Here is a 122639-nt window from a genome sequence, read left to right on the forward strand (position 1 = left end):
CGTTGGCGAAAACGCAAAATTCTGCAGCGGCAAATCAAGAATAAAGATAATCTTGTATGTATCGATATAAGCGCTATTGAAGCGTGTTATTTACGTTTTCATCTATTCCGTACTTGTATATTAGTAACGAATATTATAAGTACGATCATTTCTGTATTCGTTGTTATTGTTCCTCGGTTACGCGGAGACGATCAAGAGTGATCAATTTGTACAATCATTGACTCATTAAAATATGATTATCCAAATGATTATATCACTTGTTTTCATTTATTCACATCACATTTATGTCCTTTTCGATGTATTATACAATTTCTTTTATAATTCTTCACTAGCGAGAAACTGAAATGTTTTCTCAAAATTCAGGTTTTATCGTATACTCCTAATCAAATGCTACTCGTACAATCATTGCTTTGGAGTTTTCTTCGAGTTAGACCGCGATAAGTCCCAGGTGTGCACAGTTTGACTAATCCACGGAAGTAATACCATGATAATTATCAGACCAGTGACTATTGACTGAGCGCAAGTTTCTTTTTTCTATACTTTCCTTATTGTTTCATCAGGATACTTGCTCGTTCGATCTATCGATTAATCGTTCTTTCCTACTCTTTTATCTAACGATAATTTTTTGTCATTCAACGTCAAAGAAAATGGATCACAAGCTTCATTTTTAATCATTTCGAGTCAACTCCTTCCTTTGACAACAATTATCAATGAAGCAAAGTGCAAAATAGTGCGATTACAAAGTAATAGCGTGACGGTGGTTAGACTAGTATCCAGTAAGCTAGTAAGCAGCTTATTAATAATCGGATTAATATCATTTTATTTCGCACATTGATAGAAGCGAGAAGAGAACGATTGCGTTGTGTGACTTGTTACTAGTGAAATTAAACAATGAATTAATTTTCCACCCATAAAGGGAAGATGAAAGGAGAGGGTAAGTAACAAGTAGACACCTACATACTCGTCCTTTAAAGAAAATAAACTATATCTTTTTCTCTCTTTTTAAGCTACGTTTTTCTAAACATCGTAAAAGAGATACGATTCTAGTTAAGCGTATTAGAGAACACCAAAAATCGGGAACAACACCTTCTCGTTCAAATTTCTGCGTCAAATTCCTGTAGACATGGGAGGCATAAATGTAATGCTTCACATTTTCCCAATATTATTCAGCTTATTAACATTAACTCATGGTGCCGATAATGATCAGTATCATTGCGTTATGTATGGAGATTGCGGTGTAACAGAGAAAGGGCTAAACCGAACATGCGTAAATAACACTTTTGCTCAACTAGTCAACAATACAGACGCTGAGAAACATCTTCGCGAAAAATGTCCGAAATACTTTCAAGACAACGGTACGTTCCTTTACATCAAGAAAATTCCTATGCACAAACATTTTCTTCTTATGTATTCATTAAAAGAGCATCACGCTTCTCTCTGCTAGATACACCGAAATTATGTTGTGACGTTGACAACATTAACACTCTTGTTACACAACTGAACATGGCCGAGGGTATCTTTGCCAGATGTCCGACGTGTTTAAAAAATATGTATCACTTACTGTGCGATCTAAGCTGTAGTCCCGAACAGAGTAGATTTATCCGAATCACGAAGCAAGATATGAACGAAGACAATCGAGCGTACGTTACAGAAATGGAGGTACCTATGTATTTTTCACTTTCAAGTAAAGTAAACTGCATGATATAATTAGGTACATTATCATATGTATATGGTACCTATACTACCTACCTATTCATCACTTGACACCAACACGAAAATTTCAATTATTTTTTTTAACATTTGCATTTTTAATCTCTGCGCCCTAGGTTTATGTTGCGCAAGAGTATATGGACAAAACGTATGATTCTTGTAAAAATGTTATCCACCCCGCAAGTGGAAATCTCGGCATGGATTTGGGTTGTGGAGTTCATGGTGCCAGTAGGTGCACAGCAAAATTGTAAGTCTATATCGAACTAATTATTCAAACTAATAGCAAATGTACATACGTACATATATGTATACATACATAAAACAGTTCCGAGCTTAATTTTGATATTACAGATGGTACGAGTATCAAGGTGATCCAACCGCGAATCCTTTTGTACCTTTCCGAATGATATTTATGCCTGATAAACCTTATTGGAACCACTCAGTAAAGCCATGCGAGAAAAACTACGACGTAAGTTTGAATTTCAAGTTTGCTTACATGATATGGATATCACCACAGCACAGGTGATTCGGCGATTTAAAAATTAGAAAAACATTGTTCGAGAGAAGAACACCAATCGATTGTAATTTCTCAAAGGGCTTTCAAGCGTGTAGCTGCGTCGATTGCCCAGTAGCATGTCCTTTTACAAAACTAGAAGTAGGCGATACTGACTTTCTTATTCTGGGACTCGATGGCTACGGTATTATAGCAGGAATTCTAATTGCTTTCGTCATTCTGGTCATAGCTTTCTGCGGATGCTTCATCTGTCGAAGAAAATCACATTCAGGTATTACAGTAAATTCTATTTTTATGTAAAATATACAAGCACTCCACAACAAAATTACAGTATTGCTTCATTCAAAGTGCAACAACTCGGCGAAAAAACATCACAGACAACTCGCCATAGTCTCATTAGACAGGGGAGGGTTCTAGCTTAAACATTCCATCAAAAAAGATCGCGGAAAAAATTCATGGAGTGCCTGGTAGTCGTCCGAAGTTAGGAAACATTCGCGAAAAAACAAGCCTCCATTTCTCGGCTTGTCATGGACTGGGGAATTTCTTTCGACCAAGATCAACTCAGGGATGTTAAAGTAGAGGCTTTACCCTTTACAATGAGACCAGGCTCACTTCCCTGCGATTTTTTGTGACGGAGATACAGCAGTTCAAATATTGACTATTTTTTCGGTGTCTGGCCCAGTAGATGATTCTGAGGTCCGCGGCTCAGTTTTCATTCAGACTAGGATAGCTCAGCAAAAAAAAATCGCAGAGCACTCCCTAAGGTCTCATTCGACAGGGGAGGGTTCAAGCTTTAATTCTCTCTCAAAAAAGTTCCCAAAAAAGTTCCCAAAAAAGTTCATCGAGTTCCTGAGAGTTGTTGAAAGTCGAAAAATAATCAGGGAAAAGCCACCCTCCTTTTCTCGGCAGATCGAGGATTGGATAATTTTTTTCGGTCAAATTCAATTCAGATGTGTTAAAATAGAGGCTTTACCCTTTACAATGAGACCAGGCTCACTTCCCTGCGATTTTTTTTGACGGAGCTATAGCAGCCCAAAGTTAGGCTACTTTTTCGGTTTCTGGATCACGACGTGATTTTGGGGCTGGAAGCTCACTTCTCATTCAGACACCGATAACTCAGCGAAAAAAAATCATAGAGCACTCACCGTGGTCTCATTCAACAGAGGGGGATTCCTACTTTACTGTTCCATCAAAAATGGTCTCGAAAAAAATTCATTGAGTGCCTGGCAGTCGTCTAAAGTTGGAAAACATTGACAGAGAAACAGTCCTCTCTTTCTTGGCGGGTCGTGGAGTGGAGAATTTTTTTCGACCAAGTTCAACTCAGGAGTGTCAAAGTAGAGACTTTACCCTTTCGAATGAGACAAGGCTGACCTCGCTGCTATTTTTTTTGACGGAGATACAGCAACTCAAAGATTGACTACTTTTTGGGGGTTTGGATCACTGCATGATTCAGCGGCTCAAGGCTCACTTTTCATTCAGACCTCGATATCTCTGCGAAAAAAAATCGCAGAGCACTCGCCGTGGTCTCATTCGACAGGGGAGGGTTCTATCTTGAATATCCTACCAAGAGAGATCGCGGAAAAAATTCATCGAGTGCCTGATAGTGGGCTAAAGTGGGAAAACATTCGAGGAAAAACCACTCCCTCTTTTTCGGCAAGTCGTGGAGTGAACAATTTTTTTTGGCCAAGTTCAACTCAGGGATGTCAAAGTAGAGGCTCTACCCTTAAAAATGAGATCAGGCTCACTTCGCTGCGATGTTTTGGGACGGTGATACTGCAGTTCAAACATGCAGAGTTTTTGCTCCTACAATTATTTATCCTTTAATTTTGCTGCGAAGTGTGTATGCACATATATCTACATATAAAGATACATTCAACCGTTTTGTTGGTCTTATCGGTACAGAGACATTTGAAGACGAAGATGACGAGGAATTGGAGGAACAAAGTGATAAATCGAACGGAATTTGTCGGAGAGGTGTTCACACAATGTTTCAAACATTTTTCGCTGTTTGGGGCAAAGGTGCAGTATCAGAAAATCGCGAAATATTCTTTGTACGATACACATTAATGCCACTGTGATCGCGTTTACAGCATTTGCAAAACGTCCAACTATAGTGCTATTTACTTTATCATATGTAATACTGGGTCTGAGCTACGGAGTCACACAGCTCTCTATAATCAGTGATCCTATTGAAATTTGGGCAGCGCCAACTAGTAGAGCTCGAATCGAAAAAAATTATTTTGATTCTCGTTTTGGACCGTTTTACAGGAGCGAGCAAGTATATATCAAATCTATAGGTCTTGATAAGGTAAGATTCTACATGAGTAGATATAAAGTTCTTGGTAATGCCTGTGAAACTTGTATTATGTATATCGCGTTTATTGTATTGTACAGGTGCTACATCCTACAGAGAACGGTACTATCGAATTTGGCCCTGTTTTTAACAAAACATTTTTGCTTGCTGTGTACGAACTTCAGAACGAAATATTGCAAGTAAGCCTCGTTTCTTTGTCCAATCCCTATCACTTTGCTACAAAATACTATTGTTAGTACCGTGTTATAACGACTGTGTGGTACCTCTTTTTCAAATACAATCTTCAACGGGAATCGAAACGTTTTAGCTTGGTCAAGATGACGGGGAAGGATTAGAGCGAATATGCTATGCTCCGATTCGAAATGACTTCACTGGACCAACTACCTTGGATCTGTGTACTGTACAGAGCCTGTGGGGATATTTTCAAAACGATCTGAATAAGTTTCATAAAACGGATGTATCCGGACCGTACGAAATTAATTATTTGGATCATTTGTATAAATGTGCCCAGTAAGTAATCTTATATGTAGGTATGTGGGTATAAAGGTGTCTATGTAGGTACCAATTTTCGATGAAATTTTCGATAAAAACATTTACATCTATTCATATTGAAAATACTATATTTAGTTTGATGTTTTCCCTGCAGAAATCCATTTAATCCTGACTGCATGGCGCCGTACAAGGGACCTATTTTGCCTGCCATGGTGTATGGAGGATTCCTTCGAGAAAACGAATTCAATTACGATTCGAAAGATTATATCAAGGCGAACGGAGTGGTTTTATCGTTCCTCGTAAAAAACTCTCTCAACGAATCTGTACTTGAGTCAGCACGGAAATGGGAACAACGGTAAAATTTCTTGGAAAATCAAAATCAGATAGAAGAAAGGAGAGGAGATGAGATGAGAGAAGCACGATTAATATTACTATTTAACTAACTATTAAATATTCTAGGCTTATTGATTTTATGAAGGAATGGGTCGCCAATAGATGTCCAGAATTTATGGATGTCGCTTATACTACTGAGAGATCAATTCAAGATGAATTGGAACGATCGTCAAGATCAGAGGTGACAACAGTGGTTATCAGCTATCTTGTAATGTTCCTTTACGTTACCTTTGCCCTAGGCAAAATGAAATGTTCCGTTACAGGATGTTTTGTAAGCTTTCTTCTCTTCATCTTTTTTACCATAACATATTATACCTACATGTTTACTTCTCTGACACGATAACGAGAATGTTATTTGTTACATTATTTCAGGCGAATAGTAAAATAATACTGAGTGTTGGTGGGATTATCATAGTCATGGCGTCGGTGGCTTGTTCCCTTGGTGTGTTTGGTTACGTTGGAGTACCAACGACGCTGCTTACGATCGAGGTAAACGAACCAGCCCAATTGGAAATTATGAAAAACCTGTACATACACCCAGAGAAAATGATTTCCATTCTTATGTAATAGGTAATTCCATTTTTGGTATTAGCCATTGGTGTGGATAACATCTTTATACTTGTACAAATGCATGAGAGACATCCGAAACGTGCCGAAGAATCGATACCTGATCATATTGGAAGAATCATGGCCGATGTCGGCCCATCGATGTTGCTAACTAGCGCATCCGAATGTCTCTGCTTTTCAATCGGTTAGTGTACTTGATGAGTAGAGTGTAGGTACATCAATGCATGAATCAATCGATCGAAAAACATAGTTTCCATTTTATTCTAAGTACTTAAACATTATTTCACAATACATTTCTCTGGATTCCTAGGAACGCTGTCCACGATGCCGGCTGTAAATACTTTTGCACTTTACGCGTCCCTCTCTATTCTAATAAATTTTCTCTTACAAATCACGGCCTTTGTTAGTCTGCTATCATTGGATGCTCAGAGATCCAAGGTGAGGAATAACTTCTACTTGTACCTGTAGGTAGCAGGAAACTACACAATTTTCTAACGATATGCTTAATATTGCAGAACAATTTACTAGATGTATTTTGCTGTGTACATACCAAGAAAGACAATTTTGAGATAGATAAAAAATCTGGCTTGGTACAAACAGTCTTTCAACGCTTTTACACGCCATATATTATGAAAACACCGATCAGAATAGCAGTATTAATTCTATTCTCCGTTCTGTTGATTCTACATGTTATAGTGTTGCCGAATATTGGTATCGGCTTGGATCAGAAACTCTCGATGCCTGTTGATTCTTATGTTTTGAAATATTTCGAAGTAACGTATTATCAATATATATCATATTTCATGTTAAATATCAAAATCTAAAAGACGTGACAATGCCAACGACGATGAACAAATCGACAACAACTAATTATACTTATAATGATTTTCAGTTTATGGAAGATCTTTTGTCAATGGGTCCACCCGTTTATTTTGTGCTAACCTCAGGCCTCAATTACAGCCACACAATAGTTCAAAATATGATTTGTGGTGGCCAAGGCTGTAACACAGATTCTCTTTACACGCAAATCTACTCAGCTTCGAAACAACCCTCCGTGTTCGTACATCTTTCTTATCCCTATTCTTTCCGCGATGCAATGTTTTATATTCTTTACCGAATCAATTTCCGTTTAGATCCTATTTATCGAAGGCAGCTTCTTCTTGGATAGACGATTACATGGACTGGTCGACTATACCTAATTGTTGCAAATATTTTCCAAACAACCAATCTTTTTGTCCACATACCGAAGGTAAACGACCTCAATGACGACAACGTCCTATGTACTTGTCTACTAAATACAAGTACATATGTACGGAAACTTCTATTTCTATATAAAATTCTTATGCATTATGTTTGCATAACATTATACTTTTCATAACAGTTGGTATCTGCAATTCTTGTAACATTTCTAAGAAGAACTCCCGACCTAGTGCAAGCAGTTTCCGAACATACATACCGTATTTTCTCCAAGACATTCCAGATCAAGATTGCGCAAAATCTGGACGAAGTTCGTATCTTGATGTACGTATACAGATTTTTATTTAAATGACATTATCGAATCTTTTAACAACGAGTAAATAGGTACTTAGAGGGGGTGAGAAACTGACGGGATTTTGTAGGGAATGGATTACTACGTCGATAAATATGGCCTGGTTGATGTTGGTGATAGTTATTTTATGGGCTATCACACTCCCTTGAAGAAACCATCGGATTGGTACAAGTCACTGAAATCTGCTAGACGAATAGCGAGTAATATTACAACGATGATAAATAACAACTATTTCACTGATCACGAAATTACCGTATTTCCTTACAGGTTCGTCGAATACCACAGACTATGCGTTTCGCTTTCATCGCGTACTTTTTCTTCACATATCTCTATGAACATTCGTTACTCACTTACAGCTCTATACCACACACAGAACTACAACTATTTTTTATCCAAGAAAAACAAAAATTAACATTTTTTCAGCATATTCTATGTGTTTTACGAACAATATCTTACAATCTGGAAAGAAGCTATATCATCGTTGGGTTTGTCTCTCTCCGTTATTTTCATTGTAACTCTCTTCTTAACGGGATTGTCAATATTTTCGGCAGTAACAATACTACTGACCGTTCTCATGATAACTATTAATATGGGAGGTCTCATGTATTGGTGGCATATCGAGTTGAACGCGGTTTCCTTAGTTAATTTAGTAATGGTACGTCAACACAATTGCATTGTACAATTCTGCAGCTATTTCTGTATTCAGATTGTGCAAACAAACAATAATAAAGTATATGTCACTTCCGTTACAGGCAGTAGGTATTGCCGTAGAATTTTGTAGCCACATTGTACATTCGTATTTAAATTCTACGGCAATTACAAGGATCGAGCGAGCCTCGGAGACCCTCAACGAAATGGGAAGTTCCGTAAGTATATACTGTTATGTAACGAGAATATACTGTTATCTAACGAGATCTAGACAGTTCCCCAAGTGTAATGCTCACTTTTAACGAGTAACTTCAAAAATATACGAAAAATTAGACATTCAAATTACGCGGTACATCTCAAATTCAAACATCTGTTTAAATATTAAACAATTTACACTTAGAAATTTTCAAATTTCCAAAATTACACATTTGGACGTTCAAAGTAAACGCCACATATGGCGAGTTCTCCTCATAAGTAGCTACTAGATATTCAAAATTCGTTATAATATACGTATAATATGTGCTGATGGTCGCGTCAACAAATTTTCTTTTTCAATTCAGGTTTTCTCTGGAATTACATTAACGAAAATTATAGGAATCGCGGTCCTGGCATTTTCCAAAACTCAAATTTTCCAAGTATTTTACTTTAGAATGTATTTAGGAATTGTGCTCTTTGGCGCTGCACATGGTCTAATATTTTTGCCTGTATTATTGAGTCTTATAGGTAAGAAAATCACAAATCTTTCGTAGTAACTCCAGTTTGAAAATGTACCAAATGCAATTTAATTACAGGTCCTCGAGGACGTGCGCATAATCAACCAAAAATCTGATCAATCAATCAAATTTCACCGACGACTATACAGCAGTGCACTGCATTTAAAAATCTCTTAATACCTACTTAAACAAACTATTAGATCCAGCGTTATTCAGATGCAATGTTACATATGTGAATAACACTTATCATTAGCCCTTGCTTTACGTAAACAGTTATTTAACCAGACATTTCGTGTACCCACATTGTTGTGAAACATACTTGCAGAACGATTCACTTTCAATCGTTATGCAAATATGTAGCGACAACAGCTTTTTTCTTAAAAATATCTACGAGGAAAAGCTAAAAATTGGTAGCCATGCCTTATAGTCGGTAACACTAATTCAATCCATAAATATACAATAATAAAATACAACCAGTCAGCCATGCCGCTTCGGACCTTCGTGTCCTCCGATATGGCTGAGCGACTGGAGGAACTCTAAACAAGCACTGACCTTAACACCCACGGAATGAAGACAGCTCGACGAATTATCCAGGGGGTGCATGCTGGATCTGAAACGAAACAAATATGAAATATTATAGAATTATTCTTCAAACATTGCAATCTCAAATTCTGAACATCGAATACAATAAAATAATATTTACATTATTCTTCACGTTCCGGTACCCAAACTCGCGAACACAGGAACTCTTCACTGACTCTAATTACCGATATGTCGAGATTCCCTTCCAACAAAAAAAAAGGGAGAGAGAAATAAACAAACTATCAACGCGCCCGATAGTAAGAACTGGCGAACAACACTGACTCTATTCGCGCATCAGAGCCTCGCGGTGCTCTGGAAATCATTCATAATATGTATGTACGTGCAAAACACTGACTCTAATATCGCATCTATCTAAAATCTAAAGTAAAAAAGAGAACGAACCCTGCACCCCACGAGCAACTGTACTCTGTAAACTTAAAACAAACACAAACTTTCCCTGCAACGCTATAAATACAGTCTCTACGACTGCATTGCACGCAGTCACACATAATAGTGGAACAATGAAGAAAGTGGTTTAGTGGGGGAAGAATAAACATCACGTGTTCGCGACGCGTGTTCGTTGTTTACTGAAACCTGTAACAGAAAAGAATGACAAATTACAAATAAATATATTTTGATAAATGTAAATATATTATAGGAAATTATACTTTAATCTGATGAAATCTATAAATATATCAGTTAACGCTAAGCGAAGATCAGAAATACAGTCACGAAAAGAGGTTAAATTCTTTCAAAGTACCAGGTGAACTTTTTATAGACAAATCTTTTAGTGTTAGAGAAAAATCGTAATGAAGAATAAAGTAGAAAACCAAAACGCGAAGACTAGAGATCGATAGGCACTTGTTAGAATGTGCTTACCCCCAAATATTCGCGAAGCTGTCACGACGTCTTATTTCTCCGATATCCAAACACTGACTGAATGACATTATGACATGACCCTTCGTTCGGATTCAGGTAGTTGGCAAAGTAGTCACTGGGTGGGGAGACGCCATTCATCGCTGTATTTATTGCTTTGAAAATCTCAAAGGTCACTGACTGCTGTATAATTGATTATTTACAACACGCGAATTTCCAATGAAATCAGGTAAAAATTCAAACAATAATAATAAATATCAGGTAGAAATGAGCCAGCAGTTCATTGTAACTTTGTTTTCTAACTAATTTTTAACATTATACATTTCTAAACCTCTACGTCTACACGATACCAAAGTTAAACTTCAATGTTTCACTCATTTTGAAGATATATTAAAAGATAAACATAATTATACTACATAACAACACGAAATTATCTTAACTGCTTTGAAAACACGCAAAATCGAATTAAACTCTGCAATAATATTGAAGAAAACAGTAAAAAACTTATCTTTATGGCGAGCTCTACACGCTGCTGGCGTCATTTCATTCGAACTGGACTGCGCGCGCAACTCCGTGAATTCAAAGAATATTAAAGATGGCTGATCCTCAGATGAAACTACGGTCACCCATTATGCGCAACAGCCGCATGCGCAATAACAATATCGAGCAGGATGCGCATGAGAAATTCTCAAAGTGAGAAAACTACGGTCATTACTAAAGCCGGGTGTATAAAGTAAAATGTAAATACTTATTGAATTTATATTTTGACGCGTTACTGCATGTGAAGTCATACGTTGATTAACATGTATTCCAGTATCAGTAATAAAAATTACGGACATTAACGAATATTTGTACAATTCAAGGACAAGAAGTACAAATTTTTCAAACAATTATTAATCGTTAAGATCATTAAAATTTTGATAAATTTTCCATTAAATGCCGAATAGTATCTTCAAATTAAGAATATATACCTTTGTTAATGATCAAGACCCGCTAGAGACAGGATAAGACACGTTTAATTAACACGAGGGGAGAAGTACGCGTCTAACTCCTAGAGCGTTCAGCAACAGAATGATCAGCGCGCGCAGTTCGAACAAATATGGCTGCCGAAATGGCGGTAAAATCAGATACAAATTAATATGTAAACTTGATACGTCTTGTATTTAGCACTTGAATTGTTCAAATATATTCAACTGTATAATTAATTTCATATCGTTGTCTTTAAAAATATTAGTTAATCACTTAATTCATATATACAATATGCAATGTATGTAACTGCTGGAAAACTTCGTTTCACGAAACATGCGACATGTGCTTGTATACCTATATTGAAAATGCAAACGGAAAGATGCACCTTGATTCTTTTACATTGCTTCACACGAATAGAGTTAATAATGCGTGTCGATAAATGTAATCGACAACTAAATAACAATTAACAGTTTTTATAGAGATTTTCAATATGTATGTGTAATATGAGATGCATAAGTTGTGTTCATGTTATGTGTACGTAAGTAGTATGTGGATACATGCATCCAACCAGCTGTTTCTGTTGTATTTCTCCAATTTATTGATCTCTCCAAACACAATTGATTTTCTTTTCAACTATGAATGGAAATTGTTGTACAGTTGTGTTATGGTGATAACAGATCAAGATTCCATAAAAATTTGTCGGTAAAAGAATGCGTTATACGACAATGATCTCGGCAAAAGCACAGCTATGATCGACACCTAACCTCGGTTTTTCGATTACCTCGAATAATCATGTAAGCTATTAAAGGCATTCAAATGTGCTATTTAAATAGAATATATCACGTGAAAGGTATATTCATGTCCCGCATTGGTTATTGCTGGATGTCAGATCATTCTACGACTTCTTTCGATGGAAGATTAATCTTTTCGATCAAGTTTCTTACAAAAATGAGTACGTGCAACATTCACTCGTAGTGTCGGTGACTGGAATAGAATTTTCTAAACACGAATTTACCAACACGATGACTGAGAAATCCAGAAAGATAGTAACAAGATTTCATCCCACTCACGGGGAGAATATCGTTCTTCGCGAAGATAGTACGGTAGCCTATCGCACTGCAAGCTTCGCGAATTCTTTGGCTTTTAGTGAGAAGCCATTGCAACCAGGTGAAATTTTTCTAGTAGAAATTGAGAAAACAGAAAGAGGATGGAGTGGTCACATGCGATTAGGGCTTACCCTCATCGATCCAGCATCTGTGAATAATAGTTTACCACAATATGCGATGCCTAATTTGGTCAAGAGAGGCCGTACATGGATATTTGCTATTACTAAAAGTCCTACTATATGGGATAGCTTGGAAGTTGTTGCAGGCACTGGCTACGGTAAGAACCTATGTACTTAAATTGTCTGCATCTAGAGTTATAAGATTAATGAACATGTTAATATATGTTATAAGGCGAAGGAATACCATCCAGGGAGAAGAAACTGATAACAGATGGAGTTAATGTACAAACGTCTCGAGGAGTTATTCCATTCAATGCTCTTAAACCAAACACAATAGATTCTTCTCAAAATATTCTACCTACAGATGCTGGTAGTCGTATTGGTATAATGTATGTGCCACAGGCTGGCTCTGACAAGGCAGAAATGCATTTTATAATAAATGGTGAAGACCAAGGTGTATGTGGAAAGGATATACCTTACAAGGCAGGACCTTTACGTGCTGTAGTAGATGTGTATGGTACTACCAAACAAGTCAGGATAGTTCAGTTGTATGGCGGTATGTTTCTCTCCATTTTTTATTTTTCTATACATTTCATCAAATTTCCTTTTTTTTTGTAATGTTTATGTGTTTTAGCAGTACCTACCCTACAAAGCGCATGCCGTGACGCTATATTACAATATACCAAGAGAAACAACGTGCATTCGCTTCCCCTTCCACGGGCTTTGAAAAACTATCTACTATATCGATCACAATGAAAGTTACATCGTTGCGCACTGTATCTCTTTACTACATCTTTCATTTTCGTTGAATAGCAATTTCCATACATTTCATTCTACTGAATTCTACTGAATTTATTATCGAAATTCTGCTTTTCTTTACTGTTAATTACTATGTACAGAAGAATTATTTCTAGGACGAAATTTGTTTTATGTGTACAACTTGCTATTTTTTTCTTTATGTAATTTCTTGTAAAGATATATTTCGTTTAGCTAACTTTAAGTTGTCGTTTATCGTTCACAAGAAAATACATACTCCATTACATGACATGTACATAATGTAAGAAATTAGATTAACCATATGTTCGAACGAGTGGAAGAATCTTCATTATAGTAACCTTTACTCTTACTATACTTTTACAATTACAAATCATTCAACTCGGTTTTTTGTATAAAATCTTATTGTACATTTAGAACGCATAATAAGCATTTCGCATTTCTTCTTGTATTGAAAATCCAGTTTATTTAACGGAAACATCGTAAAGTTAAATCGGATAAACTATTAATGAATACAGAAATGAAATTTCTTTTCTAAAATAAACGTATTTATTACGAAAAGAAAAAAAAGTGAAACATTGAGTTGATTTTTATTTGGGTAAAGTATTCCACTTTTTATGTGACTATTATGACTATTATATGTGTGATCATCCACTCACTTAATGTGTATCAGCTGTTGAGTACAAGGGAATTCAAACACGTACTTGTTGGAAGTAGTAGAACCAACATTATTATGTAAACGAATAGAATACTCGTAAATGCAAACCATCCGATCAAAATTGAAATATATTTCCAAGTTCCGCTTCTTTCAGTGGAAGTCACGAGAATGGTGTTGTCGTCTGCATATAGTTCCATTCTAGCTGATATATGTGGATCCAAGATATTCATTAACAATACTTGGCCTATTCTACTGTTGAAGATTGAAATCGAGGCCGACGATATCCATACAGGTGCTTGAACTTTTAATTGCTGTATGCAGCGCAGAATATTGGTTAACATAAGCGAGAATGTAGCCAAGATAAAGGAATTCTCATAGAAAATAACTAAAAGAAAAGAAATACAACAATGAAATTTACATTCCCGAACTGCATTCCTAAATTCTTATACATACGTATGTAGCTTTTTTTCAAGATTTCGAAAGAAACATTTCGGGGAATAGAATAAAACATACGCAATTTTGGAAGAGCAGTTCCATTAGAGGGAATCTTCCATTGTAAATCTTGCAGTGAAAATAGATGAAGAATTAAATTCAAATTAGCGATTATCATACGTTCGATAGAGCGTGGATCGAGCCAAAGTACCATTAACGTCATTGCCATTAGCACTGTGCAGAAAGAAATACAATAATCTCTATGGTTTAATATTTCAAATTTTAAACAAGTATTCCTACATATAAGGTAACCGATAAATCTACCTATATATCTTGATTGTTACAAACCTATGGCCAGTGTTAGGTAAATTTGACTATACATGGAAGAATGTCTCTTCAAAAAAATGTGGAAGGATAATAATTTACTAGCGAAACCCAAACCGAATTTGGAGTTTATTGTGTGTTCGCTTTGGTGAATCTCTACGATATCCCATTGCAAATTATTTTCGTACACTTTCTCCGTTAGCTAGGGATTCAACATAAATTCAAATGTTTAAATGAATTTCATCAAGTAAATAATTAAGTAAATAGCTTAAAGTAAGCAAGTAGGTACGCACTTGACTTTCCCTTTGTACATGCATGAAACGCACATCAATTTCGTCATTTGAATAAGACCAAGAGGCAATATGTATGGAACAATTCATTAGATCGTAAGGCCACCAAGTGTGATCCGATTCGCAATGTGTCGTGTATACCGTCATTGGTACACAATACAAAGTTCCTTGATGGTACAAATAGCATCGTACCGTTGGCATGTTGATATCAACGTATTGATTTGTTCTGAATGTATTTCAAATTATTACGTTACAAAATGATAATCGAAATTTCATCTTCAAACTTACGCGCTGTGCAATGTGACATCCGGTACCCAAATTTCGTAACTCATTACACGAATTGCATCGATGCTATCAAATAGCGATGGTTCCCATGTGAGATGAGGATCTGTCCACATCTATTGCTCGTTAAAACGAAAGGTTTTCATAAGAAAATTTTGACTTTTTCATTAATTTGTCATTGCTTCCTAGGATCAAAATCGAAACTACATTTCGCAGGAAAATATAATTTTTTTCACGACGTTACAACAGTAGCTCACAGATTAACAGTTCTTTTACCAAAAGGTAATGAACCTTTAATTTTGCTGCGAAGTGTATGTTTATTTATCGTTACTATTTGTCACTCACCATTTTCGTCCAAACGTGCAAGTCAATCATCTTTGCGACTTCATCCTAATAAATAGAAAATCGGTAACGAGCTATCTAATAATAAAACAAATTCGTTTAATAAGAATTACGGAATGTCTGAATACCTGAATACTTACGTCCTACATAATACGTAGACGTAAAAATTTGTCAGAATTATGACTCGAAAGAGATGGAACGGTTTCGAGATAACTATATGTATGTGTATAGATAAGTACTTACAACTTCAAAATGTTGTACCTCTAGTTGAATGCTAACAACAGTGGTGTTTCTGTGATCCTTAGTTGGCCTGACATCTTGATCATAATTACAAAACAGGTATTGTTTAAGATCCAACAGAGGAGTATTGTTCGTGATTTCTTTGCAATGAAACGTCCTGCTCGCTCGTATCTCTTGGCACGAGATGCCGAAGAATACGAATGAAAGCGACAGAAACTGTTTCATCTTTGATCCCAAGCAAGCACAAGTCGATTCGGGAAACAGGCAACGACTGCACTTTCAAGCATCTAGCAAAAAAGAATAGCCGTACGCCCAGTGAAACACTAAACCGTGGACGTTCTCTGAGAGCCGCCCCCTTTCGAACATGCATCCTTTTATCAGGTTTGGAATTGTCGATGACACAGCTGGGATAACAATTTTTCTCATATTCGATAAAACTATGTACCTGTTATGTAATATCTACTTAATTGTTTCATTCTAATTTTTTAGATTACTTCTGCATGTCCCTACATGTATGTATACACAGCGGTGTTTCGAAAACTCTAATCGTAAGAAATATCGTATATACGACAAAATACTTTTTCACAATCTTTCATTCGATAGATTAAATCGAATTATCGATGCCTATGGCCTATACTTTTGCCGTACGTATACGTACAAGGTACAGTATCGATCTTATCGCGATTTCGATTATTATCCAAGACTATTCTGTAAGGATTAAGAAGAACCGGCGGATACGTGTGTAACAGGTCAGATCGACAAATCAGTTCAGTAAATTGTATAGATGGTTCTTTATTGAAAATGAAAATCTATTATACAATGAATTTCTGATCCAATTTACGAGAAAAAACAATATATTTCATCGAATGTTTCGTTTATGTAAAATGAACGACAGTAGAAAGAATGCCGATGTAGATAAGAAATACAACGAAAAAGGATAACCATTCGATGATAGCTGCAAAATGTCTCCAGGATGATTCTTTCGACCTAGCTGAAGCCTTCGGAAGATCAGAATTGTCCTCCCCTTCACCGGCAAGTATTCTATCTGTATCTTCGTCGGTAAGAATAAGAAATCGTCCGGCTCTATTACTGAGAACAAACGCCGTAGTCGAAGATATCCAATAAGGTACTTGGACGTTCATCTCTTGCATTCTACGCAGCACGGCAGTCAGAATTAACACGAATACTGCCAAAGCCAACGAATCTCGATAATAGAGTACTAAAAGATGAATAATTTAAGAATAGGTTGGTAAAGCTATTGATATCAATCGGTTTCGAACGATACGTGGATTCACATTCTATAATTTGGTTCCAAGTACTTACATATTCTAGGCGTATTTGTACCGTTGTGCGGTAATTGCCAATGTAAATCGAATATGCAAAGCATATGGCAAATTAAATTGATGCTGGCCATTGCAAGCCGTTCCGTTGATCTCGAATCCAACCACAATACCGTCAACGTAAGCAACATAACAGCTAAAAGTAAAAAAATCAGAGGAGAAAAGGGAAAGAAACAGAAGAATGGTAGAGGGTAGAGACAGATGGTAGTGAAATGAATTTCTACGCCTAATCTTCTAAATCCATCTAAGTAGAAGAATACGCGATTGATAAGAGGATTAAAAAATCTTCGTACCGACAGCAGGTGTAATGTACGTAGTATGCATTATCCCGTAATGTCGAGTTATTGAAAATTCATAAACAATCATCGGGTAGGTATCGTTCGGGCAGCATTTGTACTTCTTCAAGACTTTGTACGCATTTATCACTTTGAAATCCCAAGCAGTATTATTCGTGTATCCTGCCATTTGGAACTGGACCACCGTACAATTCATTATCATTAGCGTTGGTCGTCGACGAAGAAACAATATGATCGATTAAAATTACCCCTTTTTGGTCGAGATGAAAATCCACTTCTTCCCCCGCATGAGACCAAGAGCCGAAATTGATTCGACACTGATGAGCGTCATAAGGCCATGCGGAGTAGTCTGTAGCGCATTTAGCGACATGTTTCAACGAAGGTACACAACTGACCGATCCTGAGCTGAAAACTAGGCAGGTCGTCGAAGGTATACCGTTTTGGTCAACGGTCATGTCACCCCTATTTCAAAAAATCTCACAAGTAATAATAGCTACCTCTCTAATAGTGAACATTTCGCCGAGATAAACCGAATCTACTGTTACGTTCATATAAGTAAGTATGTATATGTATACATTCTATCAAGCAACATGAAACGATGATACCCTAGAAGATTCTGTGATTCCTTACGAATTGTAAACCGAAAGATCTGGCAGCCATATGTCATCGCTCTTTATGTGAATATAATTAATCCCATCGAAATCACTGGGGCTCCAAGTGAGATGCGCATCGGTCCAAATCTGTGGGAAAAACGTACGATGTTTTCAACGAACGGTGAACGCTGCACGATATACACACTAAAAATATCACACTTACAAGCGTCATCCAACTGTGCAAAATCATTTTGCTGTTCCATTCGTCCTATAGAACAATACCAGGCAATGATGATAGAAAAAGAAGAAATGGAGCAACCAAGTTTTACTTGTCAGCTGATAAGTACGTAAATGTTCGAATGGACGCTTACGAATTCTAATATTTTTGGTATTAGTTTGATGGTTACGTTGTTCACGTCCTTATGAGAAGAAACTGGTCGAACTGTGCGATCGTATTCGCAGAAAAGGTGCCTCTTGAGTGACAGCATCGGCGATGGATTGTTGTAATTTTTACACCCGAGTTCATCGAACTCCAGAGAAGCGTCCGCTACGAAAATTTCAGTTTATCGTATCAACAAAATTAGGTAACGAACAGGTGGGAAAGGAGAAAAGGGGGAAAGGGAAAAGAGAAAAGGGAAAAGGGAAAAGGGAAAGGGGAAAGGGGAAAGGGGAAAGGGGAAAAGGGAAAAGAAGAAAACAGGAAGACAGAGAAAAGAGGGAAACGTGTGGCTAAGGCTAATCGCGAGAAAAGAGTGATGCGGTATCATCGAAACGAAATCACATGAAGGACACTTTACGACACGTTACCGGTACGATCCTGTCGGAGGAGGACGAAGAAACCGAGCACCATCAGCATTTTCATTTTGGTCGAAATTAACTAACAGCCACCAGTCGACTGAATCTTTCTTCGTTCGCGATCCGACGATTATCGGACGCCCCATGAAATTTGAAGCCACAGATACGCGAGACGCCCCCAACTATGGTACAATATTTTCCAAATAATTTTAAACAGATAATAGATGAATAACCGATCATTACTCAATTTAAGAGAGATCAGTTAATGTTGAAGGTTAATAATCCATCTTTCCCTTATCTATGTAGGTGAAATATTTATATCTACATAGGTGAAAGGTAATAACAACAAAGACGGCATGGCAGTTGATGACAACTGTATCAAAACTCGAGTAAGTCGAGTTCTCTTTATACTCTCGCCATAAGCTAGCTGATTTGTATGTAAGTGTATGTATACATATGTATGTATGTGATAATACGTGCATGTAATCCCGATAAACCGGCATAGCACGGCGTGCGGCGCGACGCAGTCGGATGGCAGGAGCATGCGTACTTACTATACATATACATACGTATGTAGATACACACATACACACAGTATGCTTCAGCTCTGAGGAAACATCGTACGATAAGCGACCGTGGTAGTCTGCCGCTTGCGTATTTTGTGTGACACGTCGACTTTCATCGTCGATTCATTCGACGACCTTATGGTATTCGGATTTATGGTGTCGAACCAGTTTGAACGATTCACGCAGATTGTTCAGACGAGTAGAAGAGTCTCGTTGTTGCAGGACAACAACGATGACGTACATCGGAGCACTTGATGTTGGGACCACCACTGTACGCTTTTATATTCTCGACGAAAAAGCGGTCACTGTCGCCTCCACCGTTGAAAAGGTCTTCAGTTTGTATAATCAGTTTCAATAGCGTAACACGACCCATGCATTACAAATTAGGTACCTATTACTGCTCCAAATCTTCATTATCATAAAAAACCGTTTACCTGATCGTATCGTAAAAAACTTTGTTATACATAGACGAACAGATGCCTTTTCAATTTTTTTCATTTCAAAGAGTAGAGAGGAAAGGGAGGGGAGACGACATGAAGAAGAGGGAGAGAGAAGTTCAAGGTATTTATACTATACATTGTACAACGCATTGTATAACGTACAACTCCATGTACGTATGTATGTATGTACATATATGTATAGTACAAACAAAAAGCCAAAGTAATCGAAATCTAGGACTCTATAGGATAAAGTTTTCTCATTGTTAGTCAAAATAAATACAATCCTATCATATTCCATTTCTCTCAATATTTTCTCAGCTTTTCATTCAAATACCATGCAATAATACACCTATACATATGTAGAGGAAAAATCATTGTTTGAATCAAGTGAAATATAATATCTACTACATCATGAATTTGAATGTCTTTCTGAAATATCAGGTTCAACTATTGTATCCTAGACCGGGCGACGTTGAAATAGATCCCGATGAATTATGGAGGACTGTAATAAAAGTAATCAAAGACACCTTAAACGGTAAATTATAGCGACTATTTAGCAAAATAAAAAATCGCCAATTCGAAATTTTATCTACTATATATTTACATAAATAATATCTTATTTGCAGACAGCAGAGTGAAACCGGATTCAGTTGTTTGTCTCGGAATATCTACGCAACGAGGCAGCTTTACGACATGGAACATAAATGACGGGAAACACTATCACAAGTCGGTAGAATGCATTCTATTCGAAAAAAATATTTTTCGAATACAAATTTCAACATATTCTAGTTTCTTCCATTTTTATTTCAGTTTCATAACATGGAAAGACTTACGCGCCGATACCATGGTAAAAGAGTGGAATTCGTCTATAACGATGAAAGGATTACGATTGGGATCACAAATTTTATATGCTCTCTCTAGAAGCAAGCGCTTCTTGGCCGCTAGCGTTTTTAAATTTATGAACACACAGGTTTATATCCTTCTCTTACTTTACAAAAACTCTTTTACGTTCTACGAAACATGTAAATGCGTATACTATATACAGTACATAAACAAAAAATGTAGCCTTTTTGCCACACTTGGCGTGCCGCGCCGCGCCGCGCCGCGCCGCGCCGCAGCACGCGTTGCGGCGCGGCGGTTCATTTTTCATTTTTTTCGTTTCATTCATAAGGTATATTTCATTTCCCTGAATTTTCGACATTTGCATCGACGAACTCTATTTTCTCCATTGTTTATTTTTTATCATTTATTTTACACTGAACTATAGATGACATTGAGATTATTATGGGCCTTGCAACACGTACCAGGTTTGCAGGAGGCAGCCAATAATGGAACTGCAGTTTTTGGGGGTATTGATTCCTGGCTTTTGTACAAACTCACTGGTACGATCACTACCTAACAAGAACTATCTACCTACGTACATGCTATACATTTCATATCCTTTGCTTCATAATTCACTACTTAATTCGGTTTTCTATATAAACGATCTTAGAAGCAACGAAAAAACTACAATAAATTAATCACATTGTAAGCATCGATGCTTCAAACAAAATCGAATGAAGAGAAAATTATTGAATTCAATTAATATACTTATTACGTATAAGTATAGTATACTATAGGTTTGTGTTTTGTATACGCGTTTTGTGACGTACATCTCATTTATAGGAAGACACATAATGGATGTTTCAAGCGCATCAGCGACCGGCCTTTTCGATCCATTCACAATGAATTGGTCTGATATCATGATAAATATGTTGAAACTTCCGCATAGCATTTTTCCACGAGTGGTAGACACAGCTGGAGATTTTGGTACAACTCCAAAAGAGATATTTGGCGTTGAAATACCAATACTTTGCTCGGTAAGATCATTTCTCAAAAGTATATTCAGAAATGATTGAATTTTAATCAATTCGGAGACTATTATCGATAATGCATTTTATAAGATAGATGGCAGATCAGTCAGCCTCGCTATTTGGTTTAGGATGCACTCAACCAGGAGATTTAAAAATCACAATGGGGACAGGGACCTTTCTAAATGTTAACACAGGAACAAAAGCACATGCTTCTATTACAGGTACATATGTATATCCAACCACATTTAATTATACCTATCTATTATCTATTTATTACATGCATGTACCCATCTATTCATACGTTTTCTTACGATATCCTTTTTTTACCCAATATTGTCGATTCTCTAACAGGTCTATATCCTTTAGTCGGTTGGCGTATTCAGAACGAACTAATATATCTGGTAGAAGGCGCGTCGAATGATACTGGAGTTCTTGTGGAATGGGTTAAAAAAATTGGTAACTGACTGTTGGCACTGATTCAGTTTGATACATGAAATCGAAGGTACAATTATTGAAAATACAAAATTTGTTTCAGGTATAATCGAGAACGCTGCTGAAACAGCAAGCATTGCAAACGCTGTAAGTGATTCGGATGGGGTGTATTTTGTTCCTGCATTTAGTGGACTACAAGTAGGTAATCTCTGAGAAGTAAAAAAAGAAGAAAGACAAGATGAGGGATGAGAATAGATAACTGAATCGATATTATTCATTTACGAAAATAGCGTCAATTCTTTTTACAGGCTCCTATAAACGATTATTCTGCAGCCACTGGCTTCATAGGGATAAAACCTACTACTGAGAAGAATCATATTGTTCGCTCGTTGTTAGAAAGCATCGTATACAGGATGCTACTTCTTTACGAGGCCCTTTGCGCAGAAACTAGTTTCACGTACCATAGGATACGGTTCGAATAATTCAATTGCTAAAAACTCTGAAAAGCTTACTCATTATACGACTATACGTATCTAACTACTCTTCCTCTCTTCATTTCATTCTTTTTGTTTCTTTTCTAGAGTGGACGGTGGCGTATCTACAAACAATTTTGTACTACAGCTACTGGCTGATTTGACTGGCCTTGAAGTGGAACGAGCAACAAGCACGGAAATGTCTCTTTTAGGCGTAGCTTTTATCGCGGGATTACAGTACGGTAGAAAAACCAAATTTACTCATTTTTTCTTACTTATTCGATAGTACACTTATTCGGATAACATTATATTGTTCGCGATTTAATTTTCAGGTATTTGGAAGAATAGGGAAGACGTTCTGAAACTTCGAAAAACGGAAAAAATATTTCGACCAAACGAAGAGAACAGATCGCGATATCAACGAACCATCACCGAATGGAGACGAGCAGTCAAACGACTTGGTCAGTGGTACTGAAATCTATTTGAAAACTACCTCAAATAAAAGGATACCTACAAAGCAATTCAAAAATTGACAATTTCTCACTTCGCACAGTAAAACAAGTAGAATATCTTTGATATCTTTTATATTGTACCTTTCCTTTAATCACTGAAAATATACATGATTTGTTTTTAAAAAGATAATTCAAAGTGTTTACTTCGCATAGGTACGTAAGTAGATAGCTACTGGAATTAGGTATAAATAATCTCCGTAGAAGATATTCAATTGAATTTCAATTTTTAAATAATACTTTCTGCCATTGCTATTCATGAAGGTGAAATACAGTAGTAAGTAGGTAAACTCAAAAGTTAATGACTCATGTTTGCTACTTAAACATCGATTAGTGTAATGCATACTTGATCACCTTCAGAAAGTCAAAGCAAAGGTTAAGAAATTCGAACATTCAGCTTCGGCTATTCTAGTTTGAAACCTTCTTTTAACGATATTAATTTATCGATACTCAACCAACCAACCAACACCTTAGGCCGAGGACTGCACATAGGCTAAATTAGATGTTCTACTTCTGTGCAATAGACACTTTGCTCGCACGTTTGCAATTTTCATCAAGATCCTGATAAAACCTGACCATATGTTCTATTGATTTCCATCATAATATAATGTTTCCAACCCACAATCAAAACTTGCAATCCTTCGAAGAGACGCGACGCGACGAAACGTGGTCAATTTGTAGGTACCTACCTAGAAAATGTTACATTTGACATGAAATAATACGTTAAAGTGACCAATTGCCTTGCATTGCAAGGAAAGAACAGCGAACACACTGAACAGACGATGGAGTTGATGCGAACTTCGATTATGGACTACATTGGAAAAGACTAATGCCTACGCGGAGCGCGCAGCACAGACAATTGAATATTCATTCTTACTATGTAAATAAATGCGGCCTCGACTCCTCTGACACACTGTCAGAAGTTAAGTTGCAATGAACTTGCTTCCTTCTCCCGCCAGTTACTTCCGTTCAAGTTGCTTCTAAAATAGATGCGACATAACGATCGTCCGACTCAAGTTGGAGCATCAGACTTCTTTGACTTTCACGTTACAAGTTGTGTTGCATTTACGGCTTCTCATTCGAAAATCTATTACTTTTTCGGAAGACTGGTCTCTTACAAATTCGCCAATCCTCGTGCGTCATCTCTAACTATTCAAATCAAAATGGTAAGTCTGAACTGAATGTCTTCGAACGGAAAAAAATAAATCGTGATCGAATGAGATCAAGTCAGTTGACCGTTGAAATCTCCAAATAAGTCCGTGTCTTTCGAGTAAATATACCTACCCTTTCGCTGTGTCTGTTCAAATGTGAAAGTTTTCTCCATACTTCCGTTTACGTTACTCTCTTGCAATTCACAAATACGTATTGATTTAGATATAGTAACCTGGCACGTCTAGTTTTGCTCATTCCTATCCGTAAAGAGAAAGGCGAATCTTAAAGAAACTTGACGAATATCGTACTTGAAAAAATTTTAAACATGCTTGTCGATTCAAGTTTTGGAATAAATTTCATCAACACAATTTACGAAGGATAGTAGGTGATAGATTTCTTATGCACCAGTCCCGAAGTCTCACGAAGAAACACGATTCGATCCTGTAGACTTTCGATGGTTATCACAAGCAGTGTCACCAAAATAATCAAGTAGAAAAGGATACTATTCAGTCTTAGTGGTTTCGTTCAGTCGTGATGCAGCCGCGTGAAAGGCAGCATCCGTTTTCCATTTCGCATTTCGCATTTCGCATTTTGCGTTTCGCGTTTCGTTACGATATTGAACAATAGTAAATATTAAAAAGATATCGCAGTGTAAAACAGTGAAACGTCGTTTCACAACATTTTATTACGTTACCTACTGCTATAGTTCGTACAAATAGGGACACAGCTATTTATTATACATATCGTATTCCATCCCCTGTGGTCTACAGCATCTCACTAACAATAAAAAACAATTGCTTAATTGTTTCGCTTACTACAATCGATAATCTACTTTCGTCGATGTACGTAAAACAATGTTTCGGTGTTATGCATGTTAGGTATGCAGATAATAAAATAGATCAGAAAGATCAAGACATCAGAAAAATTACTCAAACTGTCCAATCATCATTTTTTATCGTAATGACAAACTTGATTGCGAACAAGACGGATAATAAAAACTGGTAGTTGAAACATCTAATCCTGTTCACCTTGTCTCGTTTGCATCACTTTCTGCTATACGTACGCAAGCTAATCTGTCGCAGGTAGACGCAATAGTCGACATGTCGAGAATTATGCAGAAATCGCCGCCACAAACGGAAGAGAAGAGTACGGATACGGAAGAGTGCCGGATCGACATACAACCAGAACTATCGAATCACGCTGAATCAAGTGAGTGAATTATTATGATGCAAGTCCATAGCCAAATATGTACTTGAGAACACAGACGAGACTAAATTTTTCCATTGTTGCACATGTATCTACGAAATTAGGTACATGTGTATCTATATGCATCTTTTTAAAAGAAATATATTATCATCATTTTTAATAACATCTAAAACAACAGCAACGTCCTACAATTTCAACTTTTCACACAACCGATGGTATTATGCAAGTTTTATGCCGGTCTTATATCAAACTTTCTTCGCAGGCGCAAACTATGTATGTTCTATAGTTATAACAAATAGATGAGTGGTTATAAAAAGGAACCGAACGCTCATTCAAACAGCTTTTTTTATACAAGCAATCAGAAGTGATTCTCACACAATCAGAGATTTCGTTATTGGTCGAAGCTATTACTTGTTATTACTCGAAAGATAGAAAGAATCATTTTTGCTGCATCTCTCAGGACGGTAATAACAGTATTATCTACACGATGACAAATTCGGTGGGTCATGTCAAAATTAACGTCGAACCATCATTGAAACATTACGACAACATCACTGGTACGAATTAAGCAATTTTTTATGCACTCCTTTCTTTTCTATTAACTTGAGTATGCTTTTCGTAGAAAGTAGAGTAACAGTGAGTCCACCACGAAACAAAGATCGTTTTTCATCTAAATTCTAAATTGTACTTCTTCTTACTTTTTTTACTGGCTTAATTTCGAATTATAGAAAGCATCGCTTATTTAGTGTAGAACACGAATTTCAATGCACAAGATAATATAGAATAATGGAAACGTAATATGGAAATTGTGTTTCAAAATACAGGATGTTCGACAACAAGTGTCAGAAATTTTAGCTAGTGATTCTATTGGTCGAAATAAGAAGAAAATCAAGAACGTCGAAATTATATTCAGGGCTTCGCTATTAGTTGATCAGAAAATGCCTAAAATACACGTCGAGTGTGTCTGACCTGAGAAGCCATTCCACTGATATTGCTGTGTCTCACGCGACAGTAGAATAAGTCTCAAGTTAGACATAATTCTTAAAGCATTTTACGTTTATTTTTCCATAATTAGTAACTTAGAACGAATTCGTAAACACAATTTCGTCATTCTTCATCTTTGTCTTATTTTAACATGTAGAATCACTTATTACCGAACAACTTGCATGGATCTTCGTGCATTCAACTTGCCAGTTCAGCTCGAGTCGATTTGATTCGAGACACAATTGCTTCCAACGAGTAGCGAGTAGCACGTAACCTGAGAACAGCAGCTTCCAGCAGCTTCCAGCAGCTTCATCGTGAACAGATTTTTCAGCACTCCCAGTGCTGACATCTGTGCGGAGACATTTGAGCACTATCCCCTTTATCGATTGAGCTGCACTCTAAGTAAATCGAGATTATAAACGCTTTATGACAAGTCTGCCTTTTCAGTCTTTTTCTGTAGTTCTCTGGAGTACGAACAGCATGTATGTACGCATACTTTGTCGACTCAATTCAATCGTGTTGCTAACCGTAGCGAATTTTTCATATTTTTTTACGATCATTTGCTTATTTTATTCATTAATATTCTTTTGATGTATCACATTACATTCCATGTATCATATTTGTATCTACTCAGTTATTAAAAACACCATTTTTTCTGATAACCATCTTTCTATGCAATAGCAAATAATTATTTAATATAACCATAAGTTTAATATCTGCTTAACGTCTCATCCAAAGTATGTACCTTTTCAATTTCTTTACGTACACATACATACTTTTCTCTGTTCTCGTTTCTCCTTTCTCCTTTCTCTTTTCTAGTCTACCTAATTGAAGAGGATATTTTTCAAGTCATGCAATCTTTCAACGTAAAATTATCTCAGAAAATAATTTATAGACTTAAATACTATCTAGTTTAACGCAGAGTGCATCATATCGCAAGTATTCTACTTTATCATGTTTCGAACTTTCACATACGCTAATATTATATAAAACTTAATATCAGTGTTAAATCTTGGAAAAATATTTATCACCTTCAAATATAAACTGTTTAACAAATCTTAACGAACAAAAAAAAAACCAAAAAAATGTTCCACGATACGATAAAATTCAATCATTAACACTTTTCTACTTTACGCAATTATTAAGTACCATAATTTATAAAATGTGATATATGTATGTGTGTATGTATGTATGTAAATACAATGTACGTATAGATTTTCGACCGTTGATCTCTGGATCTATGTATATACACAAATTGAAAGTTGGCAACAGTAATCAGTCGTGTGTTTTTGCTATGTACATATATGCACAATACATACATATGTATACACACACAACTACATATATTCGATTGTAGCTTTAAACATTGGTGTCCAAATGCACGTACATACATACATGCAAACCGTTAACCGATCTTATCGATCTCATATCTATTTTATAAGATATTCAAAAGTGTTTTGTTATGCAATGTTCAAATCTTTTTTTTTTACAATTTCTTTGCACATTGCTTTATGCGTAGCTTGTATTCATGATATTATTTTTTTCAATATTTCCTCAGTGTCTCGGTCCATACACTTCCGACATGATGCGTTTCTATGAAAAATCCGTCAAAGTGAAATTCATCACTCAGGCATATTTTAATACCCCACATATGGAACAATATGTACATATGTATATTTTTTAATTCATTTACTTTCACATATATACGTCTATAATACTAATGTAATAACTAATAATTATTAACATTAATAAATTTAATTAACAAGCAGTAAGGATACGTATACGTATGTACATCCTGTTTCAATGAATAATACAAATATTGTTTTGTTTTCATATCATATCAGTTTCTGCTACATGTACACACATGCATATGTACATCGTGTAGTGCAAATAAATATCTGTCGATATTTCTGTTTACTCATTTTTCGGTTGATCGGTGGTTTACAAAATACTTTTTTACGAGTTACATTTATCTGAATACATTAAGAACAATGATGAAAAATGTATTGTATATTACAATTTTATCACTTTGTCCTCAATGATAATTATTTGTTTATATACTGTTTATATACATACAATGTACGTAGCTGTTTAACGCTTATAGAAGTATATGATTATTCTAAATTGTTTCATAAATATATCGATAGGTCTGTCCTACGAATTTATGGTTTCCATAATAAAATAAATTAATATAAATTATAATCTGCCTTTTAATTTCGAATAAATAACTGGGTTGAACGTAATAGAAAGGGTAATGTCAGTAGTAATGGTTCGATGACGGAGTTACAATTTGTATAAAATATTTGCTTTACATTGCAAATGTAAAAATTCGATATCTACTTGGCGTGTTTTGAAATTACTACTTCATATTTATTATGCTTTTCCCCATTAAATCTATGCAGTTATACGTTTCTACTTCAATACATTTTATTTAAAACAACTAGGTATTTATCTTTGAAAAGGTATGGCTATTATATTATGTTTTTGTAATCAGCATTTGTGTTATTATCATACGCATTAATAATCTGACCTTTTTTTATTGATCAGTCATTCAATAAAATTACGAATTCAGGAAGTAAAGGAAAAATACAGTAATCACTCTATTACAACCTAAACTAGAAGTCTTTGTATACAGAATTAATTTTGCTCTCTAGATTCTCTAATAATTTCTATGCTTCTCCATTCCAGTACATTTTAATGGAAAAATGGTGACCAATTATGCAAATGTAAGTAACCTACCGCTACATGCTATTATATGTGAATGAATAAAATTAGTTAAAAAAATTAAGTACCTGATGTATTATGATTTTAAAATTACTTTTTGTAGCTTGTTGAAAGAACACGGAGTTCTTTCTACAATGGTAAAACAAGATCATTAGAATGGAGGATAAAACAATTGAAACAACTACTTCTCATGGTGGAAGAATGCAAAGCGGAACTTATTTCTGCCCTGGCTACTGATCTACGCAGGGTTTGCTAATTTGCTTTCTTTCTTTCTTTTACATTTGTTTCTATTTTATTTATTTGATGAAAAGACATTTCCTTTCCTTGTCTTCTACACTTATAGAACATAGTATTATTTTTTTGTGTCTAGAGTAAATATGAGTCTATTGCTTTGGAATTGCTAATTGTACAAGGAGAAATTAAACATATGCTTATGAATATTAAAGAATGGTCAGCTGATGAAAAGGTACATTGCATATTCTTTCCTCGTTTTATCATCTATTAATATATATCTATATATATACTATATGTATATAATGCACATACATGTATATAATGCACATACATGTACATATATAGGATATATATGTGTGGTATTTCAAATATATGCGTGCTTTGTTTCAGCCTCCAAAGGCAGTCATCAATTTGTTTGATAAGATTGTAATTCGAAAAGATCCATATGGCGTAGTTCTTATTATAGGACCGTGGAATTACCCTGTCCAATTATGTTTAGTTCCTATGATAGGTGCAATAGCTGCTGGAAATTGTGTTATTGTTAAACCGTCAGAAATATCTTCTGCTTCGTCAGAACTTTTATCAAAAATTATTCCAAAATACTTAGACACTGTATGTATTGCAAACATTTTTTATCATTCACGTACTTAGAAACAACTAGGGGAGAATCTCTTAATAAGATTTTGCACATATTGTTTCGTTTTGTTTCGTTTCTGTAGGAGTGTATCCATGTAGTGCTGGGAGGCATTGATGATACAACCGAATTACTCAAACAAAGATTCGATTATATATTTTATACAGGTTCTACTGCAGTCGGAAAAATTATTCGCGATGCAGCAAATAAGTTCTTAACTCCTGTTACATTAGAACTTGGCGGTAAAAGGTACAAAATTGCATCTTTTTGAGTTAGTCAAACATGAACGTTAAAATAATGCAACGTAAATGAAATGTAATAATTTATAGTCCGGTGTATATAGACAACACAGCAGATATGAGTATAGCTGTGAAAAGAATACTTTGGGGCAAATGCATTAATGCAGGTCAAACTTGTATTGCTCCTGATTACGTTCTCTGTACTCCTGAAGTGCAAACTAAATTTCTACAAGAAGCAGAAAAGGTTTTAAAGGAATGGTATGGTGATAATCCTAAAGAAAGCTCTGATTTAACACGTATAATTAGCGATAATCATTATCAGTAAGTATAGATGTAAAATACTTTTTATTTATTTATTTATTACTTGTTTATTCTCTTTTAATACTTTTCCTGGCTTACGTTATGGACAGACGACTGGTGAAATATTTGAACGGAAACGGTAAAGTAGCAATTGGTGGAAACTGTGATCCTATTGAAAGATACATTTCTCCAACTATACTTATTGATGTCAAACCCACGGATCCTATCATGCAAAATGAAATATTCGGACCTATATTACCTTTTGTAAACGTGAATAATGCTTATGAAGCAATTAATTTTATAAATAGCCGGTAAGTTTCTATTTCAAATTTTTATATATATAGCCATCACAGCATAGACATGTGTGTATGCTCAATATAGCTGGCTTTTATGGCAATACACAGTACTCTTGAAAATTTGTATTTAGCCTTACAGTGTTATTAAAAAATCCATAAAACTTGGTTCTTACAGTAAAATAAGAAATAATATCGATATAAGTATGTTTGTTAATCCTTCTTTTTTTCTTTAGAAAGTGAGCATTTCTAAATTCTTGTATAAACAAGTAACAATTTAGTTAATTTTTTCATTATATGAACTATTAGTGATACAGTTTTTGTAAATGCATCCATAAAAGTAACGCATAGTGATTAATTTTTTATATTTAGCGAAAATCCACTCGTATTGTATATATTTACCAAGGACAAGAGAGTACAAGAATTAGTAATAGGTCAGACTCATAGCGGAAGCGTAGCAGTAAATGAAACGATAATGCAATTCTCTGGTGAGTTGAGTTATTACGGGACGGTGCTAATATACAAAAAAGGAGTGGTAGATACATACGTCCTTTGCATTTTTTTCAGTAACTAATTTCGTTCTTTAAAATATATTCAATTAAGTATAAACTGTATAAAGAAGTCCTTTCAACTCTGCAAAAGTAATTTCTTTCCTACTATAACATTTCAGTGAAAACGTATACAAATGTAGTTTCTTAAACAATTTAAATTTTATTACTTTTTTTGTCGGCTAATTTTCTTTACTATGGTATGCACGGTTTTATCCTGCATGATAAACAGAGGTGCTGGTTTTTTATTGCATTATCGCATTACGTTGGTGCGCACGGTTTTCTTATTAATGAAGCATAATAATGATTACAAAATGGTATAGTGGTGATGGGTAATGAAAACGGTGAAAATGGTGAAAATAATGAAATTATGACTAGAGAGTTATACTATTTCTATGATAAATAACAACGTAAACAATTATAATAAGCATTGAAAAACGTGAAAATACCAATTTTTTCACTATCTACATTGTTTTTTTCAGTTTATCAAAATCAAATATATTACTACTAATAATTACAAAATTCATTTTTCTGCTCTTGATTTTATAAGTATGTATAAAAAGAGAAATTGTTTCTATTGCTCGTATATTTATTTTCAATTTAGGTCTCTGACATTGGAATTATTTCTTAAGTATTCTTCTATTCAATGATATAAATAATTTGGATATTATTTACATATTTCACACAGGGAGAAGCCATTATCATTGTACATATTTAGCGACGATGACAGAAGTATTTCGTTAATTCTTGAGAACACTAGCAGTGGTAATAGTTGCGTTAATGATACAATAATGCACGCAGCAGGTATTTGCTTTACCAATAAACATTTTTTCAAATTTTACATGTTTATGTCATACACAATTGATTTTTTCAACAATTATACATTGTTCTTTGTATATATTTTGCATGTATTGCATGTTTCTTACACTATTTTCAGAATTTTTGTTTATTTAATTCGCTCCCTTGTGTAGAACATATCCCATATATGTATGCATTGGATCGAGCAAATAGTTCATCTGATTAAAATCTTGTGTAGTCAATATTTTGTGCATTAAACAATTATGTAAGAAACATTCGTTGCTTTCAGTTGATACTTTACCATTTGGTGGAGTTGGACATTCTGGCATGGGTTCTTATCATGGAAAATATACGTACGATACGTTTGTACACAAAAAGGGCTGTCTTATTAAAAATTACAATAAATTGGCCGAATCATTAGCATCGTAAGTAAACTTTTTTGAATTGATGTCACACATTGTTCAATATACTGTTATATATACTGTTATATACACTGTTATATACACTGTTATAAGCATTGTTTAGTAAATATTTTGTAATGATGTAATCAAATGTTACAGATGTCGTTATCCACCGTATTCCGATAAAAAATTATCGTTCTTAGAAATTTTGATGGCAAAACGACCTGACATACCCGGAATGAAATATCTTCCGTATCTGTTAACATTTGGTTTGGGTATTCTCGTCACTATCGGCGTTACTACCGCTTTCAAGGTATATAAACCGAGGCGTATTTAATGCACCCTTTTCATTCTTATTCGAAATATTTAAAATGCTACAATAAGGATTAATTTCAATGGTACGAAATTATCGTTGTCATTGTGCCGCACAATATGTACGTTTGCGTCATAGTTAAAGATAGCGACTAGACACAGCTCAATAAAAGCAATAATATTTGCATTGAAAATCACAGTTATATCAATTTTCCTTAACCAGTTGTATCTGAATCAGTGATAGTATTTTTAGCCCCCTTCCGACATATGCATATATGATTTCTTTTTTTCTTTGACCTAACACAGTACCAGAAACGTATATACTCAATGAAACATTAAACCTATTTATGTATATGCATCATTAGGTTACGTGTATACACTTAAATATGTACTCAACATAACAATATACGTATTATTTGTGTATTATAAGTGTGAAGTTGAAGAAATTTTATAACACGAGAATAACTCTTTCAGGCTCAAGAGGAACATTTGTGATCAAATACTTTCAATATCATTACAAGTATGCAGTTTTGAATGCTTTCAGTTACAGATATTTAGATGTAATAATTATTGGACCAATGTAAAATTGTAAATTTTCTATGGGATGTAAAAGCAATTTTTATGTATTGTTTATAGTGATAATAAAACACTGTGAATACATTGTGCACAAATTACTTTGTTCTTGATGAAAAGTAACGATTAATAATAAAAATGATTAAACATAACGATTGAAACAAAGATTAAAACAACATAGACAGATTAAGTAGAAAAAGTTTATGAAAATGTATCTTTAAAAGATTACTAAGGAATTTATTCATGTTAAAGATACTAACGTACATGACACATTATTAAAGATTTATTTCTATGCATAACTATCATAATTTTGAAAATATTAACTATTTTGCTTGTAGTATATTGTAATATATACATTTTATGAAGTAACCGTTAAAAATCGACTTTAGCATTAATGTGTTGAATCGATATATAATGCGTAGAAAATGTTAGTGTTCGGTTACTTTTTCATACTATACTAAAACCGCAGCAGTTCATCTGCATAAAGATTTGCATTTGCGCTTATTGATAAACAAATTTTAGTATAAACCACAATTCAACTCTTACCACTGAACGATTATTTCCAAGTGACCGACAACTCTCCTGCTTGAGTACTATCACGTTGAGGGCTCTAGAAAAAATATTGAAAAAGAATCGATAAAACGTATATTTATCCGCAAACTAAAACCATACGTATCTCTATTTTAATTTAGGAATATCGAGTAACTTTTTTAAGTCACTAAGATTAAATATGAAAAAAGGTAAAAACATGAGCATACCTTAACATGTATTTGTTGCTTCAACATAGCAGCTCTCAAGATTAGCATACGAGTACGTCTTTGATATTCTTTGCCAACACTCATAGATTTTTCAAAAGTTGTACTGCGTTGATCAACATCCTTTGCATACAGAATCTACAAGTACATCATACAGTACATGTAAACTTGAATTCATTACCGAGACTTTGATATTAAAAGTAGTTAAAAATTAGTGAATTCTAATGATAAACAGAAATAAATACCTTATTGTGAGAATCTATACGAGCTTGTATTTGCCCATCAAGAATTAATTGCATGAGTTCATCTTCTAACTCCGACACTGTTCTATTGAAAGCAGTTGCCATACGCCTCATATCTGCGCTCAGGTATGGACTGAAGTATTGTATTAATGCTCTATTACGAATTTGTGTATACAACACACTAACATGTGGTGCTATGTACATGTCCAGTAATATATTATCTTTTATTTCGTCCAATAACTTTAAACACGATGCGTATTTGGATTCGTAAAATTTAAAAATGATATCCCTTAATTGTGGTTCCAATTCGAGAAATAATTTGAAAGAACTACTAAAAATGACTTGCTTTTGTAATTCGTGTCTATCGAACGTAGCTAAAGCGCAAAGCCCTCCGTACAGAGCAACATTTCCAGGTGATAATAATTCAGGACAATCGCAATGATCTAACGATGCTTGCAGAAAATGTCTTGCAGCCATTTTGTATTTTCTTGTTGCTAACTCTGCTAAACCAGCTGCAATTTTTAATTTTGTAACAATAGACTGATTATTATCTTTTCCATGTACATCAGAAAAATCTGGTTTACTTTCTGCTTTTGTTACATAGCTTAGTACATGAGACCAATTTTGCAAATAAATAGAAACTTTGATGACATTTAGACACATATTAACAACATGCTTGCCACTGGTGCAGTAATCTCGTGCTCTTGAATAACATTTCAAGGCATGAACAAGATCACCACAATCAAGATAATGGTCACCTAAATCATCATGGCCTCTTCGAATACTTTCCTTAATTGAATTACTCCTATAGTTTTTAAGATCTGTATCAAATTTTTCTAGTTTTAAAGCAGCTTTTTTAGATCGTGATTCAACCCATGCTTGATCTAAAGTTAACATATCTTGAGATGTTGACTGTGCAGCTACATCTGGTAATCCTGGAGTGCCTACAGCTTGTACTAGTTTTTTATGTAAAATTATATAAAGGGAAACATTATATGTTGTCATTACATAAGATATAGCCATCTTTAATGCTTCTATCCTCAACATTGGACAATGGTCAGCTATGTATATGAGTCTATAGAGTTTGGCAAGACCTGTATAGCTATTAGCATAAACTTCCAAGTCCTGTAAAATGGACAATATTATAGAATATTTAAAGTAAGATTAATAATAATCTAACATGATAAATGTGTTCGAAATAAAGTTGCAACTGCAGGAAATATACAAACCAGAGTTGGGTTTTCGACAATATATGGTTCTTCTTCTGCATTGTCATTATCTTCCGTAGGTGCATCAACCTGCATAGGTTCTACTACGTTCAGCTAAATCCATCAGACATAGTTAAATACATTTTAGAAAAGAATTAAATAGTTTTTAACGTTAAAGATATAAGCAATGCTATATTTTCAGTAGTCTTTCAGTATTCTCAAAGTAGAACCAGCAAATGATAAAATTAACCAAACACAACGTTCAACGAAATGTAACAAATGCAATTTCGACAACAAGCTACTGAAAAGTAAACTTTTTATATCAACCTATGTACGTTATTTGAAAAAAATTACCTGAACGTCGTGAATTTGCAACGGCATGTCAATGCTCTGTTGTACATACAGAGATGCGAGCGAATACCAACCAATATGAGCGGTTGCGGGTGGTTACAATACGACTGATGCGAGTAAACGTAAACGTTTAGTTTAGAAAAAAAAAACGAAAATTTATGAATACGTGACTATGAGACAGAAAGGCGTAAATATACATATATGAGATGCTGTATAGATGCATCTATGTGTGCATGTATGTACATACATGAACATGCATAGAAATGATCAGCAAAAAAATGATTACATTAAATATATTACATGAATGTACAGACTTTCTCTATTTATTTATCTGTTTAACGTTTCCCTTTAATTTTAATAATCTTTCATACGAAATTTTTGTAATTTGAACGAATAAATTCCAATTTGCCGATACGAAATTCGTACAGTATAAAATACAGTACAGATGCCTACACGGCCTACACACAATACTTTCACAATGGCGGAAACTCTATGCTACACTCGATAAATGTTCAACTTTATACGATGTGAGTGATGTGATAGCGCAATTTTACGAAACTTTAAGCAACTTGCCGTTATATTAAAATTGACAAAAATAGATTGGTAGAAAAATATTTGTGATTTGAAAAGTCTAAAAGAGTTAAAAACGTATTACGACAGAGTATGTTTGTTAATTTTAATGTTAACTTTGTGCTTCATTACTTATAATTCATTTTATTCTACACGCCTTAAACACATCTTATACGAATGCTTTCATTCCAGTCCAGTGATTGTATATGCCACTAAGTAAAAAAACATACATAAACAACATAATAATCTAACCTTTGAGATCTATAATGCTTACAGATCCTCAAATGTGTAACTTTTATTAATTAAATGTCACATACCTATTTATTTTCCATTCATTTCTAATTTCTCATTATTGTAAAATGTATCATTTCACAGTAACAAACATCTGCTTCTCAGATTTGATCAATTATTGATTGTTTTGTGGGTTATAATTTGCAACAAAATTCTTCTACTTTAATTCATGCTATTCATTTTTTAGGTCAGATAATAAATGGAAAATGCCTCAGATAGCAAAACATCGAAAAGTCAAAAGGGCTACGGTCCTCATAAAAAAGACACAATGCTTAAAAAACTATTTTAGGAAGAAATCTTATAAGCCACGTAAGTTTGAAATAGCATATATTCTTGTAAGATAACAATATATTAAAAGAATATTTCACATCTTGCAGTGTGTGAAAAGTTAAAAAGTAATAATAACTCATTGGCTAAAGCATTATCTAAAGAGAAACAAGAGAGCCAATTATTATTTTCTCAAAATGTTGCTTTAATCGCAGAAGTACAAGATTTAGGTTTAGCCTGTAGTAAACGTGATGTAAGTAAAATTTCTATAGATATCACAATGACAGCGATAATGATAATGATGTTGATAATACAAGGATTATCTCTGAATACATATAATCTATTATAGGCTGTAATATCAAACATCTTAAAGAATGCTAAGGAAATGCTTAATATGTTAGTGACAATGAGTGGGTATTTAACAAATACTATTTCATCTTGTCAAGAATTTACAGCATCCTCGGTTACAAATTCGCGAAAGTCTTGTAATTCTACAGGAAGTAAGGTTTCTTAAATGCCACCTATTAGCTTATGTTTGTATTTTAGTATCAATATTTAGCAGACAATACATATATGATTTTAGAAAGAGATTCGTACAGAAGATTGTCAACTAAATCTCCAACTAGAGGAGTAGTAAAACCTATGGTGGGCGGCCATACCATTACAAAACCCACTATTAATTTAAGTAGAGTGAATATGCAACATATTAGTAATCCAGGAAACTTAAGTATAATACAAGAAGTTAGAACGCCACCTAGAAATCAAGAATTAAACAATTCAAGATCTCCTGCTGTTGTTCCCATCAGACAGCATAGATGCGTACGTATTTATTGGTTTCATTAAAGAGCTCAACTTTTCACTAGTACATTTGTAGGACCAAACTATATTTGATATTTTATTCGAATAATGTAGGAAAATGGACGCGCATGTAGAATGCCCGAAAGACTGACTGTTGTTTCGCCAAGAAGTAGCGGTATGTCACATTAGTAAACCACACAGTGAGTTGATACGTATATTGAATAGAATCAATGAAAAATTGATCGAATATTTAATGTTGCAGAAGAAAATGAACGAAGGTTAAGTAAGAGAAGTAGCAGACATTCTGGAAGAATATCGGGGAAACATTCGAAATTAAAGTCGGATAGATCGTCTGGAAGTAATAGCTCTAGGCGTAATACCGGAAGTTTCGAACGAATCGGAAGTCCCAGAGTGAAGCTCAACGATGTATCAAAATTATTGCAAAATTCTCAAAGCATTAACATTCGAATGGTTTGTGTATTTGTCACAATTTTCTTTCAGTGTGTAACTTTCATTACAATTTGATAAAATTCATCTTTCTACAGTTAACGGAAGGTCGAAATGAAAAAGGGATGATTGAAAGAATGATTGGTTCAGAAAATAGTAATGATACTAGTCAAGAAAATTCACAGACAAGTATTGCAATACCAGAAACACCACCTTCTGATGGCTCAAACGACTGTCGTGATAATACTGTCGACAATAGTAATGAACGGACTGACGATGAATTGCAGAATACTGACAATGGACAAATAAAGCAAGCTTCTACCGAAATACAAAATCTTACCTCAGATTGGGAGGATCCCCTCGAAGGACCAAGTTGGTTATTCAATGATTCACAATCTGTGCCTTGTTTTACTAGTAATGAGAAGAAGACTGACGATATAAGTTTATTAAACGACAGTAGTATGTGCAAAACTTTAAAGATTTACACGACAGAATTAAGTGATGATGCGTCCGACAGCGAAGAAGGCACGCAAACAATATCACCGGCGTTAAGGAAATGTAGAAACGAAATTTATAATTGCAAGAAAAGTAAAGAACTAAATGGTAGAGAAAAATGCACAGCTAATAAGGGTGGGAATAGAAGTAATGGCTTTCTTTCTAATACACCTAGGTCGATTGTTCTGGTAGATAAAAGCGAATGTAAAACTGAAACACAGTCCATGGTAAATTCGGAAAATTCAGCAAATTTGGCAAATTTTGTGACGCAGAGACGAAGATATTTCAATAACGAGGACGAGGATGAGGATGAAGATGATTTTACTTTGATGTTTATGCGACAACCACGTAATGTGCATTTCGATATAAACGATTTAAAGTTACCCATTCTGGAAGAATCTGCATTAAAGCCTGTAGATCCTGTTGAACCAGAACCGGAAATAACAACTACTCTGCGAAAGATATCTGAAATTTGTCCGGTACCTTCTGTTTCGAATAACAGTATGGATGAATCTGAATTGAATCAATCCACAGTGAAATTACCATTACTTCTAAACATGAACAGTGATTACTACAATAAAGATTTAACACTGTCGCAAGATGGGTCAAAGTCGTCGTTGACTTTAACGAAAAAAAAAAGTGTAAAAAAGGTGACTGTAAGAGCTTCGACAGAATTTGTCGACAGTACTCCAACATTTAACAAACAAATGAATGAAAAAAAGAAGGGTCAAGCTACAAAAAAAGATTTGAGCACTGTTAAGGTGGTACTTCAGAAGTTGGATGAATTTGATGTTAAGCCTAGAACGCCTTCTCCTGAAGAAACTTCTCGCGATTTGAATCAATCTTTGTACGTGCAACAGGCGACTGATATACTGTATATCTTGCTTATAATATATGTCAAAGTATGAAATAATAATTATAATTTGTTATATGCACTTATTTGCAGGAGTCCTATGTTTTTACGCACAGCCAACTCGAGCGATTCAGAAAGCAGTAATACGAGTATAAATAGCGTACATGTTTTAAATCGGCCTAGACGAAAGAGAGCTCCAACTAATATGCAAGAACCGAGTTTGAGAAAGTAAATATATAATCTTCTGAGCCTTTTTCAAACAGTTGTAGCAGTTAAACTACATTATAATTCTTTTCAGGAAACTACGAAGGCCTCAGTAACATATACATACATGTAGATGTACGATATTCGTCGATACTCGAGAAACGATGAATAAAACACAGTACAATGTGTTTTATTTTTTCTAATGCATTTGTGTTTCCATCGAAGCAATGTAAATAAATGCTGATACGTATGACGAATTTATTCAATTGAAGATGCTTTTCAAGGGAATAGATGTGAAACCAATCAGCGTATTATTATTATCATTATTATTATTATTATTATTATTATTATTATTATTACTTGCTAGTAATCATTAATTATTAATTATTACTCGCTAGTAGTAGTTCATTATTACAATTAGCCATTTAGACATTTTCAGCTGTTCTGCTTCCATTGTTACTCACATATTTGTTAAATTGATCACCATTAATTATTCATGGAAAATCAGTATGCCTCGACAATTAGTTGCAGCTCCGATCATTTGGCTTCCTCTCGTAGTATTATTCGTATGTTGTACGTGTTTTGTACCCTTATCTAATGTTACAAGAAATAAATATAAAAGTGAACAAATGTGTTTATTCATTCATAGATATAATATGATAAAGCTACTCGACGATATTACCATTGAAATGGTCGTGTCGAACTAAAACTGAGAGTACTTTAAACGGAATTGGTACACGTATTGTGTACTTATAAAAAAGCTTTCAAACGCAATTGATTATCGTTACAAGTTAGTTACTACTGATTGTGAGATATAAAAGTAACGGAAATTTCAACCTGTAAGCGAAGCGGAGTGTGTGTCGCATATTCAATGGGTGTATTGCTTTTCAAACGGTTCAAATTCTTCCTCCATGAGAAAGAAACACGATAAGTTAGTGCGCATGCTTCAGCCATTTCCTAGTAAAGGCGACAGCGAAACCAATGGCAGTAGTCCGATGACGCCACCGATGGCCAATCAGTTTTCGTCTCGATGACGCTCGAGTTATTTTTAGACGGTATGAGTCACGGGATATAAGCCAGTACGTTTAGTTGGGTGTTCACAAGTTGTCGAGACGTCGGGTTGAACAGTTGAAACAGCGTCCACGTTCAACGTACAATCGCAGCAGATTGTTCTAGAGGTGCACACGCGCAGAAAGATATACTATAAACCACGTTCATTGGACGCACGTCGTGAGTCATTGTTGTGTGTGCTGAAACGACAGTTGATCAGACAGATCGGTTGTGTCGTGTCACCGTAAACCGGTGAAACAGGTACGACCAAGAGATCCGTCGCGAGTCGTGAATCGTGAATTAGTGAAGAAAAGGCGCGCACTGTCGAGCCTCTATATGGCGGCGAAATTGTGTTGCATCGTTTTCTTTACCAGTTGAATACGGAATCATCTCCGGCTTGGCAAAGGAGAAGGCAGGAGTTTGAGTTAGTGAGGGACATAATGCCTCTACATTTTTCAATTCTATCGCGTTTGGTTATGTAACGGTAGCGAAAAAGTATACGCGTGTACTAGTCGTTGGGACAGAAGGAAGGAAGGAAGAAAGAAAGGAGGGATATCGGCGAAGGAGAGCGACTAGCATATAATCGATCGTAGAACGAAAGCGATCACGATAAATTAGCTCACTTTTTTGCGGCTAACAAGAGCTTGTGGCGACGAAATCAGCAGGCTGAGCCAGATCGTCTCGCATTGTCGAGGTACACGAGGGACACCAGATATACGAGAGACGGAAGAGTAGGTGGTGTGTAGTGGCAGCGGTAAGACCGTAGCAGTGAATAGTAGTAAAGTTTTGGAGTCGAGTTGGCACGTAGTCCAGTTCCGGCCGCGGTACATCGATGGTGCGGAGTTCGACGATGGAGCAGACGTTCTATGAGGATACGAGCGTCTACGTCGCCGTAAATCGCGAGAATAACGTTGGTCAATTGAAACGCAATCTGACGTTAGACTTGAATGGATGTCAAAGACAAGGTCCGCAAACGAAGAGACCTCGGCTGGGGCCTTTACCACCAGCGTTAAATAATGTTACACCAATACTAAGCTCACCAGATTTGAACATGTTAAAGTTGGGATCCCCAGAGTTGGAAAAGTTCATAATCGCTCAGCAAGATAGCTTGGTGACCAGTCTACCGACACCTACGCAGATTTTGTTCCCGAAGGCGGTGACCGAAGCGCAAGAATTGTACGCCCGTGGTTTTGTCGACGCTTTAAACGAGCTTCATCACTCTGATAGCTCTCAGGAGCCGGGTAGCATTCATGGGGCGACGTACACGACGCTCGAGCCTCCAAGCAGTGTGCAAAGCACGGAATCGTCTTCGGTGAGCCAGGGTCTGCTTCAAATCAAGGACGAGCCACAAACTGTACCTAGTGTGTCTAGTTCACCACCGATGTCTCCGATCGACATGGAGAACCAGGAGCGAATCAAGCTAGAGAGGAAGAGACAAAGAAATCGCGTGGCTGCATCCAAGTGTCGCAGACGTAAACTGGAACGCATCTCTAGGCTCGAGGACAAGGTTAAGTTGCTCAAAGGGGAGAACAGCGAACTGAGTGCTGTGGTTAACAGGCTGAAGGAGCACGTGTGTCGACTCAAGGAACAGGTCATGGATCACGTGCATTCAGGCTGTCAAATTATGACTGTGCCCGGTCAATTTTGAGCCAACCCTATTCGGATGATCCCTCCGACTATCATAGACTATATGTATGATACGGATTCGTTTGCTTATCCCTTATTATGTTCTTCTTTCGCCTGATGGCTGAATTCGCTATCGCGTGCGTGCTTCTAATTAACGTGCCTGAATAAATAAGGCTCTTCGGCCCTCTGACACCCCCTTTTCTTGCTCGAAGCCAACACTGAAAGCATCAACGCGTAACTTTTTGTGTAGTTGCCTCTTTTCATCGGATTTGGGGAAAAAATCGTGACACATACGATTGTATTAGAATAAGGAGAAAAGTGAAAGTTAGTGCGTGTCAAGACCGACAGAATGTGGATACGTTTATTGAAATATCGTCAGTTGCGGTGCTTATGTGCGTGAAATACAGAACATCGTCGATGAGGAGAAAGAGGAAGAGGAAAAAGAACAAGATCTTCCCCTCGTTTCAAATATCGCGCACTTAACAAACTGGCAAAGTAGTAGGAAAAGTAGAAAAAAAAATGATTACGATGACAATGAGGATGGGGCAAGGCCGTTGCAAATAAGAGAGGGAGTAACGGAATCGAGACGCAGAAGGGGGGGGGGGGGGGGGGGGGGGGGGGGTACAAGCCTGGAGGGAAAGCAACAGAGTGGGTGAAACTTGACGGGAGACAGAGGCCTTGTGACACAAGCGGCCATTTTGGAGAATCGCAAGTACTAGCGGGAGACTTGAATTCCCTGGTATCTACTAGGTAGAAGTCGATCATTTCTAGCATTGTATTTTCCTTTCTCTTCTTCTCTCCCTCTTCCTCTTCCTTTGCCAGAACATGATGCGTCTTTCGATTCTTTACAACCAATTCATCGCAATAACGATCGATCGCGTGATATCTCTAACGAATACACGTTTACTTAGGAGTTAGGATCGAGTCGCACTTAGCGTAGGATTTTACAAATTTATCGAATAGAATAACTTTTGTGGGCGATTCTTACACGATTTCTATAGGTATTTTGACTCTTACTGGCGACTGGCAAATTCGTAAAGCGTTAATGTATGTTTTTCGTTTCTCTCAAATGAACGTGTTACTCGGTCGACATCTTTTCAAGACAGGTCGAATCGTAGAGTAACGATTGATACATTAAGATTTGATTCCGAAAGGACGAGTACATTCATGATATATAGGAACGGTAAAAGGTAAAAGAAACAAAGCGCTTTATATGTACGTATAATTAGAGTTCTTGGTGCGTATCTACGAATCGAAGAATGCTAATCGTTAACAAACGTTAACACGGTGCTGTAAAATTTTCTCAAAATATACGCGGTATCTAGGCGATTGTTCCATTAATTTTACCTTCTCCTTTAAATTCTTCATTAAAACGTAGATAATTTCATGGAATCAGTGGTACAGAAAGGTTTAAAAAAATATTGGAGTCATTAGAAAATGAAAGTTGAAAGAATCATTGTTTAACAAATTAGCCATTGCATACGGTGTGCCTTCCCCACAAAATGATTAACTACATCAATGGCAATTTCTAAGGACTTCTTGTCTGTGCATTTTCCTCCTTTTCATCTCTTTCTCGCTTGCTCTTTTCACAAGGAAAATCTGGGACGTTATTTTAAGCAAACTATTTTTTGTCTACTTATCTTTTTAAGTATAAAAAATAACAAATTCCTAACGATTTAAGCTAATTTTTAATAGAAGAAACGAGCGAGAAAGACTACTAGCACAATGTATATGAAAGTAAAGGAAACCACAATGTGATTTAGTCAATAAGCGAAAACCCCACTAGAATATACACATGTGAGATGTATGTTTTATATATGTATATATATATATATATGATGCATACATATTTATATTACGAGAGCGAGAGCGAGAGCGAGAGCGAGAGCGAGAGCGAGAGAGAGAGAGAGAGAGAGAGAGAGAGAGATATGAAGCCTACACAAAAGTAAATATTGCTATTATACAATGTAAGATTATAAATATTTACGTATATATATTGTCTATCGACGAAAGCGGAAAGAATTTTTTTTACGAATAATTTTATTTTTGAATGAAATATGATAATAAAATTTCACTATATTAAACGTAAAACGATTGTTTTCTTAATCGACCCTTTTATTATTTTAATTATTGAATATTAAAATCAAAATCTATGCAGGAATGTTAACGTACGAAGAAAAAAATAAAATTACAGTTCGAACTGTACTATACCATCACGCGTAGCATTAATTATCGCAATTGATTAATTGGCTCAATTGGAAAAGTTGTTCGTACGAGTTAAGATCGTTGCAACGAAGATCATAAATTTGTACAAGTAATCCAAAGACGATTCGGTCGATCGTTCGAATCAGCTGTTTGTCTTTTTTCTTCTTATCTTTATTTCTTTCTGAAATCAAGATTTCTCCAAACTATCTTGAGTTCTTATTTCGAGTGTTAAAACTATTAGTTTCAATCACCGTTTTACGGTCATTTAGTTAAGGGGCGGACTCCATTATTCGTTAAACACAAGTCGCTGCAAATTCGCATGTGCGTTTTATCACCGTAACGTTTACATTAAATCGTCGAGTTATTTTTAAGCGTCGAGGACGTTGAGCGCACGAAACAAAGTCGTTCAAAACTCTAAGGTTTTGCGAAAAAAACGGGAAAGATACAGTCGAATATATGACAAACGTTGCGTGAATGAGATACTGTTTATCGAGAAACAGGTATATCGTTACAGGTATGTAGTTGTAGGTATAAGGAATATTATAGGTACTTCATGGGCCGTATAATTTTGACAATATATACTGGTGCATCGATTCATAATACCTACAGCCGAAATTTCCTTACTTGATACAACAGACTCTTCTAACATGGATGAAAATGCGAGGCGATTCTAAATTCATGTGTAGTTGCATTGAGATTCTCACAAAGTTCAAACATTTATTAGATGGGTACGTGGGAAGTTGCGATGTTTATATGTCATCTGGATGTTCGTTGCGTTATTTAAACGAGACCAGACGAGACGAGACGAGACGCGACGCGACGCGACGGAACGGGAGATAAGTAGGCCAACCGAGCGATAGTATTTTGCGATGTAGATGACTCGGTAGTGGTTAATGCGAATGTACGCATGGTACGCACGCGGGTGTTCTTCGTTATAGGAACATACCCAAGTTTAAAATTTACAAAACGTTCCACGTGTGCGAGAACGAGTAGACTGATTCATAAAAATCACCTAGGTATCCAACGGAATCTTTTGGACTTATTAATTCATTCTGTTAATCGAAATTACTCTAAGCTTTTTTTTTTAATTAATACGACATTAATACGTGTAGAGTTTCAAGAGAAACATTTAAATGCAAATACGTGCAGCTCGTCCGCTCATATTTTGGTCGCTATTTAGTGTACCCGAAATATTGTATGTATGCAAAAGGAAAGTGGGCTTCCAATTTTCTTATGCTAATTTAGACGGCCTTCGTTCAGACGCATTCCTTTCAAACAGCGTCTTCGCGTAAATGGGAGGTGGTTAATTCGTTTCACGTTAGTACATTCGCAACGAGAGGAATTGTATTTCCTTCACAAACACCAACTTTAAACGTTCATACTCGGATAATAAATAAACATTTGTCCGGTTTCTTTAAGCTTCTTTTCTCGATATTAATTCACAGACTGATTACACAAATTTTTTCCAATTGCATATTTCGGTGGCAAATCAATAGATTACTTTGATTTATTTTTCCTTTGGTAAAGTAATAGTTTCCGCAACGATTTCCTTGGAAAATAAACTTATTTTCTGGCTACTGAAAGGGAAATCCATTATGTTGTCTTTATTGCTGCACCTTCCATTCTCTTTTACACATTATGTTCTCTTTTCCTGGTCCCAAAGAAAGTTAAAGCTTACGTTAGATAAGGAATCGCGTGTGCGCGTCGAGTAAACAGAGATTTCGTATGTTTCGTTGGTGTCGTTGACAAAGATCCAGATTACACGAAGCTAGCAGTGAACTCGCGATAAGAGAATGGCTCGAAGGCCGTACTTTGATACACCTATTATTTACAGAACAAAGAAACAAGCGAAATGCACGCTTCACTTTTTCAATATCCAAGTTAGATATACCTATTATCCATGATTATGCCGTATATGTATCTATGTATCATAACTACTTGTGTATATACAAGCATATACTGTCTCAACATATACATAGAACAAATGAATGAAAGTAAAACTGTTAATGTATCAAACTGTTTAGTTACTAATTTACCATATAAAGAGCTTGGATGGATTCTTACGCGTATCGAGTTGTGAGAAAATTTCGTTCATGAAACTGCGCAAGGTCGTTCAGCCAGACTCTGTCGCTGAATACAAGATTTTGGGGCTTGTCAGGAATGTAAGATAAAAATGAAAACCAACGAATATCTTTTACGAACCACTTCCTCATTCTAACGGCAGTTGAAAACGCTTTCGATGTTGTTTTCAAATATGGAAACGTAAAAAGAGACAAAGAGATGACAAAGTAACAATTGCAGCTCACTGCAATTTCCTACCGATGCAATCGAGCCTCGTTCTTTGTTCTTATGGTGCATCGCACGAGTCCGTGTGCACACGCACTTGGCTGCATACGTGCACCGATGTGCAAACTGCGCAGCGAGTTAATCTCGGGAAAAGATAAGAGAATCGTGAGAGTGGGGGCAAAGATAGCAGTGGTGTTGGTTACGGTTGAACAGAGGGAGGTATATATATAGTGGCGGGGATAAGATAGTGGAGTAACGGAGGAGAGGAAGGGGGTGAGCGAGAGTGAGCAAAGCACGTGGCGGTGATAGCTGATAGGTCGAATGCAGCGCACAATGCCCGAAATCGAAGCAGCCGCAGGGGGACTGGGTATAGAAAATACACCGGGTAATTCTCAATTGACACGACGTGTGTACACGTGTTTACGTATATACTCTTGCAAGTATATATTATTTCAGTAGTATTTCATAGGTAACGTCTGAGGATAAAGATTGGGCAAGATTGATTGATTAGTACAAACGATGATATTTGAATGCAAATAGTAATTGGCACTCTTATCTTAGTTTGTCGAAGTCAAAGCATTACTTCTGCACCGGATGAGAACGAAGAAAGAGAGATAAAAGACTAGAGAAAAAAGAAAAAGGTGGAAAGGAAATTGAGATTATAAGAAAAAATAAAGGAAGGAGAAGAAGAGAATAAGGAAATATAAAAAGAAAAAGGTCGGTACTAGAATAGAAGGAAAAGAAAAGGTAGAATGACACAAGGTGGTTCTATATGTATACATATGTTCTTCTATCTAAGTAAGTAGCGATGGCAATAAGGTTCTTTCGAGACTTGCAATACCTAACGACTATTTCATTGTAAATATCTAAATTTAAATAGTTGTTGTTACGATGCCCTTATAGCTTACTTGCAATTGGTTACATTAGAGAAATGTGTCGTGGCGTCAATATGAAAAACAATGAGGTGGGAAAAGAGGAAACTTCGAGGGTGGATTTAAGTTCTCCCGTGCGTAAGTACAGCCATCGAGCAGCCTCAATTTTCTCGCAATAAATCCATGAGTTTCGCGAAAGTTGGAATAGGGCCAAGTACCACCGGCTTCACTCTACATTCGCTGGACCAGTTTCTTTATCTGGTCGCACGCTACACTGTGTGTAGATTTCGAAACGACCGGTTCTCTTTCCACGAAGCGATGCTTGTTTTTGGAACGACGAAAATAAAGCGACATCGAAACGGTGGTGATATCCTCATGGAATTTATGATTCTGTAGGTAAAGATTTAGACAATCTTTTCTCGTTACTTATACCGTTATTGACCATCACGATTTCTCACGCAATCGATAGAGATTGGTAATACGTGACCGAGCATACAAAATATAATTAACAAGTAATGAGAGGTTACAGAGGTATTTTAAGATTCTAGACTATTGCATTGCTAAATCAATTAGATGACCATCCGGTTAAAATATGCCTACTTACATATGGAGGTATTTTTCATCATTAAGGGTAAGTGGAAATAAAAGTGTTACTATGCATCTATAATATTCATACTTATCGTTAATCTAAGCACCTATACTTCCATAGAGAGATTAAGAATATTTCATTCTATATGCAATTCTTGGTCATGAATTCAAGGAGAACCCCCACACGGAACCCCTTAAATTTATCGATCTTTCAGGCTCCCCGTTTGTGTCCTAAGGGGAGGATACAAACGGAAATCGAGCTGTGACCCCAGGATTCTGAGAATCCCCCCGTCGTGTCACGGAACTTTGCCCCTTTGTTTCGAAACGGATGTGGATGCTTTTAAGTTGCTCTAGTGAGAATACTTGCGTATCTACCGCAAACTATTGTCTACATATTTTCAGTAATTTTATTGTAAATCTTTCCTATAACACACTACAACTATGGAATAAGTTGCTTTTTTTTTTATATCATTCTTGACGTTAATTGAATTAATCGAATCTACGGACAAGGGAATACTCTGAATCTGCTTCTTGAAAAACTCGAGTTATTTTAGGGGTCGGAAGGAGAAGTGGACAATACAAATATGACGGTTGAAGAAGAGTGATAAAAGAAGAGAGTAGTTGGAGGAAGGTGAGAGGAATGGCAATAATGGCATGGCTTCAATTTCACGGTCAACCTGCGTGCGGCCCCTACGAGTCTGGGCGTCGCGCGTCGGGACGCCCGGCGCCACGTCTACACACCCTGCACGTCTCTGCACCCCACTTTAGCCCTCATAGCCTTGTAAATTCAGCAAGCCTGTACAGTGTACACGACACGACGACATCATACGCACTCTCCTCTTTATTTATCACCTCTTCTCCCCCTTCTTCCTTTAACTCTTTTCGAAAAGGGATTTTTAAACATCTAACGATCAGGTATTCATAGTAGAGTTAAATAGCTGGAACAATAAGCTACACAATAAGAGATTGCGCTTGTAGGATTCGTGGAAGAGCGATATTTTCTAGCACGGTAACCTTAGCTGATCAGTCCTTAAAAGAAATGTGCCAAGGACAACAACGATTCCAAGACGCGAGCGATGCAACGGTCTCTTACACTGTTAGTTTATTGATTTTCCACATGATCAAATCTTTAATTCCTAATTAATTATTATTGTAGACCCATGAAAGCGGGAAGTAAAAGAAAATTGAGATAGAGCAAGAGAGAAAGCAGTACTGCATTTGTACAAGCTGAAACTGAAATTGAAACCAACTGAAGTTGAAATCAATAATACATAGAGTTGTACAAAATTTGCAGAAATTTGTAAAATTTTGATCTATTAATTGGAAAAAAATAAAAAAAAATCCATGAGCAGAAGGGAAGAGAATTGATGATAAAAAAGAGAATCGACTGGTTAGTATACGGTTCATAGTTATTTGCGATTCTTTGGAAGAAAGGCTAACTGAGCGATCGGTAGTACCGATGTCGTTACAAACCTCGCCCAAGATCATGAAAATAGGCATGAAATAATACCGATTAAATCGCGAATGTTCCTCCGAACGTTACCGCGTCGATTGCATCGCGTCGCGTCGTCGCTTCTCTATATTGCACAGATGCATGGCTACATATGTGTATGTATATTATACATATTATATGGACAAAGAGATATGTACGCGTTTGATGAGTCGCGTTGCTCGTGTCGTTGCGCGTCGGTAGCGATGTCTTTTTCTTCTCTTATTGTACAATATTGATTTTTCTTCATTTACCGCATGTATCGTCGAAATATATCATCCTAATTTATATCAATTTTTTTAAATGGAGTACAAATTATTCGATATTACGCAACATCTTGATTGCCTTGAGTAATTGTGTACTGTTAGGCGATCAGTGGAATTCCCTGGCAGTTGTAAGCGAGCGCAATGTTCCATCGATTACATGGACGATGGAGTTGGCCTCGCCTGGCGGATGATCAGAAAGGAAGAAAACGAGAGAGCTTAGTAGAAAGAAAAGATATAGAGGGGAGGAGGATAGACGTTGCGCTGACAGTTGGGGTGGCGATTCTCGATTCAGGCAGCAGCCGATTGGTGATGCTAAAATTGAGCAAACACCGGATTGGCTCTCCTCTCTTCTCGAGCTGTTAGTCATCGTGCCGGATTTGGAAAATTGGCGTGGTGCCGAATTTCCTAAGCCCTGCCGAAGGGTTTCCTTCCGTTTATCCGATCGCCCACTCGTTGCGCTCCCTCACTGCTTTCGCTTCTTCGTTTTTTCCTTCATTTTGCTTCTCTTTTCCTCTTTTCTATACAATTTCTATCGCTTACATTCACTACATATTTATTTTTTTCCTTTTTTTACAACGGTGTATCTAAAATATACCCGCAATGGATAGATAATTATCGCGGATCTCTACTTCGAAAAATGTTATATATCTAGTGAAAGCAAAGAGCAGAAGAAAGCAACGAAGGATCCTACAAGCATTGGTAAACATGTGGCATCATGATTGCAACATCCAAGTATTTGTATGGCAAGATGAGGCAAGAAAAGATGAGAGGAAACGAGACGAAGCGATGCAAAATGAGGCGTGGCTAGGCAAGGTAAGGTAAGGTGAGGTGTGGTGAGGTGTGGTGAGGTGAGTTGAGGTGAAGTGAGGTGAGGTGAAGTGAGGTGAGGTGAGGTGAGGTGAGGTGAGGTGAGGTGAGGTGAGGTGAGGTGAGGTGAGGTGAGGTGAGGTGAGGTGAGGTGAGGTGAGGTGAGGTGTGGTGAGGGGGGGCGAGGTGAGGTGAGGTGAGGTGAGGCGAGGCGTGGCGGGGCGAGGTGTGGTGTGGTGAGGTGAGGTGAGGTGAGGTGAGGTGAGGTGAGGTGAGGTGAGGTGAGGTGAGGTGAGGTGAGGTGAGGTGAGGTGAGGGGGGGTGAGGTGAGGTGAGGTGAGGTGAGGTGAGGTGAGGTGAGGTGAGGTGAGGTGAGGTGGGGTGGGGTGAGGTGAGGTGGGGTGAGGTGGGGTGAGGTGGGGTGAGGTGGGGTGAGGTGGGGTGAGGTGGGGTGAGGTGGGGTGGGGTGAGGCGAGCTGTGGTGTGGTGTGGTGTGGTGTGGTGTGGTATGGTAAGGTGAGGTGAAGTGTGGTGAGTTGAACAACAACGGAGAGTTAAAAAGAGAGGGGAGGGAAGAGGACGGGAGTACAGACAGTGAAGAAGCGAAGGTTCCACGGTTTAAAAGGGTCAGTGAGCCAGGGTCACAGTTTCGAATCTACAGCTCGTGTAAACGTGATTTCTGTTTACCACGGCTATGCATAATCCGAAGGTTAGTTTGCCTTCTTACAGAGAGAATGCGGTATACGTGTTTCTCTAATAAAGGATGAATCTATGAAAACCGTATAGCACCTTGCATCAACGTCAATACGATGTCAATATAAGGATGCTTTGGCTGCGGCAATTCACTATTCATCACTTTCTGACAAATCAGTACATTCTTCGCGAATTAGATTACATGTAATACAGTCACTTCAGTTTCTTCTCACTTAGCGTACAAGCAATAGTTGTTTGCGTTCTCAATTCGTTCATGTTCGTCTGGATATCTAACCCCAGCTCCACACATTCGTTAAGAAATCTTCGTCAATTTATTCGTACGATCATTCATGCGCTTTGTTGTGCGTCTGTTTACCCACTCAAGAGGGAGACTGATTTATGTACTCGATTTTCTCACGACTATATTTGGAATACGCGAAAAGGCACCCAACTGTATGGCGTTTCACCCTTCAAATGTGTTCCTTACGTAATTTGGGCTGACACAGAGGGGAGTACGCTTAAAAATAAACCGGTGAATAAGGCTTGCTACACGGTTACGCTACACGATGTAAACAGACAGTAGGGACCTTCGTTTTACTGCTTGATGAAAATCTATCATTCGAAAGCATTGCATTGCAAGATTATAGAGCTTTAAAATGATTCTGCCTAACCAGTTGATGGGTGCATCTTGTCAAAAGATTTTTTTACTACTACAACTTAGTTACTGAAAAAGTACGTATCAATACGCGCGCGCGCGCGTGTGTGTATTGATTCGACGGTGAACAGGAATTTATGAAAGCTATTATACATATTGTATATAAGAGATGTAGGTATAATAGGTGTTAGATTTTTAATGCGATGTAATGAATAGGTAATAGATATTTGATCGAATTCCTTCTCTCGATATTGTTGAACAACGAGATCAAATAAGCATTCGATTCGGATTTGATTTAACTGTGTGTAGCGAAGAATCGACGCGGTGATATCTACACGTTCGCAGAACTCGTGTTAGGATGGGTCGTCAATCAGCGGTCACTAGCAATAGACACGAATGCGGTGCGTATGAATCGATTTATAGAGTTCGCAGAATACGATCCCTTTGGCAGCTCAACTGACCGTTTTCTCAGAGGCGCTGGCGCTAAATCTCGGCCTATATGAACAACGTGCCAAAGCGTGTCAACTTGGTCTTCTCCAACTTTAGAACGAATGATCGAGAAGATATCGAGATTGTATCGAATAGTTTCGATCAATCTTTTATTTATATGCTCAGAAGAAAACCAAGAGTATCAAGAACCAGCGAGCTCGTTAAAGATCAGCTAGAAAAATTTCAGAGATTTAGAGGCTTCGTATGGGAAACCTTTTTGTATAGAATCTCGAAATGGTAAACTTGCTGGATGAATACCAGTTCGCCCACAGAACGATCAAATCTGCAGTTGGGATACACGCCTGACATGTATCTACATATGTATGTAGATATGTAGATATAGGTAATATACTTTCGTCTGACCAAATTTGCTAGCACGATATCCTTCTTTTGTCCGGTTTCGTAACACGAAAAAAATGCGTATTCGACGTTTCTCCATAGTCGAATTCGCATATCTACCTACTTACATTCATCATTGCATATTCGTCGTAATCGGTGGATATACCCACCTACATGTGTTACATGTGCACGCATATAATCTATGCTCTGTTATGCGTATCAAACCGGTGTGTGACGATGCATGGCATGAGTCAGAACGATGACGTAGTTGTTGATACGTCGCAAGGCACGACGTCGCATGTAAGGCATTTGCACGTATGTAAGTACCTTTCAACCAAAAAAAAAAACAGAGAAGGCAGAAAACACCGAAAGAAAAGGAGCAAAAATTAACACGTGGTGGTGTCAATAGTCATTGCTAGAATGCTTACTATTATGCTAAACATAATAGTAAGCTTAATTGTTAAAATAATCTATTGTGTCAAGATCGCACAATGTCTCCATTTCGTACAATTCAAGCGCGATATTCGAAGGCAGTAATCAGACACCGTTTAAATACCTGCTTTCACACCACGCAAAGTCTCTTCTACAAGATTGTTTATTCAATTGATATATACTCATCAGTCACCTATTTCTACGTGTGCATGTATTAAATACACAAGCATACCTGCAGCTAATAATCATTTGCGACGTTCCTGACTTGAGATGCTAGATTCATTGTGTTGAACTCTCCCGTGACTTTAATCGAAAAGGAAACATTTGGTTGTATTGCTATCTCATGATGGTTGTGACGGCAAAGTTAACTTAATTACGTTTCAAGACGTTTTACTTTCTTCGGGAAAGACCCTAAATCGTAGAAAGTGTTAAGAGAGTGCAAACCCAACACGGTTGGTGAAATAACTACAAAGTAATTAGATACACCTGAATGGGACGCCAACATTTATCTCCGGTTCGAATTTGACTCATGACTCATCATGAGATATCGGATTGTCGGAAGTATATTCACCGAGTCTAAATGAAACTTTTTTGGAATTTGGAAGTTTGAAACACACAACCACAGTTCCATCGCCTGCAATGCTTGCTACAATACGTAACTGAATACATACGTACTAATATACCCGTGCTACAAATCGTTAGGTGCTCGAATAACGTAAAAGCAAGTTGAATCGATCGAAGCAAAATTAAGTAGAAAGTGATCAAAGATTGTGTGTATATAGATAAGAGGTGTAAGAAAGAGACAGTAGAAAACAAAAAGAAGGTAAGTGCAAGAGAAGCGTAAGTTGAATGTCCGTGAATCGAACGTACGGCGGATTAGAAAGTAGAGCGCAACAGGTGGTGGCAGGTAGGTAACGGGGGATGACGACCCGGTGGCACGTCGCGTTACGCCGCGTCGCGCCGATGACTCATAGGGGTGCCCGGGAATGTTCAACGTTCAACGTTCAACGTTCATCTCGATCCCTCTTTCCTTTAATCTTTAACGGGATGACTCACATTTCATTTACACACAACGGTACCTACCCAACGTAAGTCCGTATATACATTTTTTACTACATAAATTACCGAGGAGATAGTACCCCGCGACTAACAAACAAGTCAACTATTGATCAAATGTTTCTTAAACTATACAAGTTTAGTTACTACTTTTCGCTTTTCCTACGATAATTATTTTTCCCTTGTCCCTTCTTTTCTTTTTTCGTTTTTCACAAATCTATAAAAGAGTGCGCTTGATGGGCGGATCGATCACCTTGAATCTCGTTAGAGAAACTATGAGTCACATTGCGGATCTCGTGTTTCTAAGAAAATTCTCCCGTAAGCGCGTCGCGACAATCGATGCGAAGAGCGAATTACTTCCTGCTAGGGAACCACCAACAGTAGGTATGTGAATCTACCTGATTCATCATTACGCACGAGTATCGATGCATATCGTTGGCTCGCCTGCTATCAGACTATTTCCTTGCGAATTTCAAACATAACTAACGAAAGCCAAAAGAAATGAACGCTCAGCTGTAGATAACGTTAAATTTTCGCATTATGTCAGAGTAGAAATGCAAGGATTTGTTTAATATTGTGTTTTTCTGTAGTGTTTTAATCAATGTTGTTTGCGTTTCAGATAACATAGATAGTCTGACAATCCGGGACCAGTTTTAAGCCAGTTTTCCTCTCTCAAGCTTTGTCGTCGACCAGAAGGAATTCCATTGTCAATATGCGAGTTTGTACCTATTTTTTTTTTTTTTTAAATTTGTTGTTGCTACTGTCCAGAACGACGGTACATACATCAAATATATACGAGCGAAATGTAGATATATGTTAGTATTATCACAAACAAAATACCTAAGACTTCTATGTAAACACTTGTACGAGTAGTTATGAACTGTCGTGTCCCAAGTCCCAATTCATGTCTGACTGCCTTACCGATCTACAAATTCGACTGATTTCAGCGACCTCTATTCATCACTGACTATTAGTTTAATCAACTACATGTTCGCTGAAGAGTATACACAAGTCGAATACTTTCCACGGCAAATACATACTATATTATGATCAAATTGGCTTTCAATCTATTCGATATTTCATCTGCCTTCCCTTCCGTTTCAGCAGAAATTCTATTTTACGTGCATCCTGTTGAAACACATTTGCAAAACGATTCACTTCTAATCGCTGTGTAAACATATAACAACAATGGTTTTATCTTAAAATTATCTACGGGGAAAAGCTAAAAATTGGTTGCTATAGCTTATAGTCGATAACGTTAATTCAATCAATAAATATCCAATAATAAAATACAACCAGCCAGCCATGTCGCTTCGAACCTTTGCGTCCTACGACATGGCTAAGTGACTAGAGGAACTCTAAACATGCACTTACCTTAACACCCACGGAATGAAGACAGCTCGACGAATTATCCAGGGGGTGCCTGCTGGATCTGAAACGAAACAAATATAAAATATTACAAAATTATTCCTTAAATATTTCAATTTCAAATTCTGAACCTAAAATCCAACAAGATAATACTTACATTATTCGTCACATTCCGACGCCCGATCTCACGAACACAGGAACTCGTTTTCACTGACTCTAATTACCGATATGTCGAGATCCCCTCCAAAAAAAAAAGAGAGAAATAAAAGACTATCGACGCGCCCGAAAGTAAGAACCGGAGAACAACACTGACTTTACTCGCGGATCAGAGCCTCGCGGTGCTCTGGAAATCATTCTGAATATGTATGTACGTGCAAAACACTGACTCTAATATCGCGTCTATCTAAAATCTAAAGTCTGAAAGAATGAACGAACACTATACCCCACGAGCAACTGTGCTCTGCAAACTCAAAACAAACTTTCCCTGTTACGTTACAAATATAAGTACAAACTCTACGACTGCATTGCACGCAGTCCAAACAAGAATGGAAGAAAGCGCAAATAGTGGGGGAACAGTAAACACCGCGTGTTCGCGCTGTTTACAGAAACCTGTAACAGAACAGAATGACAAATTTCAAATAAAAATATTTCAATAAATGCAAATATATTGTAATAAACTATACTTTAACTCGAAACAAGATATAAATACATCAATTAACGCCAAGTGAAGAACAAAGATACAGTTGTGAAAAGAGGTTAAAGTTTTCCAAAGTACGAAATGAGTTTTCAATAGAAAGATCTATTCACTTTGAACAGAAACCGTAAAACATACGAAATTCGAATCAATTTTACAGTAATATCGGAGAAGAAAGTTACTTCTGCGATGAGTTCTGCACACCGGCGTCATTCCGTTCGAACTGGATCGCGCACGCAGCTTCGAGAATCGAAAGAATATTAAAGATAGCTAATCCCCAAATGAAACTACGGTGTCACTAATTATGCGCGCTTCTCGCATGCGCAGAAGCAGAAAGCGCAGCAGCAAAATGCGCATGAGAAATTCTCAAAGCGAAAAGCTACGGTTATCGTAAAAATGCCGGCTACACAAAACAAAATATGAATAATTATTTAATTTGTGCTTTAACATGTTATTGCATGTAAAATTATACGTTGTTTAAGTTGTATTCTAGCCTGCAAAACTATATTCAACAAACAGAATTACGGACATTGTCGGCTATTTGCGCATACATACGATTCAAAGACAAGAAGTAGAAAGTTTTCAACCGAGCATTAATCGTTCAGATAATCGACAATAGGACACCTTTTCTATAAAATGCCTAATAGTATATTGAAATTAAGAGCATGTACCTTTTTTAATGACCAAAAACCGGTAGGAACAAGATGAAACACGTTTAACACGATGAAGTATATACACGTCTAACTTCGACAGCCGCCATCTGCGGAATGACCAGCGCGCGCAATTTGAACAAATATGGCTGCCACCGACGAAATTATCAGCGCGCGCAATTTGAACAAATATATTTACAGAATTGAACGATATTGATAAAATTCAATTTCAGTTCCTAACATAATGTGGACTACGTTCGCTTTCTAAACTGGATGCTTTATATGTGTATGTATGGGAACGTTAAAGGTGGCAGAAAAATAGTAGCAGGGCTCTAATTTTTTCGAATATTAATATCCTGTGCTATTCTGAACATATTAAATGATACTGTAACTATGTTTATTTCACAATAATGTAACTGTACATACGTATCACATTTAGGCTGGAATCCGAAATCAACTGAAATTGCTAAAATCGTTGAATAGTCTATACAACAAGTAACACGGTGTATGTATACAGCTTCAGCAATATTAGCAGTTTTAGCTAAAGTTTTCAAACGAAATACTTCATCCAAATATGAAACTTTAGCACTGTGGGGGCGCTTTGGCAAGCGTCACTAAGCATATGCGGATGCGGAATGCAAAGATGCGCCTGAGGTAATCATTCTACGCGAAGGGTAAAGATAAACGTTTCTTGGTAAAATGTCGAAAGCAAAAGTATCTGCAGAATGGAGGAAACGTGTAAAGTCCGAATACATGCGTTTACGTCAAATGAAGCGCTACAAACGGGCAGATGAAGTGAAGATAGCTTGGAATCAAAATCGTAAGGTTATGTCTGGTGAGTCGGTCGTTATTCAAAGATAAAACATACTGTTTCTGTATTATATATACGCATCTGCATATACATGTTCATATTCAATTTGCATGATTAGAACTTCTAATAGTTGAACAAAAGCGATGGGCAGATGGAAAGGCAATGTGGCTAGCTATGCAAGACATTCCAGCTCATGTCTCCTGCATGAAAAAGGCAGAGGTTACTAGTTCAGATGGAGATATACAAATGTGTCCTGTCAAAATTATTAATGCAGTTACTCCTATACCCACCATGTATACTTGGGCACCTATACAGCAAAACTTTATGGTTGAAGATGAAACAGTATTACATAATATACCATACATGGGAGATGAAATTTTAGACCAAGATGGTACATTTATTGAAGAACTAATAAAGAATTACGATGGAAAGGTGCGTGGTAGAACACATTTACATAGTTACATTACAGTGCATTAATTTATTAAAAATTATGCTTATATTAAATTATCGTAGGTTCATGGTGACAGAGAATCCGGTTTCATGGATGATTCTATATTTGTGGATCTAGTAAATGCTTTAGTGCAATATGAAAAGGAAGACAAAGAAAGAGAACAAACAAAGAAAACAAAGGAGAAAGAGGACGATAAAGAGAAAAAGGACAATAGTATGAAAGCAGAGATTAAAACTGAAAAGTCACTGGAAGATGTTAAATCGGATGGAAATCCATTTCCTTCCATGCATATATTCAATGCAAGTACAATGGCTAGACGTTTAGTGTGACCTGAACTGGTAGAATTCGTTACTTATGCATAGATTCTTTTTTTAGGCAATATCCAGTATGTTCCCTGACAAAGGAAGACCAGAGGAATTGAAGGAAAAGTACATAGAGCTCACGGAAAGATTAGATCCAAATGTTCTGCCACCAGAGTGTACGCCAAATATTGATGGAGTAAATGCTAAAAGCGTACCTCGAGAGCAAACGATGCATTCCTTTCATACCCTTTTTTGCAGAAGATGTTTCAAATATGATTGTTTTCTTCACCGTAAGTACCACATTAGTTAGATGTGCATCCTTTCGAGTAGAATACGTTTACAAAAACTATACCAAGATACAGCGCTTAATAGCTGTAGACGCTGGATCGTCGTTGTAAACTGAGCATCTGTTAATTGTAATAATTTAAGATACCTGATTTATCGTGGCAGCCAGAGGAATGTCGCCACAAGGTAAAGAACAATGCATACAGTCGCGATCGTACTTTAATGAGTACACATCTTGTTTCTTTTCCTTTTCAAAATCATCCACGACCGTCGTTCATAATTTTCTCTACTATTCCCTTACTTTTACGCTGTATCTCCTATCTTATTGTTAGTATACTTTTTTATTAATAAAACTTATATTCCGGTTTATAGGTCTTCAAGTCTGTCATCCTGGACCAAATTTACAAAAACGAAAAGGACCTGATCTGAAACCGTTTTCCGAACCGTGTGGATCAGAATGTTATATGCATTTGGTAAAAACGAAACCATTTATCGAACAGATCGTGTAGCAAAATGAGCGCGCGTGGTAACGTGCAAATAGTTTTCTTTTACAGGAGGGGATGAAGGAAAAGCTCGCGGCTCAAGCGGCTGATGCGAAAGACGAGGAAAGCGACGAAAAACGCGGAGGCCCTAGAAAAGTACGAAAACAAGCGAGCGTAGATTCCGGGAACGAAGCGAGTAGCGAAGACAGTAACGATAGCAATAAGTATAGCCAAGGGGGTAGTTGTCAAGGTAAACACTATCATCAATCCTCCTATCTTTTCTTTCTCTCTTTCTTTTATTAATAATAGTCGACTTTCACATTAGATTTTAAACAAAATGTGAACAAAGAGGCCAAGTCCGAAGGATCGATGGAAGATCAAGCACAACCAGAGAATCAAGCACCGTTTACCCTTTTGGGTTTAGACAAACGAGTCAAAATAGAGAGCGAACTTTCATGGACTGGCTCGGAGCAAAGTTTATTCCGTGCTCTTCACAAAGCCTTTCCTGGCAATCCATGTGCCCTGGCACAAATCATGTTGACGAAAACTTGTCAACAAGTGTATCAATTTGCACAAAAGGAAGCTTCAGACATTCCTGCGATCGAAAACTTGAAAGATTTTACTCCGCCACGAAAGAAAAAGAAAAAACATCGACTTTGGTCGATGCACTGTAGAAAAATACAATTGAAGAAGGATTCTGGTAATACAACAGCTGTGTAGAAGAAACAATTAACATATTATATTACATTTACTTTACTCAGAGCATACACCCAGTAATTTCTTTCTTTTTCTGTTCTGCAAAGGTGCTAATCATGTTCACAATTTCGCGCCGTGCGATCACCCAGGTCGACAGTGTGATAATTCGTGTCCATGCATACAAGCTCAGAATTTCTGTGAGAAATTTTGTCAATGTAGCAGCGAATGTCAGAATCGATTTCCAGGATGTAGATGCAAAGCACAGTGTAACACGAAGCAATGCCCTTGTTATCTTGCTGTAAGGGAATGCGACCCAGACCTTTGTCAAACTTGTGGTGCAGATCAATTTCATATTACTAAAATATCTTGTAAGAATGTCAGCGTTCAGCGTGGTCTCCGTACGTAATATTTCATATTTATCCAAGAGAAAAGAGAAAAGAAAAAATAATTTAAGTTAACAAAGTTATCGAAATAAGTTAAGTTAAGAAATAAGTAAAAAAGGAAAATCGATTTTCAGACAAACATCTTCTGATGGCACCATCAGATGTAGCTGGATGGGGAATATTCCTTAAGGAATCCGCAGCAAAGAATGAATTTATCTCTGAGTACTGTGGTGAAATTATAAGTCAAGATGAAGCTGATAGAAGAGGCAAAGTATACGATAAATATATGTGCAGTTTTCTTTTCAATCTCAACAATGGTAAGGGAAAGAATAAAATGATGTTGAAACGTTTCACGCATACCAACTTCTACAGTAACATTTAATTTCTTGAAATGCCTAGACTTTGTCGTAGACGCTACACGAAAGGGTAATAAAATAAGATTTGCCAATCACTCGATCAATCCAAATTGTTATGCGAAAGTGATGATGGTAAATGGTGATCACAGGATAGGTATTTTTGCAAAGAGAGCCATTCAACCTGGTGAAGAATTGTTTTTCGATTACAGGTACGATATGAAACGTTGGTTCAATGCGTGTCTTAACATATCTTCTACACGTTAGCGTTGCGAATTTTTTTTTTGCAGATATGGACCAACGGAGCAATTAAAATTTGTCGGAATCGAGCGTGAAATGGAATTTTTATAACGTATGTAAGCGTTAGAATTCTTATATTCATACACAACGTTGTACAAGGAGCATATTCTATCAAGCACTATAGACATTTAAGTGGACATGTATCAAATTTCTTTTAAGATTGTAAAATGAAATATATTTTAAAACAATATTGCATTCGTTTTCTAATTTCTGCTCTTAGCAAACAAATAGGCACCAGAATTAAAAAACAATGTGCGGGAGATGCTATGTTAACGATTCGACATAAATATTTATCTTTTACGTTTACGATAAAAGAAATAGTCGTCGGTTAAAACGTAACGTAGAAAGGTGTAGAGAAATTTGCTAGTAGATCAGTGATATATGCGCGTACACATGCGTATGTAAATGTGCTTTAAGAAGAAAGAGTTTGCGATTTATTCTGAATGGATTTACGAGTTATTCCGAACGGATTATAGAAAAGCTTTGCGTTAAACTTAGCTTATAATTCGGCCACCAGTTGCAATCTTCGTAGTCGTGAAAACGTATCGGTTGTAGAAATGTACTTTTGTTGAGTAACTGTTGCGTCGATTTCTCGTCGTTACAATTGCCATCAAACTTGCACGTGTGTCAGGAAGAAATATTTGAAGCATTTGACACCAAATTAACCGCCGAATTGTATTATAAGTACTGGATAATTAATATACGAAAAAGGATCGATCGAGAAAAGATGATTTGTTCTGTTTACGAACGAATTGTATAATAGTCGATCTCTGGAAATTATATTTATATTCTCTCCTTTTTAACCCGTGAATGTTGAACAAATTTTTCTATCTAAATAAACCGAACGTGAGAGATAGTAGACATTCGACTAATTTTGACATGATGAGTAGCAAGTGACCAGGAATAGCAAAGAAAGATTGAAGAATTCCAGGGAGGAAACGAGATCGAAGATAGAGGAAGAAGAAAACATTCGGTTGGTTGCTGATATGCCGGAAGAAGGTAGAAATCTGAATTGAGGAGTAGTATTTGATATATCATTTCGTGTTAGTAACATGTGCATTAAAATATTTCAATATAAAGATCTCTTCATATCACATTCCAACATTAAATCGACGAGCGTATTATACGTATCATTACAACGTACATACATGTAACACCTATTTTTAAAATAGCACATATAATAACTTCGACCGTACTACACGTGGAGTATATTAGTAAAATTGAAAAGATGAAATGTTCGTTTCATATGTGATTCGGTTAAGTTTCCAGAATCAGTGCTGAGCGATTAAGATAAATAATTGTTGCCAGAATATTTGCAACTCGTGCTATTTCGCGAATGATCTTGAACCGGAATTAAGAATAATTGAGTCGTTCGAATACTACCGCCGCATGCCCGTTCTCTCTTGTTCATTCTCATCTATCTGCATGTATACATACGCATGTATGCATATATACGAACACCTTGTAAACGGGTGCAATAATTTTAAAAAGAGAATTGCGATCATCTGACCAGTCGCGAAATATTTCATATCTGTTTGTATAGATCGGTTGATAGAAATACATTTCGAATAATTCTTGTTGGCCCTTGGCCAACTCTCAGATTTAATAAGTGTACGTATGTACGTGTGCATGTGCGCGTGGTGTGCGACGTACATAAACCTGGAAGAATCACCGGTGCGCTGTTTATCCCTTCTCTTCCGCTTTCCGATAAACACGCTTACGCACATCCGTTTTCGATTTTTCTATGCTTCTGCCCTGTTTTTCCATGTTTCATGTATGTATACCAAAATTAGCATTACCAAATGCAAATAAATATGATTTATACATATACGTATAGCTGATGTGAATAAGTACTTTATCAAGAAGAAAAAGAAAAATCCTCGATAGTAAGAATCTCGATAGTAATTGCTAATGCATATGCACACACATATAGATGATGCATGCACATAATATCAACAATATTTTCATCTTAATTAACATCTTTAAATGTTACATCGCCTTGTAATTCTAACACGGCAGAAGTCAATGTGACTTTGGCACCTGATGTCAATTTAGTGAAATCGGAAGATTATGTCGTCAACGAAACGAGTGTCCAGGAACTGGAACGTCTTCGTGACAGATACGAAGGGAAGTTGACAGCATCTCTCTATACTGGTACTCTGTTCATCGCAGTAATTTCCTCGACTCTCGCTGTAGGAGTTCTCTGTGTTATCAACTATGGGGTAAATTCATTTCATTTTCATGTCCGAACGTGTTCTACGAACAAGACCGTAAAGCGTGACCTATGATCATTTTCGCCGAGTTACTGTATTTGGAATGTAGCGATACCTAAGGCAGACTTTGAATGAAGTCGTGCCCAACGTATACTTTACATGTAAAGTACGATCATTCGACGAAAAAATACCACAGATTTCTAACAAAGATCTCGTTCGAAAGTCTTGTACAATTTCATTCCGAAACGAGTCGCGGAAGAGATTTACTAAGTTCTGAACAGGCGTGTGAACCTGGAAGATGAACCAAGAAAAACTACCCTCTCTGTCTCGGCGGGCCGTGTCATGGAGATTTTTTTCGGACAAATTCAACTCAGGGGTGTTAAAGTAGAGGCTTTACCCTTTAAAATGAGACCAAGCTCATCTACCTGCGATTTTTTTGGACAGAGATATTGCAGCTCAAATATTGAATACTTTTTCGGGCTCCGGATCACTCCGCGATTCAGAGGCTACAGGCTCGCTTTTCATTGAGACTGCGGCAACTTGGTGAGAAAAAATCGTAGATCGCTCGCTAAGGTCTCGTTCGAATGGAAAGAGTTCTAGATTTAATTTTATCCTAAAACGAATCGTGGAAAAAATGTATTATACTCTGTATAGGCGAGTGTATTTGTCTGTAGCAAAAGAAAAGAATGTATGATAGCTTCTATTTGCAGGATTTATACAGGGTAATAGTCCCGACAACGACTTTGACGATAATGATTATTTCCTCGTTGAGCTTGCTGCTTCTGACACAGCTACCATCGACTTTGACATCGGCTAAAGTTAGATTTCTCATAGGCTTTTTTTCGTCCACGATTCTTGGTATTGGAATTTTAATCCTTCAAGATTCGATAGCCCTATTCGTTGCAATTCTTGCTATAGTTGCTGTGCAACCAAGGGACACATATCAGACACCAACAATTCTCGCAGTTATTCTAGCCGTTATCCACTTAGGAGGAAGAGTGGTATCTTTTGATTTCTCAAATTACTATCACATCGCTCAGGTATTCATTTTTTTATTACTTTTTACTTCTTATCATTTTTTTACTATCTTTTTACCCTTACACTATCTAAAAATAGTAAAAGTGGAAAAAACAATTTCTATTCGTTTCAATGACTAACCGATCATTTGACTTATAATTAGGTATGCAGCGAAATCGTCTTTCTACTCGTAGCTATTCTCGCGGGTTCATATTACAGCATTTTGACCGCGAAAGCTCACAGTAGAACTTTTTCTGGGACAAAGACTGTTATCGAATCTAGAATAAAGTTAGAATGCGAGAGGGAACAGCAAGAACAGTTACTGTTGAGCGTTATTCCGGCGTATATAGCTGCAGAGGTAAGTTCGATTTCCTCTACTTCCACTTTGTGCAACAAAGCAGAAAATGCATGGGGTGTAACACGCTGTATTTTCGAGAATAAATATCGCGCTGTATTTATTGCGAAAGGTGAAAAGGAGTATTATGTTGAAAATGGCAGATGCTTGCCAAGAAGCTAGTGAACATCAACAAACTAGATTTCACGAGATGTATGTACAGAGGCATAACAATGTAAGGTAAGCTGAGCAGAAACAAGGATTGGATTTACATCCAATTGTAAACAAATTGCAAAGATTAATAAAGAGTACTAGGTAAGTACGTACATTATGTACATATGTATACCTAACCGAGTCTTTTCCTCTTTACTCGAGTATCCTATATGCGGACATCGTGAATTTTACACCGCTCTCGGAACAGTTGTCAGCTTCGGATTTAGTAAAGACGCTGAACGAACTTTTTGGAAGATTCGACCAAATTGCACAGGTAGGATTATACGCCACATTGTTTCAATTCCTCTTATGTACCGATCTATCGTCAAACGATACACACACGTTGCGTTATTTTTTGAACAAGAGGAAATGAGAAAAACGAAAAGAAAGAAAGCGATTTTATTTGCATTTTCAGGACAATCAATGCATGAGAATTAAGATTTTGGGTGACTGCTACTACTGCGTATCAGGACTGCCGATTTCTCGCCCCAATCATGCGTATAACTGCGTAAATATGGGCTTGCAAATGATAGATGCGATTAGGTAAAAAGAAAAGTGTGTACATATGTATGTATTTATATAGTTGATATCGAAAACAACTGGTTTTTTGCCTCTTTTCGGATCAACGTTACGATTTACGACAATGGCGGTTTAGATTTGTTCGCGAAGCGACAGGATTCAATGTAGACATGAGGATCGGTATACACACCGGAAATGTTCTATGCGGGGTACTCGGTCTACGAAAATGGCAGTTTGATGTGTGGAGCGACGATGTTAGTCTGGCTAATCACATGGAAAGCGGTGGCGTACCAGGGTAATCGATTATACAATAATTAAATGCATCGGCGACGACATCAACACCTACTTAGAACTGTGCAATACTATATCTTCTTTATATCGTCCCTTTTTGTCCGAAGGAGAGTACACGTAACGAAAGCCACCCTACTTCAACTCGGGAACCGTTTCGATGTAGAACCCGGTGACGGAGGATCTCGGGAAAGCTACCTTGCTCAACATGACATCGAAACATTTTTGATAGTGCCGCCGCAGGTGGTTATTTATATATGTTACATTCTTTGCTTCGACCATATCCCTTCCGTTAGCGTACATTTTAATTTCATCGATCGCTTCTATTCAACACGCAATAATTTTTCTTTTCTTCTACCAGAGGAGCAGCCAAGAGAATCACAAGGATACGAACGACAACGGCGAACGCGTACACGGTGGTGCTGTTTCGATACCGTCAAGGTGAACACGACATTATTTCATTTCACTTCATTTTTATTAATTACATACTTTTTCCGTTTTTAAATAGATCGAGGCCAAGTAGCAGAATGACCAAGTACGTTGAATGTTGGGGCGCGGATAAACCATTCGCTAATATAGCTGAAGCCACGCTTGCTAAAAATATTGGCCTGACGGTATGCCGACAAGTGTTTCCTTATTTCTGATCGCTCGCTTTTTCGCATATAATCAGGCATATTCCCAATCTCTTTAATTAGAACGTCCGCTCAAGCATCAAACAAATACAGAATAAAAAAGTATTAACAATGAGTAGATAGACATTAACTTTATTTCTTTTAGAGCATCGCTATGATCGAATCGAATCTTTTAGCAAACAGTAATTCCAACTGTTTCCTTGACGTAAAGTGAGTTGTTCTACGTTTCTTCTACCTTGATCAATATCTGCACTTCTTTCTAATCAATATTACATTTACGTAATAGTCAATGGTGCAATGGTAACGAAGGTATGTCGTCCTTTACCTACCGATTTAACGACCAAGATCATGAACGTCGATTTCACAAAGAATTTGACGAACAGTATCTTTGGTACCCTCTTGCGTCGTGCACAATCTATGCAATGATTTTTTTCGTTCAAATCATTTATTTACCACGGTGAGTACAATAACTGTACTCTTAATTATTAAATAGTAACGATCTACAATTTTGAGCATGCACTTTTAGCAACTTTACGAATCATTCATTTTCTTCTAGAAGCGTTATCGTGTATACATGCTTTGTGGCTGGTCTTTTATCTCTAATCATTTTCATCGCAACAGTTTGGTTTGTCTCTAAGACGAAATCCGATGATAAAATTATTCGGAATGGATTATCTTTGAGTAGAGGCATCAGGATAACAGCATATCTATTTACAGTTCTTCTGACAATTGTCTCGTCGATGCTTAGCTTGATCGAGGTTGATCAGACAAACGAATATGATGTCGTGCCAGTACGTATTCTTTCTATTGATTCTCCTTCAACTAGTATTGAAGAGTATTGAAGAGTATTGAAAGGTAGAGCTACCTATGGCAAGTATGTGTACGTGTATCAACTAAGAAGAGCTCAATTCGAAAAACTATGCGATAATAGCATGCGAATTTACTATTTAATCTAACAAACAGTGCTTTTAATCATAAGAAAAAACTAACTATAGTTAAATATTGTTCCAGCTGTACATGTATTCTACGATCATGTCTTTAATCGTTGGTTGGACTCATTTGCGTATCGATTTCTTGCTCAAATTTTCTGTCATGTTTCTATCTGTAATCGTGACAATTGTAACGTTTTCACAAGTACCAATTGTACGGCTATACTATACGATCAAAAACGACGAGTAGGTATCCCAAAATTGTACATGAATCGCCATTTTCTCCATCTTCACCTCCACCTCTCCCTCTCCCTCCTCCTTCAAATAAAAACTGAATATACTTTTCTTCCTGATCATCGTTCGTACCGTTGATAATGTACTGTTCGAACTTAAACAACAACTATTGCATAAAAACAGGTCGTCTAACATAGATACCATATTTCATAGACACTATCGTATGCACTACTTCTTTCTCATCGCATATTCGCTTCTACTTGCTTGCTTTGTACTCTACGTTTTGGACAGACAAGTGGAGTATACGTCAAGGACAGATTTTCTCTGGCAAAATAAACTGAAAATAGAACAGGACGAGGTAGAAACTATGAGGGGTATCAACAAAATTCTTCTGGAGAATATACTACCTGCTCATGTAGCTGAACACTTCTTGACGAATACGAGAGCCACTCAGGTGAAAGAAAATTGGACAGTGGTTGGAGGAATCTCAATTTCTCTCGCTCTTTCTTACGGTCTTTTGTTTTTCTTCGTAGGATCTCTATCATGAAAGATACAACAGTATCGCCGTAATGTTTGCATCGATTCCGAACTATAAAGAGTTCTACGACGAAACTGACATAAATAAACAGGGGTTGGAATGTCTCAGGCTTTTAAACGAAATTATTTGCGACTTTGACAAATTATTGCTTAAACCAAAGTTTTCCGGAATAGAAAAAATTAAAACTATCGGTAGTACTTATATGCTTGCTGCTGGACTCAGTCCAGGGAAAGAAGATACCGATGGAAAGGTGGTAATATGTGCCATTTATTATATACTTGCACTAATTATTAAATATGTTCTTCCATACAGTGACTTGTGTTATCACGTAAACAGGATGTTTCTTTATGAACTTTTAGGAACTGATGAAACAACAAGATCACAATATAATCATTCTCGTTGAATTTGCCCTCGCCCTGATGTCAATTCTGGATCAAATTAACAAAGAATCTTTTCAAAGATTTCAACTACGAATAGGTAAGCTAAATTTTTAACAAGTACATACGAGTATATTAAATGCAAACAAAATATTACAAGTACTTCACGTGGACGATAATGTTACTTGGTGGATATACGATAAGTGTGTTACAAAGAGAGGAAATGTCTTTCGTAAGGTTTAAATCACGGACCCGTAATAGCAGGCGTGATTGGGGCACAAAAGCCTCAATATGATATCTGGGGTAATACGGTAAATGTGGCGTCAAGGATGGACAGTTGCGGAGAAATGGGAAAACTTCAGGTTACCGAGGATACTGCTAAGATCTTAATTGCCGCTGGTTACCAACTAATCTGTCGAGGACCAATTCACGTCAAAGGGAAGGGAACTTTGACTACGTACTTCGTGAAAACACCATTTGACGGAAAAGAAGAGAGTTATTAATTTGGTAGTGAGAATTGATTCGCATAATCAACGGAAGTACAAAGGCAGAAAAGGAGATGAAAGAATAAAAATAAGAATAAGAATAAATTTGTATGAAATTTAAACGAAACGACTGAATTGGAAAACTATACATGACAATTGCCCTGGTTTTGCATACACCATTCAGGTTGCAAGCTTTCAGCTGCGATTCCTCTTTTTACGAATCGTTCCCTGTGCCTGAGCATTCTCTGCTCAGCATGAATCCAACTCGAATTTGGTTCTGCCCATAATCTCTCAGCAAGTGCCGCAGATCGAGGCCAAACCTTCGCATCGATCGTCAGACTGTCGGCTTGTTCCGTCCAAAGAGCTGCTTCTCCTCCTACATACATATTACATATATCGAAAATCACACGTATTCGGTGTGTGTCACCAGCTCCGTAAGTTCGCATTCAAGGTGAATTCATTCAATAACTCCAGCTCGAGTTAGTTTTTACGAAAGATGACACAATTTGATATTCACCTAATACGAGATTTCTCCTGCTTTCAAGATGCTGCGATTTGATTATGTTCAAAGGTGAATTATCGTAAATCATTTGCCAGCCTTTGTACGGAGAACACCAATTGTTACCTTCACCTACCCAAGCTGAAAATCTAAAATGAATAATAAGAGAACAAAACGAAAAACCTCTGGCTACAACGACGAACAAAGTTGCATCATTTTAGCGTTCACTCACCCGCAGTCTAAATAAAGGGCATCGTAATTCGAAAAGATAACTTTATAATTATGCCGCAATAATGTACCGATCATCGAATCGCTTTCGGTTGTCCAAATTTGCACAATGTATTTCTCAGGATTTAGATACTTGATGTTTTGTTCGCTCGTCAGACCACTCGTCCATAAAATCACCGGGATCTGTTTCCCTCCATTAGCAAGAATTAATTTTTCCAACGCCCTTTCCTGAAAGTAATCCCAAAGCTTGTAGAAACCTGATTCCGACAGATTCCAACCTTTCACATTTTGCATCCAACTTGTAATGCCGGCTGAAGAATTCCAACAATTTATGTTCACTTCGTCCCCACCCATGTGAAAAAGATCTGACCGAAAATCTTCCATCATATCCTTATATATTCCTTCGAGAATTTTGTATACTTTTTCACTAGTAGGATTAAGTTGACCGCAAGGTGGCTCAACACAATAATTTTGCCACGGTTCGGCTTTAAAACAAACAACAGCATCGTCTCCAACCTGAAAAGAAGCATACATAATGTATGCGTACATTTGCGCGGCCGCCGACGAGACTACTTTTCATGACTATTTTTCAAACGATACGTATGTGTATCTTTAACGCGGTGACAATGAGACAACTGTATACCATCAGTTGGCTATCAAATTATCCTAGGTACACTGACCAAGGAAAAACATTTACCCATTGCCAGCCTTCTCCTACGTGAGCAGGTGCGTCGAATTCTGGTAATATTCTAATCCCACGAATCAATCCATATTCAACGATTTCTTTAACGTCATTTTCAGAGTATATCTTCTGAGGCGCGTAGCAACCGAATTTGGACAGTTCTGGCCACGTTTTGCTCACATAAGGGAAACTGTGAGAATCTACTATATGCCAATGTAAAGTATTCAACTTTGACATTGCCATTCCGTCGATCGTGCGCATGATTGTTGCCTTATCCACGAAATTTCGACTAGTATCCAGTAGAACTCCACGATAAGGATAAACGGGTCCATCGGTGATAAAAACTTGATTTGGAATTTGAATCTGATTTCGTAAATCGTCAAAAACGATAAGTTGGCTTAAAGTTTCCAGAGCATGCCGAGCACCGAAGTACGTATGCGCGGTTATTTTTGCCTCTAACATCTAAATATTGAAAAGTAAAAAAAGAAATTAAACAAATGGTCCTGGTCGTTTTAAACGGCTCTTCTTGCATTTCAAATATTTTTCTTTCCTAAACTCGATTGAACTCGAAATAATTAAATGACATTGACTATCGTATCTCGTATCATTGTATAGCAAAAGAATGATATAACGTTCTTACCGTGCTGTTCAATTGTGTAATTGTTAATGTGTAACTTTCGTCGGTGTATAAGGTAAATTGAACATCCTTGCTTTCAAGAAATCCACTAAATTGAACAAACATGCCCGTACCGTCACCTTTTGCTAGCCCATTATAAGATTTCTTCACATTTCTTCTCAATAAAACGATATTTTTTTCAAGGAACCGGCCAACTTGCGTTTCTCTTTTCACGTCAATAATTGTAATTTTTTCGGGATCAAGTTGAACCATACTTTTACTGAGAGACAGATGACCAGTTGGTTTTGGCCATAATGAACTGGATGAACCACAAAATAATTGGCACACTTCCAATGAAAGCGGCGAAGTCACTTCGTTTGTGATTAATTCTTTCTTACAAAGGCCACTTTCACATTTGTAATGCCATGGTAAACTGTAGACAAAGTTGATACTTTCCAATATCTACTATTGAATTTATAGTTTTCTTTCTGGACATACATACATGCATGCAGACTCTCTCACACACACACACACACACACACACACGTAAATAATGCTGTCGCATTATGGCCAACAGATGAGTTCAGTTCAGTCTATTTTTTAACGTATTTTTCATTATACATGTAGGTCTGTGTATATACGTATATGCATACAGTTATGTATATACTTTCACCTTTTCTTTTCTTTCCTTTCTTCACTTTCACCTTTTACCGTACTCATTATACTTATGCATACACGATACACCACATGGATCTTAATTTTTCAACAATTTTTTGCGTGTTTCTCACGCTGTTTGAGGTACGTTACGTTTTAATTAAATTTCCAAAAATAATCTGTATTCGTGACATGGATTCGACGCGCAACGCAACAGCTGGTTATGAATGAATTTTCTAACGTTATAGAAAAAACACTTGTGCACTTACCGATAGAAATCTTCGGCATGAACATTAACGTTAACGCGAACGAGAAACGCGACAATGTATAAGACAATCATGCTTCCCAAATGTCACTTATCACTGTATTGTTGTTTCTCGTATAGCTGTTGACTAGTTCCCCTTTCTTAGAGAAATGATTTTATCCTTCTCCCGTACATATTTCAATTGGGAGGGGTACCGGAGAGTGGGATACCGGCTATACCGGCAACATGTACGGGCACCATGTCAGATAATTCAATTTGAAAATCAGAAATTTCAATCAACCATCGAGTCGTTTAACTTTCGCTTACCCTATCATCATTCACCCATCAGATCAAGAAAAACCATGCAAAATCTCAGTTTACGAAAATAGGCATTCGCGTTTAATCATTTTCAATTATTGTTGTTCACATGCCACTATGTACGTATGTATTTAGAATGATAGGAATTGCAGGAGAGATAAAAGGTACTTGTAGGCACAACAGAATATCAGTTTTCTGTGTGTAATTTGTTTAACAGACACTTATGATACATAGGTACAATACACGAAAAGATTAAGGAAAAAGTTTATTCATTCGTCGCCACGGATAGCCCTATATTTAGCCAATTCATGAGGAAACACTCTAGTCAGTTCTACAAGCATGTTCGCTTTAAATTTCCTATACGCATCGATCTTTCCTTTTACTTGTTCATTCTTTGTCAATGCCTTTTCGATACAATCTTTCGTATATAGTTGTGGATTTCTACCTTGGTCGATATAACTGAAATCATTCACAATCAGTTTTTGTTGCCCTTTACTTCCCCCTATTTCCTTTTAAATACTAATAGCATCCATTTTTCTACACTTACTCGAAAACTTCCAAAGGTACATGAACATCTTGAACTTGAGATTTCAGTTTGTCTATTTCTTGTAAACCGCTTACTAAGCCTTGGCTAAAAAGTAATATAGTACTGACTGCGCATAGAATATACAAGAAGATGACAAAATATATCAAATTAGTTTTCTATAACTCTAACTTGCAATAGTTATTATACTATTAACTTTTAATAACTTTACTAGATTTTTTCAATTTCTAATCTTTTTTTGGGAGACCATTTCAGACAAAAAGTAATAGTTCATGAAAAGGTAATGCTCAGAATAATCTCTCGTACACCAAAATGGTAATCCTTTTACGAAAACGAAAGTAACGAAAGTTCATGATAGCTGTTATCGTCAGTGATAGAACAATTTCTAATTTTTTTCCATGACAATACTCACATTTTTTGGTTCAATACATTTTGTCCCTGAGGCTGAAAATCACTTACAATAATCCGTATTTGTCTTACATTTTCAATAAAAAGTTCCAACTGTGTTTCTAAATTTTCTAGTGCAGACGCCATATTTTATATCTCATGATGCATGTCTGTATACCATCAATATGGCGTCCAACTAAACACGAATTATACTTCTTTGGCGCCCTCTACGTTTACGACTGGTAGTTTTGCGAATCATGTACAACTCGACCGTTAAAAGTCGGTAAAGTTAATAATCTCCTACTCGATTTCTAATTCTAACAAAAGAATAAAAATATAATTCTACTGCACGTTTATTCAACTCTAAGTAAAATTACCAACCACCTAACATCCCTCTCAACAATTAAAACGACCCCAAAAGGGTGACATGATATCTACTTTAAAACTACTAATTGTCAGCTAAATAATAATATAATGAATATGTCTGATCGAGCTTCCATAAAAACGAATTATAAATCAAAAAACATATTCATACCACACTTTGTCCTCTGCTACTCCACTGAGGTTTATTTCTCACGTCTACGTTAATATATTTTCAACATTATAAAAGAACATTTATTTTATTACAAATCGTGACGCACAAGTCTCTAGTCTGAGCTAATAAATACACAAAAAGATACGCTCACGAGTAAAATTATACCCATAAATGCACACGATTACACGCATGTCGTTTCAGATCTTTGCGTTCTATGACATAGTAAGAGTGACCAGAGAAACATTAAGCATGCACTTACCTTAACACCCACAGAATGAAGACAGCTCGACGAATCATCCAGGAGGTGTCTGCTGGACCTGAAACGAAACAAATATAAAATATTACAAAATTATTCCTTAAATATTCCAATTTCAAATTCTGAACCTCAAATCCAATAAAATAATACTTACATTATTCTTCATGCTCCGGCGCTCAAACTCGCGAACATAGGAACTCGTTTTCACTGACTCTAATTACCGATATGTCGAGATCCCCTTCCAACAAAAAAAAGAGAGAGAAATAAAAAACTATCGACGCGCCCGAAAGTATAACCGGCGAACAACACTGACTTTACTCGCGGATCAGAGCCTCGCGGTGCTCTGGAAATCATTCATAATATGTATGTACGTGCAAAACACTGACTCTAATATCGCGCCAATCTAAAATCTAAAGTAAGAAAGAATGAACGAACACTATACCCCACGAGCAACTGTGCTCTCAAACTCAAAATAAACTTTCCCTGTTACGTTACAAATATAAGTACAAACTCTACGACTGCATTGCACGCAGTCCAAACAAGAATGGAAGAAAGCGCAAATAGTGGGGGAACAGTAAACACCGCGTGTTCGCGCTGTTTACAGAAACCTGTAACAGAACAGAATGACAAATTTCAAATAAAAATATTTCAATAAATGCAAATATATTGTAATAAACTATACTTTAACTCGAAACAAGATATAAATACATCAATTAACGCCAAGTGAAGAACAAAGATACAGTTGTGAAAAGAGGTTAAAGTTTTCCAAAGTACGAAATGAGTTTTCAATAGAAAGATCTATTCACTTTGAACAGAAATCGGAAAATATACGAAAGACGAATCAATTCAGCAATAATATCGGTGAAAGGAGTAAGAAACTTACCTTTTACGATGAGTTCTGCACACTGGCGTCATTCCGTTCGAATTAGATTGCGCACGCAACTTCGAGAATCGAAAGAGTATTAAAGATGGCTAATCATCGAATGAAACTATGGTGTCACCCATTACGCGCGATTGCCGCATGCGCGTGAGAAATTTTCAAAGCGGAAAGCTACGGTTATCGTCAAAAAGCCAGCTGTACAAAACAAAATGCGGATAATTATTTAATTTATGCTTTCACGCGTTATTGCGTGTAAAATTATACGTTAATTAATTTGTATTCCAGCATGCAGGACTGTATCTGACAACTAATTCAAAGACGAGAAGTAGAAATTTTTCAACCGAACGTTGATCTTTGAAATAATCGACAATAAAATATCTTTTCTATTAGGCGCCTAATAGTATATTGAAATTAAAGGCACGTACCTTTCTTAATTATCAGAAACCGGTAGGAACGAGATAAAACGCGTGTAACACGAGGAAGAATACAAACGTCCGAGTTCGAGAGTGGCCATCAACGGAATGACCGGCATGCGCAATTTGAACAAATATGGCTGCCATCAACGGAGTGATCTGCGCGCGTAATTTGAACAAATACACTTAGCAACAAAAGTAAATGATCACTAATTTTAGGCCAAAAGTTATCGATCTGTGAGCTAAATAGTGTAACAAATTGAAATGAAACGGTGAAATTAAAGGCGGAAGCCTCTCCTTACGAAAGAGCTCTTAGTAACGATGCTCCAATTTTTTCGACATATTAATACCTATCTTGTGCATTTCTGAAGTTATTGAATGATACATACCGTAAATGTATTAATTTTACAATAGTATCACTACATTTACGTATAACATTTAATAGCATGAATTTGAAAAGGAATCACCATTAAAACACGGAACACTTTAGAGGCGATAGATGGCGCCACTAGAACTGTTTTAGCAAATAATATTTTCGACGTTTGACCATTACGCTAGCCCTGTGTTGACTTACTGTTAAGAATAAAGGACAAGAAGGTAGAAAGATACCCACAGGTCAGCGCGAAATATTCGCGATGAATTTAGCATATACTAATATTCACAGCGGATGTGGTATATAATATAGTTGCAATCTATCACTGTCGTAGAGAATATTTCGCGTCGTTCTGTGAAATTATCAAATGAAACGCGATTATTGTTAAAAAGTTTTATTTCTCTCGCGCTTGCTATCGCTATAAGTCATGTAGAACGATTCTCGCGTGACAATATTTTGCAAACGCCAAATGTACACGGTACGTTTTTCTATCTATTTAACACATGTATCGTTCGTACTTGAAGAAACAGCAACGCGAAATTATACATTGGAAATATGTACAGATCGGTCTCATAGAAACCAACTGTGTGTGTGTGTGTGTGTGTGTGTGTGTGTGTGTGCTTTATAAATCGAAATTTCATCGCTAATGTTCTCATGAACGAAAAATTCTTCGTCCACATTCTTTGTCGCAACTCTGATCCCCCCCTTCCCTCTCTCTCTTTCGTTCACTCTCTTTCTCTCGTTCTTTCTCGCTTTTTTCTCTCCTTCTCATTTCTTCAGGATATCGGTATCCCGCGCTTAACTTATTCATACATTCGAATATGTTTGACTGTTCAGCCTTCAGTGAGAATTTCGAGGAGCAATCGTCTCAAGCTATCGAGACCAGTGAGGAAGCCACAATCCGGACCTTGATGCACCATTGTGGAACTCGAATTACAAGGCATGGTCGAACCATGAACAAAAGTGGTATGCGCGAAGTCGATCATTCTAACATCGACACGTGCCTCTTGCGAATTCTGTTTCATTTTTGGACGATAAGAACATGACGTGTACCTGTGAACAAATATTTTTTTTCGCTTTAACAACAGTTTGCATGACACTACAATATACCATAACTGTAATTACAGTGTTACTATAATGCAGCATATGTGATCGTTTATATGGACCTTTCTCAAATACGTTTGTCAGATATGAAACAAATAACACTATACCTGTTCGATGTATTTGCACATTCTACTTCCTCCTCCTCTATTCTCTCCTCATTATCGTATAAACGAAGCAACCGGTGTTCGTGCCTTTGTCGTTTCGATCCGCTGTCCGATCTGACATCGATGCGAGAACCAATATCCTCTCCATTATCCGAGCTTTGTCCGAAACAAAATTCGTCGGTTGATGTACCATAAAGCATCCACCGTTCGTAGCTGGGAGACTGAAGCACTGTATCGATCAAGCTGTCGCTAGATTCGACGAAAACTGTCTCCTCGCTGCTTAGATGTTCAGTTCGTAACACAAAGATACATTATTACTACCGTTGTTTCGTTAAGTCATATCGTGTAGTTATTTCTTCAATATTAAAATACATAAAAGAATGCGAACGAGTGCGCAAAAAGTTCGCCAGCGTTCGACGAGAACTAAGAAAATGTAGATCATGTAAAATTAAGAGGAGGCGACACTCGTTTTGAAAAAAAAAGAAGTGGATACCGTACACATGTGATAATAAACTGTTAAAGAGACAATTATTTGTATTCCCTTTCTACTGCTCCCCTGGTTCTGCATTTCTTAGTTAGTAGATAGCATACGTAGCATCTCTGAAGATGAAACCCAGATCAAAAGAAAAGATTTATATAACGAAATTTTTACGCACTGTCTTTTCATTAGATGTCACATGGTACAATGTATGACCTCTTACCATCTATTAATAACCCTTTAACTGCCCGGACCGTAGCGGGCATGCAGGCCCTGTAGGTCATATATTTTCGAATCAAAGAAAATGTTTATAATTTTATATATGTATATAAGAAGCAAAGTAAATGGCGACTTTTCTGTCCAACATTTTTTGCCCTTACTTTAAGGTACAAACAGAGAAGCATTGCGCTAGAGTTATGATTCATCACGACGAAAATTACATTACCGGTAGAAAAATTTCATGCTAAAGAAGATAAAAGTAATCGAAAACTGTCCTTCGAAAAATGTTATTCTTACACACATATATGTATATACACACCATGAATTTCGATTTGGGCACACAGACGATTCAGTATATAATATATGGTTACGAGAAATGTTACAAAAGAAATGTAATACAATGGACATTATTATGGTAAGAAACATAATGATATAACGAATGGTTCAAGAAGGCAAGATAAATATTGTGTCTCCGCGAACTTTGTTCACTGTCATGAATATGAACATGGAATAACTATATGTACGTACATTTCTCATATTGTACATATCAGAAAACGACGATCGCTACGAAGCACAATTTGAAATTCGATTTTCCGCTTGTACCATAAATGAAGGGTAAACTCGTAAAGAAAACTAACTTAGAGATGTATTTTATTTCTGAAATTTCAACACAAAGAAATAGTTGGAAAAAATTCAGTACGCATTTCAAAACCGGTAGTGGTGAAGCTTCTTTCGTGCGCAAAATTAGCCACTTACTGAATCGAGAACAGATATATTGCTCGTACATGTGAATAATTCTTTCTAGTGAAATAAAACGGATCGTTATTTACAAGTTTAATTGTGATTATATGCAAGATTAAGTACAAATGTAACGAACGTAATGCCATTGAGAAACGAGAGATAGATAAAAAACATTATGTCATTAACTCGCGTAAGTATGAATGAAAGTAAAATATACTAAATGAAAAGAAAAGGAAGGGAAGAAAATGGGTGGAAAACAAACGAACAATTACACGATCGTTCGAATCGATTGTGCTTTTCTCCTTTTTTTCACCGATGTTACAAATCTCGACCCAGGAAGAAATCGTCACCTCTCTCGTTTCTTAACGTAACTTCGTCGCGTATCTTGCGAGACATTATTTTAAACCCGTAAACTGACGCGATGTACACGATACGCGTATAAACGTTCGCATGCACGCGCTTACGCGATTTTTACGTTTTATAACTATCTGTATATTCATGCATTAGGTATACTTCGCGGATCCGTATATGTATATGCACGAAGCACGCAAATGCCCCTTGAATTTTTTCCCTTTTTTCAGTTCGTAAATATTGTTGCCGAGTAATTTTTATACAGCTGTGCTTTATGCACGAGCAACGATATACCTACGAAAGGATTTTGAAATCCACCATTTTCAGCTTTGATCCTCCCCTAGTAAGAAACTGATCAGGCTCGATTAGGGACTGGTATTGCCGCGCTTTATTATAGTTCGGCCGTAATAAAGAGCAGTTTTCTAAAAAGTGACGGTACACAAAAATATACATGCTTAAATTAGGAAAACATCGCACTGTCAGTCCATTAGCGTAATAATAGTTCCCGATAATATCGATCACGGCACGATTTTTTGCGTCGGATCGTTGAGCGCTCGCTCAATTTTCTCATTCTTTTCATTGTAAAGGGTCCAACGTCAAGGATACGATTGGATTCAATTGAAACTCTAGAAGTTATGGTATCGTACTAAAGGAACACTACGTACACTAAAGCAGTGAAAGTGCGGTATTTCCTCTGAACCGATTTAACAAAATGCGATTGATGATTTTTTTTGCTTTTTTGCTTCTTTGATTTTTTTCAATAAACCCTCCGATGTTTGTTCGGATGAAGTTCGTTGTACCTTAAAACATGACAGGTACGTACCGAAACTAACGATGCACTCGCTTTACTGATTCGTAACCGAGTTTTATCTTCAATTTCAACGGTAATTTTTTATCGATATCTTTTACATTTTATCAACAATTCTCTACTAAATACAAGACTCGTTATTCGCGCGTTAATTTCCTTACCGATACGTCCGCGGTGTTGCAAGATAAAGGTTAAAGAAGAAACTACAAAATATCATCGAGATTGTATAGTTTCAACAGAAAAATCACGTAATTTCATATCTTGATCGCGTATATGCTTTATCAAATAACGCACATTTTTGTTTCTACATACGAAATAATATCGGAGGGTCAAAAACAGCGATTGAAACTGATTTACAAAACCTTTCGCGTAACACGTCAACGAAACTACACGACTGCGTATGATCCAGATTTAATTTGAAATTAATATAATTATGCGTTAGATTCCTAGCGTCGCGATACATTAAAACCAGAATAATAACATAAACGCTATTTAACCAGTAAACGAGAGACAAAAAGGAAGTAGAAATTAAACATTGATCGCATAAATAAATATAAAAACCGATAAGCCTAAGATCGAGATTCTTCATTTGTATCGTAACGCTAGAAATTTCATTTTTGGTTATTCCATGTCGAATCGTCGTGGAAAAACTTGTTTCACGATCGATCCTTTCGACCTATCCTCCCACCGTTCGCATTTACTCGGAAACGCGAGAAGAATACGCGACTTTCAGTTGCAGTATGAAACTTCACTTTAACGAAGTATGAAAGATATTCGCGACGAATCGTAATGGAATGACCAGATTCCATTATTCCGTTTCGAAAATTATTTCGAAAAATGACAATTAGTTGAAAAGGAACAAGCGTATGACTGATAACAAACCTTGCAGGATAGAAACTGGTAGTATTTTTGGCCCCTCTGGCTGCTGCTTCGCCGAATCCTCTGTGCAAAGCCGCTTGACTAATTTCCTCCTGAATCGAAATATTGTAATCTGCGGAACTGTTACTTGTATCAGCGTCGTAACACGGTTCCGAACTATGAGGTACATCGTCGACGAAACTGGAATTGGTCGATTCTTCTTCCACTTGTAACGTAAACGAGGAGTGATCAAGTCCCGAGAAATCATCTGTCTGATAACCTTCGTACACGACGAGTAACGAGCTGAAAAATGCATCAATTACGTTTGAATACGTTTCTTCAAAGTCTTGAAAGACAACGTTGCACTGCTCGTACTGAAAAACACACACGCGACGATGGGAATTTGGAAAAACTTACCACGAATAAAATCGATAGCTACTCTGTCTTTCGATTGCGCGTCGCAATTGTTCTAACCGAGATATCACCTTCTCGATCACTAATGTTCGCAAGTGAAAACCGTTATGAAAGAATCGGTACAACGCTGCTTTGAAGCCATCTTCGTTCAACTCTCTGCCCCAATACTTGTCTCTTTTTACGTAATGATTCTTATCGGCTTGATAAACCTATAAACGAGAAACAGGAAAAAATCCTCGATTTGTACGACCCAAGCGCATTTGTTTACGTTACGATATCGTTGAGTAGATGCGGTCAATGCGTGATTAACAACGAACCTGCATTCCACACAATCTAACGCCCAAAGAGGCTGACGTACTGGCAGCACATTTAGCTATTTGTTTACTGCGTTTCTCTGCTGACGCGTCGTCACCGTGCTGCCGGGTTCCCATTTTCAGGTCCAATATGCAAGGATGAGTGTATTGGGATGTTATATTCTCCAATAAAAGAAAATCTATTTTCGCGTAAAGAAAGAATCCGATTATTCGTCTAATAACGCGACACTGTAGAACCTGATTAATTCTGTCTACCCTTTCTCTACTACTTTCTGTCTTCTACGTATATCCTAGCGTAATTACGATACATACACTGTCTGTTAGATGCAGTGTCCAAATGCATTCCTGACTTTGGCATCCCCATTAACGAATTATCGCGATGAATCTTCATTCTAGAAGAAAGAGCAAAGTAAATAAGAACCATGCTTGACTTTATTCTTTTTTCTTTCTTTTTTTTTCTTTTTTTCTTTTTCGTTTTAGACTAACATGTTAGTCTAACGTTACGTTTTATGGTTTAACAGATTGCACAACCAGAATTTACCTGAGCACATCGTCTCGTTTTCTTTTAGCCGAACTGTGCCCTTGTCTTGTATCTTGTTCTTTAAAACTAGGACTATAACGCTTATCCAAGGCAACTTCGCCACTGTTGGAAGCTTGTATAACACCCTTAAACTTGGGAACAAAGATCTGTATGTCTTGTGGAATGTTTTGGTAAAAGTCAAGTTCTCTGCAGTTTAATGGCTTGCAAATGGTATTTTGGTTGAGTAAAAGCAATCTTGTGTGTCCACCAACCTATAAGAAACATCAAATTTTCTGTGAAAGAAAAAGGACAGATTCTACGCATGTACGAATAAAAAAAATATGTTAAAGATAACGACGATGCGACGGAAAATTGATGACATTCGATGTTTCTGACTCTTTTCGTTTGTTCTTTTTACTTTTCGTAAATATATATGTATATGCTTAATTACATAGCTACTACATACATACATACGTTCAAAACAGGAGACAAATCTCTGTTTTCGTAAGAAACAACGTTAACATAACAGTTGATACAAGTTTCGTTGCAAAGTTGCTGCGCTTGGATATAAAATTTTTTATGTCACGCAATTAGATGAACCAACGGCAACGAGAACGATGACAGAATAGTATTTATAACTATATATACCAGATATATTATGAGTAGACTGCGGATTTTTATGCATTTATAGACACTTTAAATATGTAAAGAATTACAGATTGCATATAATATACAGAAATATAGAAAATATGAAAAGTAGAGTGCAAATTATGGTATTTGGAAGATGAAGCTAATTTTTATTTAGGTTTCATTTCTTGAACTGTGTTCATAAATATAGGAACTTGCATAAAAATCCACAGTCTAATTACGAGAGTATAGAAAAATTAATCGTTAGAAACGGACGATAATATTACAATACGACGACAAAACGTTGGCGTATCAGCAGTATCAATATCAGTCATCCGTATCCGTGACACTCTCTCTCTCTCTGTCTCTCTTTCTCTCTCCCTCCCTCTCTCTCTCTCTCTCTCTCTCTCTCTCTCCCCCTCCCTCCCTCCCTCCATCTCTCTCACCTGGTTCTTGAGTGGTAACAATGCGACTTCTTCATCATTCTCCTGGAGAAAAGAACTGTTCGTACCGTGACACTGTGATTTGCTCTCTCCCATACCCCAGACGCTCGACAAATATACCATAACCGCTTACGATAGTTCGATAAACGAGATTGGATGCAACACGAACTGTTCTCACGATATGTAATTTTGAATCCCCTCGTCAAGATACGTCTCGTTCCCATCTAACACCAAAGAACAACCACTTTATCGATACATTATTCTTTCAAACATTTTACTATGCGCGAAAGAAACATACGAGTACATATGAAATAAAAGTTTAACGATATCCGTAATTCGTAACGGTTCCCACACGTCAATCAGTCTTTTACGATCGGTGATTCTTGAAGTAGCGTGATTCACGATATCGTGAAATCAGCTGTCCCGAATGGCTCAGAGATGAAAATTTCTCTTCCGAAGGGAATGTGTAAATGATGAAAGTTCTCGGAGAACATCGCGACGTCTAGCGGAGCGAAGAGCGAACGAAAAAAGGAGACCGCTGAAGGATAAACGAACGTCGTGGTTGCGTTTATAGATAGGAGCAAAGCAGAATGGATACACGTGTGCGTAAATATTCTTTAACAGAAAAAAAAGCAGGTACGTATACATTTGCACTTTACCATAACTTCATATACTTCACCTTGCTACTCTATACCAACTCTAATCGCGAACTGTATGCTATGCTATCTAGCGTCGCTTAGGGGAACTAAGGAACGATAGTATGTGGTAGTATGTAGGCAGGCTAAATAGGTTATGGTTATACCGTGTATTTCGTCTTGTCAGTGTAGTCTTTAGTCAGTGCTAAGAAATATGTGGAAGAATTCGTTGAATATGGAAAAATCTCATAAAAATATACACGATTGGTCGTTCGTCACGATCTAATCTTTGATACACATGTATGCAAATAATAGAGTACCTACATACTTATGCATGTACACACATATACCTGTACGTATGTCACCTATGTATACACACATACGTAATATGCAGAGAGAAAGAGATGCAGAGAGCTTTTGAGACATCATTTATTGGCTCATACTTGACCAAAGGTGAAAATATCGAATGAACGAATGAACATTCCAGCATTTCCATGGAAAAAACGGGAAAATCATGGTCGATACGATCGAAATTGTATACGATACGATCATCTAGATACGTAGCTAGGCTACCTGCAACTAGCATACTTACTTCCATACTTCTAAAAAAGAACGCATGATGTCTGCCTAGTATTCGTATCCAAAATGGCGTGTGTATTGTAAATCGTATTAACGTGCAGGTGAGGCTTTGTTAGTTTTTCTTTCATTCGAACGCGACAAACAAATTGTATGACACAAATTCACGCCCATTATTCTTGCATCTTTTCAAATTTTTCATCTCATTGCGCTAAATCGTTCGTTAGTGCAACTTTTTCCCCAAAATATGTCAACTTTGTCAACCTTTGTACCTTCGGTACCCGATTAACGAACTGTCGTGATTTGTTGGCTGACAACCCTTTTCTACGAAAAATCTACTTTCATTCGTACAATATGAAAAGTAATTCATTCAAGCACGATGGTTAACGAAAAGCAAATTTCCTCTTGCTGATCATTATTCTTATCTACGTTCAAATCAAATAAATTTCAAACGAAATATTTTTTAGGCTGCCTAGCCTAGCCGAAAGGTCGACTTTGTGTTTTACCATGAGGCATTAGAAACACTTAAATAGACTGTTGCATTTCAAGGTGACGCGATTTTAGTATAATCGTCGAGTAAGTTGTCGAAAATAAAACAAGGGTGGTGAAATTTTCGAGTAAAACAAATTTTGATTCTAAAAACAATTTCGTTTCAGAAATAATACTTGGCGTATATACATGCGTAAATAATAAAAATAAATGTTACATGTATAAGCATGTGTACAACAAAACGATATTATGTGTCTGTGCAAAATGATGTTACGTCTATTCGATAATAAACGAAAACGTTTGTTTTCACAGGTTCTGTTCCTGCCCCTGACGCGACCGATCATTTCTGTCTGTATAATAAGGAGATGAGGTAATCATAATAAATCTATAATCGAACAATGTACAATGAACTACAGTGGGAATATGCCAGATTGGCACCAATTTAACGTCTCGCAAACGAACGAAGCTGTACCTCAGACTCAAAATGTAAATTCTGGTCATTTGACGTTTATACCTGGTGTTAGTCCACCAACGTTTAACGCGCTCACTCTAGCTTCGGATAGTTTCGGTAAACATCAAAACGATTCTAATTTTAACCTAAGAAATCTTCAATCGTTCAACAATGTCTCTGGTCCGAACATTTCGAACAATAGCCACCTTGCATCCATGATGCAAATGCAGAACTGCATTAATCATTATGGTTCTCAGAATGCAAGAAATCCTATATTAGATAACTTGAATGCTTCTGTCGATCATAGAAATACTACTATTGGAACTATAAACGATGAAATAGGGTATAGAAACACTAGCCAGGTGCCTTTTAATGGACCTGTCGGCCATGTAAATGGACCAAATTATAATCTAAATGCATCGTCTGGACCTGGGCCTGGGCCTGGGTTTGGATCAGGACCTGTATCTGGATCAGGAACTACGGGATCTCGGGTTAATTCTGGTCCAGGACTCGAAAGTGGAAACGGGCACGGTCCTGCGACGTTCGGATCCGGTTCACGACATGGACCTGTGTCTGGACCAGGTGCCGGTCCTGGAACTATGGGACCACGGAACACTAATATCGGTTCGATGCATACGGGAAAAGTCGGACCGTCATCGTTTATGCCTTGTAAGGGAGTATGCTGTAATTCCGATTCCAATGTCAATTATCAACAATGGGAAAAATTTGGGAATTACCAAAGTAATACGTCGTACAGGGATAACATACACTTATCCGGTTATCAAGTAGAAAATAGACATTTTGGAAATAATTGTAACTTTAGAAAAGACAATTTGGAAAGCAAAGACACGATAGGTTCCGTATTATCCGATCCATCTGTTGCGGATCATCGAAGAAATTATGCCGATTACAAATATCATAAAGATCATTTAACGCATAGAAATTATTCGACTCCTTCGGGAATGTTTCACGGCTACGCCATGCAGAATTACAATAACCCGACAGACCATCAAAAGTATTCTTATTCCCCCGTTAAAGAACATGCCAAAACAAGTAACGCGAATATGTCGTCTTCGGGAATGCTTAAACATCAAGAACAACATATGATTGTTCAACAAAAATTCAACGCTAAACAATTTCAATATCGGAGCAGTAATAATATGTTATCGAAAGGAATACCTACTTTGAACGTTAATGGAAATATCCCGACATCGTCGCAGAATGCTTATTTTAATTCGCAATTTACCAGAAATATTCCAACGGAAGCGTCGCCTCGCGAACGTCAAGAAGCTACGGATAATGCCGGAGTAATAAATAGAATACAGGCACCTGCCTGCCCTACTTTTATGCATAACTCTTCGTCTCAGTATCAAACGTATCAGCATAAAATCAGTGTGCAAAAATTCGCAATGGAAAACCATCTTAGGGAATTGAGTAGAATACCTGGCTATCAATCGCATCCAAAATATAAAGAATGCATATTGAGATACAGAGAATTGCTGAAATTGCAACAATCGACCGATTATAATCAAACTTCTGTTCAACAAACTTCGTGCAACGCAACATCGATCAATACCACCGCCCCGCTACCGCCGATTAATTTGCAATTTGATCATAACGGTGTACTAATAAACTCAAATTATCATCTTCCGGATGATTTCTCGAAATTCCAACATACTCGGTCTACCGAACAATCTTCGGAAAACATGTATTCGGAGAAGCAAGTTAAGGATCCTACTACTATTACCATGATTAACGAAAATTGTCAAGAAAAACAACGAGCGGAACAATCGACGATATCCTTGCAAAGTGAGCAGCAGCAGCAGCAGCAGCAGCAAAAACAACAACAGCAACAGCAACAGCAGCAGCAGATCTTGTCCACGCGCACAGAGAGTCTAGAAAAGCAAGATCAGTTTTCTCTACAGAAAGATTTCAATCAGAATCAGTTAAAAGTACAACATGCTAGCGAGCATTCCAGTTTCGACGCTTTAAGTACCGATACCGATGAAAAGAGAACGATGCAGCAGAAAGTTGCTGCTAAGCCAGTATTCGCCCACAAGCCAGATCTTGACGTTCGACAATTTTTGGCCAATTGGGACGAGACGGACGACGAGGAAGGAACGACGTTGAATTTATCAGAAGCTGTTTTAACCGAAACAACTCCGGTCGTTGTTGTGAGTTACGAGAACATAGATCTTTCATCGAAAATGTCGCAAAATACGGAATTGTTTAAAAGAAATAGTTTATGTTTAAACGAATCGACGCTGAACGATCGAACGAACAAAGAGAACGACGCTAACGCGGTGGCAACGCAAGATTGTTTAACGATATCCTACCCATCACCGGAAAGGATGCAGAATAGCAATACTTCTAAACAGACAATAGGGGAAGGAGTGATGAAACCTGGTAGCATCATACACTGCATAAGCAATGGTCCTGACGAGATACCCACGATACATATAGTAGATAATTTAGAAATAAGCAATATTTTGGGAGCCTCTGATAACTCAGTCGCAGAGACTTTAGAAAAGCATAAGACAATATCTTTCTTCAAACAGGTAATAAACAATGAAGCCGAAACAGCAGCGGTGGTTCTTAGAACTACCGAAGAGGATAGTAAAAATGAAGCTCGTGCAGTGTCCGATGACTATGCCGATGCATCGCTGCAGAGTGCAAACAACAAGGATAGAAATGTTGAGAATGCCAACGTACCTGAAACAATCAAAACAGCTAGTGTAGTCCCGATCAACAGCAGCAGCAGCAGCAACAGTAGCAGCAGCAGCAGCAGCAGCAGCAGCAGCAGCAGCAGCAGCAGCAACAGCAGCAGCAACAGCAACAGCAGCAGCAATAGCAACAGCAGCAGCAGCAGCAACAAAAGCAGTCAAGAGTCGCGAGTTTTATCAACATCTGTGAAAAGTAATCTCGACATCGCCGACAGTCTAGATTTCAAGAAGCAAAATAACAATTTCGTTAGCGAAGAGTCCCATAATCCTGACGACATAAGTTTACCCGATCTACCAACATCCGAATGTACGCCAATCTCTACAACTTTAAATACTCCTATTCATTCCGATAGCGAAGAATCTTCACAGAACATTGAGGATTTATCTATGTCGACGAATCCGATAGAAGTAATGCAAAACAGCCCAGTAATTAGCTTTACACAGTCTCCAGTCAAAATGGAACCGTACGGGCAATTGAATACAGACGAGAACGTTAAAAGTAGATCCCTCGATACCCTGGAATTGGAAATACAAAAAGAAAATCGTTATAAGAACGATATCGCTAGTACTTACGAACAGGATGTAATCCTCGATGATTTTCATTTTTCTGCGAGCGATCCTCAAGCAAAATCGGCCGAAACTACCAAAGAAAAACAAGCGAAAGGTTTCGAAGGTAATTTGCCAAGGAAGAAGGTCTTTTTAATACATAGCAAAGACAACGATTCGACAATCTCAGATACGTATGCTGCTTTAACGCCCGTTCAGTGCGAGACAGTAGGAGGAGTCGAGCGAAGAACAAGGAACGAGAAAAATTCAGAATGCAAAGTTCTTCGCACCGAGCTCGAAAGAAAGCACGAAGACGCAAGCAAGTCGATAAATTCGACGGAATCGCTAAATTCCGTTGAATGTAGCGATACAGTTGTAGCTGTGGACAATTTTGTAAATATTATAGTCTCGACTACTTCCACTAATGCGGTTTCAACAAGGTGTAAAGAGACAAACGAGGAAACAATTGGAACAACTGAACAGGAAAGAGAAAAGGTATCGGAAAGACAGATAATAAAAAGTACAAATAAATCGATTCGCGACTCGAACGATCCAGTTTTATCAGAAATTGGTTCGGAAAAAGATGGAGGAACGACGAAGGAATGTATAGCATGGGAAAATAGATACGCAGACGAAAGTTTGGATAAAACGATGGAAATTCAACAAAAGAATGTGAAACATTCGAACATTACGTCTGTCGAATCAGACGTAAAAAAGAGTTGCGGAAACAATTCGAATTCATCTCATCGGGAAGAATATTCTGTGTGCCATACGACTTCTCGATCTAAACATTCTACCGCTGCTGTGATAAAAGATGACACTATTTTAAGAGTTAGGAAATCGCATGGCATAACAGAAAAAAATACAAGCGCTTGCTACGAGAGGTTAGCGGAGGAGAAGTTACGACGTATCGATAGCAACGAATTTTCTGAAGAAACAGGAAATAATAAACATCATAAGGAAACACTATATATTAGAAAGGAAACACGCGCGTTGAAAGAATACAGAGTGATGGAAGATGATAAGCCGCAGGACAATAATAAACACGGTTCGAATTATAAGGAACGTATCTCGAAAGCTACAGCTGACGAATCGCCAAAGGGTAAAGATAACGTAAGTTACTGTAAGAGAAATAAAGTTGAATGTTCGCAACTCGAACGAAACGATAATTCAACAGCGATATCCAGAGTCTGTCTAGAAGAAAATACGCCGCCTCTGATTAATCTAAACTCTAATTACGTGTCGAAAACGTCGGATGAAACGACGAGAAAACACACGTGTTCGAAGAGTTTTGTTAAAAGTGCTACGTCAGATTTTGGAATTCAAGTTGCGAACGTAAACTTAAAGATAAAAGAAAGTGAGATTGGTAAAGAATCGAGCGGAGGTAATAATAAGGGACAGGATCGTATCAAGGATTCTCTTGATGGGATCAAAATTGAAATAAACGTTTCTTGTACAGAGCGAAAGTTAAAGGGAGAGGAGCAGGAGAAACAGACGTTAAGATTGCCACTACACGGAATTGATGATTCGCTTGCCTGTTCTGCGAAAACCTGTTGCAATAACACGATAGACTGCCAACAGGGGTATACCGAAGGGCAGAAGACGAACGACAGTTCAGGGATTCGTAATAATGTCGATGCACTAGCGTCAGCTGGTGACGCAAATACGAGTGCTACTTCGAAGCAAAGCGAAAAATATTTATCGGACGTCAACGATAACGCTTTTACCTCCGTTGTTACGTTCAAAGAAGCCCGTAATCGGACTTCAAACAGTCAGACCCTTAATAAATTATCACACGATAATATTTTTCGTAAGGATACACAGAAAGCAGAAGCGTTTCAAGTTACCGATGATTCTCCGAATAACGACGATACCGTCAAGTCAAACTGTGCAATATCTAGTACTGCTATAGTCGATACGAACGATAGGATATCAATTAAGATGAAAAGCGAGCTTCAGAGAGAAAACAGTTCGACGCGTACAGAAGATACTCCGAACGATGTAATTAGAATGCAGAAACAAAGCTCCAATTTAACAGAGGGTTCTTCTCGAACGACAGTAGGTGCGGCAACAAGAATTGACGAAAAGGAAATAATCGCTTTACCCCAGACGTCGAAAAATATGAAAAAGTTACCGGAAGTTCAACTTTTCATGGAATCAAGCGTAAAATCGTCGGATCCCTTGAACAATACGTTCAACTTCGATTTCGATAAGATCAATTATAACAAATATTCGAGCGTAAATTTTGATCGCGTTTATACGCGTGCGGATGGAATCGACCAGTTACAGTTAGACGATAGTTATATGGAAAAATGGAGGAAGCCAAAGATAAACGATATCTTTCAAGACTGTGACATATTCCAAAGTACTAGCGGATACGTAAATCCAACTTTTTCAAACGTAAATAAGCTAGAAAATTTCCACACAGTTCCCGTGTATACTACCAAAGATGGAAAGATATCTTATAGCCCTAATCGAAAATTCGCGTATCACGAGTTCATGATGGAGGTAAGCAAACGAGTAGGATGTTCATCGACGCGAAAGCAGCACTACACGGACACTTGGAATAATTATTACAGTTCGAAATTTCGCAAATTACACAAAAGGAAACGACATCATGATCTCAGCAGCAGCAGCAGCAGCAGCAGCAGTAAGAAAAGGCACGAGTTTAAAAATACCAAATATTTATATGAACGGAGGAGAAGCTGTTTCGACGAATTTTCTTCGAGAAACCATGTTAAATCTTACAAGGATTGCGACGATACTATTTGTTCAGATTATTTCAAAGCGAATAAAATATACACTAGTAGCGAGTCCGACGAGGAAGCCACAGATCGCAGTAAAGATCGTATTACCGAAATATACAGTTCGAAAAAAAGTTACATTACCGAAAACAAGACCACCACGATCATTCCTAAATCGTGTAAAGTTGAAACAGTTACAGTCGCGGAGGATTCGGATATGCAAATTAAAAGGAAAGAAAATAGCCAATTCGACGTTAATTCACTGAGAGACGAAGGTGGTACACGTTCGAAGGAGGAAATACACGCGATTCAACCTCCTGTCATCATCGATACGAGCAAGACCAGCAAAGAGAACTGTCCGAACGGTGATCGCGACAATTTCAGCGATATTATTCCTCTTTCTACTGTAGAGCCGCGTATGCCATTCACATTACACTCTAGTCATGAAAATGTAGAAGAAAATTACAAAGCAGAAGAAAGTACAATCGAACGTTCAACCAAATCCCATAGTTACGAGTTGAAAAGCCCTCAGCTAAATGAAGGTAACGATGTAAACGATGAAATCGGAGAGAAAAGCAGCGCCGCTCGTTCCGAGAAAGAAGTAAATCCAGGCGAGTCGTCCAGTTCCAAATTGTTAGAAGGAACAGAGGAGATAGATGGAATACACGTTTCGAAAGAGTTCAAACATAACGATTATTGCACCAAAATGTCTGAAGCTACGACAAGCGAACAACAGATCGAAAAATCTAAATGGGAAAACGACAAAGGCAATTACTCTCTGACAAAAGAAATTTCAGGAAATCAATCAGGATCGAATACAAACACTCTTAAAACGCTTGAACCGGAGCTACAAGCATGTATCGAAACCGTTGAAACATCGTCTCGGATGGATATTACCGAAACAGATCAGAAGATGTCGATAAAAATTGACGATGAGAAGAGACGTATCGTAGTAGACCGCGAACAAGAAAACATTATCGATACCGTTGAAAAGGCCCGAACGTACAAAGGAGGTGCACGTAAAGATATAGATATAATAGATACGGATATAGATGTAGAAAATATAGAAAATATTAAATTTCTCAAACACGACGAAACCGATACACCAAAGATCGCTGCAAAAGCAAATAGTGCTGATCTTACTCTCTCGAATCAAGAGGAATCTGAATCTCATTTTGTACAAACAGTTACAGCACCTAATCAGCAAAATATAATAAAGTACGTTTCTGCTGCGAACGATGAGGAATATTCAAGTACAAATTACAAAGACGCGAGCACTGTACAAGTTGAAAAGTTTCAATCGCCTTCGCCGAATCATATCAAAAAACGTACAGCCCAACTTGAAACTGAGAATATCAATGAACATTCTAAGCTTTTGTCTAACAGAAACGAAGCAGCAGGAACTGTTAAAGACGAAACTGTTGCCGTAGAAGAGAAGGAGATGCCAGTTTTATACATGCACCGTGCTACAGACGATTCTTCATGCGAAAACGCGAAACTTAAGGAAAATGAAACCGAAGATAAAGAGCGTCACTTGACTTTACTCGAATCTTATACAAATTTCAGACATTTTCCAGAAAGTAGCGTGGATGTCAAAACAGTACCAAAACTTGTTATTAAAAAAACTGATCACTTAAATAGAAAATCGGTAGGTTCATTCGATTCTACGGAATCCGAGAATACTGTCAACAAGTTCGACGACGCTAAGCTACCGAACTACGACACGATTCGTCCAAAAATACCAAAAATGATAATCGTGAAAAACAGATCTCGATCAGCGACTCCAACCGCTGACATTTCAGAAAAAGCTAAACTCGAAAGAACTCCTTCTTCCTCCACGGAGCACGGCGATACGATCTGTATGGATGTGGATAATAGCGATTCTGAACTGCACAGATCGAAGCATGATAATTATGAAAACAAAGTACCAAGAGTGAAAATCAAATTGGAAGATATATCTTCCAAAGACTTGAAGTTGTATCTGAAACGGAAAGCTAGTCGAAAGAATCAGCTTCCCAAAGTGACGATTAAAAAGAATAAGACAAAGGAGAGCATCAAATCTTCGTCGACGAAATTTGAAAGAAGCGATATTTCAGGATTGGAAGATACCGACGACTCTGATAATAATGACGGTAATGAAATTTTACGAGAAACGCTCATAAGCAACGTCGAGAAGATACCTAAATTGAAGTTGAAGAGACAAGACGAAGACAGGTGTTTATCGCTAGAGAAAATTAGAAGATCACGGAAAGATCAGAGTATTTCGAGAATAACTGTCAAGAAAGTCAGAAGAATGAAAGAAGAAGGAAAGGGAGAAGTTGGTGAAGGAGAAGGGGAAGGGGAAGGGGAAGGGGAAGGGGAAGGGGAAGAGGAAGGGGAAGGGGAAGGAGGAGGAGAAGGAGGAGGAGGAGGAGGAGGAGGAGGAGGAGGAGGAGGAGGAGGAGGAGGAGGAGGAGGAGGAGGAGAGGAAGGAGAAGGAGAAGAAGAAGAAGAAGAGGAAGAGACGACGAAAGGATCCGTAAAATATGACGACTCTGCGATAAATGATGAAATAAAACGAAAATATCCAGAGTATATTATTGAAAAAATTCCCAAAGTTATAATAAAGAGAACGCAAATTGGCACAGAGTTCAAATGCGAGATTAGCAAAAGTAAAAACTCTTTGAAAGCCGTTGAGACGCCGAAATGGCAACCAAAAGTAAAGCTACAAAGATTGCAAGCTCTAGATTATATGGTGAAAGACTTGAAGCAATCGTGCGTCGTGTTAAAAGATAAATCTATAGTAAGTACTATAGCGAATGTACCTGTACGCATCAGAGATAATCCACACGACATTAAAAACAAAGTCTCGAGTCATGAGAATAAAGTAAAATTGTGCAGATCCAATTCGGCGTCGAATTTGTCTCCCGTTAGTTGCAAACAGAGAAGATTATCCGATGGCGATTACATGAAAACGATTACAAACTCGTCAACAACCACTGATTTTCTTAATAGCTCAGAAGACAGAGAAGACAAATCATCGAGCAGAAATAAGCTATTCGATGCTAAAGACAACGAAGTTGAAAAGAAAAGTTTCAAGAGAAAGAATAGTAAGCGAAGGTCATTGTGTCGAAATAAAGTAACGAATCGTAGTAGGTTAAACGACGAAAACGAGGATGAGATAAGAGGAGGAACGATCGAGCCTGAAATTGTTACAGAAAACTTCCCTTTTACGAATCGATCGATGAACGAAGACAAAAGCGTATCTCGCATAGCAGACAAATTTTTAACATCCAGCATTGTGTATTCAAGTAATTTTGACGACGATAACGGTAATTCCATTATTAAAGTCGATTCCTCGGACGAAAGTCAAACTACCATAGAGATTCTTCCTGCATCTCCTGCTGACAGTAGCGAAGACGAGTCGAAAAACAACGAGCTAGGAAACGAAAACAGTTCACATACGGACCATGCGATGCCGACTCAATTGGAATTGGAGCTAGAACTCATCGATAGTAATAATAGTATTGCACAACGTTGTCCTTCGTCGAACAGTTGTATCCGAAAGAAAAAACGCATGCCTCTCCAAAATGAACGAACACAAAGTTCAGAAAAGGAGTGCACAAATGATTACTTTTATTGCGACGACTCACTGGTCAAAGAAGTTCTAGCTGCTAAGGAAACGTTGAAAAAATGTTTAACGAAATCTGCGAACGAAGATACAGGGGAAAAAATGTCGAGACCAAAAACATTGGCAGAAAAGAAACAGGGTTTAAGTTTTAATTTTAAAAACATTAATAGGAATAACGATAACGAGATATCGAGAAAGGTGCATAAGATTTCGAAGATGACGAACGCCAACGAGGAATACAGATGTCTTCATACGAAACGGAACAGAACGGAAGAAGCCAAAGAAAGATACGTTGAAAAAGATGAGCATTCCTCCGGAGGAACAAAGGTAGGATTCGAGATTTCACGTAACGACGGAGCCTTCGAAGAATCTTCTTCTACGGAACGTTCTGCAGCTTCTACGTGTCGATATACCGATGTACCTGAGTTAACTACAATTTCTTTAAAAGCTTCGAAGAAATTTGCTCGATTAACCACCACCCTCAACAACAACAACAACAACAACAACAACAACAACAACAATAACGACGACGACGACGACGACGACGACGACGATGTTGCTCTCTCGAACGTAGAAACCAATCTTCTTTATCTCTCTAACAAAAATCTTGGTACAATGCACGACGATGTTGCGGAAAAATCGTATCGAGAAACGTTCGAAGAGAAAACGACCGCTAGTACTCGAGAGCAGAAGAAACAGAACGATCGTTCGAACGAAACGAAGTCAAAAGAGGACAATATGCCATTATTAGTGCCAGAGTTTGCCTTACACTTTGATTCCAATTCAGATAGGGATAGTTCTAGATCACCGCCCGTTATAACGAATCAAGAGGAAGTTGTCGATGCGGTAGAAGATGCGAAAGCTGTTGAAAACAAAATAACGATTCCGAATCAAGAGAAAGTAGAAGAGGAAGTAGAAGAGAAGAAACATTCCAATGAAAATTATGAAACGACGATTGCAGATATTATAACACAACTAGCATATCACGAAAAGGTAAAGAAATTTCAATTATACGCGTAGCAATTAGATAAAACAATTGTAGTTTCTGTTTCTTCGACCTAATTTAAACTTTTTTTATTTCGCGATTATTAAGCGAGATCGAACGAAACTGAATCGAATCGATATGTTGCAGGCAACGATAAAGCATAAAAGATACTGTAATTTATGCGAAAGATGGTTCCCTACAACGTCGCGACACCGACGACACTTAACCGGTTATCAACATCGTTACATGGAATTGTCACAGCGCAAAAGTATTCATGCTCTTTTCATTTTGTTCACTGGCAAGACCTGCCCAAGACTCTTGCCAGCAAACATCGTTAGGAACGATTATTCCATAGGAGAATCAACGCCTTTACAAATCGCTGTTCAGGTATAACTGTTTATAGTCAACAATTCAGTGTCACCTGAGAGAGGTGAGAGAGGGAGAGAGAAAGGGAGGGGGGATAGAGAAAGAGAGAAAGAGGCGGTGTTCATTCGATTAATTCTGTATTGCAGGATGTTGCAAAATATATCGAACATACACAACGGGATCCTAAACCGAAGGAGCGATAGGAAACGACGAGTCGCTGCAAATTATGTATCTTGGCTGCGAACGTATCTATATTTTCTGTGATCTACGCTTATATATATGGGAACTATGAAATAATGCGAGTGAGTACCTCTCTGTCCGATACAAACTACTATAAAACGTAGAATACGAAGGATTTTACGATATTTTCAATTTCGATTAAACATGGTACATGTTCACTACGACTGCTACTATTCGCGATGACTACCACCATCGTTGTACAATTATGATTAATAACAAAATTAACATCTACGAACTTTGCAGTTTATCGATGTTAATCGTTACATGTTACTTGGAAAAAAATATTATATCGAATAGTTAGATAATATGTAGCCAAAGATTTTAACTGAAAAGTACATGTTACGTTACTTATAGTTTTCGAAGACTCTACAGTCTTTTATTTGTACAAATCGAGTTACGGATAACACGTATGTAAATGTGCTCGTTAAAAATGTTTATTTATATCGTGAAAAGACGACTAGTTAGGTATAAATACACACATACACACACACCCACACACACACACACACACACACACACACACACACAAACATATATAAATAACAACATAACATATTTATTATGTTATATTTATACATCAAGTTCTCGTTTAAAATAAAATGCGTACCTCCTGGGCTACACACTGTATACGAAACCTTGGAGTGTACGCAGTTATGTTTGTACAAAATTATGTATTTTAAGGAGGGGTAGTCGACAGGTAAAAAATGTTTATTACGTTACGTACGTTTCGAAATGGAAATCTGCTTGTCAAGCAGACAAGCTATGAGACGTTGATAGTTAGGATTAGATAGGAGAAAGAAAACTACGAGCGTATATCGGTTAAGTTATTTTCTACAGTACGTTACAGAGTAATACATATTGTACAAATGATATACGGTGAAAAACGTAACGTACGTTGTTCTATTTCTACGTATACATACAGACATTGTGTATATAAATGAAAGAAATTGTATATTTACAGAAATTCATTATTTATCTTACCATTGCAACGTAAGAAGATACGAAAGGAACAGTTTTCTTTCTAATCTTTTTGCTGGCTGTAACAGCTAGTATCTATCTATTATATTTTACGGATAACTTCACTGGTATAGCATATAGAGAAATATATAACAAACTAACTTCTCATAGCTTGTAAACGACTTACGCGTAATATACGTAACACCTGTTCACTCCTCGTACGTTTACATTTGGCGTTTAAGCTACTATTCAAATGTGCCTAATAAGTTATCGTTCGTATACAATAATCAAGTTTTTAATCGTTTCAATTGTTATCAATGTTTTTTCTTATTATATTATACGACTATACACGTACTGCAAAATAGCAAAAGATTCTCGATAAAGATAAAGAGAGAAGTTCCTGGCTACATGCGTAAAAAGCGACGTAGACATACTATTCCTTGTTAAGAGGCTAGAGACCTGGTATTGTACCGATACAGGGTTCACAGATTATATCGACAATCATTTCATAGTTTTCTTTTTCTTGGTTCACATTCCAAAGAATAAAAGGACATGTAACGAAAGCGATGTAACGTTCATGTAACGAATGATCTAGTTTTATTAGAAAATTCAACAAACTAGGAGAATTTATATAATATATATAACATATATAAGTCTATCGATTGTTATTCCACTTAACATTTTATTTAAAAACGTTCGTTTGTTTCAACAGTTTCATATTTTATTCGCACGAGTGCCTTAAGATACACCTAACAGTATTTCTTGTATCGTGTTATATATGATGAGGATCGAAGAAAGCTATACATTCGTGCGCACTCCGTTGTTATCATCGTGCGTACGTTCTAACGTTATCGTACGGAGACAGTGCGCAAAATGCATACCGTAATTATGAGGGCTAATACACATATACTACGTACGTACACGCAGAGGAGGAAGAATCCAATAGACATCGCGAGGGAGAAGCCAAAGCGTAGAGCTCCAACGACCAGATGCGTATCGATGCGCGTTCGACAATGAAGGGGTTCTTCGTGTCTTTCAAATAAACATGGTCCACGTGCCTTCGTACCAATTTAATTTACATGTCGAAATAACTATACCACGCGAAACCAATGTACCAGTTGTGCGCAATCAAACAATACGCTCTCATAATTACAGTGTTACATTCAGCACATGATTTATGATATCATTGTGTGTTCTACGTGCCTAAACCTTATGGAACTTTTATGCATTCAAATTGGAGCATGCATAACATTATTATACATGCACATTTAATGTAACAGAAAAATATATCACGCGTACATTGCGTAAATAGCGAAATCTGAACGTTATTTGATATCTTGTACGAATACGTACCCCGCGCGATTAAGCACGAAAAATTGTTCGGGTGTCGGGTGTATGTACCGTAGGAAAAGCCTAAAAGACATTCTTACAAACCGACCAAAAAATTATTATCTATCGCGAACATTCGGAAATCTTTAACACGTTCGAAAAATTGAATCGCATATATTCAACATATATTGCCTTCATTTAGATAAATGCGAAAATTTCAACAGATTCAATTATTGACTTCCATTAATATAAGATGATAACGTTATTGGTCCACGTGTACTTCTCCCCATCGAAGGAACGCGAGTCGAAAGAGAAGAATAAAAAGATTCTTTCGCTTTTCGATCCACATAATTGATCAGTTCGAAAAATTTAGAACAGTTTTATGTAAAAACGAATAAACAATTTTTGGTTCAAACATACAATATAGCAATGTGTGTGTGTGTGTGTGTGTGTAACTCTAGGTCGAAAGAAACATAGATTCGCATCTAATTCAAAACAGCTCGCGTTACACACACTTCTACGCAATATACAACGATGCATCAGAAATTGTTCTCGTTTCCAATTTTTGCCAAATTCGACAAACCTTTGAGTTCTCAGTTGTTGTGCGTGTTCGTAAAAGTAACATTGTACGTTCATTGGAGTCTAACATTCCAATCAAAAATAAGAGGAAACGTTAATTTCTAATTTTTTATACTTTCAAAGATCCAAATATAATATTACACGTTAAATACGAATCGTATAATAGTTGTACGCTACACGAATGGACAGATCTGTTTAGCAAAAATATATATATATATATATATTTTTTTTTGAAAGTCTTACGCGATCACGAACAGTGCAATTTTAAACGAAGCGGACGATTTATGCTAGTTTTATCATTAGCTTTATATACCGTACGTGTCATTAATACATATAGAATATGTAATTACGTGACATATAACACGTTATGTAAATTTTACGAATGCGTTTTAGATTCGCAACGCGTCTCTCCTCTCGAATTTCTTTAAATTTCGTGCAAGACGCGAGGGGACATAGAAAATGGTGTCAGTTATTCCCGATACACATTCGTCGTTAGCGGGATACGTACAATGTAGTAATCGTATTCATCGCTATGGATAAAGCGCGTTGGAAATGTGCCGAAGGAATTTAAGTGGTCGCGACTAATAGACGAACGTGCATCTGTGAAAATTGATTATAAGAATGTTACATATCTATACACACAAGATCATTCCACGAATTAACGGAAGAAGCGTTATCGGTAGGAATAAGCATTGTACGAATCCAATAGATTATTATTCGTTATTGTACTTAGTTTACAGGAGCGTATACAAAGTTCTATCGAAATATATGACATAAAGTGTTTAATAAATAGGGACATTCTCGACTATTCCTATGTCAGACCAACCACCACATTATCCCCGTTTTACCAACCACTCTTTTTACTACTTCCCATATCGATCATTCATCTCGCTCCTGACCAGTAGTTCTACAGGTCTAGCAACGTAGAACTTACGAAACCCGTGATCGGTACCTGTTCGTTACCGAATAAAATAAAAAAGGGTACAATTTTTTCTAATTTCTATCGCATAAACGTTGGGGATACTGCCAAAAGTTCGTTTCCTCTTACTTAAAAGAAAGGAAAAGAAGAAAACGGTAACGCATAATTAACACGTTACCACGAACCGAAGAAGAATCAACAACGGCATAAAGCTTTTCTCAAGCGACTCTTTCCATCGTAACAGTTGCGAGGATTCATCATCGCCACAACGAGATAACGGTAGCGTAACGAACGTAAAGGGAAAGTTATCGATCGAACTCGGAGCTGTCCGAGGAGCATGCGCGCTCTTCTTACTCGAGAATCGTACAACAGGATGTTTTACGGAACCTTGCGAATCTTTTTTCATCTTTTTACAATTGTTTGCTGCGTGACCGGTGAAGCACTAACGAAGAAAAATGAAAAACGTGTTAGCGTGAGAAACGAATTTCGGATGTGCCTCGATAGCTTCGACGTTTACAGAGACAAAATTATTCGAACTCACGAATCTCGGGACATGGGTGCTAAATATTTGAACGAGAACGACGTCGATTCAAAGGACGAATGCCTAAAATTTTGTTGCGAAACAGAAGGTTGCGACGTATTCATTTTCGAGGAGAAGGTATTTCTTCGACGTACATATACGTACATGACACGTACGTACACATGCACGCACGCACGCACACACACACACACACACACATTACTCAACATTTAGCTACTACTCGATGCGCGATGAACGTACGTGCATTAGGCTCGTGAGATTCTCAGAGTTACGCAGTTATAACTTTGTTACACACGCAGTTTACTATGTACACGCATACTAAACGCAGTTATACTTTCCAAACAACAGTATATACCTACACTACCATAAATCTCAATGTTTCTGTGATTTGCGTATTTCACTAACGTTAAACCGATTGTATGCCACGCAGAAACCTGGCAGCTGTTATCTTTTTCAATGCGGACCACAACACGATTTTAAATGTAAATTCACCAATCATGCTAATTACAGTAGCGCAGTACGCGTTAGTAACTATAATACACGAAACAATGCCCCACTGGAGGATGAAATTCGAATTTCTCAGCAAGAACACGAATTGAAATCTCTCAGGTAAGTTTCGATCGTATCACAATAATGCGTAGAAAATAAAGACGAGTACGTCGCGCGTGCAGGAAGTTAACAGATCCAGTGGCAACAGAATTTTCGGACTCTTCCGTCAAGTTAATTGGAACTTTGACACCAAAACTATCGGTGACAACACCTCCACCCGTTAAACAAGGTACGTATACGAGTACCTATTCGAGTACATATAACGACTCTTGTACGTTGCAAAATTACTAATGCGACGTGTGTTAGGTTGTAGTCGCAACCAATACGAATGTCGTACATCCGGAGATTGCATAGCCGTGTACAACGTATGCGACGGCATCCCTCAATGCGCGGATGGATCCGACGAGGCAGCAGACTTAGTTTGCCCTACAGAGAAACCAACAATTTCTTCTTCTATGATACAAGGACCTCAACCTGCAGCACCATTTTCGCCTATGGACGTTATAAAATACCAGCAAATCGTTGATCAACATAAATCTCTCGCTCCTTTGTACGCCCGCGTTCCAGAAGCGAATTCCAAACCTTGGGATCTGTCTAACGTAGCTGGTCAAATGCTGTCACACCAGTACCAGCAGCAGCAGCAGCAGCAGCAACAGCAACAGCAACAGCAACAGCAACAGCAGCAACAGCACCAACAGCAGCTTTTGTATCCAGCGCAACAAATGGATATTCCTCAACTGCATAAAAGTTTCGCAGCTCCAGCGTACCAATGGGATTATCAACCCATATACGAACAAAATAAAAATATTTATAATTCTCCTCTTAACACTCTTCACGAACAAAATTTGAATTTGAATCCTTACGAACGTAAGTGGGAATAAGCTTAAACGAAACGCGTAACAGGCGAAATTTATTTCGCGGGATTCCGAACACAAACAATGACGTATCACGTTTCATATTTTTAGAGGATCAACCACATATTTTCACTCACAAGGGGTCGAGCGTTATCGGAGAGAAGGAAGCAGATACGTAAGATATATCTCGATACGACGTATTACTAATCGCGAAAGAAAGGGTCTTCGGATGTTCCAATACAATTATCTTTTTTTTTTTAAAACTTTTTGCCAATAGCGCATATTTAGATACAAAACATCCGCACACGTCGCATTTCGTATCGTCGAACAGAGAAGCGTGGCAGAATACTCAAGTCTTTCCGTCTCCGTCCCCGTCTCCACCATCGAACGTACAACAAAGACAAATGAACGAACTGGAGAAAAGTATCGACATTGCCGGTACAACCGTCCCACCTTGCAACGACGTAACATCGCTCTTTTATCCTTCCACGCGTGCCCTTTCTTTTCCATCGTTTATCAATCCCACTAACGATACGATACGTGCACGTTACAGGTACTACACGACGAACAGACAGACATATCGGCGAAAAGTAAAGAAGCTAGAAAAATTGCGATCGACCCAGAGAAGGAGAAACAACGTATCGTTCACGAAGAGAACGACCTCATCATCGATCGCAATAAAGTCGTCGAGAACGGTATGTCGAAGAACGAGGCTCCAAAATCGAATCGCAAGGATCCGAAAGGTACGACGGTGGCAGTACACCTAATCACGATCGTCCATCGACGATTTCTTACGATTATACTAGCTTGTTGTTTTTTTTCGGTTTAGAGCACAAAGGTTTAACAGTTATCAAAGATCATAACAATAATAATAATAATAATAATAACAATAATAATAATAATAGAAGAGATCACGGAGGAAAAATTTTGATAGCGGAGCACTTGAAAGAAACGAACGAAAACGAGATCTTAAGACCCCGAGGAGCAATTACATCGTTAGCGTTAGGACTTACGATAACAGCTATTACAGCTACGCTAATAGCTTGTCGTTTACGAGTCGTTCGAAAACGCGGTAGACGACACGGACCGTACGCTCACGATGCGGATTACTTAGTCAACGGAATGTATCTCTAATTCTATGTAAGTACGAATTCATTTAGACGAATGAGTCTAGTAATATTTTCATACGTACTAAATTTCAGCGATAATACATAACGAAAGATATTTGTACCGTAATAGTTTCATTCGATATAAATTCGAAAATATACATATATTTTTTTCATACCGATAGTATCGCAGCAAGTATAATCGTCGAACGAGCCATATTCCGTATACGTACGTACCGTGTACAGAGCATGCGGTACTCAGTAGTCATTTTACGGAAGCGTAAAATTTCCCGAGTAGGGAATCTGTGCCTGTGCGTCATCATAAATTTCAAACGGATCGCGACCGTTAAATTTATAGCGAAAAAAAATTTCAAGCGCTTTAAAAAATTGTTGTTCTTTTTTTTTTTTTTTTTATTAAAATTATCGTTTATATTTCGTCCATCGTAATATAGTTTTTTTTTTTCTTTTTTTCAATTTGTACGTTACATTCGATTTCATGGGAAAATGTGGACAATACAGACGGAAATATATAAATTTAAGCGGTTTCGAACGATACCTTAACATCCTTAACGTAACGTATCGTCTTACAGAGGTTTTAGCATGTAATTTGAGCAGGTTTCAGTGCAATAAAACCGTTTCGCGCGTAAGGAAACTTCACTATACGAATCGAACGAATATGTACGCGTATAGAATAACTCTCACAGCCTCGTGTAAGCAAGAAAATTGACGATCGATAAGAAAACCATGCGTTTACGTACCCTTCTTACGATAATCGTCGCACGATGTATAAACGTTTCAACGACTCTAGATAACAGAATCATTATTCCCAAATTAATCAAATGCGTTTCGCTAGACTCTCGTAGCTTGCCGTAGTACAAAAGTCGTTAACTATCTAGTTATATACGTATATTCCAATATATATATATATATATATACACACATATACACGTATTCCCATTTCCGGTAATACGACAATACGCGATTTTTTTTTTATATTTCTTTTTAGACGAACGATCGCAACTATCGAACATTATCTTACCGATCCACGGTATTTCCACGGTATCCCCACGGTACCTCCACGGTACACGTACACAGTACACACGTATAAAATACCTATATCGTTACAACTATTTTTTTTTACGCATAAATTATTAAGTACATAGCGTTGTTTCATTTTTCAAGGCCACAACATTGTCGAGCAACACGAAGTCGAATAACTAATTCCTCATCTTTTTTTTTTTTTTTTTTCTTTCTCCTCGTAAGACGCATACAAAGCGACGAGAGCACCCGCATTATCGAAATTTCTGAATGAACCGAGGAATAGGCAGTAAGTCTCGCATAAAGTGTTTGGGAAAGATTTTTCAACGTTCTTAGACACCTATATCGATCGAAAAGTATCGGAGCGATTAAAGCAATAGCTATTTTCCCGTCTGCGATTTTCCCTTATAATAATAATAATGATAATAGTAATAATGATGCCGATAATAATAATAATAATAAGAGTAATAATAATAATAATAATAATAATATTAATAATAATAATAATAATAATAATAATAATAATAATAATAATAATAATAATAATAATAATTGTAAATACAAAAGATGACCGTTCCTGTTTTATTTATTTTTTTTTTCAAAGCAAGTAAAACTGTTCCATCGAGTTATTCGAAAATGTAGCCGACGATATTCTGTTGTATTTTAAAGAAAAAAAAAAAAAGGCAAGTAAACAAAATAAAGACAAAATTCCATTATATGCAACGTAACGATTCGTATCAGTACATACTTACACATCGAAACGAGCAAAGAGCGCGAAACGGACGTAAGCATTTTCGCTCGGAATGAAAAATATCGTTCGGTTACATCGAATATTTTGCACTTTCGCGTATCTACTGACGAGTGGTAGCCGCTGCATTTTTCTGCGCTTGTATAAATTCAGGATAATCAATGTACCCATCATTATTAGCATCGTCCATCGAAAGTATCGGATCTATCAAGGTGACCAGCTCCTCGTCCTTGAATAGTTTCTCTCCAGAATTGAGTCCTCCTGTCTCTTTGTTACCCTGTTCTGTACACGGACAATGGAAGAAACGTATTAAACGCTTTCGATCGAGCAGACGAGCGGACAAGTTCTGTTCAAATTGATCGACAAAAAAAGAAAAGAAAAAAAAAAAAAATAAACGCATACCGTGCCAATGAATCAAGGATTTGATCAATTCACAACCATCCAGTTTGTTATTGTTATCCGCATCGTGCATTTTAAAGTAATGAAACTGCAACTCTTGGTCCGTCATTTTACTAGTATCTATCGGAACTTCCATATGCTCCGCGATATGCCTGTACCAAGCGTAAATTTGAACATTGCGATATTTGTTACAATACGATACAAAGAAAACGTAACATATCCGAAACGTAATAACGTACGCTTTCTCATGAGCTATATTGGCAGCGTTGAGTATTTGTTGCGAATGCTCATGGTTATGTCCTTGTTGTTGCTGAACGGGCACTTGACGAGCAGTCGGCATATGTTGTTGCTGTTGCATAGGCACTTGTTGAACCGGAACCTGTTGATGCACAGGTTGTTGTCCCGCCGCCTGTTGAAACTTTGGAGAAAATATCGTACAGCAGGTGAAGCTATCCGATGATCCATACCCATCGCGAAGCGGAATATTCGGCGGAAAGAAAGAAGAAGAAGAAGACGAAAAAAAGAAAAGAGAACACGTAGTCCGTATCACTAAACGCGAAATAATCGCGCAACGAGAGCCACGACGCAAATGGGTTAATTACACAAATAATAGCTTTATTCAATATTTGTATTTTTTTTTTTTTTTCTTTTCTTCCATCGCGTGACGACATGCGTGGTTTTACCTGTGGTTGTTGTTGTTGCGGGACGTGTTGCGGCACCTGATGTACTTGTTGTTGAATAGGCTGAAAGAGAACACGGATGCAAATTAAATTAAGTAAAATAATGGTAAAGCACAGTCTAGGAATACTTCGCAACAACGATGGAGCAGAAAGGAACGGCACAGATAACTGGACAATGGTCGCGCGTACTCCAAAGAAAAAAAAAAACAGAGAAACCATATGGTGGCGACGAAACTTACTTGTTGATAATGTTGAGGGGATACACCTGGTGGCACTCTTTGTACTTGGGCATACGTACGTTCGCAAGTAGAACATACGACGACGAACAGCCATAAAATCCAATTCATTTTGCGGGAATCTACGAAGGAGAATATAGGAAATTATACGTATCGTCGTTGCGGTCGTCGAGTATGCGGAGGGCGGAGGACACGAACGTTACGAGAAATACTAGACGTATAATAGGATAAAAAGATTTTAGGTAAATACCTCGTTCACGTTAGGGGAGTACGTACAGAAAGACTCGCACGTAAGCAAACGACTCATTCATCGATAGAAGGCTGAATTCGGATCATAGATTTAAGGTTACGGTACACGAACCTTGCGTCAGACTGAAGCGGGGGTAGGGACAAGTATCCGCGTACGTACTTTCAGTGTTTCATCGAACCTGTTACTCGAACAGAAACGCAAGAAAACGTATATCAGAATAATAATTTGTCCACTAATCCCTTTTTCCTTTTCCTTTTTTTTTTTTTTTTTTTTCCAATCAAATACGTTACATTTCGAAATAAAGTTCGTTGAAAAATATAAATTTTTTTTTTTTTTTTTTTTTTTTTTTTTGCTTATTTTTTTCGAACAGAAAAGAAAAGTTTTTCTACAAACAAGTATTTAAAAAACCACTGATCCGAAACGGGGATCTGTGACTACTCGGAGCGCCCTCAGCCATAGACAATTTAGATCAGAAAGACGAACAATGACATTGTCAATGATCGTTAGAACAGCAAGGCCCATCGGAACAGGTTTGTTCCCAGCGGTAAACGGTCATTATACTTTTATCGAGAAAAGAATGCATGCATGGAACAGAGGAGACGCTAAAAAAAAAAAAAAAAAGCGCGTCTTAAGCAATCGAGAAACGGATAGCGAAAAACCACGTCATCTTGGCGTATTCCTTTACGAGGATAGGGATGGACACCCGGCCAAGTTGACGCGGTAAGAAAAACCTAGAGGAGAACCATACGGACTCGACACATCCTTTTACGAGAACATTTAAGGGGACACTGCCAAGTTGGCATGGCTCCAAGAGGCTGGTTCGGTACCACACTAGTTTGACGTACTCCTTACGAGAATATCGAAAGAAACAGTGCCAAGTTGGCGTGGCTCCAAGAGGCTGGTCCAGAACCACACGAGTTTGACGCACTCCTTACGAGAATATCGAAAGGGACACTGCCAAGTTGGCGTGGCTCCCAGAGGCTGGTTCGGAACCACACGAGTTTGACGCATTCCTTTAGGAGAACATCGAAAGAGGCTCTACCAAGTTCGCGTGGCTCCACCAGGTTGGTTAGGAACCACACGAGTTTGACGCATTCCTTTACGAGAACATCGAAGGGACTTCTGCCAAGTTGCACGTGATTCTGTCAGCCGATCAGGACCGCGTAAATTTGGTAGAGCTGTGTACGACGGCTATTAATGGTACCTATTAATGGGCTATTATTGGGCATGTAGAAGGTAAGTGTTACTTCTGATTATTCGCTGCATCATCGATTATATACATACATATATATACATACATATATATACACATATATATATATATATTTTTTTTTTTTTTTTTTTTTTTTTTTTTTTTTTTTTTTACACAGCCGAGAACGGGCCACAGACGAGAACGGGCCACAGACGAGAACGGGCCACAGACGAGAACGGGCCACAGACGAGAACGGGCCACAGACGAGAACGGGCCACAGACGAGAACGGGCCACAGACGAGAACGGGCCACAGACGAGAACGGGCCACAGACGAGAACGGGCCACAGACGAGAACGGGCCACAGACGAGAACGGGCCACAGACGAGAACGGGCCACAGACGAGAACGGGCCACAGACGAGAACGGGCCACAGACGAGATTCGGCGGGTTAGGGTCTTCGGGGTTAGGGTCTTCGGGGTTAGGGTCTTCGGGGTTAGGGTCTTCGGGGTTAGGGTCTTCGGGGTTAGGGTCTTCGGGGTTAGGGTCTTCGGGGTTAGGGTCTTCGGGGTTAGGGTCTTCGGGGTTAGGGTCTTCGGGGTTAGGGTCTTCGGGGTTAGGGTCTTCGGGGTTAGGGTCTTCGGGGTTAGGGTCTTCGGGGTTAGGGTCTTCGGGGTTAGGGTCTTCGGGGTTAGGGTCTTCGGGGTTAGGGTCTTCGGGGTTAGGGTCTTCGGGGTTAGGGTCTTCGGGGTTAGGGTCTTCGGGGTTAGGGTCTTCGGGGTTAGGTCTGGGTTAGGTCTGGGTTAGGTCTGGGTTAGGTCTGGGTTAGGTCTGGGTTAGGTCTGGGTTAGGTCTGGGTTAGGTCTGGGTTAGGTCTGGGTTAGGTCTGGGTTAGGTCTGGGTTAGGTCTGGGTTAGGTCTGGGTTAGGTCTGGGTTAGGTCTGGGTTAGGTCTGGGTTAGGTCTGGGTTAGGTCTGGGTTAGGTCTGGGTTAGGTCTGGGTTAGGTCTGGGTTAGGTCTGGGTTAGGTCTGGGTTAGGTCTGGGTTAGGTCTGGGTTAGGTCTGGGTTAGGTCTGGGTTAGGTCTGGGTTAGGTCTGGGTTAGGTCTGGGTTAGGTCTGGGTTAGGTCTGGGTTAGGTCTGGGTTAGGTCTGGGTTAGGTCTGGGTTAGGTCTGGGTTAGGTCTGGGTTAGGTCTGGGTTAGGTCTGGGTTAGGTCTGGGTTAGGTCTGGGTTAGGTCTGGGTTAGGTCTGGGTTAGGTCTGGGTTAGGTCTGGGTTAGGTCTGGGTTAGGTCTGGGTTAGGTCTGGGTTAGGTCTGGGTTAGGTCTGGGTTAGGTCTGGGTTAGGTCTGGGTTAGGTCTGGGTTAGGTCTGGGTTAGGTCTGGGTTAGGTCTGGGTTAGGTCTGGGTTAGGTCTGGGTTAGGTCTGGGTTAGGTCTGGGTTAGGTCTGGGTTAGGTCTGGGTTAGGTCTGGGTTAGGTCTGGGTTAGGTCTGGGTTAGGTCTGGGTTAGGTCTGGGTTAGGTCTGGGTTAGGTCTGGGTTAGGTCTGGGTTAGGTCTGGGTTAGGTCTGGGTTAGGTCTGGGTTAGGTCTGGGTTAGGTCTGGGTTAGGTCTGGGTTAGGTCTGGGTTAGGTCTGGGTTAGGTCTGGGTTAGGTCTGGGTTAGGTCTGGGTTAGGTCTGGGTTAGGTCTGGGTTAGGTCTGGGTTAGGTCTGGGTTAGGTCTGGGTTAGGTCTGGGTTAGGTCTGGGTTAGGTCTGGGTTAGGTCTGGGTTAGGTCTGGGTTAGGTCTGGGTTAGGTCTGGGTTAGGTCTGGGTTAGGTCTGGGTTAGGTCTGGGTTAGGTCTGGGTTAGGTCTGGGTTAGGTCTGGGTTAGGTCTGGGTTAGGTCTGGGTTAGGTCTGGGTTAGGTCTGGGTTAGGTCTGGGTTAGGTCTGGGTTAGGTCTGGGTTAGGTCTGGGTTAGGTCTGGGTTAGGTCTGGGTTAGGTCTGGGTTAGGTCTGGGTTAGGTCTGGGTTAGGTCTGGGTTAGGTCTGGGTTAGGTCTGGGTTAGGTCTGGGTTAGGTCTGGGTTAGGTCTGGGTTAGGTCTGGGTTAGGTCTGGGTTAGGTCTGGGTTAGGTCTGGGTTAGGTCTGGGTTAGGTCTGGGTTAGGTCTGGGTTAGGTCTGGGTTAGGTCTGGGTTAGGTCTGGGTTAGGTCTGGGTTAGGTCTGGGTTAGGTCTGGGTTAGGTCTGGGTTAGGTCTGGGTTAGGTCTGGGTTAGGTCTGGGTTAGGTCTGGGTTAGGTCTGGGTTAGGTCTGGGTTAGGTCTGGGTTAGGTCTGGGTTAGGTCTGGGTTAGGTCTGGGTTAGGTCTGGGTTAGGTCTGGGTTAGGTCTGGGTTAGGTCTGGGTTAGGTCTGGGTTAGGTCTGGGTTAGGTCTGGGTTAGGTCTGGGTTAGGTCTGGGTTAGGTCTGGGTTAGGTCTGGGTTAGGTCTGGGTTAGGTCTGGGTTAGGTCTGGGTTAGGTCTGGGTTAGGTCTGGGTTAGGTCTGGGTTAGGTCTGGGTTAGGTCTGGGTTAGGTCTGGGTTAGGTCTGGGTTAGGTCTGGGTTAGGTCTGGGTTAGGTCTGGGTTAGGTCTGGGTTAGGTCTGGGTTAGGTCTGGGTTAGGTCTGGGTTAGGTCTGGGTTAGGTCTGGGTTAGGTCTGGGTTAGGTCTGGGTTAGGTCTGGGTTAGGTCTGGGTTAGGTCTGGGTTAGGTCTGGGTTAGGTCTGGGTTAGGTCTGGGTTAGGTCTGGGTTAGGTCTGGGTTAGGTCTGGGTTAGGTCTGGGTTAGGTCTGGGTTAGGTCTGGGTTAGGTCTGGGTTAGGTCTGGGTTAGGTCTGGGTTAGGTCTGGGTTAGGTCTGGGTTAGGTCTGGGTTAGGTCTGGGTTAGGTCTGGGTTAGGTCTGGGTTAGGTCTGGGTTAGGTCTGGGTTAGGTCTGGGTTAGGTCTGGGTTAGGTCTGGGTTAGGTCTGGGTTAGGTCTGGGTTAGGTCTGGGTTAGGTCTGGGTTAGGTCTGGGTTAGGTCTGGGTTAGGTCTGGGTTAGGTCTGGGTTAGGTCTGGGTTAGGTCTGGGTTAGGTCTGGGTTAGGTCTGGGTTAGGTCTGGGTTAGGTCTGGGTTAGGTCTGGGTTAGGTCTGGGTTAGGTCTGGGTTAGGTCTGGGTTAGGTCTGGGTTAGGTCTGGGTTAGGTCTGGGTTAGGTCTGGGTTAGGTCTGGGTTAGGTCTGGGTTAGGTCTGGGTTAGGTCTGGGTTAGGTCTGGGTTAGGTCTGGGTTAGGTCTGGGTTAGGTCTGGGTTAGGTCTGGGTTAGGTCTGGGTTAGGTCTGGGTTAGGTCTGGGTTAGGTCTGGGTTAGGTCTGGGTTAGGTCTGGGTTAGGTCTGGGTTAGGTCTGGGTTAGGTCTGGGTTAGGTCTGGGTTAGGTCTGGGTTAGGTCTGGGTTAGGTCTGGGTTAGGTCTGGGTTAGGTCTGGGTTAGGTCTGGGTTAGGTCTGGGTTAGGTCTGGGTTAGGTCTGGGTTAGGTCTGGGTTAGGTCTGGGTTAGGTCTGGGTTAGGTCTGGGTTAGGTCTGGGTTAGGTCTGGGTTAGGTCTGGGTTAGGTCTGGGTTAGGTCTGGGTTAGGTCTGGGTTAGGTCTGGGTTAGGTCTGGGTTAGGTCTGGGTTAGGTCTGGGTTAGGTCTGGGTTAGGTCTGGGTTAGGTCTGGGTTAGGTCTGGGTTAGGTCTGGGTTAGGTCTGGGTTAGGTCTGGGTTAGGTCTGGGTTAGGTCTGGGTTAGGTCTGGGTTAGGTCTGGGTTAGGTCTGGGTTAGGTCTGGGTTAGGTCTGGGTTAGGTCTGGGTTAGGTCTGGGTTAGGTCTGGGTTAGGTCTGGGTTAGGTCTGGGTTAGGTCTGGGTTAGGTCTGGGTTAGGTCTGGGTTAGGTCTGGGTTAGGTCTGGGTTAGGTCTGGGTTAGGTCTGGGTTAGGTCTGGGTTAGGTCTGGGTTAGGTCTGGGTTAGGTCTGGGTTAGGTCTGGGTTAGGTCTGGGTTAGGTCTGGGTTAGGTCTGGGTTAGGTCTGGGTTAGGTCTGGGTTAGGTCTGGGTTAGGTCTGGGTTAGGTCTGGGTTAGGTCTGGGTTAGGTCTGGGTTAGGTCTGGGTTAGGTCTGGGTTAGGTCTGGGTTAGGTCTGGGTTAGGTCTGGGTTAGGTCTGGGTTAGGTCTGGGTTAGGTCTGGGTTAGGTCTGGGTTAGGTCTGGGTTAGGTCTGGGTTAGGTCTGGGTTAGGTCTGGGTTAGGTCTGGGTTAGGTCTGGGTTAGGTCTGGGTTAGGTCTGGGTTAGGTCTGGGTTAGGTCTGGGTTAGGTCTGGGTTAGGTCTGGGTTAGGTCTGGGTTAGGTCTGGGTTAGGTCTGGGTTAGGTCTGGGTTAGGTCTGGGTTAGGTCTGGGTTAGGTCTGGGTTAGGTCTGGGTTAGGTCTGGGTTAGGTCTGGGTTAGGTCTGGGTTAGGTCTGGGTTAGGTCTGGGTTAGGTCTGGGTTAGGTCTGGGTTAGGTCTGGGTTAGGTCTGGGTTAGGTCTGGGTTAGGTCTGGGTTAGGTCTGGGTTAGGTCTGGGTTAGGTCTGGGTTAGGTCTGGGTTAGGTCTGGGTTAGGTCTGGGTTAGGTCTGGGTTAGGTCTGGGTTAGGTCTGGGTTAGGTCTGGGTTAGGTCTGGGTTAGGTCTGGGTTAGGTCTGGGTTAGGTCTGGGTTAGGTCTGGGTTAGGTCTGGGTTAGGTCTGGGTTAGGTCTGGGTTAGGTCTGGGTTAGGTCTGGGTTAGGTCTGGGTTAGGTCTGGGTTAGGTCTGGGTTAGGTCTGGGTTAGGTCTGGGTTAGGTCTGGGTTAGGTCTGGGTTAGGTCTGGGTTAGGTCTGGGTTAGGTCTGGGTTAGGTCTGGGTTAGGTCTGGGTTAGGTCTGGGTTAGGTCTGGGTTAGGTCTGGGTTAGGTCTGGGTTAGGTCTGGGTTAGGTCTGGGTTAGGTCTGGGTTAGGTCTGGGTTAGGTCTGGGTTAGGTCTGGGTTAGGTCTGGGTTAGGTCTGGGTTAGGTCTGGGTTAGGTCTGGGTTAGGTCTGGGTTAGGTCTGGGTTAGGTCTGGGTTAGGTCTGGGTTAGGTCTGGGTTAGGTCTGGGTTAGGTCTGGGTTAGGTCTGGGTTAGGTCTGGGTTAGGTCTGGGTTAGGTCTGGGTTAGGTCTGGGTTAGGTCTGGGTTAGGTCTGGGTTAGGTCTGGGTTAGGTCTGGGTTAGGTCTGGGTTAGGTCTGGGTTAGGTCTGGGTTAGGTCTGGGTTAGGTCTGGGTTAGGTCTGGGTTAGGTCTGGGTTAGGTCTGGGTTAGGTCTGGGTTAGGTCTGGGTTAGGTCTGGGTTAGGTCTGGGTTAGGTCTGGGTTAGGTCTGGGTTAGGTCTGGGTTAGGTCTGGGTTAGGTCTGGGTTAGGTCTGGGTTAGGTCTGGGTTAGGTCTGGGTTAGGTCTGGGTTAGGTCTGGGTTAGGTCTGGGTTAGGTCTGGGTTAGGTCTGGGTTAGGTCTGGGTTAGGTCTGGGTTAGGTCTGGGTTAGGTCTGGGTTAGGTCTGGGTTAGGTCTGGGTTAGGTCTGGGTTAGGTCTGGGTTAGGTCTGGGTTAGGTCTGGGTTAGGTCTGGGTTAGGTCTGGGTTAGGTCTGGGTTAGGTCTGGGTTAGGTCTGGGTTAGGTCTGGGTTAGGTCTGGGTTAGGTCTGGGTTAGGTCTGGGTTAGGTCTGGGTTAGGTCTGGGTTAGGTCTGGGTTAGGTCTGGGTTAGGTCTGGGTTAGGTCTGGGTTAGGTCTGGGTTAGGTCTGGGTTAGGTCTGGGTTAGGTCTGGGTTAGGTCTGGGTTAGGTCTGGGTTAGGTCTGGGTTAGGTCTGGGTTAGGTCTGGGTTAGGTCTGGGTTAGGTCTGGGTTAGGTCTGGGTTAGGTCTGGGTTAGGTCTGGGTTAGGTCTGGGTTAGGTCTGGGTTAGGTCTGGGTTAGGTCTGGGTTAGGTCTGGGTTAGGTCTGGGTTAGGTCTGGGTTAGGTCTGGGTTAGGTCTGGGTTAGGTCTGGGTTAGGTCTGGGTTAGGTCTGGGTTAGGTCTGGGTTAGGTCTGGGTTAGGTCTGGGTTAGGTCTGGGTTAGGTCTGGGTTAGGTCTGGGTTAGGTCTGGGTTAGGTCTGGGTTAGGTCTGGGTTAGGTCTGGGTTAGGTCTGGGTTAGGTCTGGGTTAGGTCTGGGTTAGGTCTGGGTTAGGTCTGGGTTAGGTCTGGGTTAGGTCTGGGTTAGGTCTGGGTTAGGTCTGGGTTAGGTCTGGGTTAGGTCTGGGTTAGGTCTGGGTTAGGTCTGGGTTAGGTCTGGGTTAGGTCTGGGTTAGGTCTGGGTTAGGTCTGGGTTAGGTCTGGGTTAGGTCTGGGTTAGGTCTGGGTTAGGTCTGGGTTAGGTCTGGGTTAGGTCTGGGTTAGGTCTGGGTTAGGTCTGGGTTAGGTCTGGGTTAGGTCTGGGTTAGGTCTGGGTTAGGTCTGGGTTAGGTCTGGGTTAGGTCTGGGTTAGGTCTGGGTTAGGTCTGGGTTAGGTCTGGGTTAGGTCTGGGTTAGGTCTGGGTTAGGTCTGGGTTAGGTCTGGGTTAGGTCTGGGTTAGGTCTGGGTTAGGTCTGGGTTAGGTCTGGGTTAGGTCTGGGTTAGGTCTGGGTTAGGTCTGGGTTAGGTCTGGGTTAGGTCTGGGTTAGGTCTGGGTTAGGTCTGGGTTAGGTCTGGGTTAGGTCTGGGTTAGGTCTGGGTTAGGTCTGGGTTAGGTCTGGGTTAGGTCTGGGTTAGGTCTGGGTTAGGTCTGGGTTAGGTCTGGGTTAGGTCTGGGTTAGGTCTGGGTTAGGTCTGGGTTAGGTCTGGGTTAGGTCTGGGTTAGGTCTGGGTTAGGTCTGGGTTAGGTCTGGGTTAGGTCTGGGTTAGGTCTGGGTTAGGTCTGGGTTAGGTCTGGGTTAGGTCTGGGTTAGGTCTGGGTTAGGTCTGGGTTAGGTCTGGGTTAGGTCTGGGTTAGGTCTGGGTTAGGTCTGGGTTAGGTCTGGGTTAGGTCTGGGTTAGGTCTGGGTTAGGTCTGGGTTAGGTCTGGGTTAGGTCTGGGTTAGGTCTGGGTTAGGTCTGGGTTAGGTCTGGGTTAGGTCTGGGTTAGGTCTGGGTTAGGTCTGGGTTAGGTCTGGGTTAGGTCTGGGTTAGGTCTGGGTTAGGTCTGGGTTAGGTCTGGGTTAGGTCTGGGTTAGGTCTGGGTTAGGTCTGGGTTAGGTCTGGGTTAGGTCTGGGTTAGGTCTGGGTTAGGTCTGGGTTAGGTCTGGGTTAGGTCTGGGTTAGGTCTGGGTTAGGTCTGGGTTAGGTCTGGGTTAGGTCTGGGTTAGGTCTGGGTTAGGTCTGGGTTAGGTCTGGGTTAGGTCTGGGTTAGGTCTGGGTTAGGTCTGGGTTAGGTCTGGGTTAGGTCTGGGTTAGGTCTGGGTTAGGTCTGGGTTAGGTCTGGGTTAGGTCTGGGTTAGGTCTGGGTTAGGTCTGGGTTAGGTCTGGGTTAGGTCTGGGTTAGGTCTGGGTTAGGTCTGGGTTAGGTCTGGGTTAGGTCTGGGTTAGGTCTGGGTTAGGTCTGGGTTAGGTCTGGGTTAGGTCTGGGTTAGGTCTGGGTTAGGTCTGGGTTAGGTCTGGGTTAGGTCTGGGTTAGGTCTGGGTTAGGTCTGGGTTAGGTCTGGGTTAGGTCTGGGTTAGGTCTGGGTTAGGTCTGGGTTAGGTCTGGGTTAGGTCTGGGTTAGGTCTGGGTTAGGTCTGGGTTAGGTCTGGGTTAGGTCTGGGTTAGGTCTGGGTTAGGTCTGGGTTAGGTCTGGGTTAGGTCTGGGTTAGGTCTGGGTTAGGTCTGGGTTAGGTCTGGGTTAGGTCTGGGTTAGGTCTGGGTTAGGTCTGGGTTAGGTCTGGGTTAGGTCTGGGTTAGGTCTGGGTTAGGTCTGGGTTAGGTCTGGGTTAGGTCTGGGTTAGGTCTGGGTTAGGTCTGGGTTAGGTCTGGGTTAGGTCTGGGTTAGGTCTGGGTTAGGTCTGGGTTAGGTCTGGGTTAGGTCTGGGTTAGGTCTGGGTTAGGTCTGGGTTAGGTCTGGGTTAGGTCTGGGTTAGGTCTGGGTTAGGTCTGGGTTAGGTCTGGGTTAGGTCTGGGTTAGGTCTGGGTTAGGTCTGGGTTAGGTCTGGGTTAGGTCTGGGTTAGGTCTGGGTTAGGTCTGGGTTAGGTCTGGGTTAGGTCTGGGTTAGGTCTGGGTTAGGTCTGGGTTAGGTCTGGGTTAGGTCTGGGTTAGGTCTGGGTTAGGTCTGGGTTAGGTCTGGGTTAGGTCTGGGTTAGGTCTGGGTTAGGTCTGGGTTAGGTCTGGGTTAGGTCTGGGTTAGGTCTGGGTTAGGTCTGGGTTAGGTCTGGGTTAGGTCTGGGTTAGGTCTGGGTTAGGTCTGGGTTAGGTCTGGGTTAGGTCTGGGTTAGGTCTGGGTTAGGTCTGGGTTAGGTCTGGGTTAGGTCTGGGTTAGGTCTGGGTTAGGTCTGGGTTAGGTCTGGGTTAGGTCTGGGTTAGGTCTGGGTTAGGTCTGGGTTAGGTCTGGGTTAGGTCTGGGTTAGGTCTGGGTTAGGTCTGGGTTAGGTCTGGGTTAGGTCTGGGTTAGGTCTGGGTTAGGTCTGGGTTAGGTCTGGGTTAGGTCTGGGTTAGGTCTGGGTTAGGTCTGGGTTAGGTCTGGGTTAGGTCTGGGTTAGGTCTGGGTTAGGTCTGGGTTAGGTCTGGGTTAGGTCTGGGTTAGGTCTGGGTTAGGTCTGGGTTAGGTCTGGGTTAGGTCTGGGTTAGGTCTGGGTTAGGTCTGGGTTAGGTCTGGGTTAGGTCTGGGTTAGGTCTGGGTTAGGTCTGGGTTAGGTCTGGGTTAGGTCTGGGTTAGGTCTGGGTTAGGTCTGGGTTAGGTCTGGGTTAGGTCTGGGTTAGGTCTGGGTTAGGTCTGGGTTAGGTCTGGGTTAGGTCTGGGTTAGGTCTGGGTTAGGTCTGGGTTAGGTCTGGGTTAGGTCTGGGTTAGGTCTGGGTTAGGTCTGGGTTAGGTCTGGGTTAGGTCTGGGTTAGGTCTGGGTTAGGTCTGGGTTAGGTCTGGGTTAGGTCTGGGTTAGGTCTGGGTTAGGTCTGGGTTAGGTCTGGGTTAGGTCTGGGTTAGGTCTGGGTTAGGTCTGGGTTAGGTCTGGGTTAGGTCTGGGTTAGGTCTGGGTTAGGTCTGGGTTAGGTCTGGGTTAGGTCTGGGTTAGGTCTGGGTTAGGTCTGGGTTAGGTCTGGGTTAGGTCTGGGTTAGGTCTGGGTTAGGTCTGGGTTAGGTCTGGGTTAGGTCTGGGTTAGGTCTGGGTTAGGTCTGGGTTAGGTCTGGGTTAGGTCTGGGTTAGGTCTGGGTTAGGTCTGGGTTAGGTCTGGGTTAGGTCTGGGTTAGGTCTGGGTTAGGTCTGGGTTAGGTCTGGGTTAGGTCTGGGTTAGGTCTGGGTTAGGTCTGGGTTAGGTCTGGGTTAGGTCTGGGTTAGGTCTGGGTTAGGTCTGGGTTAGGTCTGGGTTAGGTCTGGGTTAGGTCTGGGTTAGGTCTGGGTTAGGTCTGGGTTAGGTCTGGGTTAGGTCTGGGTTAGGTCTGGGTTAGGTCTGGGTTAGGTCTGGGTTAGGTCTGGGTTAGGTCTGGGTTAGGTCTGGGTTAGGTCTGGGTTAGGTCTGGGTTAGGTCTGGGTTAGGTCTGGGTTAGGTCTGGGTTAGGTCTGGGTTAGGTCTGGGTTAGGTCTGGGTTAGGTCTGGGTTAGGTCTGGGTTAGGTCTGGGTTAGGTCTGGGTTAGGTCTGGGTTAGGTCTGGGTTAGGTCTGGGTTAGGTCTGGGTTAGGTCTGGGTTAGGTCTGGGTTAGGTCTGGGTTAGGTCTGGGTTAGGTCTGGGTTAGGTCTGGGTTAGGTCTGGGTTAGGTCTGGGTTAGGTCTGGGTTAGGTCTGGGTTAGGTCTGGGTTAGGTCTGGGTTAGGTCTGGGTTAGGTCTGGGTTAGGTCTGGGTTAGGTCTGGGTTAGGTCTGGGTTAGGTCTGGGTTAGGTCTGGGTTAGGTCTGGGTTAGGTCTGGGTTAGGTCTGGGTTAGGTCTGGGTTAGGTCTGGGTTAGGTCTGGGTTAGGTCTGGGTTAGGTCTGGGTTAGGTCTGGGTTAGGTCTGGGTTAGGTCTGGGTTAGGTCTGGGTTAGGTCTGGGTTAGGTCTGGGTTAGGTCTGGGTTAGGTCTGGGTTAGGTCTGGGTTAGGTCTGGGTTAGGTCTGGGTTAGGTCTGGGTTAGGTCTGGGTTAGGTCTGGGTTAGGTCTGGGTTAGGTCTGGGTTAGGTCTGGGTTAGGTCTGGGTTAGGTCTGGGTTAGGTCTGGGTTAGGTCTGGGTTAGGTCTGGGTTAGGTCTGGGTTAGGTCTGGGTTAGGTCTGGGTTAGGTCTGGGTTAGGTCTGGGTTAGGTCTGGGTTAGGTCTGGGTTAGGTCTGGGTTAGGTCTGGGTTAGGTCTGGGTTAGGTCTGGGTTAGGTCTGGGTTAGGTCTGGGTTAGGTCTGGGTTAGGTCTGGGTTAGGTCTGGGTTAGGTCTGGGTTAGGTCTGGGTTAGGTCTGGGTTAGGTCTGGGTTAGGTCTGGGTTAGGTCTGGGTTAGGTCTGGGTTAGGTCTGGGTTAGGTCTGGGTTAGGTCTGGGTTAGGTCTGGGTTAGGTCTGGGTTAGGTCTGGGTTAGGTCTGGGTTAGGTCTGGGTTAGGTCTGGGTTAGGTCTGGGTTAGGTCTGGGTTAGGTCTGGGTTAGGTCTGGGTTAGGTCTGGGTTAGGTCTGGGTTAGGTCTGGGTTAGGTCTGGGTTAGGTCTGGGTTAGGTCTGGGTTAGGTCTGGGTTAGGTCTGGGTTAGGTCTGGGTTAGGTCTGGGTTAGGTCTGGGTTAGGTCTGGGTTAGGTCTGGGTTAGGTCTGGGTTAGGTCTGGGTTAGGTCTGGGTTAGGTCTGGGTTAGGTCTGGGTTAGGTCTGGGTTAGGTCTGGGTTAGGTCTGGGTTAGGTCTGGGTTAGGTCTGGGTTAGGTCTGGGTTAGGTCTGGGTTAGGTCTGGGTTAGGTCTGGGTTAGGTCTGGGTTAGGTCTGGGTTAGGTCTGGGTTAGGTCTGGGTTAGGTCTGGGTTAGGTCTGGGTTAGGTCTGGGTTAGGTCTGGGTTAGGTCTGGGTTAGGTCTGGGTTAGGTCTGGGTTAGGTCTGGGTTAGGTCTGGGTTAGGTCTGGGTTAGGTCTGGGTTAGGTCTGGGTTAGGTCTGGGTTAGGTCTGGGTTAGGTCTGGGTTAGGTCTGGGTTAGGTCTGGGTTAGGTCTGGGTTAGGTCTGGGTTAGGTCTGGGTTAGGTCTGGGTTAGGTCTGGGTTAGGTCTGGGTTAGGTCTGGGTTAGGTCTGGGTTAGGTCTGGGTTAGGTCTGGGTTAGGTCTGGGTTAGGTCTGGGTTAGGTCTGGGTTAGGTCTGGGTTAGGTCTGGGTTAGGTCTGGGTTAGGTCTGGGTTAGGTCTGGGTTAGGTCTGGGTTAGGTCTGGGTTAGGTCTGGGTTAGGTCTGGGTTAGGTCTGGGTTAGGTCTGGGTTAGGTCTGGGTTAGGTCTGGGTTAGGTCTGGGTTAGGTCTGGGTTAGGTCTGGGTTAGGTCTGGGTTAGGTCTGGGTTAGGTCTGGGTTAGGTCTGGGTTAGGTCTGGGTTAGGTCTGGGTTAGGTCTGGGTTAGGTCTGGGTTAGGTCTGGGTTAGGTCTGGGTTAGGTCTGGGTTAGGTCTGGGTTAGGTCTGGGTTAGGTCTGGGTTAGGTCTGGGTTAGGTCTGGGTTAGGTCTGGGTTAGGTCTGGGTTAGGTCTGGGTTAGGTCTGGGTTAGGTCTGGGTTAGGTCTGGGTTAGGTCTGGGTTAGGTCTGGGTTAGGTCTGGGTTAGGTCTGGGTTAGGTCTGGGTTAGGTCTGGGTTAGGTCTGGGTTAGGTCTGGGTTAGGTCTGGGTTAGGTCTGGGTTAGGTCTGGGTTAGGTCTGGGTTAGGTCTGGGTTAGGTCTGGGTTAGGTCTGGGTTAGGTCTGGGTTAGGTCTGGGTTAGGTCTGGGTTAGGTCTGGGTTAGGTCTGGGTTAGGTCTGGGTTAGGTCTGGGTTAGGTCTGGGTTAGGTCTGGGTTAGGTCTGGGTTAGGTCTGGGTTAGGTCTGGGTTAGGTCTGGGTTAGGTCTGGGTTAGGTCTGGGTTAGGTCTGGGTTAGGTCTGGGTTAGGTCTGGGTTAGGTCTGGGTTAGGTCTGGGTTAGGTCTGGGTTAGGTCTGGGTTAGGTCTGGGTTAGGTCTGGGTTAGGTCTGGGTTAGGTCTGGGTTAGGTCTGGGTTAGGTCTGGGTTAGGTCTGGGTTAGGTCTGGGTTAGGTCTGGGTTAGGTCTGGGTTAGGTCTGGGTTAGGTCTGGGTTAGGTCTGGGTTAGGTCTGGGTTAGGTCTGGGTTAGGTCTGGGTTAGGTCTGGGTTAGGTCTGGGTTAGGTCTGGGTTAGGTCTGGGTTAGGTCTGGGTTAGGTCTGGGTTAGGTCTGGGTTAGGTCTGGGTTAGGTCTGGGTTAGGTCTGGGTTAGGTCTGGGTTAGGTCTGGGTTAGGTCTGGGTTAGGTCTGGGTTAGGTCTGGGTTAGGTCTGGGTTAGGTCTGGGTTAGGTCTGGGTTAGGTCTGGGTTAGGTCTGGGTTAGGTCTGGGTTAGGTCTGGGTTAGGTCTGGGTTAGGTCTGGGTTAGGTCTGGGTTAGGTCTGGGTTAGGTCTGGGTTAGGTCTGGGTTAGGTCTGGGTTAGGTCTGGGTTAGGTCTGGGTTAGGTCTGGGTTAGGTCTGGGTTAGGTCTGGGTTAGGTCTGGGTTAGGTCTGGGTTAGGTCTGGGTTAGGTCTGGGTTAGGTCTGGGTTAGGTCTGGGTTAGGTCTGGGTTAGGTCTGGGTTAGGTCTGGGTTAGGTCTGGGTTAGGTCTGGGTTAGGTCTGGGTTAGGTCTGGGTTAGGTCTGGGTTAGGTCTGGGTTAGGTCTGGGTTAGGTCTGGGTTAGGTCTGGGTTAGGTCTGGGTTAGGTCTGGGTTAGGTCTGGGTTAGGTCTGGGTTAGGTCTGGGTTAGGTCTGGGTTAGGTCTGGGTTAGGTCTGGGTTAGGTCTGGGTTAGGTCTGGGTTAGGTCTGGGTTAGGTCTGGGTTAGGTCTGGGTTAGGTCTGGGTTAGGTCTGGGTTAGGTCTGGGTTAGGTCTGGGTTAGGTCTGGGTTAGGTCTGGGTTAGGTCTGGGTTAGGTCTGGGTTAGGTCTGGGTTAGGTCTGGGTTAGGTCTGGGTTAGGTCTGGGTTAGGTCTGGGTTAGGTCTGGGTTAGGTCTGGGTTAGGTCTGGGTTAGGTCTGGGTTAGGTCTGGGTTAGGTCTGGGTTAGGTCTGGGTTAGGTCTGGGTTAGGTCTGGGTTAGGTCTGGGTTAGGTCTGGGTTAGGTCTGGGTTAGGTCTGGGTTAGGTCTGGGTTAGGTCTGGGTTAGGTCTGGGTTAGGTCTGGGTTAGGTCTGGGTTAGGTCTGGGTTAGGTCTGGGTTAGGTCTGGGTTAGGTCTGGGTTAGGTCTGGGTTAGGTCTGGGTTAGGTCTGGGTTAGGTCTGGGTTAGGTCTGGGTTAGGTCTGGGTTAGGTCTGGGTTAGGTCTGGGTTAGGTCTGGGTTAGGTCTGGGTTAGGTCTGGGTTAGGTCTGGGTTAGGTCTGGGTTAGGTCTGGGTTAGGTCTGGGTTAGGTCTGGGTTAGGTCTGGGTTAGGTCTGGGTTAGGTCTGGGTTAGGTCTGGGTTAGGTCTGGGTTAGGTCTGGGTTAGGTCTGGGTTAGGTCTGGGTTAGGTCTGGGTTAGGTCTGGGTTAGGTCTGGGTTAGGTCTGGGTTAGGTCTGGGTTAGGTCTGGGTTAGGTCTGGGTTAGGTCTGGGTTAGGTCTGGGTTAGGTCTGGGTTAGGTCTGGGTTAGGTCTGGGTTAGGTCTGGGTTAGGTCTGGGTTAGGTCTGGGTTAGGTCTGGGTTAGGTCTGGGTTAGGTCTGGGTTAGGTCTGGGTTAGGTCTGGGTTAGGTCTGGGTTAGGTCTGGGTTAGGTCTGGGTTAGGTCTGGGTTAGGTCTGGGTTAGGTCTGGGTTAGGTCTGGGTTAGGTCTGGGTTAGGTCTGGGTTAGGTCTGGGTTAGGTCTGGGTTAGGTCTGGGTTAGGTCTGGGTTAGGTCTGGGTTAGGTCTGGGTTAGGTCTGGGTTAGGTCTGGGTTAGGTCTGGGTTAGGTCTGGGTTAGGTCTGGGTTAGGTCTGGGTTAGGTCTGGGTTAGGTCTGGGTTAGGTCTGGGTTAGGTCTGGGTTAGGTCTGGGTTAGGTCTGGGTTAGGTCTGGGTTAGGTCTGGGTTAGGTCTGGGTTAGGTCTGGGTTAGGTCTGGGTTAGGTCTGGGTTAGGTCTGGGTTAGGTCTGGGTTAGGTCTGGGTTAGGTCTGGGTTAGGTCTGGGTTAGGTCTGGGTTAGGTCTGGGTTAGGTCTGGGTTAGGTCTGGGTTAGGTCTGGGTTAGGTCTGGGTTAGGTCTGGGTTAGGTCTGGGTTAGGTCTGGGTTAGGTCTGGGTTAGGTCTGGGTTAGGTCTGGGTTAGGTCTGGGTTAGGTCTGGGTTAGGTCTGGGTTAGGTCTGGGTTAGGTCTGGGTTAGGTCTGGGTTAGGTCTGGGTTAGGTCTGGGTTAGGTCTGGGTTAGGTCTGGGTTAGGTCTGGGTTAGGTCTGGGTTAGGTCTGGGTTAGGTCTGGGTTAGGTCTGGGTTAGGTCTGGGTTAGGTCTGGGTTAGGTC

At 39.3% G+C, this 122639-nt stretch overlaps 17 protein-coding genes and 4 long non-coding RNA genes across 60 annotated transcripts; 13 read left to right on the forward strand and 8 right to left on the reverse strand.

The window, feature by feature from the left end:
- Positions 1-284: 284 nt before the first annotated feature.
- Positions 285-9327, forward strand: LOC143181454 (NPC intracellular cholesterol transporter 1 homolog 1b). The gene is made up of 39 exons (XM_076381837.1): positions 285-298; positions 364-448; positions 561-591; positions 645-784; positions 839-864; positions 917-934; positions 1008-1011; positions 1061-1355; positions 1445-1659; positions 1827-1957; positions 2062-2179; positions 2306-2503; positions 2556-2573; positions 2625-2793; positions 2862-3178; positions 3314-3463; positions 3517-3589; positions 3735-4017; positions 4062-4243; positions 4315-4532; positions 4619-4717; positions 4846-5048; positions 5185-5385; positions 5490-5694; positions 5796-5912; positions 5994-6174; positions 6301-6428; positions 6506-6763; positions 6883-7046; positions 7124-7239; positions 7372-7511; positions 7610-7806; positions 7963-8194; positions 8292-8405; positions 8748-8932; positions 8979-8990; positions 9050-9053; positions 9101-9132; positions 9174-9327. Exons 1-39 carry the CDS (start codon positions 285-287, stop codon positions 9325-9327), a joined length of 5427 nt encoding a protein of 1808 aa, XP_076237952.1.
- Positions 9328-11912: 2585 nt separating this feature from the next.
- On the forward strand, positions 11913-13854 carry LOC143181915 (neuralized-like protein 2). Of its 2 annotated transcripts, XM_076382617.1 has the most exons (4): positions 11913-12121; positions 12217-12710; positions 12785-13108; positions 13187-13854. In XM_076382617.1, exons 2-4 carry the CDS (start codon positions 12350-12352, stop codon positions 13306-13308), a joined length of 807 nt encoding a protein of 268 aa, XP_076238732.1. In that variant the 5' UTR covers positions 11913-12121; positions 12217-12349; the 3' UTR covers positions 13309-13854. The 2 variants fall into 2 exon arrangements, with proteins under 2 accessions (XP_076238732.1, XP_076238733.1); XM_076382618.1 differs by having other exon boundaries at positions 11933-12710; positions 13190-13849.
- On the reverse strand, positions 13623-15520 carry Nachrb2 (nicotinic acetylcholine receptor beta2 subunit). Its single transcript, XM_076381838.1, has 8 exons — positions 15319-15520; positions 15034-15256; positions 14765-14933; positions 14498-14650; positions 14027-14369; positions 13883-13958; positions 13738-13828; positions 13623-13678 (listed from the first exon to the last, which is right to left on the reverse strand). Exons 1-8 carry the CDS (start codon positions 15426-15428, stop codon positions 13623-13625), a joined length of 1221 nt encoding a protein of 406 aa, XP_076237953.1. The 5' UTR covers positions 15429-15520.
- Positions 15521-16657: 1137 nt separating this feature from the next.
- Positions 16658-27059, reverse strand: Nachra9 (nicotinic acetylcholine receptor alpha9 subunit). Of its 5 annotated transcripts, none has more exons than XM_076382612.1 (8): positions 26704-27059; positions 18495-18670; positions 18347-18391; positions 18161-18270; positions 17779-17992; positions 17528-17705; positions 17218-17370; positions 16658-17113 (listed from the first exon to the last, which is right to left on the reverse strand). In XM_076382612.1, exons 1-8 carry the CDS (start codon positions 26729-26731, stop codon positions 16770-16772), a joined length of 1248 nt encoding a protein of 415 aa, XP_076238727.1. In that variant the 5' UTR covers positions 26732-27059; the 3' UTR covers positions 16658-16769. The 5 variants fall into 5 exon arrangements, with proteins under 5 accessions (XP_076238727.1, XP_076238731.1, XP_076238729.1 ...); XM_076382616.1 differs by lacking the exon at positions 26704-27059 and adding an exon at positions 23881-23905; XM_076382614.1 differs by lacking the exon at positions 26704-27059 and adding an exon at positions 19919-19959.
- LOC143181913 (glycerol kinase 5) lies at positions 19520-23324 on the forward strand. Of its 4 annotated transcripts, XM_076382608.1 has the most exons (13): positions 19520-19625; positions 19707-19812; positions 20366-20459; positions 20551-20650; positions 20735-20894; positions 21192-21306; positions 21590-21783; positions 21872-21998; positions 22129-22233; positions 22313-22407; positions 22518-22681; positions 22791-22924; positions 23015-23324. In XM_076382608.1, the coding sequence occupies exons 2-13, from the start codon at positions 19717-19719 to the stop codon at positions 23155-23157; spliced, it is 1527 nt and encodes a 508-aa protein (XP_076238723.1). In that variant the 5' UTR covers positions 19520-19625; positions 19707-19716; the 3' UTR covers positions 23158-23324. The 4 variants fall into 4 exon arrangements, with proteins under 4 accessions (XP_076238723.1, XP_076238725.1, XP_076238724.1 ...); XM_076382610.1 differs by having other exon boundaries at positions 19606-19812; positions 22791-22919; positions 23015-23164; XM_076382609.1 differs by having other exon boundaries at positions 19615-19812; positions 22144-22233.
- Positions 24167-33687, forward strand: Aldh-iii (Aldehyde dehydrogenase type III). Of its 7 annotated transcripts, none has more exons than XM_076382601.1 (13): positions 24167-24357; positions 25426-25552; positions 29222-29259; positions 29361-29504; positions 29628-29723; positions 29882-30103; positions 30211-30374; positions 30455-30685; positions 30775-30975; positions 31330-31445; positions 32593-32728; positions 32864-33017; positions 33491-33687. In XM_076382601.1, the coding sequence occupies exons 1-13, from the start codon at positions 24181-24183 to the stop codon at positions 33509-33511; spliced, it is 1827 nt and encodes a 608-aa protein (XP_076238716.1). In that variant the 5' UTR covers positions 24167-24180; the 3' UTR covers positions 33512-33687. The 7 variants fall into 7 exon arrangements, 6 of the variants coding, with proteins under 6 accessions (XP_076238716.1, XP_076238717.1, XP_076238715.1 ...); XM_076382602.1 differs by lacking the exon at positions 31330-31445 and adding an exon at positions 32194-32309; XR_013002353.1 differs by lacking the exons at positions 32864-33017; positions 33491-33687 and adding an exon at positions 32194-32309.
- A 167-nt stretch (positions 33688-33854) lies between these two features.
- Positions 33855-36603, reverse strand: Csn1b (COP9 signalosome subunit 1b). Of its 2 annotated transcripts, none has more exons than XM_076382203.1 (6): positions 36149-36603; positions 35816-35908; positions 34590-35711; positions 34348-34482; positions 34136-34199; positions 33855-34066 (listed from the first exon to the last, which is right to left on the reverse strand). In XM_076382203.1, the coding sequence occupies exons 1-5, from the start codon at positions 36173-36175 to the stop codon at positions 34146-34148; spliced, it is 1431 nt and encodes a 476-aa protein (XP_076238318.1). In that variant the 5' UTR covers positions 36176-36603; the 3' UTR covers positions 33855-34066; positions 34136-34145. The 2 variants fall into 2 exon arrangements, with proteins under 2 accessions (XP_076238318.1, XP_076238317.1); XM_076382202.1 differs by having other exon boundaries at positions 33855-34199; positions 36149-36252; positions 36393-36601.
- Positions 36604-36634: 31 nt separating this feature from the next.
- Positions 36635-40327, forward strand: LOC143181668 (uncharacterized). 2 transcript variants are annotated; one of them, XM_076382199.1, is made up of 10 exons: positions 36635-36672; positions 37194-37315; positions 37384-37526; positions 37623-37773; positions 37857-38092; positions 38186-38246; positions 38334-38542; positions 38617-39860; positions 39960-40094; positions 40165-40327. In XM_076382199.1, the coding sequence occupies exons 1-10, from the start codon at positions 36638-36640 to the stop codon at positions 40184-40186; spliced, it is 2358 nt and encodes a 785-aa protein (XP_076238314.1). In that variant the 5' UTR covers positions 36635-36637; the 3' UTR covers positions 40187-40327. The 2 variants fall into 2 exon arrangements, with proteins under 2 accessions (XP_076238314.1, XP_076238316.1); XM_076382201.1 differs by having other exon boundaries at positions 36642-36806.
- An 863-nt stretch (positions 40328-41190) lies between these two features.
- Jra (Jun-related antigen) lies at positions 41191-43339 on the forward strand. The gene has a single exon (XM_076382098.1). It carries the CDS (start codon positions 41953-41955, stop codon positions 42766-42768), a length of 816 nt encoding a protein of 271 aa, XP_076238213.1. The 5' UTR covers positions 41191-41952; the 3' UTR covers positions 42769-43339.
- A 4561-nt stretch (positions 43340-47900) lies between these two features.
- LOC143181606 (uncharacterized) lies at positions 47901-48494 on the forward strand. The gene is made up of 2 exons (XR_013002307.1): positions 47901-48035; positions 48141-48494. It is a non-coding gene; the product is annotated as an uncharacterized LOC143181606 (long non-coding RNA).
- Positions 48495-48998: 504 nt separating this feature from the next.
- Positions 48999-55934, forward strand: LOC143181693 (uncharacterized). Of its 2 annotated transcripts, none has more exons than XR_013002321.1 (2): positions 48999-49050; positions 49252-50384. It is a non-coding gene; the product is annotated as an uncharacterized LOC143181693 (long non-coding RNA). The 2 variants fall into 2 exon arrangements; XR_013002322.1 differs by lacking the exons at positions 48999-49050; positions 49252-50384 and adding exons at positions 51860-51968; positions 55543-55934.
- A 2287-nt stretch (positions 55935-58221) lies between these two features.
- Positions 58222-61888, forward strand: E(z) (histone-lysine N-methyltransferase E(z)). Of its 2 annotated transcripts, XM_076382231.1 has the most exons (12): positions 58222-58470; positions 58565-58878; positions 58960-59196; positions 59273-59489; positions 59650-59670; positions 59857-59957; positions 60039-60216; positions 60292-60666; positions 60770-61060; positions 61180-61362; positions 61445-61610; positions 61689-61888. In XM_076382231.1, the coding sequence occupies exons 1-12, from the start codon at positions 58335-58337 to the stop codon at positions 61747-61749; spliced, it is 2280 nt and encodes a 759-aa protein (XP_076238346.1). In that variant the 5' UTR covers positions 58222-58334; the 3' UTR covers positions 61750-61888. The 2 variants fall into 2 exon arrangements, with proteins under 2 accessions (XP_076238346.1, XP_076238347.1); XM_076382232.1 differs by lacking the exon at positions 59650-59670.
- A 673-nt stretch (positions 61889-62561) lies between these two features.
- Adcy2 (adenylate cyclase type 2 Ac76E) lies at positions 62562-69495 on the forward strand. 8 transcript variants are annotated; one of them, XM_076382702.1, is made up of 19 exons: positions 62562-62697; positions 63718-63920; positions 64622-64951; positions 65092-65286; positions 65396-65502; positions 65638-65749; positions 65891-66018; positions 66131-66289; positions 66393-66525; positions 66644-66723; positions 66791-66896; positions 67060-67124; positions 67201-67371; positions 67471-67705; positions 67926-68089; positions 68261-68531; positions 68611-68868; positions 68975-69092; positions 69230-69495. In XM_076382702.1, exons 1-19 carry the CDS (start codon positions 62685-62687, stop codon positions 69493-69495), a joined length of 3114 nt encoding a protein of 1037 aa, XP_076238817.1. In that variant the 5' UTR covers positions 62562-62684. The 8 variants fall into 8 exon arrangements, with proteins under 8 accessions (XP_076238817.1, XP_076238819.1, XP_076238818.1 ...); XM_076382704.1 differs by having other exon boundaries at positions 69257-69495; XM_076382703.1 differs by having other exon boundaries at positions 68611-68865.
- On the reverse strand, positions 68861-72564 carry Hexo1 (beta-hexosaminidase 1). Of its 2 annotated transcripts, none has more exons than XM_076382711.1 (6): positions 72426-72564; positions 71527-71935; positions 70902-71348; positions 70209-70720; positions 69995-70125; positions 68861-69853 (listed from the first exon to the last, which is right to left on the reverse strand). In XM_076382711.1, the coding sequence occupies exons 1-6, from the start codon at positions 72494-72496 to the stop codon at positions 69621-69623; spliced, it is 1803 nt and encodes a 600-aa protein (XP_076238826.1). In that variant the 5' UTR covers positions 72497-72564; the 3' UTR covers positions 68861-69620. The 2 variants fall into 2 exon arrangements, 1 of the variants encoding a protein (XP_076238826.1); XR_013002363.1 differs by having other exon boundaries at positions 69841-69853; positions 69995-70117.
- LOC143181956 (uncharacterized) lies at positions 70714-71709 on the forward strand. Its single transcript, XR_013002364.1, has 2 exons — positions 70714-70930; positions 71006-71709. It is a non-coding gene; the product is annotated as an uncharacterized LOC143181956 (long non-coding RNA).
- A 341-nt stretch (positions 72565-72905) lies between the features above and the next one.
- Positions 72906-73833, reverse strand: Med10 (mediator complex subunit 10). The gene is made up of 3 exons (XM_076382712.1): positions 73675-73833; positions 73266-73349; positions 72906-73177 (listed from the first exon to the last, which is right to left on the reverse strand). The coding sequence occupies exons 1-3, from the start codon at positions 73794-73796 to the stop codon at positions 72988-72990; spliced, it is 396 nt and encodes a 131-aa protein (XP_076238827.1). The 5' UTR covers positions 73797-73833; the 3' UTR covers positions 72906-72987.
- Positions 73834-76906: 3073 nt separating this feature from the next.
- LOC143181628 (inositol hexakisphosphate kinase 3-like) lies at positions 76907-83520 on the reverse strand. 3 transcript variants are annotated; one of them, XM_076382147.1, is made up of 9 exons: positions 83386-83520; positions 83091-83311; positions 82039-82289; positions 81810-81889; positions 81501-81676; positions 81187-81392; positions 80794-81072; positions 77318-77590; positions 76907-77159 (listed from the first exon to the last, which is right to left on the reverse strand). In XM_076382147.1, the coding sequence occupies exons 2-9, from the start codon at positions 83208-83210 to the stop codon at positions 76940-76942; spliced, it is 1605 nt and encodes a 534-aa protein (XP_076238262.1). In that variant the 5' UTR covers positions 83211-83311; positions 83386-83520; the 3' UTR covers positions 76907-76939. The 3 variants fall into 3 exon arrangements, with proteins under 3 accessions (XP_076238262.1, XP_076238263.1, XP_076238264.1); XM_076382148.1 differs by lacking the exon at positions 82039-82289; XM_076382149.1 differs by lacking the exon at positions 82039-82289 and having other exon boundaries at positions 83091-83495.
- Positions 77506-79399, reverse strand: LOC143181630 (uncharacterized). Its single transcript, XR_013002310.1, has 2 exons — positions 78016-79399; positions 77506-77593 (listed from the first exon to the last, which is right to left on the reverse strand). It is a non-coding gene; the product is annotated as an uncharacterized LOC143181630 (long non-coding RNA).
- Positions 83521-84336: 816 nt separating the features above from the next.
- LOC143181808 (uncharacterized) lies at positions 84337-96494 on the forward strand. The gene is made up of 5 exons (XM_076382436.1): positions 84337-84402; positions 85100-93568; positions 93755-95854; positions 95994-96233; positions 96359-96494. The coding sequence occupies exons 2-5, from the start codon at positions 85193-85195 to the stop codon at positions 96413-96415; spliced, it is 10773 nt and encodes a 3590-aa protein (XP_076238551.1). The 5' UTR covers positions 84337-84402; positions 85100-85192; the 3' UTR covers positions 96416-96494.
- Positions 96377-106096, forward strand: LOC143181806 (uncharacterized). Of its 5 annotated transcripts, none has more exons than XM_076382426.1 (9): positions 96377-96514; positions 101208-101386; positions 101449-101555; positions 101633-102193; positions 102292-102355; positions 102458-102644; positions 102734-102923; positions 103010-103320; positions 105865-106096. In XM_076382426.1, exons 1-8 carry the CDS (start codon positions 96509-96511, stop codon positions 103312-103314), a joined length of 1599 nt encoding a protein of 532 aa, XP_076238541.1. In that variant the 5' UTR covers positions 96377-96508; the 3' UTR covers positions 103315-103320; positions 105865-106096. The 5 variants fall into 5 exon arrangements, with proteins under 5 accessions (XP_076238541.1, XP_076238537.1, XP_076238538.1 ...); XM_076382422.1 differs by lacking the exon at positions 96377-96514 and adding an exon at positions 100252-100894; XM_076382423.1 differs by lacking the exons at positions 96377-96514; positions 105865-106096 and adding exons at positions 100252-100894; positions 103472-103612.
- Positions 104893-106966, reverse strand: LOC143181807 (lymphotoxin beta receptor inhibitor). Of its 8 annotated transcripts, XM_076382435.1 has the most exons (5): positions 106391-106951; positions 106155-106214; positions 105711-105889; positions 105475-105623; positions 104893-105354 (listed from the first exon to the last, which is right to left on the reverse strand). In XM_076382435.1, exons 1-5 carry the CDS (start codon positions 106496-106498, stop codon positions 105176-105178), a joined length of 675 nt encoding a protein of 224 aa, XP_076238550.1. In that variant the 5' UTR covers positions 106499-106951; the 3' UTR covers positions 104893-105175. The 8 variants fall into 8 exon arrangements, with proteins under 8 accessions (XP_076238550.1, XP_076238548.1, XP_076238547.1 ...); XM_076382433.1 differs by having other exon boundaries at positions 104893-105889; positions 106391-106509; positions 106749-106960; XM_076382432.1 differs by having other exon boundaries at positions 104893-105889; positions 106391-106509; positions 106638-106959.
- Positions 106967-122639: the final 15673 nt, after the last annotated feature.

The sequence above is a fragment of the Calliopsis andreniformis genome, chromosome 7 (genome assembly GCF_051401765.1).
Source record: "Calliopsis andreniformis isolate RMS-2024a chromosome 7, iyCalAndr_principal, whole genome shotgun sequence".
NCBI classification, from domain to species: domain Eukaryota; kingdom Metazoa; phylum Arthropoda; class Insecta; order Hymenoptera; family Andrenidae; genus Calliopsis; species Calliopsis andreniformis.

What these genes read in the sequence shown, in the direction of transcription:
- LOC143181454 (XM_076381837.1), top strand. An exon ending in ATTACCGTATTTCCTTACAG is followed by an intron (nt 7,807 to 7,962) that starts GTTCGTCGAATA and finishes ACATTTTTTCAG; the next exon opens with CATATTCTATGTGTTTTACG. An exon ending in CCTTAGTTAATTTAGTAATG is followed by an intron (nt 8,195 to 8,291) that starts GTACGTCAACAC and finishes CTTCCGTTACAG; the next exon opens with GCAGTAGGTATTGCCGTAGA.
- LOC143181915 (XM_076382617.1), top strand. Translation starts at nt 12,350, where the DNA reads ATGACTGAGAAATCCAGAAAGATAGTAACAAGATTTCATCCCACTCAC. An exon ending in TGTTGCAGGCACTGGCTACG is followed by an intron (nt 12,711 to 12,784) that starts GTAAGAACCTAT and finishes ATATGTTATAAG; the next exon opens with GCGAAGGAATACCATCCAGG. An exon ending in GATAGTTCAGTTGTATGGCG is followed by an intron (nt 13,109 to 13,186) that starts GTATGTTTCTCT and finishes TATGTGTTTTAG; the next exon opens with CAGTACCTACCCTACAAAGC.
- Nachrb2 (XM_076381838.1), bottom strand. Translation starts at nt 15,428, where the DNA reads ATGTGGACAGATCCTCATCTCACATGGGAACCATCGCTATTTGATAGC. An exon ending in GATGTCACATTGCACAGCGC is followed by an intron (nt 15,257 to 15,318) that starts GTAAGTTTGAAG and finishes AAATACATTCAG; the next exon opens with AACAAATCAATACGTTGATA. An exon ending in GCTTATTATGCGTTCTAAAT is followed by an intron (nt 13,679 to 13,737) that starts GTACAATAAGAT and finishes GTAAAAGTATAG; the next exon opens with TAAGAGTAAAGGTTACTATA.
- Nachra9 (XM_076382611.1), bottom strand. Translation starts at nt 18,985, where the DNA reads ATGAAAATGCTGATGGTGCTCGGTTTCTTCGTCCTCCTCCGACAGGAT. An exon ending in TGCACAGTTGGATGACGCTT is followed by an intron (nt 18,271 to 18,346) that starts GTAAGTGTGATA and finishes TTTTTCCCACAG; the next exon opens with ATTTGGACCGATGCGCATCT. An exon ending in TTCATCTCGACCAAAAAGGG is followed by an intron (nt 17,706 to 17,778) that starts GTAATTTTAATC and finishes ACGGTGGTCCAG; the next exon opens with TTCCAAATGGCAGGATACAC.
- LOC143181913 (XM_076382608.1), top strand. Translation starts at nt 19,717, where the DNA reads ATGACGTACATCGGAGCACTTGATGTTGGGACCACCACTGTACGCTTT. An exon ending in AGCACATGCTTCTATTACAG is followed by an intron (nt 21,999 to 22,128) that starts GTACATATGTAT and finishes ATTCTCTAACAG; the next exon opens with GTCTATATCCTTTAGTCGGT. An exon ending in TATCGCGGGATTACAGTACG is followed by an intron (nt 22,925 to 23,014) that starts GTAGAAAAACCA and finishes TTTAATTTTCAG; the next exon opens with GTATTTGGAAGAATAGGGAA.
- Aldh-iii (XM_076382600.1), top strand. Translation starts at nt 24,181, where the DNA reads ATGCGACATAACGATCGTCCGACTCAAGTTGGAGCATCAGACTTCTTT. An exon ending in TAACTATTCAAATCAAAATG is followed by an intron (nt 24,358 to 25,425) that starts GTAAGTCTGAAC and finishes AATCTGTCGCAG; the next exon opens with GTAGACGCAATAGTCGACAT. An exon ending in AATGGTCAGCTGATGAAAAG is followed by an intron (nt 29,724 to 29,881) that starts GTACATTGCATA and finishes GCTTTGTTTCAG; the next exon opens with CCTCCAAAGGCAGTCATCAA.
- Csn1b (XM_076382203.1), bottom strand. Translation starts at nt 36,175, where the DNA reads ATGCCGTTGCAAATTCACGACGTTCAG. An exon ending in TGCAAATTCACGACGTTCAG is followed by an intron (nt 35,909 to 36,148) that starts GTAATTTTTTTC and finishes TGATGGATTTAG; the next exon opens with CTGAACGTAGTAGAACCTAT. An exon ending in AGCAACAAATACATGTTAAG is followed by an intron (nt 34,200 to 34,347) that starts GTATGCTCATGT and finishes TATTTTTTCTAG; the next exon opens with AGCCCTCAACGTGATAGTAC.
- LOC143181668 (XM_076382199.1), top strand. Translation starts at nt 36,638, where the DNA reads ATGCTACACTCGATAAATGTTCAACTTTATACGAT. An exon ending in TAGCCTGTAGTAAACGTGAT is followed by an intron (nt 37,527 to 37,622) that starts GTAAGTAAAATT and finishes AATCTATTATAG; the next exon opens with GCTGTAATATCAAACATCTT. An exon ending in CCATCAGACAGCATAGATGC is followed by an intron (nt 38,093 to 38,185) that starts GTACGTATTTAT and finishes CGAATAATGTAG; the next exon opens with GAAAATGGACGCGCATGTAG.
- Jra (XM_076382098.1), top strand. Translation starts at nt 41,953, where the DNA reads ATGGTGCGGAGTTCGACGATGGAGCAGACGTTCTATGAGGATACGAGC.
- Adcy2 (XM_076382702.1), top strand. An exon ending in GATTCGACCAAATTGCACAG is followed by an intron (nt 65,750 to 65,890) that starts GTAGGATTATAC and finishes TTGCATTTTCAG; the next exon opens with GACAATCAATGCATGAGAAT. An exon ending in TTTTGATAGTGCCGCCGCAG is followed by an intron (nt 66,526 to 66,643) that starts GTGGTTATTTAT and finishes TTCTTCTACCAG; the next exon opens with AGGAGCAGCCAAGAGAATCA.
- Hexo1 (XM_076382711.1), bottom strand. Translation starts at nt 72,496, where the DNA reads ATGATTGTCTTATACATTGTCGCGTTTCTCGTTCGCGTTAACGTTAAT. An exon ending in TAGGAGAAGGCTGGCAATGG is followed by an intron (nt 70,721 to 70,901) that starts GTAAATGTTTTT and finishes GCTTCTTTTCAG; the next exon opens with GTTGGAGACGATGCTGTTGT. An exon ending in GCCCTTTATTTAGACTGCGG is followed by an intron (nt 70,126 to 70,208) that starts GTGAGTGAACGC and finishes TATTCATTTTAG; the next exon opens with ATTTTCAGCTTGGGTAGGTG.
- Med10 (XM_076382712.1), bottom strand. Translation starts at nt 73,796, where the DNA reads ATGGCGTCTGCACTAGAAAATTTAGAAACACAGTTGGAACTTTTTATT. An exon ending in AATGTATTGAACCAAAAAAT is followed by an intron (nt 73,350 to 73,674) that starts GTGAGTATTGTC and finishes ATTACTTTTTAG; the next exon opens with CCAAGGCTTAGTAAGCGGTT. An exon ending in GTACCTTTGGAAGTTTTCGA is followed by an intron (nt 73,178 to 73,265) that starts GTAAGTGTAGAA and finishes GAATGATTTCAG; the next exon opens with TTATATCGACCAAGGTAGAA.
- LOC143181628 (XM_076382147.1), bottom strand. Translation starts at nt 83,210, where the DNA reads ATGGTATATTTGTCGAGCGTCTGGGGTATGGGAGAGAGCAAATCACAG. An exon ending in TGTTACCACTCAAGAACCAG is followed by an intron (nt 82,290 to 83,090) that starts GTGAGAGAGATG and finishes TGTTTCTTATAG; the next exon opens with GTTGGTGGACACACAAGATT. An exon ending in TTAGATTGTGTGGAATGCAG is followed by an intron (nt 81,393 to 81,500) that starts GTTCGTTGTTAA and finishes TCTCGTTTATAG; the next exon opens with GTTTATCAAGCCGATAAGAA.
- LOC143181808 (XM_076382436.1), top strand. Translation starts at nt 85,193, where the DNA reads ATGAACTACAGTGGGAATATGCCAGATTGGCACCAATTTAACGTCTCG. An exon ending in AAGAAGAAGGAAAGGGAGAA is followed by an intron (nt 93,569 to 93,754) that starts GTTGGTGAAGGA and finishes GAAGAGGAAGAG; the next exon opens with ACGACGAAAGGATCCGTAAA. An exon ending in AACTAGCATATCACGAAAAG is followed by an intron (nt 95,855 to 95,993) that starts GTAAAGAAATTT and finishes GATATGTTGCAG; the next exon opens with GCAACGATAAAGCATAAAAG.
- LOC143181806 (XM_076382422.1), top strand. Translation starts at nt 100,574, where the DNA reads ATGCGCGCTCTTCTTACTCGAGAATCGTACAACAGGATGTTTTACGGA. An exon ending in ACCTCCACCCGTTAAACAAG is followed by an intron (nt 101,556 to 101,632) that starts GTACGTATACGA and finishes GACGTGTGTTAG; the next exon opens with GTTGTAGTCGCAACCAATAC. An exon ending in GAATTTGAATCCTTACGAAC is followed by an intron (nt 102,194 to 102,291) that starts GTAAGTGGGAAT and finishes TCATATTTTTAG; the next exon opens with AGGATCAACCACATATTTTC.
- LOC143181807 (XM_076382428.1), bottom strand. Translation starts at nt 106,484, where the DNA reads ATGGCTGTTCGTCGTCGTATGTTCTACTTGCGAACGTACGTATGCCCA. An exon ending in CGCAACAACAACAACCACAG is followed by an intron (nt 105,890 to 106,154) that starts GTAAAACCACGC and finishes TTTTCTCCAAAG; the next exon opens with TTTCAACAGGCGGCGGGACA.